The sequence below is a fragment of the Salmo salar genome, chromosome ssa01 (assembly GCF_905237065.1).
Source record: "Salmo salar chromosome ssa01, Ssal_v3.1, whole genome shotgun sequence".
NCBI lineage: Eukaryota > Metazoa > Chordata > Actinopteri > Salmoniformes > Salmonidae > Salmo > Salmo salar.
In genome coordinates, this window is record NC_059442.1 from 80,556,193 (window position 1) to 80,668,854 (window position 112,662).

A 112,662-nucleotide genomic window follows, 5' to 3' on the forward strand; every position below is an offset into this window, starting at 1 on the left:
ATATAATGAATCACCTTCTCTTAAATCCCGGCCAATCCTATCTGGAGGAACAAGTTCGTAGCACAGATTTACATTGAGATTATCTAATCTTATTGAGGAGAAGACTTTCCCTTTTCTTTCAACCATGGAGAACATGAAGAGGATGAGAGAGGTGGCACGATGCGCCCTTTTTGGGTGAGGATCATAGCCCCCCCCCTCTCTCACCACAGGTTTATGACGGTCATAAATACCAAAAGTCCCTTCCCCACTCTGCCAAAATGAAAGCTGTGAATCCCTTTGTTACCACAGAGAAAGACTTTGCAGTATGGTAACGTCAAAAGGTTGAATAATGTAACAATATTTCTGTATTCCAAGCAGTTGGAGTGGTCCGTGGACACTTATTAAGGAGCAGTCATGTTGAGTTTGTTTCATTTGGGGACAGGAGACACACATTACTGTTTATTTGTTTGTATACACTTCTCAATTATGGGGTTTGCACCTGAATGTTGTATAAAATGAATGATTAAATCAAATCAAATCAAATTTATTTATATAGCCCTTCGTACATCAGCTGATATCTCAAAGTGCTGTACAGAAACCCAGCCTAAAACCCCAAACAGCAAGCAATGCATGTGAAAGAAGCACGGTGGCTAGGAAATACTCCCTAGGAAAAACTCCCTAGAAAGGCCAAAAACCTAGGAAGAAACCTAGAGAGGAACCAGGCTATGAGGGGTGGCCAGTCCTCTTCTGGCTGTGCCGGGTGGATATTATAACAGAACATGGTCAAGATGTTAAAATGTTCATAAATGACCAGCATGGTCAAATAATAATAATCATAGTAGTTGTCGAGGGTGCAACAAGCACGTCCGGTGAACAGGTCAGGGTTCCATAGCCGCAGGCAGAACAGTTGAAACTGGAGCAGCAGCATGGCCAGGTGGTCTGGGGACAGCAAGGAGTCATCATGCCAGGTAGTCCTGAGGCATGGTCCTAGGGCTCAGGTCCTCCGAGAGAAAGAAAGAAAGAGAGAAAGAGAGAATTAGAGAGAACATATTTAAATTCACACAGGACACCGGATAAGACAAGAGAAATACTCCAGATGTAACAGACTGACCCTAGCCCCCCGACACATAAACTACTGCAGCATAAATACTGGAGGCTGAGACAGGAGGGATCAGAAGACACTGTGGCCCCATCCGATGATACCCCAGGACAGGGCCAAACAGGCAGGATATAACCCCACCCATTAAGTTTGACTACTTTTGAAAATATGAAATGTGATGTTAGCCTTCTAAATGAGAGTATGGTTTTTCACATAAAGTTTTAACTAGTCAGTGACCACGCCCCCGTGAGCACAGACATTATACCCAAACGTCATGGAACCACCCCCCAAGTCGAGTGCTTATAAAGGCCTGTACTCTGGAGCGGGATTGATTTGGAGGTGGAGGGTTCGTCATGGTCTGGGGCGGTGTGTCACAGCATCATCGGACTGAGCTGTTGTCATTGCAGGCAATCTCAACGCTGTGCGTTACAGGGAAGACATCCTCCTCCCTCATGTGGTACCATTCCTGCAGGCTCATCCTGACATGACCCTCCAGCATGACAATGCCACCAGCCATACTGCTCGTTCTGTGCATGATTTCCTGCAAGACAGGAATGTCAGTGTTCTGCCATGGCCAGAGAAGAGCCCGAATCTCAATCCCATTGAGCACGTCTGGGACCTGTTGGATCAGATGGTGAGGGCTAGGGCCATTCCCCCCAGAAATATCTGGGAACTTGCAGGTGCCTTGGTGAAAGAGTGGGGTAACATCTCACAGCAAGAACTGGCAAATCTGGTGCAGTCCATGAGGAGTAGATGCACTGCAGTACTTAATGCAGCTGGTAGCCACACTGTTACTTTTGATTTTGACCCCACCTTTGTTCAGGAACACATGATTCCATTTCTGTTAGTCACATGTCTGTGGAACTTGTTTAGTTTATGTCTCAGTTATTGAATCTTGTTATGTTCATACAAATATTTACACATGTTAAGTTTGCTGAAAATAAACGCAGTGAGAGGACATTTCTTTTTTTGCTGAGTTTATGATGAAGCAGCATCACAGGCAGCCCAGATCTGATTCCATATTTTGTGGGTTTAGATGGTATGTTCTGCCTGAAGGGGCAGCGGCCCCTAAATGGTATAAGCTGCTCATCAACAGTAACGTTGGGCCCAGGGTTGTAAAACAGGGGACGGTGGTCCACCCACTTGTCCCACACTGACCTGATTGCAGCCAGCTTGTCTCTCTGCCGCCAAACTGGTCTGGTGTCTCAGTTGTCGAAGCGGGTAATCCTGGAAATAATGTGGAAGTTTTCCAGAGACATTGTTTCACGGAAAAGTTCTCTAACAGTTTCTGCATCCCACAGTGATTCTGTGGATTCCCCATTGGATCTGAAAACACCAGCAAGGATAAGAACACCAAAGTATGCATGTAAATGAGTTTGGTCCATCTCATTCCAAAAACACACCTTCCCTCCAAATTAGAGCAGTTCAGAATGATTTTCTGGATGGTGTCTGGGATTAACAGTTCAAAAGAAGACAATGTCCTGCACATGAATAACCGCCATCCGCGTTGGCCCTGGTTGCATCCTTATCACATTGGCAGCCATGCGGAGTGGCTTATTCCTTGAGCAAGAAGACCATTAAATTTCAATTTTTTTTGACATCCCTATTTCTCCTCAGGCAGGCTGTTGATGAGCTGGTTGCTGACGGTTCCTGGGGCTGGCTGCTGACGGGCTGGTCCTGTGGCTGGCTGAGGGTCAATCTCATTCTCTTCTTCCAACTCACTGTCAGACTCCGAATTAACAGAGACACGATCCTCATATTTGGAAAATTCTTAATCTTCCAAAGTGGAAAACATTAGCTTTTCTGTCTGCAAAAATTATTTCTAAGGCCCTCTGAGCAGAGATTATTTTTGCCATACTGATTGATTGTGTTAAGGAGCTATTTATTTATTGTGTCCCTCCCCCAATTTTCACCTGGCTGGGGTAGAGTGTGGGAAAATACAGAATATTTTTCAATGTATCGAAATAATGTACTGTAATAACATTGTGCTAGTTTTACACACTACAAAGGGTAAAGATTGCGAGGAAAAGACAGGCAGACGGGTTATTGGTGCTATGTTGAAACAGCAGGCCAAGGGAGGAAGACAGAGTGAAGACATTTTCGCTTGTTTTCACCTACACACACACTTTTCCACAGTTCCCCTAGGTCCAGTGGATCTGAACACCACATATGTAATATAAATGTGTAGGGGGGTGCACAGTGTGCACTCAAAGAAAATGTGTTATTTTACATGTTCTTCACAGAAGATGAGCCAAGGCCAATGAGGTTCAGGTTGAAAAAATAATTAATTGTATCATTTTTATTTTAGTAATCATTGAAAATGGGTCCCACAGACACGAACACCACGCAAGAGTTAAAGCTAATTTCGTTTAAATTCTACACATTTTGCCATGATTTATGCCATTATGATATCTGAGTGAGAGTAACAAAATAAATCTGTGGGGGCCCCCTGGAGGTCAAGGGGGGCCCTGGTATGTCATCTTCATGCCCGGTTGGTAATTCAGCCATGATTACTACAAGTTTAGATAGCTGGCTAGAATAACTTACCAGTCTAAAAAATGCGAGCTGACATGGGCTAATTGAGTGACTGTCAGTGACTGACATAACAAAAGGAAAATCGCTGATGAACAACCAAATTTAGAAATTGCACCTTGTGTATTCTACTATTCTAAGGCCTAGATTCAATCAAATCAAACATTGACCAGCGATAGCCAACACCCGCATAGCTGATGTTTTGGTGGTGTCGCAGTTGTAACTCCGTTGGAGCTGACAAAATTGGTCAGCAGCTGCTCTTGATCATTGTCACGAAGCCACACCAGTCCCACTCACGTTAGAAGTTCAGAACGAGAAAGTGTAGGCTATATAGAAATAATGACGTTCAAATTGAAAATCATTAAACAAAATAAGGAGGATTTCTATCAGCCTAATCGAGGTGTAGATTATATCTCACATTCCAGTGTTCATACTTGTAACAAGGCTGCATGGGATTTCTATCAATGCTACTCCATGCAGCCGATGGGAATGTCCGCTTTAGGTATAATGCCAGGAGCAGCTTGTGGATTTTACAGCTCTAACGCAGTTCCACCTAAGACACTGCCAAAACAACCGCTATGCGTTTTTAGGGGTCATAGGCCACCTGGCGGCCAGGGGTCCTAAGTAACTGCTTATGTCACTTATGCCCAGGGCTGAAGATGTTTTGTTGATGGTTTGCGATATATGGCTAATATACCGCAGCTAAGGGCTGTTCTTTTGCCTGGACCCAGCCCTTAGTCATGGAATATTGGCCATATATCACAAACCCCTGAGGTGCCTTATTGCTATTATAAACTGGTTACGAATGTAATTAGAACCGTAAAATAAATGTTTTGTCATACCCATGGTATACGGTCTGATATACCATGGCTTTCAGCCAATCAGCATTCAGGGCTTGAACCACCCAGTTTATAATCCAAAATATTCCACAGCATAGGGCATACAGAATAGGGCGTACACTCAAACACATATTATTGATATCTTCTCCCCACCAATGCCAAAACTGTTCAATTTATATGTGTCAATAAAATAAAGTGAATATTTGAATGATCAACTCATAAAATGTGTTTCATGCAGTGCACATGATCAAAATCATATTATATTGCTCAGTGTGAATTCCTACTTATCCCAGCTCTTTGGAGGAACATTTCCTCTGTTATCTACTGTGTAAACATCCTATACTCTATGTTGTCCCCATGGTGATTGTAACCAAATCTGTCACTGACAGGAAATTGCTTTATGTTTGCGAAGTCTGTGTTTATTGGTTGTGTTTGTGCATGCATATCCAATGTGTAAGAATCACTCCCTCTCAGACTCTATAGTAAACTATACGTGGGTAATACAGAGTTTTGACATTTTGAATTATTAACCTGTTTTAGTAGTATTGATGGAATATCATACACTGTAAAGGGGTTGTGGTGAATTTGACAGTAACTTACAGGCAGCTAAATTTCAACTAAACTTTGGTTTAAAAGTACATTGCTGTAAAGAAACGTGTTATCAATTTGTAGTGGTCATAAAGTCAGTTGCTGTGCCTTTGCAACACAACTGGACCTCTAAGCATCATTTTAGTGACAGTGGGTAGATTGAGGATTAAATGCTTGTGGCACCAAATCATTTTAAAAATAATGAGACAAATCTACAAATCATGCAGTCCACTCGACTGGCAGATTGCCACCCAGGCAAATTCCAATTGAGGGCAAAGTCAAAGTATGTTTCAAATAGTCAAGAATGAAGACAAACAAAAATATCCTCTGGATTGTATCCCTGGGGGTAATACCTGTTCTCCTAATGCTCCCCATTGATTCTCACAGAATGCCTGTCCAAATCCCCTCATCTTTGTTGTCACTAACAGCACTAAACCTTTACAACGCTGTGATAAATTTCCTTCAAGCAGCTTGTAAAACTGACCATTGTAGGCTGTAGTGAGTTAACAGACCGCAGCAACATAGTCGACATTAAAGGAATTCAACATAAGTATTAGTCAGCAAAATGAGCTCCCTGACAAGCTGCAGTGACCCCCTTAGAAAAAGCCCTTCAGAGGTGAGAGGACACTTGAGTGACCCAGGCCCAACCAAAAAGCAAGGACAATAATTATTAATTGTAATCTAACCCCTTTCTCTGCCTACTCTTTAACCCCTATGAGCCATCACAAATAAAATAAAATAATTTCATTGGTCACATACACATATTTAGCAGATGTTATTGTGAGTGTAGCGAAATGCAGCGTGATGAATGTGTAACCTCTCTCTCTGCCTACAGTTTAACCCAGATGAGCCATCACCACAGCAATGTGATGAACGTGCCTGTTTGTTTCCTATTTAGCACAGTAAAAAAAGGATCAAGACCAGTTCTCTATCCCTTCCTTCTTTGCCTCCTCTACTTCCTCATTTCCTCCACCACCCCATGTTCTAGTGAAGGAGAGTGTGTGTAACAGGCAGCCAGTCATCGTGTCAACTGGGTTCTGCCCAGGAGGCCCTGGCTTCAGCAGCTTAGCCAATCAGAGCACAGGCAGTAGGCAGGGCTTAAACCAGTCCCCATCCCAGCTCTCCTGCTGCCTGTATCTGCATTCAAGTTAAAATTACTCCATGTAGTCTGACTTCCTGGGAACCAGGGAGAGAGTGTTGCGAGCCCCATACATGACCAATTTCTCTAGCTTTGTTTGGATTGAAACTGGGATCTTTTTTAAACCTCCTCGCCGGGGAGAGGGGACTACAGGGATTTCCCTTTTTATTTAGCTCTCTGTTTATTCTTTCACCACATCGGTGGACAGGATGATCGCAGCACAGCTTCTGGCCTACTACTTCACTGAATTGAAGGATGACAAAGTCAAAAAGGTGAGTGCCCTGTAGGAATGTGGCTACAGCAAGCAGAGCCGTTGTTACCTACCTTCCAAAAATAGGACAGCTTTGAGGCACAGAGCTCAGGGCCGTGTGACAACAAGTGACACAATTTGAAGCCCTGGGCTTATAGATTGTCTTAAAGGTGGTAGATTCACTCTCAGGCTTACATTACCCTGTCTTGTGATAGCATGCAGCAGCATCTACAGCGCCGGTCAGGCATCTTGTAACACTGCAATGCCCTTGAAACCAGGATGTAGCCTGCCCTGAGCAGTGGGCCCTGGGTTTTTCCATGTCTGTTGTGACTGAATGTGTAGGGTGTGTTTAGCTCTAACCTTGTGAGGGGGCAGTTCAGGAGCATCTACCAGATTTCAGCCTTCAAATGACATTGCGCCAACCCGCTTCCTGGAGGCCCTTGCTGTAATCATTTCGCTCTATCATTGTTGAGAGAGAAAGGATTGCAAACTTTGAGAATGCACATGTTGAAAATGCCCAATACCTCCTTTCCTGGCTGTTGCAGGACTACTAGCTAGGGTGTGTTAGTGGCAAATGTGCCTAAATAACAGCTAGCAAGAACATACTGTAGCTGGCAATCCTATATCCTTGTGATAAATGTAATCAAATCAAAATCAAATCAAATTTTATTAGTCACATGTGCCGAATACAACCTTACAGTGAAATGCTTACTTACGAGCCCCTAAACAACAATGCAGTTTTAAAAGTACAGATAATAGCGAGACTATATACCGGGTACCGGTACAGAGTCAATGTGCATAATATATACATGTAGGTATAGTTATTAAAGTGACTATGCATAGATGATAACAACAGAGAGTAGCAGCGGTGTAAAAGAGGGAGAAGGGGGGGGGGGCAATGTAAATAGTCTGGGTAGCCATTTGATTAGTTGTTCAGGAGTCTTATGGCTTGGGGGTAGAAGCTGTTTAGAAGCCTCTTGAACCTAGACTTGGCGCTCCGGTACCGCTTGCTGTGCGGTAGCAGAGAGAACAGTCTATGACTAGGGTGGCTGGAGTTTTTGACCATTTTTATGGGCCTTCCTCTGACACCGCCTGGTATAGAGGTCCTGGATGGCAGGAAGCTTGGCCCCAGTGATGTACTGGGCCATTCACACAACCCTCTGTAGTGCCTTGTGGTCAGAGGCCGAGCAGTTGCCATACCAGGCAGTGATGCAACTAGTCAAGATGCTCTCGATGGTGCAGCTGTAGAACTTTTTGAGGATCTGAGGACCCATGCCAAATCATTTTAGTCTCCTGAGGGGGAATCGGTTTTGTCGTGCCCTCTTCACAACTGTCTTGGTGTGCTCCTGAGGGGGAATCGGTTTTGTCGTGCCCTCTTCACAACTGTCTTGGTGTGCTTGGACCATGTTAGTTTGTTGGTGATGTGGACACCAACGAACTTGAAGCTCTCAACCTGCTCCACTGCAGCCCCATTGATGAGAATGGGGGTGTGCTCAGTCCTCTTTTTCCTGTAGTCCACAATCATCTCCTTTGTCTTGATCATGTTGAGGGACAGGTTGTTGTCCTGGCACCACACGGACAGGTCTCTGACCTCCTCTATATAGGCTGTCTCATCATTGATCAGGCCTACCACTGTTGTGTCATCGGCAAACTTAATGATGGTGTTGGAGTCATGCCTGGCCATGTAGTCATGAGTGAACAGGGAGTACAGGAGGGGACTGAGCACGCACCCCCTGAGGGGCCCCTGTGTTGAGGATCAGCATGGCGGATGTGTTGTTACCTACCCTTACCACCTGGGGGGCGGCCCGTCAGGAAGTCCAGGATCCAGTTGCAGAGGGAGGTGTTTAGTCCCAGGGTCCTTAGCTTATTGATGTGCTTTGAGGGCACGATGGTGTTGAACGCTGAGCTGTAGTCAATGAATAGCATTCTCACATAGGTGTTCCTTTTGTCCAGGTGGGAAAGGGCAGTGGAGAGTGCAATAGAGAGTGCATCATTTGTGGATCTGTTGGGGCGGTATGCATATTGGAGTGGGTCTAGGGTTTCTGGGATAATGGTGTTGATGTGAGCCATGACCAGCCTTTCAAAGCACTTCATGGCTACAGACGTGAGTGCTACGGGTCGGTAATCATTTAGGCAGGTTACCTTAGTGGTCTTGGGCACAGGCACTTGGACAGGGAGAGGTTGAAAATGTCAGTGAAGACACTTGCCAGTTGGTCAGCGCATGCTTGCAGTACACATCCTGGTAATCCGTCTGGCCCTGCGGCCTTTGAATGTTGACATGTTTAGAGGTCTTACTCACATCAGCTGCGGAGAGCGTGATCACACAGTCTTCCGGAACAGCTGGTGCTCTCATGCATGTTTCAGTGTTATTTGCCTTGAAGCAAGCATAGAAGTAGTTTAGCTCATCTGGTAGGCTAGTGTCACTGGGCAGCTCTTGGTTGTGCTTCCCTTTGTAGTCTGTAATGGTTTGCAAGCCCTGCCACATCCGACGTGTGTCAAAGCCGGTGTAGTACGATTCGATCTTAGTCCTGTATTGATGCTTCCGGGTTAGAGTCCCACTCCTTGAAAGCGGCAGCTCTAGCCTTTAGCTCAGTGCGGATGTTACCTGTAATCCATGGCTTCTGGTTGGGGTATGTACGTACGGTCACTGTGGGGACGACGTCATCGATGCACTTATTGATGAAGTCAATGACTGATGTGGTGTACTCCTCAATGTCATCGGAGAAATCCCAGAACATATTCCAGTCTGTGCTAGCAAAACAATCCTGTAGCTTAGCATCTGCTTCATCTGACCACTTTTTCTATTGATCTAGTCACTGGTGCTTCGTGCTTTAATTTTTGCTTGTAAGCAGGAATCAGGAAGATAGAATTATGGTCAAATTTGCCAAATAGAGGGCGAGGTAGAGCTTTGTATGCGTCTCTGTAGGTCGAGTAAAGGTGGTCTAGAGTTTTTTTCCCTCTGGTTGCACATTTAACATGCTGATAGAAATGAGGTAAAACGGATTTAAGTTTCCCTGCATTAAAGTCCCCTGCTACTACGAACGCCGCCTCTGGGTGAGCGTTTTCTTGTTTGCTTATGGCGGAATACAGCTCCTTCAATGCTGTCTTAGTGCCAGCCTCTCACTGTGGTGGTATGTAAACAGCTACGAAAAATACAGATGAAAACTCTCTAGGTAGATAGTGTTGTCTACAGCTTATCATGAGATACTCTACCTCAGGTGAGTAATAGCTCGAGACTTCCTTAGATATCGTGCACCAGCTGTTATTTACAATAATATAGTCTGCCGCCCCTTGTCTTTCCAGACGCCGCTGTTCTATCCTGCCGGTACAGCGTATAACCAGCCAGCGTATAACGTCGGTCATTGATTTTATTCTCCAAAGATTGCACGTTTGCTAGCAGAATGGAAGGAAGAGGGGGTTTATTCGATCGCCTATGAATTCTCAGAAGGCAGTCCACCCTCTGGCCCCTTTTTCTCTGCCTCCTCTTCACACAAATCTCAATGATCTAGGCCTGTTCCCGAGAAAGCAGCATATGGTTCAAGTCGGGCTCGTCAGACTCGTTAAAGGATTAAAAGGATTCTGCTAGTCCGTGGTGAGTAATCGCAGTCCTGATGTTCAGAAGTTATTTTTGGTCATAAGAGACGGTAGCAGCAACATTATGTACAAAATAAGTAAAAAAATAAGTTATGAATGAACAAAAAAACACAATCGATTGGGGACACGTAAAACGTCTGCCTTCTTCTCCTGCGCCATTTTATAATGTCATTAGATTAAAGCCAGCAAGTATTAGGAAGTATCAAACATCTTTAGGTTTCTCTGGCAAAGCCATGTTAACCTCTCTAGGGTCGGCGGGACGAAATCGTCCCACCTACGTAACAGCCAGTGGAATCCTGTGGCGCGTTATTCAAATACCTTAGAAATGCTATTACTTCAATTTCTCAAACATATGACTATTTTACACCATTTTAAAGACAAGACTCTCGTTAATCTAACCACACTGTCCGATTTCAAAAAGGCTTTACAATGAAAGCAAAACATTAGATTATGTCAGCAGAGTACCCAGCCAGAAATAATCAGACACCCATTTTTCAAGCTAGCATATAATGTCACAAAAACCCAGAAGACAGGTAAATGCAGCACTAACCTTTGATGATCTTCATCAGATGACACACCTAGGACATTATGTTATACAATACATGCATGTTTTGTTCAATCAAGTTCATATTTATATCAAAAACCTGCTTTTTACATTAGCATGTGACGTTCAGAACTAGCATACCCCCCGCAAACTTCCGGTGAATTTAAAAATTACTAAATTACTCACGATAAACGTTCACAAAAAGCATAACAATTATTTTAAGAATTATAGATACAGAACTCCTCTATGCTCTCGATATGTCCGATTTTAAAATAGCTTTTCGGTGAAAGCACATTTTGCAATATTCTAAGTAGATAGCCCGGCATCACAGGGCTAGTTATTTAGACACCCAGCAAGTTTAGCACTCACCAAAGTCAGATTTACTATAAGAAAAATATTATTACCTTTGGTGTTCTTCGTCAGAATGCACTCCCAGGACTTCTACTTCAATAACAAATGTTGGTTTGGTCCCAAATAATCCATAGTTATATCCAAACAGCGGCGTTTTGTTCGTGCGTTCAAGACACTATCCGAAAGGGTAAAGAAGGGTGACGAGCACGACGCATTTTGTGACAAGAAAATTCTAAATATTCCATTACCGTACTTCGAAGCATGTCAACCGCTGTTTAAAATCAATTTTTATGCAATTTTTCTCATAAAAAAGCGATAATATTCCGACCGGGAATCTGCGTTTAGGTAAAAAGACGAAAGAAAATAAAGCATGGAGTCGACTCGTGCACGCGCCTAAGCCCATTGTCCTCTGATCGGCCACTTGCCAAAAGCGCAAATGTGTTTCAGCCTGGGGCTGCCTCGATATCATTCAGCTTTTTTCCCGGGCTCTGAGAGCCTATGGGAGCCGTAGGAAGTGTCACGTTACAGCAAAGATCCTCAGTCTTCAATAAACAGAGACAAGAAGAACAAGATCTTGTCAGAGAGGGCACTTCCTGTAAGGAATCTTCTCAGGTTTTTGCCTGCCATATGAGTTCTGTTATACTCACAGACACCATTCAAACAGTTTTAGAAACTTTAGGGTGTTTTCTAAAATATTATTACCTTTGCTGTTCTTCGTCAGAATGCACTCCCAGGACTTCTACTTCAACAACAAATGTTGTTTTGGTTCCAAATAAACCATAGTTATATCCAAATACCTCCGTTTTGTACGTGCATTCAGGTCAGTATCCGAAGGGTAACGCGCGAGCGCATTTCGTGACAAAAAAATTCAAGCTATTCCATTACCGTACTTAGAAGCATCTCAAACGCTGTTTAAAATCAATTTTTATGCTATTTTTCTCGTAAAATAGCAATAATTTTCCAACCGGGCAACGTTGTATTCATTCAAAGAGAGAAAGAAAAACATGGCGAGTTCTCCTGCACGTGCGCATCTCCAGTCTCACTGTCCCCAGGCTGACCACTTACAAACTCTGCTCCTATACTTTGCCCAGAGACAGCAGACACCCTATTCCACTTTCTGGCGGCTTTAGAGAGCCAATGGAAGCCTTAGATGCCTTACAGATGCTGTAATTTCGATAGAGATGTAACAGAAGGACAACAAATTGTCAGACCGGGCACTTCCTGCATAGACTCTTCTCAGGTTTTGGCCTGCCATATGAGTTCTATTATACTCACAGACACCATTCAAACAGTTTTAGAAACTTTTTCTATCTAAATATAATAATTATATGCATATTCTAGTTTCTGGGCAGGAGTAGTAACCAGATTAAATCGGGTATGTTTTATATCTGGCCGTGAAAATACTGCACCCTATCCCAAAGAAGTTAATTAACTAGGAAGTCGGGGCAGCTGGGAAAATGTTGATTTAGAAAGCAAAATATTTCAGAATATAACTCTTCAGATATTTTAATATCTGATCGATTAGTCATTCTCATTAAATTTACTACCTGGTGATGTCATCAAAACAGGCTGAAATTTCAGGTTTTGACTGCACTGGGCCATTAACAGGCTCTTATTTAGCTCTTTATAAATAGTACACTGTTCTGAAAACTATTCCTGAGATATTTACCTATTAGAAACAATTTGAATATCAAACTCACAAAAATTATAATTACACAATTACACACACTTACCATAACATGTGCTAATTGTGATGGTAATTGTGATAGTAGCCATTTTGAAGAATCAGAAATAAAAAAATATCAAGGTAACACCCCCACACGTGATATCATTGAAAAGCCCAGAATGTCCTCTCAAAGATACAACGGGACCTAACACAATGCCATGTATGGACTTATAGACCAAAAACGAATGTCCATTAGAGAGGACAAAAATTAATTGCTTGTCCTCAGCAACTCTGCCTTCATTCCCCTGGACAGATGTGGAAAGACTTTAGAGAGAACAGCTCACTCTCCCAAGATTAAGGCTTAGAGGGGTGGCCTTCATCGTGATTGTAATGAGTCCTAGGTGTAGCTGGTGTAGAGAGTCAGGCGCAGGACTGCAGATATGAATAGTCAAAGTACTTTTACTCAAAATGTCAAATATACAAAGTAACAAATACATGCACACCATGACAGACCGAAAATACAACAAACAATCACTCACAAAAAAACATGGGGGAACAGAGGGTTAAATAATGGAGCACTAATTGTGGGATTGAAATCAGGTGTGTAAAGCAAAGACAAAACAAATGGAAAATGAAAAGTGGATCGGCGGTGGCTAGAAGGCCGGTGACGTCGACCGCCGAACGCCGCCCGAACAAGGAGAGGGACCGACTTCGGTGGAAGTCGTGACAGTGATACTGGATCCATTATGTCATAGGACAGCTGAATCACTACTAGTAGATGTTTTGCAACTGTTAGTGTCTTTTGAGAGCTCATTGTGTTCCCTCTTAAGGAGAAAGTAGATCATATCATCTTAATGTTATGAATTATGAATGAATTACTCCCTGGATTAATCTGAAGAAACTGGTTGTAAATGATCAAAGATGATGATGTGTTGGTGTCTTTCAGATCGATAAGTACCTGTACGCCATGCGTTTCTCCGACGAGACGCTGATGGACATCATGAAGCGATTCAGGAGGGAACTGGGGAATGGGCTGGGTCGGGACACTAACCACACAGCAACTGTCAAGATGCTGCCCACCTTCGTCAGGTCCATTCCTGATGGGTCAGGTGAGCATGGACACTCCAACCAGATACTCAGAGGAAGAAGAGTTGTGGGAAATCTGTGCCTGGTTCTTTCTTTTTTAAGGACAATATGTAATTACATGTTAAAGATTTGTACAGTTACAAATCCAGGTGTGAGTCAGAAACAAAAAAATGAATCACTACACAGTTGATAATTATATTAATTGAAATGGTAACCCTTTGCACATGAACGCTCACTTATTTGGGAATAACTGCAATCAATATATATTTACACTCAGTGTGTCGTCGTGATCTCTGTTGGAATCCTCCATTCATCCAAGCGTCTCTCTCTCTGCTTCCCTAAAGATCAAAGTCTTTCATGGTTAGAATGGGTACTTCAGAGTACCATTCAGAAATGTTCTCATACCATAGATGTTTCGACGGTTGTCGGTCTTCGTATCCCAGGTTGACATAATTTATAGCTGCAAACTAGTAATTAGTATCTAAGATTTCCTCATATTCTGTAGAGATCGATAGTCTCAGAGTTTAACCATTTCCAGCCGTGTAGCCAATGCTCCATGTGGTATGGTTAGGAATTCAATAACTATTCGCAATCACAGCTCACGCTGTGGGTTTTCTTAATCTAAACTCAAACCTGTGCCTGCGTTTTTCTGGATTTTTTTGTTGTTATTCTGTCTCTCACTGTTCAAATAAACCTACCATTAAAATTATAGACTGATAATTTCTTTGTCAGTGGGCAAAGGTACAAAATCAGCAGGGGATCAAATACTTTTTTCCCTCAATGTATGTGTTCTTCAATTCTAAGTTTGATTTGAAGGAGCAATGTGAACTAGAGCAATCAAAGTGTCCGCCAAAGTGCTGGTTAAAAATGTGTGCAATTCCTAACAAGCAAGCAGGGGAGGAAGTCTAGTGGGTTTGACTACCTCTCGACATACTATTGCTATGCTACACTGAAGTTTCTGACTTTCTCCCATCAGGAGACCAATTTGGCAGAGAGTGAATAATAGCAGATACAGTGTTGTTGTCAGGCAATAGCAGTAGGGCAAAATGATGTTGTTAATCCGTCTGCACTCAGTGTTTTAGTAAAATAAGCATATTATCAGACCATCACTTTGAAGTGCAGTACCAGTCAAAAGTTTGGACACACCTACTCATTCAAGGGTTTTTCTTTATTTGTACTGTTTTGTACATTGTGGATTAATAGTGAAGATGTCAAAACTATGAAATAACACATGGAATCATGTAGGAACCAAAAAAGTGTTAAACAAAGGTTTTTATATATCATTTAGATTCTTCAAAGTAGCAGCCCTTTGCCTTGATGACAGCTTTGTACACTCTTGGCATTCTCTCAACCAGCTTCACCTGGAATGATTTTCCAACAGTCTTGAAGGAGTTCCCACATATGCTGAGCCCTTGTTGGCTGATTTTCCTTCACTCTGCGGTCCAACTCATCCCAAACCATCTCAATTGAATTGAGGTCAGATGATTGTGGGGGCTAGGTAATCTGATGCAGCTCTTATCACTCTCCTTCTTGGTTAAATAGCCCTTACACAGCCTGGAGGTGTGTTGGGTCATTGTCCTGTTGAAAACAAATGATAGTCCCCCTAAGCGCAAACCAGAGTATCGCTGCAGAATGCTGTGGTAGCCATGCTGGTTAAGTGTGCCTTGAATTCTAAATAAATCCATGACAGTGTCACTAACAAAGCACCATCACACCTCCTCCTCCATGCTTCGCGGTGGGAACCACACATGCAGAGATCATCTGTTCACCGTTTCTGTGTCTCACAAAGACACGGCGATTGGAACCAAACATCTCAAATTTGGACTCATCAGACCAAATGACAGATTTCCACCAGTCTAATGTCCATTGCTCGTGTTTCTTGGCCCAAGCAAGTCTCTTCTTCTTATTGGTGTCTTTTAGTAGTGGTTTCTTTGCAGCAATTAGACCATGAAGGCCTGATTCATGCAGTCTCCTCTGAACAGTTGATGTTCAGATGTTCTGTTACTTGAACTCTGTGAAGCATTTATTTGGGCTGCAATCTGAGGTGCAGTTAATTCTAATGAACTTATCCTCTGCAGTAGAGGTAACTCTGGGTCCTCCTTTCCTGTGGCGGTCCTCATGAGAGCCAGTTTCATCATAGCGCTTGATTGTTTTTGCGATTGCACTTGAAGAAACGTTCAAAGTTCTTGAACATTTCTGGACTGACTGACCTTCATGTCTTAAAGGATGGACTGTCATTTCTCTTTACTTATTTGAGCTGTTCTTGCCATAATATGGACTTGGTCTTTTTCCAAATAGGGCTATCTTCTGTTTACCACCCCTACGTTGTCACAACACAACAGATTTGCTCAAACGCATTAAGGAAAGAAATTCCACAAATTAACTTTTAACAAGGCACACCTGTTAATTGAAATGCATTCCAGGTGACTACCTCATGAAGCTGGTTGAGAGAATTCCCAGAGTGTGCAAAGCTGTTATCAAGGCAAAGGGTGGCAACTTTGAAGAATCTCAAATATAAAATATTTTTAACATGTAGAAAATTGTAAAAATAAAGAAAAACCTTGGAATGATTAGGTGTGTCCAAACTTTTTACTGGTACTGTAAATCAGATCAAAAGTGAAATAAATCCCACTGTGAGTGTGTTAGCTAGTGAATGACGTAAGAGATTATATGGAGTAGGCCTTTAGGGTTCATCGTTTGTATTCCCTCTTGTTTTTTAAAAAACTTTTCAGTTCCTTTGGTTTACAAAAAATAGATTGTCACGCCCATAAAACTACTACTGCTTTAATTGCGACATGTTCTCAAGATAGTGTGAAACTGTCTTTAATTCCCGGGAAGAGTGGATTTTTGGCAGGAGCCAGGAGCTTTTGACAAAATGACATCTGATATACTATTGCATGGCAATGCCAACAGTAGTCAGCCCAGACATGACAATCATTGGGCAACACAAAGATTTGAGTCACTGAGTACAGTTGCATGCACACAATATTGCGATTATTGTGGATAGTCAGATTAATATAATAGTTTGATTAAAATGTTTACATGCTTTACAAGAAGAACGATTTCCCTAATAATCCTGTTTACATGGACACATCTGAAATCAGGCTACCTAGTTTAAGTTTTAATGTTACATGCACAAGTACAGTGAAATGCCTTTCTAGCAAACTCAAAACCCAACAATGCAATAATCAATAACAATGTAATACTAGTGTCACGTATGTCGTAGTGTGTAGACCAAAACGCAGCGGGAAAATGTATACTCATCTTCTTTTTATTAGTGAAGGAAAAACAAACAACGTATACAAAAACAAACGAACTAGACAGTCTCGTCAGGCACACAGCAAAACAAGAAACAATCTCCCACAAAATCCCATGACAAACACATTCCTATTTATAGGACCTTCAATCAGAGGCAACGATAGACAGCTGCCTCCAACTGAAGGCCCCAGCACCAATTAGCTAAACATAGAAATACAAACGACTAGACTGAACATAGAAATAAATTAACATAGAACAATAACCAAAACCCTGGACTAATAAATCAAATACCCCTCTACATACACAACCACCCCGAACCATATAAACCATATAAACCAAATACCCCCTCTACATGGAACACATGAACACATACACAAACACACCCTGAACCACATCCTGACCAAACTATAAGAACAAATAACCCCTTTACTGGTCAGGACGTGACAACTAGAAAAAAACACAAGAAATAAGAAGAAATATGAAGAACACAATAAGTAAGTAAGCATACTATATACAGGGTAAGTTCCAATACCATATTTACAATGTGCAGGATACTGGAGGGATGGAGATAGATGCAGTATGTATAGGGATAAGGTTACTATGCAACAGGATATAAGATAAACAGAGTAGTAGCAGCTTGTATGTGAGTGGGTGTTGTGATAGAAAAATTACATATTTACCTGATTTGTTTAATATTAAAAGATAGATATTTGTTTGACAGTTTCTGATTATTGTTGCTTGGTTTTATAGTTAGGTAACACCAGTGAATTTGAGCAGGAAGTTAATGTATTCTAAAATTGTAATCTGTTTTGATTACGTGGAACAGTGTCCAGTAATTAAAGTAGATTGAAATAAGTATTGACTATTAAGCTGATAAAAGAGGACCAACTTTTTGAAGGTTCTACATTTGTTAAACAACAGGTTTATATTTTTACTAAATTAAGGCAACAGGTTGCAATGTTTACATTGCCGGAAATGGGTTATGGGTTTGTTTATTTTAGACGGTGTCGATTCCACATAATGAAACACTGTATTAGAGCTCCCGAGTGGCGTAGCATCCTAAAGCACTGCATTTCAGTGCAAGAGGCATTGGCGAAAATCTGATATCAACTTTCGAGGGGACAATTACATTACATTTTCTCAAGAGCAATTCCTGAGGGGGACACCAAAACTAGTGCCGTAAAACATAGCCTACATTGTAATATGGTAAATGTATATTGAGGAACCAAAGAAATAAGGTGTTTGCCGTACTCCTAACTACCGGTACCAAAAACTACACAACTAATCACAACAGCAATACCATTGCTTTTAACAAATCTTAGTTCAGTCACCAGTTTAAGTTGAGAGTGGGGGTATCCATGGCATTTTCCAATTATGTTCCTATTTTACAAGTCAAAAAAATGGAGAACCTTTCATAATGTTGCCAAACAAAGACTCAACAAACTTACCTGAGACTCCATGTCTCAGCCAGTCTGTCCCTGCATATCTGTCCCCAACTCTGCTGTCTGTGTGCCATCTGTTGCCTGCTCTGCCTAATGACATCATTGTGAAACATTTCCATTAGAATTTCATTTCTTTCTTATGAACATTTTATCAACTAGTCTTTGAGATATTAGGCTACTAGGGTTCTTACTATGCGTTTTGGTGTACTGAAAAATACTCAGATGTCCGTCTTTTATTTTTCTGCCATTTTTCTACCTGGCTGGCTGGCTACACACACACACACTCAGTGTGTAGGTTATTTACAGTAGGAGATGGGCTTCTATCATCTTCAATCATTCTATTTGGGCTTCGATCTAAAAGGTAGCTAGCAAATGTGAAACGGATTAAAATGACGAGTTGACAGCTGTATGAGTTCACCATTTACACAACATATGCTGCAACCTTTTGTAATTTTAATAGTTTGTTTCATATTGGCTGGCTTCCAACAATAGCTGAATTTGCAAAGCTAGTGAGCACCAATTCAGTTTCAGTGGTGTTTGCTATAATCTTTGCTACCCGGGTTAAATAAAGGTGAAATAAAATAAATAAATAAAAGTTCACTTGCGACAATTTAGCTTTTGCAACGAGACCATTAAATATATTTAAGACAATGGTAGAAGAGAGTGTAGTTCTGTTCAGTTTGGATTTCAGTTTATCGCTAACCTTATCACAGGGACTTTGAAGCACTAACTTACATCATCTGCATGCTGATTCCATCTTTGACGACGCCACATAACTGGAATAGGTACTAGCTAGCTTAATAGTTAATATTTGCGCGCTAGCTCTGCAAATTCAGCTAGTGTGTGTGCGCGATTGACTGGATTAACCTCACGTCAGTTACGTGCATTGAGTGCCTTTCAGACAGTAGATACGACCTCTCTGTTACCTAGCAAGCTAAGGAACTGGCAGTGGATCAAACCATTGTGAGGCAAAGGGTGGGGGGGTTGCAATCTTTTGAAACTTAAAAACGCGCTATTAAGTGTCTATAATCAGCACAATTGCTTTCATTGCGTATTATTAATATTATTTAAATTACATAGTTATGTTTCAGTGATATATTGGGGGGACAAATCATATTTTTCCCAGGATGGGGGGGTCGTGTCCCCCCCGTCCCCCCCGGGATTTCCGCCCCTGGCAAGAGGGGTCACTATAGTCCCTGGTTCGAATCCAGACTGTATCACATCCGGCCGTGATTGAAAGTCCCATAGGGCGGCTCACAATGGACCAGCGTTGACGAGGTTTGGCCCGGTAGGCCGTCATTATAAATAAGAATTTGTTCTTAACTGACTTGCCTAGTTAAAGAAAGGTTAACAGGAACAATCTAAGGTGACAATATAGTAACAATATCATGATAATTTGACATGGTGATTAAAAAGAGAGACCAGTCATATAATACAATATGGGAGTGAATTGTTAGACTCAGTGGAGAGATACATGTTGCCATGTCTAAGGGTAGCACAAGCTAAATTTAAGCGCACATAAACGTTGGGGTACATTAAAATGAATGATTATCATGATCATGATTTGTTTGTAGTTAAAACCTTTGGGTTGCTGATTATGATATTATTATACTGAATGCTAAAGAAATGTACATTTCTCTTCCAGGAGAATGGGGATAGTCATTTTCTCTCTCTTTGAAATGTTTCCTGAGGCTATGGTCTTGGAAGAGGGGTTAGTGAAATTCAGCAATTTTATAGGTAAAACGGTATCTGGATTCGGTGGTAAAGAGGAGTTACCAAATTAAATAAGGCCTGCCCATTTTTGTTGGATTTTACTAATGTTCTCAGTTTTAATTGACCACGTGAATTATTCTGATAGTAAATGTACTGAGGAAACTTACTGTAAACCTGGGATACAAAATGTATGAAATATTTTACTGTTTTTTATTAATTTGTCTAACATAAACTCAACAAAAAAAGAAACGTCCCTTTTTCAGGACCCTGTCTTTCAAAGATAAATCGAAATAACTTCACAGATCTTAATTGTAAAGGGTTTAAACACTGTTTCCCATGCTTGTTCAATGAACCATAAACAATTAACAAACATGCACCTGTGGAACGATTGTTAACCTAGTATCCCACCTCGACAACGCTAGTGTCCCACCTCGACAACAGCCAGTGAAATTGCAGGGTGCCAAATTCAAACAACAGGAATCCCATAATTAAAATTCCTCAAACATACAAGTATTATACACCATTTTAAAGATAAACTTCTTGTTAATCCAACCACAGTGTCCGATTTCAAAAAGGCTTTACAGCGAAAGCACACCATGCGCGTTATGTTCAGTAATGTATTGTCTCAAATAACATCTGGTGAAATTGCAGAGCCAAATCAAATTACAGAAATACTCATCATAAACATTGATGAAAGATACAAGTGCTAAACAAAGGATTAAAGATAAACGTCTTGTTAATCCAGCCGCTGTGTCAGATTTTAAAAAGGCATTACGGCGAAAGCACACCATGCGATTATGTTAGGACAGCGCCTAGCCACAAAACACCATACATACATTTTCCAGCCAAGGAGAGGACTCACAAAAGTCAGAAATAGCGATTAAATTAATCGCTTACCTTTGATGATCTTCATCTGGTGGCACTCCCAGGACTCCATGTTACACAATACATGTTTGTTTTGTTCGATAATGTCTTCCTTTATGTCCAAAAACCTCTGTTTTGTTGGTGCGTTTAGTTCAGTAATCCAAAGGCACAAATCGAGCTCTCAACATCCAGACGAAAAGTAAAAAAAGTACAATAAAAGTTCGTAGAAACATATCAAACGATGTTTAAAATCAATCCTCAGGTTGTTTTTGTCATAAATAATCAATAATATTTCAACCGGACAAAAGCTTCGTCAATAGAAAAGGAGAAACAAGAAAGGTGCGCTACCGATCACGCGCTGGACTCATGTCTGAAAATGTCCACTGTCCACTCATTGAAAGTGCTGTATCTCCCTAATTTTTCAGAGTAAAAGCCTGAAACAATGCCCAAAGACTGGCCACATGTAGAAGAAGCCATAGAGATCGTGAACTGGGTCCTAAGTCTTTGTATGGTGGATAGGCTTTCAATGGAAAAACAGCCTTTCAAAATAATAGTACTTCCTGGATGGATTTTCCTCAGGTTTTCGCCTGCCATATCAGTTCTGTTATGCTCACAGACATTATTTTAACCTCTATGGGCTAGGTGGGACGCTTGCGTCCCACCTACTCAACAGCCAGTGTAATCCCGTGGCGCGATATTCAAATACCTTAGAAATGCTATTACTTCAATTTCTCAAACATGTGACTATTTTACACCATTTTAAAGACAAGACTCTCGTTAATCTAACCACACTGTACAATTTCAAAAAGGCTTTACAACGAAAGCAAAACATTAGATTATGTCAGCAGAGTACCCAGCCAGAAATAATCAGACACCCATTTTTCAAGCTAGCATATAATGTCACATAAACCCAAACCACAGCTAAATGCAGCACTAACCTTTGATGATCTTCATCAGATGACAATCCTAGGACATTATGTTATACAATACATGCATGTTTTGTTCAATCAAGTTCATATTTATATCAAAAAACAGCTTTTTACATTAGCATGTGACTAGCATGTGACTAGCATTCCCACCGAACACTTCCGGTGAATTTACTAAATTACTCACGATAAACGTTCACAAAAAACATAACAATTATTTTAAGAATTGTAGATACAGAACTCCTTTATGCACTCGCTATGTCCGATTTTAAAATAGCTTTTCGGTGAAAGCACATTTTGCAATATTCTGAGTAGATAGCCCGGCCATCAAGGCTAGCTATTTTGACACCCACCAAGTGTGGTACTCACCAAACTCCGATTTACTATTACAAAAGTTTGATTACCTTTGCTGTTCTTCGTCAGAATGCACTCCCAGGACTTCTACTTCAATAACAAATGTTGGTTTGGTTCCAAATAATCCATAGTTATATCCAAATAGCGGCGTTTTGTTTGTGCGTTCAAGACACTATCCGAAAGGGTAAAGAAGGGTGACGCGCCCGACGCGTTTCGTGACAAAAAAATTCAAAATATTCCATTACCGTACTTCGAAGCATGTCAAACGCTGTTTAAAATCAATTTTTATGCGAGTTTTCTCGTAAAAAAGCGATAATATTCCGACCGGGAGTCGTTGTTTTCGTTCAAAGAGAGAGAAAGTAAACATGGTGTCGGCTCGTGCACGCGCCTCCAGTCTCATTGTCCTCAGATCGACCACTATCCAAATGCGCTAATGTTTTTCAGCCAGGGCCTGCAAAGCCACCATTCATCGTTCTGGCGCCTTCTGAGAGCCTATGGGAGCGTTAGAAAATGTCGTGTTATGCCAGAGATCCCCTGTTTTGGTTAGAGATGACGTGCCTTAGGCATGCTGCAAGGAGACATGAGGACTGCAGATGTGGCCAGGGCAATAAATTGAAATATCCGTACTGTGAGAGGCCTAAGACAGCGCTACAGGGAGACAGGATGGACAGCTGATTATCCTCGCAGTGAAAGACCACCTGTAACAACACCTGCACAGGATTGGTGCATCCGAACATCACACCTGCAGGACAGGTACAGGACAACAACTGCCCGAGTTACACCAGGAATGCACAATCCCTCCATCAGTGCTCAGACTGTCCGCAATAGGCTGAGAGAGGCTGGACTGAGGTCTTGTAGGCCTGTTGTAAGGCAGGTCCTCACCAGACATCACTGGCAACAACGTCGCTTATGGACACAAACCCACCGTTGCTGGACCAGACAGGACTGACAAAAAGTGCTCTTCACTGATGAGTCACGGTTTTGTCTCACCAGGGGTGATGGTCGGATTCGCGTTTATCGTCAAAGGAATGAGCGTTACACCATGGCCTGTACTCTGGAGCGGGATCGATTTGGAGGTGGAGGGTTTGTCATGGTCTGGGGCGGTGTGTCACAGCATCATCATACTGAGTTTGTTGTCATTGCAGGCAATCTCAACACTGTGCGTTACAGGGAAGACATCCTCCTCCCTCATGTGGTACCCTTCCAACAGGCTCATCCTGACATGACCCTCCAGCATGACAATGCCACCAGCAATAGTGCTTGTTCTGAGTGTGATTTCCTGCAAGACAGGAATGTCAGTGTTCTGTCATTGCCAGCGAAGAACCCGGATCTCAAACCCATTGAGCACGTCTGGGACCTGTTGGATTGGAAGGTGAAGGCTAGGGCCATTCCCCCCAGAAATGTCCGGGAACTTGCAGGTGCCTTGGTGGAAGAGTGGGTTAATAACATCTCACAGCAAGAACTGGCAAATCTGGTGCAGTCCATGAGGAGGAGAGGCACTGCAAAACTTAATGCAGCTGCTGGACACACCAGTTTCTGACTGTTACTTTTGATTTTGACCCCTCATTTGTTCAGGGACACATTATTCCATTAGTCACATGTTTGTGGAACTTGTTCAGTTTATGTCTCAGTTGTTGAATCCTGTTATGTTAAGTTTGCTAAAAATAAATGCACTTGACAGTGAGAGGACGTTTCTTTTTTTTCTGAGTTTAGTAAGAAACACTAATTTGAAGGGTTTGAATGACATCTGACCTCAATCCTGACTTTCTAGTGTGATTTTTATCACCCTCGCTGGAAAGCTGAGAGACATTGGATGATGATTTGAAGGTAATTTGTAATGCTGTTAATTACGGAGATGTTTTATAACTAATAGGAAGTGTTGTTGTTTTTACACATTAGTCAATATTGTGAATTATTTGTCAAAATGGGGGAATTACAATTTTTTTTGGTTTTTGTATTGAAGTTTACACACCTTGAGTTATATGTAGGTATGTATTGAGTGATGTATGAAGGAGTGTATTGTTGCCTTGTTTGTTTTGTTTTGTTTTGATAAATCTCACCAGATTGGGTCTGCTGGATGATTGGGATAATTTCCTGATCCTTTGACTGCGATGAGGTTGACAGTGTGATAAGGGGAGTATAAGCTCATTTGGGAAAAGATGTTTCAACAGAATGTGTTGTTATTTTCTTCAACATTTGTTTTAGAAATTTGCATTAAGAATATTGGTAGAAGTAATAATTTGTCATATAGTCAATGCTTGTCTGGATTTCCTGGATCAGAAATGAACTGAACTGAATTGTTGTTCTGATTTGTCCTCTCGAGGTTAAGGTGGAAATGGTATCTAAATGCACGAAAGGGATAATTTGACCAAACAGGGTGTGGACCTCAAAACCCCCTCTAACCGGCTGAAGAAATGGCGTTCACTACAGCCCTGTCCTGCATCACTTCTATCGAGAGACCTGAGTCCGAGCCAGCAACCGGTGTACAGCATCCAGTTCTCTCATATTGCTGGTATACTGGTTGGCAAATGAAAAAGAGATAATAGGAGTTGTGGTGGGGTTCAGGTGAGACATTATCATGGGCCATACACTTTGAACTGTGAAGCTATCTGAAGAAGGAAAATGAAGAAATGCCAGAAGATTGAGTGCCGGAGAAGGGAGGGGGTTGGTCAACTGTGCCCGTAATTGATTTAGACTTATCTGAAATTGTTATTTGGTGTATCAGGTTGATGGGGGAGGTCTACAGTGCTAAATGTATAGTTATTTAGGGTAAGAATGCATTGAGATACTGATCTGTAATTATAACGCTGACGAGAGAGTTAATTGGGTTAATCATAAGGTGAATATATTGTATGTTAATATGGATGTACATTCTGCCAGTGTTGATGTATGTTAAATTGAGGGTTTTCATTTTGAGTGATAGAACCAATGTGAATCACTGAGCTATGTCATTCAACATTTTGGTTGGATAATTAATTTGGTTTTGAAATATGATTTGGAAACGAAATTTTTTTTTTAAACTGACTGATTGATTTGAGTAAGTTTTGGTATGTTAACCTCCCTGGGCAAGGTGGGACGTTTGCGTTATGTCAGGAGAATACCCTGCCAAAAATAATCACACAGCCATTTTCAAAGCATGCATACATGTCACAAAAACCAAAACCACAGCTAAATGCAGCACTAACCTTTGATGATCTTCATCAGATGACACTCCTAGGACATTATGTTATACAATACATGCATGTTTTGTTCAATCAAGTTCATATTTATATCAAAAACCAGCTTTTTACATTAGCATGTGATGTTCAGAACTAGCATACCCACCGCAAACCTCCGGTGAATTTACTAAATTACTCACGATTTAACGTTCACAAAATACATAACAATTATTTTAAGAATTATAGATACAGAACTCCTTTATTCAATCGCGGTGTCAGATTTTAAAATAGCTTTTCGGCGAAAGCACATTTTGCAATATTCTGAGTAGATAGCCCGGCCATCAAGGCTAGCTAATTTGACATCCACCAAGTTTGGCCCTCACCAAACTCAGATTTACTATAAGAAAAATTGGATTACCTTTGCTGTTCTTCATCAGAATGCACTCCCAGGACTTCTACTTCAACAACAAATGTTGTTTTTGTTCGAAATAATCCATAGTTATATTGAAATAGCTCCGTTTTGTTCATGCGTTGAGGTCAGTATCCGAAGGGCGCATTTCGTGAAAAAAAAATGACAAATATGCCATTACCGTACTTCGAAGCATGTCAAACGCTGTTTAAAATCAATTTTTATGTGATTTTTCTCGTAAAATAGCGATAATATTCCAACCGGGCGACGTTGTATTCGTTCAAAGAGAGAAAGAAAAAAATTGAGTCCTCTCGTGCACGTGCGCTCCAGTGTCAGTGTTCCCTGCCTGACCACTCACAAACACTCCTGCTGTTTTTCGCCCAGAGACTGCAGAGCTCTCATTCCACTTTCTGACGCCTTCTTAGAGCCAATGGAAGCCTTAGAAAATGTCACGTTACAGCAGAGATGCTGTATTTTTGATAGAGATGCCCTAGAAGGACAACAAATTGTCAGACAGGGCACTTCCTGCATGGAATCTTCTCAGGTTTTGGCCTACCATATGAGTTCTGTTATACTCACAGACACCATTCAAACAGTTTTAGAAACTTTAGAGTGTTTTCTATCCAAATCTACTAATTATATGCATATTCTCGTTTCTGGGTAAGAGTAGTAACCAGTTTAAATCGGGTACGTTTTTTTATCCGCCCGTGAAAATACTGCCCCCTATCCCCAACAGGTTAACTATATGAGTGGAGCAATTAATGTATTATGGATTGATTGTTTAGATTGTTGTTATGCTAATGATGACATGGGTAAAGAAGTTGTGTACTATGTTGAGACTATTCTCAGCAAGCCTTGGTAAAAGGAGGGGTAAACTCTGATCCTGAGAGTGAAACTCATCTTAATCGATTTGATTTATATCCATTACCAAATTGAAATGTTTAATGATAACACTCAGGAACTATAGCAGGTTTATGCTAATGGCACATGGAGTCCATAGGTGATGCCTTATTGTCACGTCCTGACCAGTAAAAGGGGTTATTTGTTATTGTAGTTTGGTCAGGGCGTGGCAGGGGGTGTTTGGTTTGTGTGTTTCGGGGTTTTTGGGTTATGTTCTAGTTTTTCTATTTCTATGTTTCTATCTAGCTTTTCTATGTTGGTTTTGGTAGGACCTCCAATTAGAGGTAGCTGGTTGTTGTTGCCTCTAATTGGAGTACATATTTAGTTGGGTTCGTTTTCTCTTGTGTTTTGTGGGTGGTTGTTTCCTGTTTAGTCTGAGCACCTTACGGGACTGTTTTCGTTGTTTGTTTTGTGTAAGTGTTTTTTTCCTTCTAATAAAAAGAAGATTGGCAATATACCCGCTGCATTTTGGTCTACCTACAGCGACGCTTGTTACACAACCACCCACCAAAGAAGGACCAAGCAGTGGAGGAAGGAGCAGCAGGAAAACTACCTGGAGTCGTGGACATGGGAGGAGATATTAGATGGTAAAGGACCATGGCACCAGGCTGGGGAGTACAAGCGTCCGAAGGAGGAGCTGGAGGCAGCTAAGGCAGAACGACGGAGGTGTGAGGCATTATATCCTCCATTTCAGGAGGAGAGGAGGCAGCCCCCAAAATGTTTTTTGGGGGGGCTTACGGGGAGTTTAGTTGAGTCAGGGGGAGCCCTGACCTAACTACCCGGGCATACAGGAGAGAGCCGTGGAGGAAAAGGGAGCCAGTCATGGAATCAAGCGAGGAGCTTGACGCGAGATTCCGGAGAGAGGTACTTGCGGAAAGGGCACAAAGGGGCACCTGTGTTTATTATGGGGAGCAACGGATCAAGCAAGCACCATGTTATGCAGAGATACGCACGGAATCGCCAGTGCACAGCTACAGTCCAGTGCGCTTGGTGAAAGCTCCTCACAGGTGTCATGCTAGAGCTAGCATCGAGCCAGGACCAGTGATGCAAGTTGCAAGCATCAGACCGCCGGTGAGGGTTCATGGCCCAGTGTATCCTGTTCCTGCTCCTCGTACTCTTCCTCCAGTGCGCCTGCCCAGTCCAGTACGTCCTGTTCCTGCTCCTCGCACTAGCCTTGAGGTGCGTGTTACTAGGCTGGCGCCTCCAAAGCCAGCCCCACGCATCAGCCCTCTAGTGCACCTGCCCAGTCCAGTACGTCCTGTTCCTGCTCCTCGTACTAGCCCTGAGGTGCGTGTCAATAGTCTGGCGCCTCCAAAGCCAGCCCCACACATCACGCCTTCAGTGCGCCTGCCCAGCCCAGTACGTCCTGTTCCTGCTCCTCGCACTAGCCCTGTGGTGCGTGTCACTAGTCTGGCGCCTCCAAAGCCAGCCCCACGCATCAGGCCTTCAGTGCACAGTTCCCGTCCAGAGCTTCCGGCGACAGTTCCCCGTCCAGAGCTTCCAGCGACAGTTCCCCGTCCAGAGCTTCCGGCGACAGTACCCGTCCAGAGCTTCCGGCGACAGTACCCCGCCCAGAGCTTCCGGCGACAGTTCCCGTCCAGTGCTTCCGGCGACGTCCCACAGTCCGGAACCGACAGAGACGTCCCACAGTCCGGAGCCGGCAGAGACGTCCCACAGTCCGGAGCCGGCAGAGACGTCCCACAGTCCGGAGCCGGCAGAGACGTCCCACAGTCCGGAGCCGGCAGAGACGTCCCACAGTCCGGAGCCGGCAGAGACGTCCCACAGTCCGGAGCCTGCAGAGACGTACCTCAGTCCGGAGCCTGCAGAGACGCACCTCAGCCCGAGGTCTCCAGAGACGCACCTCAGCCCGAGGTCTCCAGAGACGCACCTCAGCCCGAGGTCTCCAGAGACGCACCTCAGCCCGAGGTCTCCAGAGACGCACCTCAGCCCGAGGTCTCCAGAGACGCACCTCAGCCCGAGGTCTCCAGAGACGCACCTCAGCCCGAGGTCTCCAGAGACGCACCTCAGCCCGAGGTCTCCAGCGACGCACCTCAGCCCGAGGTCTCCAGCGACGCACCTCAGCCCGAGATCTCCAGCGACGCACCTTAGCCCAGAGCCTTCAGCAGTGGTCTACAGCCATGAGCCTTCAACGGGGGTGGGCAGGTTAGAATGGGGACTAAGCCCAGAGCCAGAGCCACCTCCGTAGTGGGAGGATTAGGGGAGGTGTAGCACGGGAGCCGTAGTTGACGGTGGCCACCCTCCCTTCCCTCCCTTTAAGTTTGGGGTTATTTTTGTGAGGTTTTTGTGTTTTGTGTTTGGGGGGGGGTACTGTCACGTCCTGACCAGTAAAAGGGGTTATTTGTTATTGTAGTTTGGTCAGGGCGTGGCAGGGGGTGTTTGGTTTGTGTGTTTCTGGGTTTTTGGGTTATGTTCTAGTTTTTCTATGTTTCTATCTAGCTTTTCTATGTCTATGTTGGTTTTGGTAGGACCTCCAATTAGAGGCAGCTGGTTGTCGTTCTCTAATTGGAGGCCATATTTAGTTGGGTTAGTTTTCTCTTGTGTTTTGTGGGTGATTGTTTCCTGTTTAGTCTGAGCACCTTACAGGACTGTTTTCGTCGTTTGTTTTGTAAGTGTTTTTTTCCTTCTAATAAAAAGAGTATGATCAATATACCCGCTGCATTTTGGTCTACCTACAATGACGCTTGTTACACTTATACATAGTGGGAACATGATGCTTGTTCTGGGTTATGTTCATTAGGCACTAAATGGAATACATGTCTTTTTAAACCTTGTAATTTTACTTTTAAGTTGAGAGAATTCTCAAAAAGGGGGAATGTGATAGAAAAATTACATATTTACCTGATTTGTTTGATATTAATAGTTAGCAATTAATACTTAACAAATAGGAGGATATTTCTGTCCTGTTAGTGTCTTTGTTTTCATGGGCTCCACTCTAGTTCCCTGCAGCTAATCAGGGCGTATGGTCACTGGAGATGGCTTGAGCTGACAAATGGGTTAAAGACTGCATTACAGAGACAAGAATGTGTTTTACTAGAGATAGCTTAGGAGTAGAACAATCCTTCATTGTCTTAAAATCATCCTTGCATCTGGGAAACTAAGCCAGGGTGGGGTTAAGACAACAACCCACGTGCAGATAATGACAGGATGAACCCAGAGTGGCTTATGATGCCCCAATCTGCATGAGGGGGGTTGAACCAACCATAACTGAGCATTGTTAGTGTCAGCTATATATAGTACTCTGCATTTGTGTAAAGGTTAGGTTACTCGGTCCAACACTCAAGGGTGATCAGCTCCTTCGTCTTACTGACGTTGAGGCACCACACTGCTACTACACTACCACACTGACCTCCTCCCTGTAGGCTGACTCATCATCACCGGTGATTATACCTACCACTGTCATGTCATCAGCAAACTTGATGATGGTGTTGGAGTCATGCGTGGCCACACAGTCGTGGGTGAACAGGGCGTACAGGAGGGGACTAAGCACACACCCCTGTGGGGACCCTGTGTTGAGGGTCAGCATGGCAGAGGTGATGGTGCCAACTCTCACCACCAGGATCCAATTGCAGAGGGAGATGTTCAGACCCAGAGTCCTAAGCTTGGTGACGAGCTTGGAGGGGAAAATGGTGTTGAAAGCTGAGCTGTAGTCAATGAACAGCATTCTCACATGCCTGATGGTAAATCGGCAATCAAAATAAACGTTTTACCACAGCAACCATGTTATTTTTGGGAAGCACATTTCATTCTGAGTTCGGACATACAGTGCCTTCGGAAGGTATTCAGACCCCTTGACTTTTTTCACATTTTGTTACATTACAGCTTTATTCTAAAATTGATTAAATTGGTCTTTCCCCTCATCATTCTACATACAATATCCCATAATGACAAAGCAAAACCAGGAAAAAAATGTGTTGCTGATTTATGAAAAATAAAAAAACTGATATCACATTTACATAAGTATTCAGACCCTTTACTCAGTACTTTGTTGAAGCACCTTTGGCAGCGATGTTTACATGACTATTGCATAATCTGTTTAATATCAAATTATTACTGTGCATGTGAACATACTCACTGTCGCCTGTAGTACTGTAACCCACGTACCTTGATCAGTAGGTTCCCCTTCTGTTTCAGTGGACATGATGCCTCTGTTCACAGTTCACATATTTGCTTGCTGTGAGCACATGCATATTTGTTATGCTTGTTACAGAGAAGGGGGACTTCATTGCTCTGGATCTGGGAGGCTCGGCCTTCCGCATCCTGCGAGTGAAGGTGTCCCATGAGAAGAAGCAGACAGTTCAGATGGAGAGCCAGATCTATGACACTCCAGAGGACATCATCCATGGCAGTGGCGCTCGGGTACGGGATACCTTTCAAACTCTTACTGTATATAAATGTCTAAGAGTCTAGTGGCCAGGGAAATAAATCAGAAATGTGCATTACAGTCTCTCCTTGTGCACAGATTGCTTTCGAGATAACCATCCCTAACTTAATTATTTTCCTTTCCCTTGCAGCTGTTTGACCATGTTGCAGAGTGCCTGGGTGACTTCATGGAGAAGCAGAATATCAAGGATAAGAAGCTTTCTGTCGGCTTCACCTTCTCCTTCCCCTGTGCACAAACCAAACTGAATGAGGTGAGAGAATGAACAAGCCAATAGTACTGTACACCTGAGCTTCAGTTATTAGCTTTGTTTTTTTATTTTACCCCCCTTTTTCTCCCCAATTTCGATCTTGTCTCATCGCTGCAACTCCCAACGGGCTCGGGAGAGGCGAAGGGTGAGTCATGCGTCCTCCCGAACATGACCTGCCCAAGCTCGCTCCTTAACACCCACCAGCTTAACCCGGAAGCCAGCCGCACCAATGTGTCGGAGGAAACACCATTCAACTGGTGACCGGTATCAGCCTGCAAGCACCCGGCCCTCCACAAGGAGTCGCTAGGGCACGATGAGCCAAGTAAAGCCCCCCGGCCAAACCCTTCCCTAACCCGGACGACGCTGTGCCAATTGTGTGCCGTCCTATGGGACTCCCGTCACGGGCGGTTGTATTAGCTTCAGTTTTGAAGACAGATCATATCATACTATCAGTGATCTTTAGTCTAGCTGCCTGTTTGTCTTTTGTAGAGTTATTTGCTCACTTGGACAAAACGCTTTAAAGCCAGTGGAGTTGAGGGAATGGACGTTGTGACTCTTCTGAACAAGGCCATCAAAAAACGTGGGGTAGGTTTGATGTTTTTAAGCACGCTTGCCTAATGCAATGACAATGAACCCACTGGGCAAAACTACTTGAATCAACATTGTTTCCACATCATTTTAACCAAGACATTCAATATGATGATGTTGCATGAACGTGGATAACTGATTGGATTTGTAAAAAGTAATCTACGTAAGGTCATTTTTATTTCACTCAACTTTTAACCTAAATCCAATGATAGGGTGAAATTGTTGGTTGATTTCACGTTAGTTGACAACTCAACCAAATGTAAATCAAAACTAGATGTTGAACTGATGTCTGTGCCCAATGGGAAGTTCAGTCATAAGCAAATCTGTTGCACCATGGTTGTATAATTGTAACCCTGTGCTTTTCAGGACTATGACGCAGACATCATGGCAGTGGTCAATGACACAGTTGGAACCATGATGACCTGTGGCTTTGATGACCAGCGTTGTGAAGTTGGTATCATCATAGGTATAAAATCCATTTACCTCCCACCAGACCATTAAAGGACATCCCCCCCACCCTCCCCCAGAAGAAGTTGGTGCCACTATTTCAATGTAATTTCCTGTCTTAGAGAGAAAATGCACGTTTAGGTTCCACCTCTGAAGAATGATAAAGGCTACTTACACATATTCACGAATTGGGTGTAGGAATTTCCACGTGGAGTTAAACATCAACAAATAGGGCACCTAGCTTGCTAACCATATCTAGCAGGCTAATGTTGTCTGGTGTTGCTGTTTTTTTAACTACACTGTATTCAAAAGATTAGCCAGCTCGATCGATGGCTAGTTCTGGAGTTGGATTTGTCATAAGCATTGATTTAGGGAAAACTTCGCCACAGATGAAACCACTGGTCTATCTTTGACTTCGCCATCTAAAAGTTTTGACATCTTCCATAAATTGCGGCCGCAAATCCACCATAGAAATAGTTCGAAAAATAAGATGAAGCTCAGATAATATCCATAACTATAGAAAAATAGCTGATATGCGTTTTTCTACATTGTAATGGACATGGTGCAACTTTTCGTAGGTAGGCTGCTGACAGGCTTTGGCTGCGATACAGCAAAGCCAAGTCAGCCCTTGCTCATGGTTCTCACATGGGAAGTGAAATGATAGGCTACAATGACTTTGCTCAAGATCATGCACGCTGCAAATTACATGTAACTAACACATTTCATGTAACTAACAAATTACATGCACCCTTAAATTGTTTCTCCATGGCTCAGGTGGCAAAGTGGAGACAAGACTGTGTGGCTCATGTCAGTCACAAAGAGGAATAACTTTTCTGCTGTTTCTGATTAATTAACAATGCCATGCTGGTGGGTGGTAATATTCGAATAAAAACCAACCCTGAAACTAAACGTAGGCTGAAAATAATTGTTATGTCATATCATAGGAAATGACACCACATTCACACGGATTTGCACAAAGTGGGCAGTTCGGATTTGTCACTTCAAGCCAATTTGACTAAAACTATGACTTATTGACTTACATCGTTATGCACCATCATGGGTAAGCTCTGGACATTGTTTTTCAGCTTGAAAAAGTGGATTTCTACCGGTGTGGGTGTTTAATTATATTTATTCCAAAATGTTCAATCATTTTGTCAGAACAGATAGTGCTGTGTTTGGTTTCAATGTGCCCCTGCACCCTTTTAACCTATTTTTGTTCAAGCCGAGCTGAAGCTCATTGGGTACACTTTTACTTTTGCATTACTCACAAGTTTTTTGTTGGTGTCTCCTCAGGCACAGGTACTAATGCTTGTTACATGGAGGAGCTAAGGCACATTGACCTGGTGGAGGGAGACGAGGGCAGAATGTGTATCAACACAGAGTGGGGAGCCTTTGGGGACGATGGAATGCTGGAGGACATTCGCACAGAGTTCGACAGAGAAATTGACAGGGGCTCTCTAAACCCAGGGAAACAGCTGTATGTCCCACATATTAATACACTATAAATCAGACCTTCCCAAATTTCTTTAAGACATGTAATAATCAGTTAAGTGCATTGATAGTAGTAGTCATCTTACATGTCACCTTTTCCCTCAGTGTTTAGCAACGTATTGTATCTTTTTCTCTCCAGGTTTGAGAAGATGGTCAGTGGGATGTACATGGGCGAACTTGTGCGACTCATCCTGGTCAAGATGGCCAAAGAGGGATTTTTGTTTGAGGGTCGGATAACGCCTGAACTTCTTACCAAAGGGAAATTTGAAACTAAACACGTTTCTTCCATTGAAAAGTAGGTGTCAATCAGTTTTCTGATTGTGTCATGTAGCCATTTGTAAACTGAGCACTGCTTTGGGACTGCACACCATTACTGTACACCTTTGTAATGTTATTTGCCACCACTGAGCTCATCTCTTCTCCGAACCTGTCACTGTCCAGGAGTAAAGAAGGCCTCACTAAAGCCAAGGATATCCTAGGTCGGCTGGGCGTGGAACCATCCGCAGATGACTGCATTGCTGTGCAGCACGTATGCACCATAGTCTCCCACAGATCAGCCAACCTCATCGCTGCCACTCTGGGCGGCATCCTCTCCAGGCTAAAGGACAACAAAGGGAACCCTCGCCTACGCACCACTGTGGGCATCGACGGCTCTCTCTACAAGATGCACCCGCAGTGAGTAGCCTATACCAGTAGAGGACCCCCTGGGTACAAGGTAGACTGTAACCAGCTCTTATTGTGCATCTTAATTGTGTATCTTGCGTTGAAGCTATGCAGTTCTGTCAAATGGCTTAGGGAGTACTACAATGGACTTTGAAAAAGAGACATTGATACAGAATACAATGTCAAAGTTATATTTTAGCTACTAGGGCCAAGAGCCTGTTGTGTTGAGATACATAAAAGGTTGAGTTACACGTGAGAATCCAAGGTCAGGATTTTTGTCTGACTGAGAATCACCCTCCCCATCTCCTCAGATATGCCCGGCGTCTCCACAAAACAGTCCGCCGCCTAGTTCCTGAGTCAGATGTCCGCTTCCTGCTTTCAGAGAGTGGGAGCTCCAAGGGCGCTGCCATGGTGACCGCCGTGGCCTACCGGCTGGCTGACCAGCGTCGTCAGATCACAGAGACCCTGGCTGAGTTCAGACTGACCAGTGACCAGCTGCTGGAGGTGAAGAAGAGGATGAGGACGGAGATCCAGAATGGCCTGGGGGAAAAGACCCATGACAGCGCCACCGTCAAGATGTGGCCCACATATGTACTCAGCACACCAGATGGATCAGGTGAGAGAAGTTCAACTTGGATTTAAACTAGTTTGCCAGGCTGTGATTCTACCAGTTGACCAGAGTGGTTTAGCTCTATGACAAAACATTTAGAGATTCATCCCATTAATTCCATTTGACATAAATGGGAATTTACCCCTCTTCTGCTCCCCCTGCTGTATATAACCATATCAACAACTTAAAAGCTCCTTATCACTCGTTAATGCTTTAACACGCTACTGTATGATCCAGGCTTCCATGTAAACATATGATATTGTGTATTTTTTTGGCTTAGCACTTCTTGCAGTGCCCTGATTAAAGTCAAAGTATTTCTAAGTCTAACACAATTACTTCACAGCACTCCCACATCTTCATGCAAGTCAAAACATCCAATATCAATGAGAAATTCAACTCGACACACTGTTTGTCACTAATTTCAAATGGCTATGACAGTGGCAACAAGTACAATGCGTTGTAAAACTTTTCATAAGCATTTAGGAACCCTTTATAATGTGTTATTATGTCTCATAAACAAATATATGGAAAATCAAACCATTATTATCTCTTTTTACTAAAGACAGTATTGTTATTTTGTTGTGTTTTCCAGAAAATGGTGATTTCTTGGCTTTGGATTTAGGAGGGACAAACTTTAGAGTGCTGTTGGTGAAGATTCGCAGTGGCAAGCGGCGAACAGTAGAGATGCATAACAAAATTTATGCTATTCCTATGGAGGTGATGCAGGGGACTGGAGAGGAGGTGAGTGAGTTTGGGAGTTTCCTGTGAGTATGGACATATATCTCATTCTGTACCAAAACAATGTCAGTTGTCTCACACATTTGAAAAGGAAGTTACTGTAAATGCAATAGCTCCTATTATAGATACAACAGGACATACGTTAAGCATATTCTAAGAGCCAACCTTGTGACCTGTGTAACTTAAGCAAATGTGCTTGTGCTTGTTGAAAAATACCCTCCATTTCCCACAGCTGTTTGACCACATTGTCCAGTGCATATCTGACTTCCTGGACTACATGGGTATGAAGAACACTCGCCTGCCTCTGGGTTTCACCTTCTCCTTCCCCTGCAGACAGACCAGCTTGGATGTGGTGAGCTGACTGCTTCTTTTACAGTAATCAGCCATCTATCAACTTTTTCATCTCAGACATACTGCTCATTACATCTATATTATATAGTCTATATATCTATATTAAAATACAGCCGCAAAACTGAGCTGGGATCTCCATCTTCAATTCTGCGCTTCCTTTTAGGCTCATAAAAAGCTTGTCGTCCTGTTACATGCCGCTGGCTACCGCCACTTCATATTCTGCTGTGTTTTGTATTTCAATTTTTTTATTTTTTTTAAGTGTGTGTTTTGGAGAGTTATTATTCCTGATATACCATACTGTCACAATGCATAATTAGGATGTATGCCGTTGTAGGCCAATTTAGAAACTGTTGAATGACTACATTACCAATAATTCTATCGGCATCCATTCCATTATATGTGTGTGTGTGCGTAAGTGTGTGCGTCAGTGTGTGCGTGTGTGGGTACGTCACTAATAGAACATCTTTCTGTCTTTGTTCAGGGCATCCTGGTAACCTGGACCAAAGGCTTCAAAGCCACTGACTGTGAAGGGGAGGATGTTGTCGGGCTTCTCAGAGAGGGGATAAAAAGGAGAGAGGTAAGTGAAGAGATGGCATGATACTATAACCAGGGCCCAAAGTTTTTCCTGACCATGGGTCCAGAGCAGAAAAACTTGGTATTAGTGGCTGTTCTACAGGATTACACAAAATATAAAAGCTAATATCTTATGGGCATCTATTGACAACCGAAAGTAACTTTATGCTGCTCTTTTTGTTAGTTTTTGTCATGATATAGAAGGTTGTGATACAATATTTTTAAGTGGTATTGCTATAAAAAGGAAGTTCTCATTTCCGTAAGCATTGCTTCCCAGAGACATCCCGTACATGTGTTTCTGTTGGTCGTTTCTCCAGGAGTTTGACTTGGACGTGGTGGCAGTAGTTAATGACACAGTGGGGACCATGATGACATGTGCATATGAAGAGCCTACCTGTGAGGTCGGCCTGATCGCAGGTTGGTCATCCGTGTAGCTTTTGATGTGGTGTATTCATGCATCTTAATAAACTACACCTAATTAATTATTACCTCCAACTTGGCCCCATTCACATTTCCAATTGCACACCCTGACATACCAAACTAGAACGGGCCCTCCATCTCAAACAATACTCAAAATATAGGTTAAATATCCCAAGCAGGGTTACAGCAACTTCCAGAGATGGTCAGGCTCCCTGGGCTTTGCGGTGGCCACTCTGGTTTGGGTGTTCTCCGCAACACTAAGTGGTCAATCACATTGTTCTGGGTTCCACTTCACAAGAGGAGGTCAGTAAAATGTTATGAACATCATGGCAAATGGTGAATTTGATTTTTTTTTTATGTTCTGATTGGCCAAAGTGGTCAAGTCTCCGATGGGCCTCCGCAGTGAACTCTTGTAGCCTATAGTTCTTCATCATTTTTTGAGTAACAGGGTTGACTTGTTATGCTAAACCCGCTCAGGTTTTTTCCACAAAACACCAGAAAATGGCCAAAAATGAGTAGAACTAACTCACCTGCTTTTTCTCTATGATTCGACTATTAGATGTTCAATGTTTCTTTCCCATTTTTTTTTTTAAAGGAATAGTTTCACCATATTTAAATGAAAGTTCAGTTCACATAATAGGGTTGACCTTAAAATGAGGGATAGACGTAAATTAATTACTAATCACATGAAATAAATAATCTTCAGAAATGACTTTGTCAGAGCAACAAAATAACTAGGGCTTTACAATGACGGTGAAACAACAATCTGTTGTTCATGTAATATTAATGTAAAAATATGAATGTAAAAAATATATATATATTTAATTTTTTTGAATTTGAGATTTGGCCTGCAGTACCTCCGTGGACCCCACTTTGAGAACCACTGATCTAGACAACTACATAATATTATTATTATTGTTTGATACCTGTCAAAGGTATGATTGCTGAATATGGTATGGTTTCTGGTTTCAGGAACTGGCAGCAACGCCTGTTACATGGAGGAGATGAGGAACATTGAGATGGTGGAGGGGGATGTGGGGAGGATGTGTGTCAACATGGAGTGGGGCGCCTTCGGGGACAATGGGTGCCTGGATGATATCAGGACAGAATATGACAGAGCTGTGGATGACTTTTCACTCAACCCTGGAAAACAGAGGTGATTGGGCTGCTCTCTCTCCCCATCGAAATTACTTCACTTCAGCTAACTTTTGTTGATATTTGATTTTGAATAGTCTTGTTATTAGAGATCTATAAATACCTAAATGATCGTGGTTCTTTTTCATCTCAGGTATGAGAAGATGTGCAGCGGTATGTATCTCGGGGAGATTGTGCGAAACATCCTGATCGACTTGACGAAGCGTGGCTTTCTCTTCAGAGGGCAGATATCAGAGACTCTGAAGACCAGAGGCATTTTCGAAACTAAGTTCCTCTCCCAGATTGAAAGGTTGGTAGACATTTTGGATCTGCGATTGAAATGGTGACTGACTGAGTCATCATAACTGCCTTTTGTTGTGCAATGGTCTCAACAATATGTCCTCTTACCCTCAGTGACCGGTTGGCGCTACTGCAGGTGAGGTCCATCCTGCAGCAGCTGGGTCTGGACAGCACATGTGATGACAGTATCATCGTCAAGGAGGTGTGTGGTACAGTGTCTCACCGGGCGGCTCAGCTCTGTGGAGCCGGAATGGCTGCCGTTGTCGACAAAATCCGAGAGAACCGTGGGCTGAACCAAATGGACATCACCGTTGGGGTGGACGGAACACTCTACAAGCTGCATCCACAGTGAGTAGTAATGATGTGATTGCAATTGGTTGAAATGACATGTATCATACTCATTAACTGTGTGTTTCAAGTTGACAATGACGTTATGATGAATGTTGAGTATGTGCCAGCAATGGTTGTGTAGTTTATTGCAGTTATAAAATATCTTCCTTCTATTCTGTATTCTCTTTGATCAGGTCCTACATCTGAATGGCTTCATTGATTTACATTTTCAGTGTAACAATAGCATGAACAAAGTCAAGTGTGTAAGTGAGACTATCCATGTCTTTTTCTATCCCTTCACAGCTTCTCAGGGATCATGCACCAGACAGTGAAAGAGTTGGCCCCTAAGTGCAACGTCAACTTCCTTCTCTCTGAGGACGGGAGCGGCAAGGGTGCAGCCCTCATCACCGCTGTGGGCTGTCGCATGCGTGAGCAGGAGGAGCAGAAGAGCTGAGTCTGTTTGGCTTACCCCCCTCTCCACTCCTCTTCCTCCTCCTCTTCTTTCTCTCCTTATAGTAGCATACCACTCTAGCAATGACACTTACAGTATTTTCCACTTAACCACTCTGCTTCAGAAACCACCCATTGTTCGCCTGTGGTGGGCAGATCTCAAGGGCACCAATGACAGAACATGTACATGCTTTAAACAATTTCACTTCTTCACCTGCTATTACCAGCTGTTTGGTCTTTGTGTTGATCTGCTATTCCGTATGCAAGGAACAGGGCTCTTTGTTTGATTTCATCTTATTTCTGATGTTATAACACTGCTTTAGGCATTTGGGTATATGTATAATAGGAAATATTTCTGCTTTGAATGTTGTATACCTTGCTCAGGTATATAAATGTAAATGTTATTTATTTCATTTTTGTATTGGGTGGATGTTTTGACATAATGAGTTGTAAGAGAGAATCATTGCAAGGTTAAGAAGTTATCTTGTGAAATGTGGTTTTAATTTTTAACTTGGCATTCTTCTTTAAGTGTTTCAAAGATATCAAATGTCAACCTTTTTTGTATTTGCTTGATAGAATTTCTAGGGTTGTTATGAATGAACCATTGTTCCTTGACCTTTGAGTATGTTTTCATTGCTCAAGGGCAGGCTGCTCACAAGCTCATTCAAAGTAAATGCAGCCACGCTGTAGGATGCTTCCTCAATGCATTGCTTTGGCAGTCGTTGTGAAACCTCTTAGGTTGAGTCATGTTAAGGGCCAGATTCAATCAGATCCTGCTGAAAATCAGATATCTAAAGCAACGGTATCAATAAAACTGGCTTTTGTGAATAAGATAATGACTTGAATTCCAGCAGTGCACAATGTACAAAAGAAGACATAACAGAATGAATGGAGCAAGATGTGTGTGAGCATATGTTTGTATACTGCAGTTGAATGTTCAAACCTTACTGTAAGAAAGAAAATAGCTATAAGGTTATATAATAAATGCTTACCTTATTTAGTGTCAGAAATCTAGAATACAATTATTTTGTACAATCAGAGATGCACAAAACTGGTCAAAAGGATGCATTGGGATTCAATTACATTTATTTTGATGTGCAACCAAATATAAAGCTGTTAGTCATCAGATAAAGACCTATTGTAAATAAAGGTCCACTTCCATTCTGAGGTTTTGTTCATGAAATGTTCCAGTGATAGTATAGTACATTAATAATACAGTATAAATCAAACAGTTAAGCCCCTGGACAAAGATGCTATATCAGCAACAAGATTGTAAGTTATTTTGTGAAATCATTTCACCTACAATACTATATGTCTGCACAGTCATGCAAAGCTACATATGTTTTTCATTTCAGTTATGGTGATGTTAAAATAACATTCTGCACATGAACACAATGTTTTATGAAGAAATAACTTTAACAGGAACTTGCCCTCATAAAGTAATTTATGAAATACACTGGCATTATCTTGAGGTGGAAAGTCATCCGACCTGAGTTGTCTACACTGTTATCAACATAGCCGTAATTCATTTCCAAAGTAGCCAGCACATTACAATAATGCACAGCGTAACATTTTACAATACTTTAAATGTATCAATTCCTCAGGAGTGACTTTTCTATGCTACACTATATCAATATCAACTTTACAAAATACAACAATATTACAATAAGCATGACCAACATCATGTGACACCATAGGTAGCAAAAAATTTAGTGAGATATAACTTTGACAATTACATTTTTTGACCACATCACAAGTCACATGAAAAAAAAAGAGTAGTCTAGGGCACAGAACAAAAATTCAATACACACTGTGATATTTAACAAAGGCAACAGTTACCACATATTACATTATCCTTTTTAAATTCACATGCTTTGTTTTTGACTGTTTGTGTTCTAAACAATGTGTTGATAGTCTTTTTTCTGATTTCAGAGAACCATTGAATAATGTACACGGCTACTGTACTCCAATACTATTTTAATTGTACCATCTTGCACTGACAAACACTTGCTAAAGATTATTTTCAACATTTTACACCATAGCTGCAAACATGGGCTCTATGGGACACTACAGCTATCCCATATACAGTACCAGTGAAAAGTGTGGACACACCTACTCATTCTAGGGTTGAGAGAATGCCAAGAGCGTTCAAAGCTGTCATCAAGGCAAAGGGTGGCTACTTTGAAGAATCTCAAATATATCTTTTACCACTTTTTTGGTTACTACATGATTCCATGTGTGTTATTTCATAGTTTTGATGTCTTCACTATTATTCTACAATGGAGAAAATAGTAAAAATAAAGGAAAACCCTTGAATGAGGTGTGTCAACTTTTGAATGGTACTGTAACTCTTTCAATCCCCTTGCCACAAAACTATTAAAAGGTTGCCTCTTACAAGTCAAGTTCTGTTGTGTATGGATTTTGGTAACAGTTCTATTGCTGTAGAAAAGATTGCAATATATTCTACTGGAGAACTTTCATTTCCCCAATACCATCTAGGACTACAGTGGTTACATATTTCAGAGGTGTGATGAAAAATAATCTGTATAGTTTAAATATCACAGTCCATTCCTCAAATTATATTGTGGCAGATGTTACCCCATTATTCATTTGTGTAATAGAATTTGTGTACTATTAATAAAGTGTGTTAATTTATCAGTCTCTTATCAGTTACTTTATATTTCAGCAAATATTTACAAGTGGGTTCACTTGCATGTTTCACAATCTGGTCTACAAAGCCAGGTAACACACAACATATACCAATATTATGCTAAAACACAAATAAAATCACTACTTAAACACAGCAACATATAAGGCCTGGTGCTAATGCCATGGGAGATCTCCTTCCCATTCTCCTGGAACCCATTCTCCTCCTGGATTAACAGTCATCTGTGAGGTATTTGGTGTGACTGAGTGACTGTACACAATCATAACATGATTTGTTTCACTTGACCTCTCCTAGCAACTGTCATCATGAGCATGAGCATGTCCTCGTGTCCTTAGCATTTCATGAGCTTGACTGTGGTGTGGTCATCATGTTGGGTGGAGTTGTGGCGAACCACATTGCCCTTGGTGTTCTCAGTGCGATAGCTGCGTGTCATCCTGAAGGTCTGTGTGTGCTGCAATTCCATCTTGTCCTCCTCCGACACCTTTATGAAGGGCAACCAGCTGAAAGCATGACGGAACCCCGAGCGGAATCTAGAAAAAGAGATGCCAAAGGGAATATCAGCTGGTTCACCAAGTTAGCCAGCTAAAGTTGATAAACATTCCTAAATTAACTATTGCTTTATTGCTTCATTAATAAAATTCAACCTAAAAAGGTGGATTGTAGGTTGTTGAATCAATAATATCATACAACTGCCACAATATGAGTTTAGTGATGTCCCTCTGGCTTTACCTTTGGTTGAGGCAGCAGTAGATGATGGGGTTGTATATGGTGGAGCTCATGGCCAGCCAGAAGATGGCCAGGTATACCTGCTGGATGTACGTCTGCATGTAGATTTCCTTGTTGAAGCTGCCCAGGATGAAGTAGATGTGGTAGGGCAGCCAGCACAGGGCAAAGGTCATCACCACCACTATCATCATCTTCACCACCTACATGGAGCACAAAACATCACAACTCACTGAGACAGCCGAGCATCTGATGCCATGGCAACTATATGCACCAGACCTGGGTCTAAGCGCTTGCTTTAGTGCAGCTCAAGCATATGAAGAGTTTGTTTTTGGTATGTATTTGCAATGGCCATACTGGTGGAATACTGGACACAATGCTTTCAGTAAATAGAGATACACATAAAAAAGCAGGTTCTTATAAACTGTTCAGTCAAGGCTTTTCATCAATATGACATAGCTGACCTTGCGTTTGGCCTGGATCTGATTCTGGTAGTGATCTGAGGCCTCCCCTGGTATCTCACTGCCCCACAGTGTCTGGCCAATAAGGCTGTAGGTGATCAACATCACCAGCAGGGGGAGCAGGTAGATCAGTATGATCATAGCTATCTGGTATCTGTGAGACAGTAGGATATTGTTCAGTCTCAAGTATTCCAGACAGAATTATTTGATAATGTGCACTTGGGCTTCGAACATGACATAACATCCATTTCTAACCATGAAAAAAAGAAGACACTTTGATCTATGTTGGCATTATAGCAACAACGTCTAGACAGACACACATTACTGGAAAAGGTATTGTGGGTGTCTCACGTGAGATGGTGTTTCCCACCATAGTCATCAGGCCAGTTGACCATGCAGATGGTCCGTGGTGGATAATGCTGGGTGACAGAGTAGTAGCACTGGGGGAAAGCCAGGGAGAATGCCACCGCCCAGATGAGACCAATCACAATCTTGGTGGATGTGGAGGACAGCCTTGGTTTCAAAGGGTAAATTATGGCCATGTATCTGTGGAAGAGAAACAAGCAAAAATCAGATACAGACAGAGATGTATAACAGTACATGTCATAGGCTGCTTAGAGTGCTGAAGACTGAAATGTTCTGAAAACCTCACACGGTCATGACAAGTGAATGGTAGCGCACTTTGCCAATAATCATTCTGTAATATGAGTAACTTTTGTTCATCAGAGCTTTGAAAACAGCAATGTCTACAATACAGTGGATTGTTTAAAACTCATTAAGATCTATCGAATTGAATACAAAATGATGTGGTGCAGCTTTCAGGGTGATGATGCAGTCAGAGTTATCCAGCTGTTAATGGAATATCTCATTGAATAGCATGCATATCATCGAAACACACACGGTGAGAGAGAGATGTAGAAAGGTTGAGATAAAATGGGAATGTAACTAGGACTATTAAATCAGCATCGCAGAAGTTCAGTTTTACAGCGTGAATGAAATTGAAAAGGCAATGCTCCCGCTTTAGCGGAGACTGCATTCACTGTAAACGCTGCATATGTTGGCTCAATCATAAATTACCTTTACATTACTATCGCGGAACCCGTAACGCTTCAGCTTTACAGATAGCCTACTGTTTAAGGGCTCTGTTCTATAGCTCCATAGGGATATACAGAATAATATATGAATTGCCCTTAGATCAACAGAATAGGTGGATTTAGGAAGGCTAGCGCGCTCTTTACCCGCACAAAGACAGACAGACTTCACAGTGTCACACACCCAGACAGGACTAATAAAACCTTTTGAAGGGATACATGGGAAAATATGTTGTAAGCAAATTCAATAATAAGAATTACAATGTATTGCACCCTTAGGATCTACAGTGCCCAGTAAGCTATATTTAAAAATACATTTGAATATAACTCAGAAATATAATACGCTAATTTGTATGTGATGATTACTGGATTATTGTCTACTTCAATGACAAGTAGCGTCATTACACATGTATCTGACTGATGCAGCCATTGTAGAGGTTGATATGATTATGTCTTTGGAATGTGCCTAATTTAAATAAATTCCCCATGGTTTGAGTGGACATTTTTACTTTTGATGTCCCTGAACAATTGTGTGTTCTCTACAGACTAGAGTATGCAGGCTATATCACATAATAGGAAGAAGGCTCGTTGTATGTTCTTACCTGTCAACCGCTATAGCTGCCATAGAATAAATGCTTGAAAACATGGCTGTGATGGGATAGAAGTTCTGAAACCTACAGTATCCCAACCCGAAGTACCAGTCGTTGTGTATCGCATAAACAAAATTGAAGACAGTGTTAAAAGTAGCCATCGAAACGTCCGAGAATGCAAGATTTACTATAAAATAGTTAGTCACTGTCCTCATTCTTTTGTGCGCCAAAATTATCCAAATTACAGTGACATTTCCTGTGACAGACACAATCACTATCAGTGAATAAGCAATTGCCCACAGTGCCACTTGCCAATCCGGCTGTTCAAAACGATTGATGGTCGTCTCGTTTCCATAATCCTGAAAATATATGGTCGTTGAGAGGTTGAGCGGCTTCGAAGTTGTATCCATCTCTACCTCAAATTCCACAAAATAATTTTGGAAACAGCATTGGACAATTAATAATTAGTTCAGATGTCATCCTCGAGCACATTGTCCTCTCCTTGAACAAAAACTATCCATTTCAGAAACATTAAGATTTTGTTAAATCAGAGGACCCTCTCCAGCTATCTTCTTAGTAACGGTAGCCCCTGCTGAAGTGGGCTCCATCCAACCTCTGGAGCCTTGCCAGTGGCGCGTGCGTAAAACTGAGCTGCCAGCAGTGGTTGGAGAGCTACGGTTTTGGAATGTGCGCAAGAGCCTACTGAAGTGTAGGGTTTGAGAGTTCAGGATGATATAACAGCTGTGAAAGTACAGGTGCGCACTTTCAACAATAACATCTGATTTTATAAGTGGTGTCAATAACAAATAGCAAACATAGCCACATGGAGCAGACTTCCAGAAACCTGCAGAACACAATGAAGCAAAGCAGGCACACAAAAAGGAGCAGGTTTGGAACAGATTACATGATTACAAAAAACGGTAACTAATCTACTACATTACCAGAAAAAAACATTGTAAACAGATTACTAATAGTTTAGAAAAACTAGATGATTCATTCTTGGATTACTTTAAATTCAGAAAGGATGTTTGCTGAAAAAAAAAAAAACACATTAATGACACCTTTCTGTTTTCTCAATGACATTCAATGCACCTTTAAAAAAAGGCACAAGTTTAAGTTTGTTCCACCAGAGTGAGTCGGACCACACTCCTTTGTGTCTTCTTCTGGGGTCCCGAGTGGTTCAGCGGTCTAAGAGTGCTTGAGGTGTCACTACAGACCCCAGTTCAATTGCAGGCTGTATCACAACCGGCCGTGATTGAGTGTCCCATAGCGCAGCACACAATTGGCCCAGCATCGTTTGGCCAGGGTAGGCCATCATTGTAAATAAGAATTTGTTCTTAACTGACTTGTCTAGTTAAATAGAGGTTAAATAAATACAAATAATGCCTCTTAAGGGGATAGTCATCCAAAAGTAAGTGAAATTAATCAGGTTACCTTACTGAGTTTGGGTAATCCAAAGTTTCCTTACTTATTACAATTTTGGATAGGCAACTAGTAACTAACAGATTACATTTACAAATCAAAGTTTATTGGTCTCTACATAGATTTGCAGATGATGTCACAGGTGCAGTGAAATGCTTGTGTTGCTATCTCCAACAGTGCTGCAATACCTAGCGATAAAATTTTATTTTTTTATTTTTAAACAATTCTGTATTATATAGGATGAGCCATGACTAGAATACAGAATATACATATAAAGTGGGTGAAACAGTATGCAAACATTATTAAAAGTGACCAGGGCAGTGTAATGATGATTGTTTAACAGTCTGATGGGCTGGAGATGGAAGTTGTTTCTCAGTCTTATGGTCCCATCTTTGATGCACCTGTACTGTCTCCGCTTTCTAGGTGGGTGAACAGGCCATGGCTCAGGTGGCTGACATCCTTGATGATCTTCTTATCCTTCCTGTGACAACCCTGGATATGAGTTAGTGAGTTAGTTAATCAATAAGGCCCGAGGGGGTGTGGTATATGGCCAATATACCACGGCTAAGGGAGTTGCGTCATGCATAAGAATTGCCCTTAGCCGTGGTAAGTTGGCAATATACCACAAACCCCCCCGAGGTGCCTTATTGCTATCATAAAGTGGCTACCAATGTAATTGGAGCAGTAAAAATACATGTTTTGTCATACCCATGGTGTATGGTCTGATACAGTATACCACGGCTGTCAGCCAATCAGTATTCAGGGCTCAAATGACCCAGTTAATCATTTATATTGGTCATATACCACACTTCCTCGGGCCTTATTGCTTAAGTGTTTTATATAGAGGATGGAGAAATTGCATCAGGGCTCTTTCAGGCAAATGGCTCCATATAGCTGATAGGGGTCAAGGGGTCAAGAGGTTTAACTACAATGAGGCCATGTGACCAAATATCAACACACCCATGGGCTAATATTGCACTATTGATGCCACTTGGTCAATTTCTTGAGGTACCAACTTGTCCATTGCAAATTGGACACTTAGTGATGTATTGCATTAGTGTAGCATTGATTAATATTGGAATATAAAAGTCTGAGGATTAGTACTATGGCCCGGTTGTTTTCAAAAGCTGAACATGATATCGGCATGCAGAGCAATGTCTACAATACAGCTATATTTTTTTTACTCATTAAGATATTGAATACAAAAAGGATGTGGTGCAGCTTTAGGGTGATGATGCAGTCAGAGTTAACCAGATGTCAATGGAATATCTCATTGAATAGCATGCATATCATCGAAACACACGGTGAGTGAGAGAGATGTAGAGAGGTTCAGAGTCCAACACACTGGCAACCACTCCCCAATGATTCAGGCTCAACATACCAGATATGTGCCATTCTATTTCAAGTGGCCTACCACAAGAAAACAACATCATACAGTATGTGGCAAGAAAAGGTTTAATGAAAGCTTCTTTCAACTTACTGTCTAAAATCAACAATATTAAATCCACTGTCTGGGTACCATCCAGGTACTCTCCCCACCTGAGACAAATACCAGCAAGCCAAATTAATCAAAATATATTTGTAATGAATCTGCAGACAGGCAAAACAGACGGTTAGAATTGTTGAAATGTTCCATTGGTTCAGTAAAGACATCTTTCAGAGTACCTGGGCTAAAATCAATCAAAATTAGTTAGATATTGTTTAGCCACGTTGTGAAATTCATTTTTTGTCTCTGAAAGGTAACTCTGCTGACATAATATTGAAAAAAAATGCAATACCTTTGTGCATGAAGTTTTATGTTTTGGTTTCAAAATTCATAATAGAATCTAATGTTGCTACATTTGACATGGCCTACCCTACCACATTTGAGAGTACCCTTTTGACAATCTTACAAATAATCACATCAATGATTGTATAGTCCTCAAAATATGGGGTAAACAAGAAAACAAGGGAGCAAGAATAACATTGGTATAGGCCTATATCAAAACCAGGTGTTGTATAAAGTGTACCCTACATGTCCATATAAATTAATAAAAACAATATTACCAGTAAATATGTTTGGTCTGTAATGTCAGAAAATCTACATATTTGTTCATGGTGTAGCCTACGATTGCTTTTTGAATGTACCTTGCTTTAATATGTGGATGCTTTCATTTGTAAATGGTAAAACATGTATGAAAACACACTCAAATAAAAAAAAAGGTGACATTCTGTACTGTCGCCTCATATAAAACATTTTCTCAAATCCAAAATGCTGGAGTATGGAGATAAATGTAAAGTTTTAGCTTCACTGTCCAAATAAATACGTAGGCTATAACTCATTATGCCTGGATATGTGCATTTGATTTATGCATTGAATTTCTTCCAACAGTGAAACCAAAATAAAACTGAATTGATTGCCTTACTGAAATAGAGGAACGACCAGGAAACACAAAATGTTTTACTTATGAAGTAAGCAAGCCTACCAAAATCAGAAGCCACAGTGGCAGAAGTGCTCCATTCATTCCTAGCAGTGTCCTAATTGGGGCGTCTATCTATTCAGCCAAATAACTGGTCAGACAGCACGAGGCACAGAGTTCAAAGTGTGGGGGACGAGAAACAGGAAGTAAATCGTTCAGGATCAAACATGTCCAATGATGTTAGATATTGCGAGAGGTTCTCCTACGTTTTTCTGAAGTTTACCGTCATTGTATATGCCACTATCTTCTGGGTGAGTAGCCTATGCTTTAATATCCCGGTGTCGCCAAATAGATAACCAAGGCAGAATCGATGCACACGGCGGATGAACGGACTCGTGCATTCCGGCAATTATCCCTTGCTGATGTTTGACAAAAGGGCAATGCGTAAATATTGTAGCCTATTAGGATTTTTGATACGTTCTGTTGAATCGACAGTTGCCAGATCTTGTAGCCTATAGATGGTGGAGGTTTGATAGGCATGGGTACGTATTTGCTACATTGTTTACGTTTTTGCTGGTGGCTCACTCCTGAGTCCGATGGAATTCACATTTTACAGTGTGTGGCTTTGAAGGGCATGTGACAGTATAAGTGCTAATAAATGTCATGTCGTGTTTGGATAATTAAACGACGTATGAGAGGACCCAGCAAATATTCTACCCATTGTGGGTAGAACTTTATAGTTCACAAGTTATTTGTGTAACTGTTACCGAGTGTCGTTCCAGTGTAACTGTTCTGATGTCAACTTACTTTGTACACCCAATGATAGTCTGTAAAAAAATACTTTAGATAAGTGCATGTGACAAAGTTTCTGGTAAAACATATACACCGTGTACAAAACCATTAGGAACACCTGCTCTTTCCATAGACTGACAAGGGCTGCGTTTCAAAGTCATAAAAGACACATCCTCAGCCATTTACCCTCTCCTTATGGGAATCCCCGCGGCCATATGTCGTTGGTCCAAATTATTAGCCAAGCAAGGGAAGTTTGCGACATAAGCCCCTCAGCCCTCGAGTTGAGTGTACAATTATGTTTACTTCAGGGCCTGAAATGTCCCATAATTCAATTTGTGATGACTGCTAAGAAAAGTCCACTAGCTATCATACAGTAGGTGTATATGAATAATTATATAGTTAATATAAGTAGACATGCAGTCATTGACTGTAGCAGATATAAAGCACCCACAAGCTACAGGTGGCTGAAAACACAATCGTCTAGTGACGAATTTCCAGATAAGGCCTGTCCATTTTAAAATTAATTCCTCCTCCCTTGCCCTGCAAGTGTAAACTCGTCAGAAGTGTCCACTTAACCTGAGGGGAGAGGGTTTGTCTGTTAAGTGTTTGGAATGCAGCCCAGGTGAAAGCTATGAGCCCTTAATGATGTCACCTGTTAAATCCAATTCAATCAGTGTAAAAAAGGGGAGGAGAGAGGTTAAAGAATGATTTTCAATATATGTATATGTGTGCCATTCAGAGGGTGAATGGGCAAAACAAAATAAATGTAAGTGCCTTTGAATGGGGTATGGTAGTAGGTGCCAGGCGCACCGGTTTGAGTGTGTCAAGAACTTCAATGCTGGGTTTTTCACACTCAACAGTTTCCCATGTGTATCAACAATGAACCACTACCCAAAGGACTTTGTCAACTTGATGCAACTGTGGGAAGCATTGGAGTCAACATGGGCTGCATCCCAGTGGAACGCTTTTGACACCTTGTAGAGTCCATGCCCTGAAGAGTTGAGGCTGTTCTGAAGGCGAAAGGGGGTGCAACTCAGTATTAGGAAGGTTTTTCTATTGTACGTATGATAGCAATAGTGATGGGAAGTTCAGCTGTTTTTACTGACTCGTTCAGTCAAAATAACACAGCTTTCAACTTATTTTGTTCATTTGAGTCAGTATTGCCCAGAGCACGTAGGATCGCCTATAGGCAAACAATGAACTAAAAACTCAAAATAGTCTTGATTCTACAAACCTCTCATTCACTTGTCGTTCACTATAACAGGCTTGTTGGAGCTGTCATCTGGGACTGAGGCTTGTAAAAGCGTGTTTTAAATCATGACCGTTTGTTGATTTATGGGCATACAAATAAGATGAATTCTTGGTAGCCTAAATTTGAAACAACGTCTAGTTGTGGCCACAACTGGACTAGATTGTGAACGACTCTTGGCGGAATGCATCGATTGACTGCCATGAGGGTGAAGCACAATATCGTTTGAGAACTGCAGCACCCCAAATGATTTGTTCTGGAATTTGAGTTTGTTGAGCAGAGGCTGTGTATGTTTTGGTTCTGCAAAGCTGTGTCCATAACATTCAGTAATCAATGAATTGCATTCATTCTTGCTCCATGCGATCAATTATCAGTTCTAAACATGTTTTTTTTCTTCTCTATGCTGCCTACAGCATGATCCATTTTGCCTGAGCGCATATACAGTGTATGACTGACAGTGGTTGGTTGGAGCATGTCACCGGAGGTGCACATATTAATTCTGTGGTAGAATTCATTGCTGCCAGCAGGTCAAACAAAATACTAAAATTAATGAGTCACTCAGAAAAAAAGAATCATGACTCTCAAGTCAGTAAAAGCAGTTGTTCAAAACAAACAAATCGTTCACAAACTGCAGATCACTAGATAGCAACAACTTTGTCTTTGATACAATTGTAACGGGCAGCCGATCCAAAGGAGTAGGCTTATTTCAGGTGACGTGAGAGCTGCCCTTGGGGCCACCAATGTGGAGCCGCTGAGCAAGGGTGCATCGGCCCAATGTGGGCAGCCTACATGAGTCCAATGTTTTAACCCGCATTGGGCCCACATCGTGCCAATGTGGGTATGTTTGCTGGGAGAAGATGGGCTTATTTCAGGCAAAGTGAGGGCTTCCCTCACCAGATATGGGCTGTCAACATTCGGCCAATACCTTTGGGGCCAATGTGGAGCCGATGGGCCATTGCGCCTTTGCTCAATGTGGGCAGCCTATGTGGAGCCAATGTTTTAGCCCGCATTTACCCCACATCGTGCCAATGTGGACATGTTGGCTGGAGAGTTATAGCGTAGAAGTTCTGTTTCAATTATTCGTTTCGACATCTCAGTGCGATTCACAGAATCTGTAAGATGCTCGAAGAACCAATCACACATGTCTGTCAGAGACAGACCAGTCGAGTGGCGAATGAGGTGAGCCCCTCCCCTTATACTAAAGAGCCACTCGCCTGCACTCTGGTCATTCTCAGCTCTCCTCAGCACGACTTGATTTGTTTTCTGGTTCAACTGTTCACAGGTGTGCCACAAGGTTATGCCACCGAGCGCAGGTTTTTCAGCTTACGTCTTGTTGGGTGACTTTACCGAAAGGAACGTTTTTGCTTTGGCTTAGAATTAGCGTTTTCTTCCCTTTTGTCTCCTGTGGTAGCTAGCGTCACACGGCTATCTACTAAGGCTTTTTTAGCTTAGCTGCAAGGTTAAGATAACCTGGCTAGCTATCCTAGCGACTGTCTTTTCTACCTGGAATGGTAGAATAACTAGCTCACTCTCTTGTTTAGGTCAACTTACTAGCATGCCACGTTGACTAGACCGACCGTCCTAGCTTCACTACTTATCAGTCGGGAGCCAGACTTTTGTCCGTCCCAAGACCAACATAGGGCTAACTTTCTTTGGCTAATATTGTGCTAACTAGCTAGGCTACTAACCCACGACGCAAACGCTGGCTATGTTCACATTGTTGAACGATTAGCTTCTCCATCTAACATTGCGCTAACATTCTACCGTCTAGACGTCACTGCGCATTCTTTGGTACATACTGTACTCTGTTGGGGCCTCTGAGGGTTGATGCGTTGAGACTACCTGGCTTCAGAGAGCATGTGTGATACAGGAATTGGCCAATTCCCGCTGTGAGATATCAAAACAAATAATTGAAAGAACTAAAGGTTACTTGCGTAACCCCGGTTCTCTGATATTATGAGTGAGATACATTCCCCTACTCGCAACATTATGAGGAAGTTCAGCATGCTCGAGAATGACCAGGGGGCGGGCGAGTGACTCTTTAGTTTGAGGGTGCTCATCTCACTCGCCACTCGACCGGTCTCTGACAGACATGTGATTTGGTTCTTAGAGATTTTGTGAATCCCACTTTGATATTAAAAATGACTGTAGAAGCAACAGGAAATCAACTCCAAGTGATTTTTAAAATTTATTTAAGAAATCTGTTCCCAATATTCCCACACATACTATACTGTAAGAGACAAACGTGATTGCATACAAGCATAAGCAAGGTTTGAAATTGTTGTAGTCAAACATGTTTCGAAGGACCTCCCGAGTAGCACAGTGGTCTAAGGCACTGCATCACAGTGCTTGAGACGTCTCTACAGGCCCCGGGCTGTGTCACAGCCGGCCGTGACCGGGAGACCCATGAGGTGGCGCACAATTGGCCCAGTGTCCGAGTTAGGGTAGGGTTTGGCCGGTCGGGATTTCCTTGTCCCATCGCGCTCTAGCGACTCCTTGTAGCAGGCTTGGTGCCTGCAAGCTGACTTTGGTCGCCACCTGGACGGTGTTTCCTCTGACACGTTGGTGCAGCTGGCTTCCTGGTTAAGCGAGCAGTGTGTCAAGAACCAGTGTGGCTTGGCAGGGCACTCGACTTTTGCCTCACCCGAGTCCATAGGGGAGTTGCAGCGACGTGACAAGACTGTAACTACCGATGGGAAGGGGTAAAAAAATAAAATATATATATAATATTTTTTTTTACATAGTGTCTTTGGAAACTATTCAGACCCATTGACCTTTTCCTCATTTTGTTACGTTACAGCATTATTCTAAAATTGATTCAATTGAAGAGAAATTCTCAGCAATCTACACATAATACCCATAATGAAAAAAGCAAAAAGAGGTTTTTAGAATTTTTTGCAAATGTATTAAACATACCTTATTTACATAAGTATTCAGTCCCTTTGCTATGAGACTTGAAATTAAGCTCAGGTGCATCCTGTTTCCACTGATCATCCTTGAGCTGTTTCTACTACTTGATTGTAGTCCACCTGTGGTAAATTCAATCGATTGGACATGATTTGGTAAGGCACACAACTGTTTATAAGGTCCCACAATGCATGCCAGAGCAAAAAGCCATGAGGTCAATGGAATTGTCCGCTGAGCTCTGAGACAGGATTGTGTCGGCACAGATCTGGGGAAGGGTACCAAAACATTTCTGCAGCGTTAAAGGTCCTTAAGTGAACTGTGGCCTCCATCGTTGTTAAATGTAAGACGTTTGGAACCACCACGACTCTTCCTAGAGCTGGCCGCCCAGCCAAACTGAGCAATCGGGGAGAAGGGCCTTTCTGTTAGGGAGGTGACGAGAACCCGATGGTCACTCTGACAGAGCTTCAGAGTTCCGTGGAGATGGTTGTCCTCCTGGAAGGTTCTCCCATCTCTGCAGCACTCCACCAATCAGGCCTTTATGGTAGAGTGACCAGACGGAAGCCACTCCTCAGTAAAGGGCACATGACAGCCGCTTGGAGTTTGCCAAAAAGCACCTAAAGGCTCTCAGACCATGAGAAACCAGATTCTCTGGTCTGATGAAACCAAGTTTGATCTCTTTGACCTGAATGCCAAGCGTCACATCTGGAGGAAACCTGGCACCATCCCTACGGTGAAGCATGGTGGTGGCAGCATCATGCTGTGGGGATGTTTTTCAGCGGCAGGGACTGGGAGACTAGTCTGGATCGAGGGGAAAGATGAACAGAGAGATCCTTGATGAAAACCTGCTCCAGAGCGCTCAGGACCTCAGACCGGGGTGAAGGTTCACCTTCCACCAGGACGACGACCCTAGGCACACATCCAAGACAACGCAGGAGTTGCTTTGGACAAGTCTCTGAATGTCCTTGAGTGTCCCAGCCAGAGCCTGAACTTGAACCCGCTTGAACATCTCTGGAAAACCTGACAATAGCTGTGCAACAACACTCCCCATCCATCCTGACAGGGCTTGAGAGGATCTGCAGAGAATAATGGGAGAAACTCTCAAAATACAGGTGTGCCAAGCTTGTAGCGTCATACCCAAGAAGACTCAAGGCTGTAATCACTGCCATTTATTGTAATACAAATTAGCATAGAATTCTTCTAAACCTGTTTTTGCTTTGTCATTTATGGGGTATTATGTGTAGAAATGAGAGGGGGAAAAAAAATCTATACATTTTAAAATGAAGCTGTAACCTAACAAAATGTGGAAAAAGTCAAAGGGTTTGAATAGTTTCCGAAGGCACAGTCCAAACTTTTCACTGGTACACCACCTCATTCCAGGGTTTTATTTTTACTATCTTCTACATCGTAGAATAATAGTGAAGACATTAAAACTGAAATAACATATATATGGTATCATGTAGTAACCAAGAAAGTGTTAAACAAATCAAAATTAATTTTATATTTGAGATTCTTCATTCTTCATTTGCCTTGATGACAGCTTTGCACACCTAAAGATGTTGAGAGGTGCTTCAGGGTCAACCGTGCAGAAGGCACTGCGTGACAAAACGTTGGTTTGTTGGGAGCGTATTTCTAAATTGTTGGGAGCATATTTAGTTTGCGACTTTCTTTTTATACTGTTGATCAGAGGGAAACATGAGGACCACAGGGTTTGGCAAACATTTTGGTAATGTATTACCTACATAACACATTCATAATGAGATGTTAACAGAAGTCAACAACCACAAGTGGATATTTGCCTGTTTTGCCACTGTTAACATAAGCATGTACTGCTTATGAATGTGTGGGTCAAACGTGTTATGTAGTAGGTAGCCTACCCTTCAAGTGTAGAGTCACCAGTATTTTGATATAGACTCGGAACTAGCTAATTTCTGTTTAGTACATGCTCTGCACCTGTTAAAAACCTTTTTGAACATGATGGTTAGCTTACCTGTCAATCATCATAATTAGGGCTACCATCAAATCTTTGTTGTGGAGGATGGAGATTTACAGTGAGGGGAAAAAAGTATTTGATCCCCTGTTGATTTTGTACGTTTGCCCACTGACAAAGAAATGATCAGTCTAATTTTAATAGTAGGTTTATTTGAACAGTGAGAGACAGAATAACAACAAAACAATCCAGAAAAACACATGTAAAAAATGTTAGAAAATGATTTGCATTTTAATGAGGGAAATAAGTATTTGACCCCTCTGCAAAACATGACTTAGTACTTGGTGGCAAAATCCTTTTTGGCAATCACAGAGGTCAGACGTTTCTTGTAGTTGGCCACCAGACCAGGTTTGCACACATCTCAGGAGGGATTTTGTCCCACTCCTCTTTGCAGATCTTCTCCAAGTCATTAAGGTTTCGAGGCTGACGTTTGGCAATTCGAACCTTCAGCTCCCTCCACAGATTTTCTATGGGATTAAGGTCTGGAGACTGGCTAGGCCACTCCAGGACCTTAATGTGCTTCTTCTTGAGCCACTCCTTTGTTGCCTTGGCCGTGTGTTTTGGGTCATTGTCATGCTGGAATACCCATCCAAGACCCATTTTCAATGCCCTGGCTGAGGGAAGGAGGTTCTCACCCAAGATTTGACGGTACATGGCCCCGTCCATCGTCCCTATGATGCGGTGAAGTTGTCCTGTCCCCTTAGCAGAAAAACACCCCCAAAGCATAATGTTTCCACCTCCATGTTTGACGGTGGGGATGGTGTTCTTGGGGGGTCATAGGCAGCATTCCTCCTCCTCCAAACACGGCAAGTTGAGTTGATGCCAAAGAGCTCCATTTTGGTCTCATCTGACCACAACACTTTCACTAGTTGTCCACTGAATCGTTCAGATGTTCATTGGCAAACTTCAGACGGGCATGTATATGTGCTTTATTGAGCAGGGGGACCTTACGGGCGCTGCAGGATTTCAGTCCTTCACGGCATAGTGTGTTACCAATTGTTTTCTTGGTGACTATGGTCCCAGCTTCCTTGAGATCATTGACCAAGATCCTCCCGTGTAGTTCTGGGCTGATTCCTCACCGTTCTCATGATCATTGCAACTCCACGAGGTGATATCTTGCATGGAGCCCCAGGCCGAGGGAGATTTACAGTTCTTTTGTGTTTCTTCCATTTGCGAATAATTGCACCAACTGTTGTCACCTTCTCACCAAGCTGCTTGGCGATGGTCTTGTAGCCCATTCCAGCCTTGTGTAGGTCTACAATCTTGTCACTGACATCCTTGGAGAGCTCTTTGGTCTTGGCCATGGTGGAGAGTTTGGAATCTGATTGATTGCTTCTGTGGACAGATGTCTTTTATACAGGTAACAAACTGAGATTAGGAGCACTCCCTTTAAGAGTGTGCTCCTAATCTCAGCTCGTTACCTGTATAAAAGACACCTGGAAGCCAGAAATATTTCTGATTGAGAGGGGGTCAAATACTTATTTCCCTCATTAAAATGCAACTCAATTTCTAACATTTTTGACATGTGTTTTTCTGGATGTTTTTGTTGTTATTCTGTCTTTCACTGTTCAAATAAACCTACCATTAAAATTATAGACTGATCATTTCTTTGTCAGTGGGCAAACGTACAAAATCAGCAGGGGATCAAATACTTTTTTCCCTCACTGTAACTGGGCTTAATGTTTCAAACAACAGGAAATTGTGGGAGCCAATGATTTACCACAGGTGCTGACTGAAACAACATATTGAGGAACAGGACTCTGGATTATAAGTGCCCAAATTTTATTAGAATAATATACTTATTTTAAATGTCCTATTTTTCTCCCTCCACTATTTACTGTCAATTAAATGTAGCACTATCAGGGTGTAAACAAAGGTATGGTAGGCCCACTGTTTCAGCCTCTTTTTTTTTACTGTTGTTTTTATTCAGTGTCTCATCGGAAATTAAACTTGCTGAGTCTGCAAGCCAGGCGGGTATTCCTGTATTTGTCGACTGCAACAGCTTTTGACATGTTAGCCTATGATCTGAGTGCATTTGGTTCTCTGAGAACCATTGTCACTTTTGTCTCAAGTGTATGTTTTTGCTATTTTCAACCTCCGCTTTCTTTCAATCAAGAAATACACTTTTGATGTTCTACTGATTAGACTATGTCATGAAATATTGGTTCTCTTATCAATCTTGGTTCAGGAAGTCTTTACTCTGTCTTCAAGCAACTATCACAGACTTTGATGCTCAAACTTGGCAGGTTGTTCCAAGCCAACATCTCTTGTTACCAATCTCGGTTCAAAGAGTTGATTGAAGACCGAGCAAACACTATCACAGGCTTTGCTATCACTGATACTTTTTAAAGAGATTTTGGCTTGGAACAACCTGCCAAGTTTATGTTGCCAAAGTTAAGCAAGTTGGTTGGAAATATCTTTTGATTTATTGTACGCAGTAGATTATATTTTCAACAAATCAAATGGTTGTACTTTGTTTAACAAAATTACTCAGAGGGATTGTATTCAGTGATGGATTCACCCATTGTTGTGCTTTTGAGTGTTTGGAAAATTGTTTTAAAGCATATTTCACGCTTGAAGTTTTAACCTCTCACTGTTTTTGCATTTGCATTCCTGGAGATCTACCAACAAACTTATAACTGTACTGGTCTCAGACTTGCAGTTGAAGTCAGACGTTTACATACACTTAGGTTGGAGTCATTAAAACTTGTTTTTCAACCACTCCACAAATTTCTTGTTAACAAACTATAGTTGTGGAAGGTTTCTACTTTGTGCATGACACAGGTAATTTTTCCAACAATTGTTTACAGACAGATTATTTCACTTAATTCACTGTATCACAATTCCAGTGGGTCAGAAGTTTACACACACTAAGTTGACTGTGCCTTTAAACAGCTTGGAAAATTCAAGAAAATGATGTCATGGCTTTAGAAGCTTCTGATAGGCTAATTGACATTTTTAGTCAATTGGAGGTGTACCTGTGGATGTATTTCAAGGCCTACCTTCAAACTCAGTGCCTCTTTGCATACTCTTTGTCATACCGCTCAGGAAGGAGACGCATTCTGTCTCCTAGAGATGAACATACTTTGGTGCGAAAAGTGCAAATCAATCCCAGAACAACAACAAAGGACCTTGTGAAGATGCTGGAGGAAACGGGTACAAAAGTATCTATATCCATAGTAAAACGAGTCCTATATCGACATATCCTGAAAGGCCGCTCAGCAAGGAAGAAGCCACTGCTCCAAAACCGCCATAAAAAAGCCAGACTATGGCTTGCAACTGCACATGGGGACAAAGATTGTACTTTTTGAAGAAATGTCCTCTGGTCTGATGATACAAAAATAGAACTGTTTGGCCATAATGACCATCGTTATGTTTGGAGAAAAAAGGGGGAGGCTTGCAAGCAGAAGAACACCATCCCAACCGTGAAGCACGAGGGTGGCAGCATCATGTTGGGGGGGGTGCTTTGCTGCAGGAGGGACTGGTGCACTTCACAAAATAGATGGCATCGTGACAAAGAAAATATTATGTGGATATATTGGAGCAACATCTCAAGAAATCAGTCAGGAAGTAAAGCTTGGTCTTCCAAATGGACAATGACCCCAAGCATACTTCCAAAGTTGTACAAAATGGCTAAAGGACCACAAAGTCAAGGTATTGGAGTGGCCATCACAAAGTCCTGACCTCATCCTATAGAAAATTTGTGGGCAGAGCTGAAAAAGCATATGCGAACAAAGAGGCCTACAAACCTGACTCAGTTACATCAGCTCTGTCGGGAGGAATGGGCCAAAATTCACCCAACTTATTGTGGGAAGCTTGTGGAAGGCTACCTGAAACGTTTGACCCAAGTTAAACAATGTAAAGGCAATGCTACCAACTACTAATTGAGTGTATGTAAACTTCTGACCCACTGGGAATGTGATGAAAGAAATAAAAGCTGAAATAAATCATTCTCTTAGCTATTATTCTGACATTTCACATTCTTAAAATAAAGTGGTGATCCTAACTGACCTAAAACATTTTTTTATTTTTTACTAATATTAAGTGTCTGGAATTGTGAAAAACTGAGTTTAAATGTATTTGGCTAAGGTGTATGTAAACTTCTGACTTCAACTGTAAGTGAAGTGTCTCCCTTGAAGCTCATAATGTTCTTGTACAGCAGGGCATTGTGGGCTTGTTAAGGCCAGGAACAGCGGTGTTATGATTCTCGCTGCTCCTTAACAAAAGCACATCCACCAGGGAACAGGCAGTCAGTCACATGTTAGAAGCCATCATTGTGAACATAAACAAAAGGCTGCATGTACCTCCCACATTGGTGAGAAAATAAGCTGTTGGATTTCTGTCAGGGAGATGTATGACCGTCCGCTGGCTCTAAGGTATAGGTTTATTCACAAGGCACCGGAGTGTGTGCATGAATAGTGGCAGGTAGGGTTGTACTGCATTTGTATAGACTTTAAAAAAAAATAATAATTATAGATACATGCTGCATTCCAGCTTTATAGGTAAAAAAAAAAAACTTTCATTGTTTGCTGCTTCCAATAAGTTGATGCAGATATCGAGTACTTTGCCATAGGGAAGAATTGTGAAATAGTCAGACCACGAAATCAGTCTGATGAATGTGCACTACTGCAGGTTGTTGAGAATCCACAGAGTCATGTCAATGTGCTTGCCAGATCCTTGCAATGTCTGGATCCCCTCAGCAATACCAGATAGGTGTTAGTTTATGCACTACATGGTATTGTTTTTATAAAACAGACAGTATCTGCTGAACTACTGTACTTGAATATAGTCATTTTTTTATTCATTTGAATATTGTCATCGGTATTTTACATGTGACCCAGAATACTGTATTAAATAATTGAAAAGGTGAATGCCTTTTGTGCAGGTTTTTCATTTAAGGATTTGACATGCTTATCTGAGCCACATGCGAGTCCACATGTAATTTAACGTTACAGTACCGGCCACTGGTTGCAGTGGAAATACGATAAATATACAACAGTAAGTTACTGTATTTTTACTGCTGAATTTCCTGTAATTTTAAGATGCACTACCAAAACCTGATTGCAGTGAAAATACAGTAAATGTACAACAAGTAACTGTATTTTAAGTTTACGGTGTTATTGCCGTAAAAGGACAGTATGCTGCTGTATTTTGATTACTTGGGACTCAACCTCACATGGAATTTAAACTCCCAGCATCTTGTTTGCCAGCAACCTGACTTTCCAAAGAGCACTATTTTCATTTCATCCAACAAATTTAAACACCTGCAGTTTGCTAAACGGTATTGGCACTTGGATGAGAACCGGTGCTATGGTCAGATGACCTGAAAAGAGCTCTTTAGCAACACACACCAGTGGTGGGTTTGGTATCAAAATAAGGATGCCTAAGCAGAAAATAACCCCATACATACTGTAAAGGAATCTTTGATGATATGGGGCTATTTTGCTTCCGCTGGTCCTGGGGGACCTTGTCAAGATCAACACATCATAAACTTGACCAAGTACCAGGATGTTTTAGCCAAAAACCTGGTTGCCTCTGCCAGGAAGCTGAAACTTGGTCACAAATGGAACTTCCAGCAAGACAACAACCCCAACCACACATCAAAATATGAATTAACCATAAAATCTAAATTTTGCAATGGTCGTCTTGAATTAAACCCCATTGAAACTCTGTGGAAAAGATTCTGTATGGAAAAATGGTCCAAGATCCCTCCCAATGTCATCTCCAATCTCATAAAACATTTCAGAAAAAGGCTCAGTGCCGTTATCCTCGGAAGGTGAGGTATTAAAAACAGAGGAGACATTGATTTTAACTAGTCTTTTAGAAACATTTTTAAATAACTTGTTAAACATATCTTTCTCTGAGAAATTGTATTAGTACAACAGAACCTAATAAAAAAAAAATTGGCATACAATATAGCTCAGTTTTTGTATTTTATACAGTCTTTTTTGCTCATCTTTATCAAGGGTGCCAATAATTTTGGACTTGACTGTTTGTAGATGAGTTTGCCTAGCAACCACAGCTCCCTCCATTTGGACTGGTATCAAGCGATCAAAAAGCCTTGTAATTTCCTGTGTAGGCATACCGTATCAGTCACAGTTCAGAACACAGTGCCGCCTCATAGCTGCTTGGTGTCTCTTTTAATTACAAATCCACCTGTGACATCAGAACAGTCAGTCACGATCTCAGAGCCAATTCTTTTTGCAATAAAAACCTCTGTCAGAGCTGTGCACAATAGGTTTCCTTGAACTACTCCCAAAGCCAGAAATCTCTGCATTGGTGTTTGAAGAGAAAATCAAATTGGCCCTGAAGCGGGGAAAGCTGTCCAATCAGCTGCCTGTGGCACACCTGGGGAGACAGGCATTCATAGACCTAGAGTCACTGATTAGTTGTCACAGGTATAGGATGTAATGCACACCAGAGAATGTGTACTTTTGTAATAAACCAGCATTACATACTGGTTCATTAGTGCTGGAGGGGTTAATTCTCCCATTATCGTTACCTCACATTCACTTTTCAACCAACGTCTGTGAACAGTGAAGTAAGCTGAAGAGGGCAGTTTGAGTTTCTGCGTTTGCATTCATGTGTTATAAGTGATTTTAATTGTCTTTACTTTTAAAGAGGGAGCCCTTCTCAATGCTGTAATTACTTTGATACTTAGAGTAAAATATGGATTGCTAATGCTTAGCAAACTAATCAGCTAATTGAAATGGCAATGGACTGCCAATTAACTTAATCGTAGGGCTGTGACAATACCAGAATCGCAAAAATTTTTCAAAGGCAAAAATGAAAACACAAACCGTTGTAGGCATGATTACCAACAATGACGACACTGCCTACAAGGTGGAGGTGAGGGCCTGGCTGACTGGTGCAAGGAAAATAACCTCTCCTTCAACAAAACAAAGGAGCTGTTCATGGATTTAAGGAGACAGCAGAGATAGCATGCCCCCATTCACATCTACTGGGCTGCAGTAGTGTGTGAAAAGCTTCAAGTTCTTCAGGGTGCACATCACTGACAACCTGAAATGGTCCATCCATACAGACAGTGTGGTGAAGAAGGGACAGAAAAACCTCTTCAACCTCATTCTGAAGACCCCTGCTTGACCCCTAACACCCTCACAAACGTCTACAGATACACCATTTGAGAGTATCCTATGTATTTATATTCCGGACTCTGACATTGCTCATTCTGATATTTCTTACATTGGATTCGGAAAGTATTCAGACCCCTTGACTTTTTCCACATTTTGTTACTTTACAGCCTTATTCTAAAATTGATTACATTTGTTTTCCCCCTCATCAATCTACACACAATACCCCTCAACTAATCGGTGCCCCCGCACATTGACTCTGTACCAGTACCAGTACCTTTATATAGTCTCACTATTGTTATTTTACTGCTGCTCTTTAATTAGTTGTTACTTTTATTTCTTATCTGTATTTTTTTTAACTGCATTGACTAATAACATTTGATTAGATAATGACAAAGCGTAAACAAGTTTAGACATTTTTGCAACAAAAAAAGAACCAATTTGCATAAGTATTCAGACCCTTTTCTCAGTACTTTGTTGAAGCACCTTTGGCAGCAATCACAGCATCGAGTCTTCTTGGGTATGACGCTACAAGCTTGGCACACCTCTATTTGGAGAGTTTCTCCCATTTATTCTCTGCAGAACCTCTCAATCTCTGTCCGGTGGGTTGGGGAGAGTTGCTGCACAGCTATTTTTAGGTCTCTCCAGAGATGTCGGGTTCAAGTCCGGGCTCTGGCTGGGCCACTCAAGGACATTCAGAGACTTGTCCCGAAGCCACTCCTGCATTGTCTTAGCTATGTACTTAGGGTTGTTGTCCTGTTAGAAGGTTAACCTTCGCCACTGTCTGAGGCCCTGAGCAGGTTTTCATCAAGGATCTCTGTACTTTGCTCCGTAATTTTTTTCCCCCTCGATCATGACTTGTCTCCCAGTCCCTGCCGCTGAAAAACATCCCCACAGCATGATGCTGCCACCACCATGCTTCACCGTAGGGATGGTGTCAGGTTTCCTCCAGGCGTGACACTTGGCATTCAGGCCAAAGAGTTAAATCTTGGTTTCATCAGACCAGAGAATCTTGTTTTCTCATGGTCTGAGAGTCCTTTAGGTGCCTTTTGGCAAACTCCAAGCGGGTAGTCATGTGCCTTATTACTGAGGAGTGGCTTCCGTCTGGCCACTATCATAAAGGCCTAATTGTTGGAGTGCTGCAGAGATGGTTGTCCTTCTGGAAGGTTCTCCCATCTCCACGGAACTCTGGAGCTCTGTCAGTGACCATCGGGTTCTTGGTCACCTCCCTGTTCTTGGGAACCTTCAATAATGCCGACATTTTCTGGTACCATTCCCCAGATCTGTGCTTCGACACAATCCTGTCTTAGAGCTCTACGGACAATTCCTTTGGCTTAGTTTTTTTCTCTGACATGCACTGTCAACTGTGGACCTTATATAGACAGATGTGTGCCTTTCCAAATCATGTCCAATCAATTGCATTTACCAAAGGTGAAACATCTCAAGGATGATCAATGGAAACAGGATCCACCTGAGCTCAATTTTGAGTGACATAGCAAAGGGTCTGAATACTTATGTAAATAAGGTATTTCTGTTTTATTTTTAATACATTTGCAAATATGTAAAAAAAAAAAAAAAAAAAAATGTTTTTGCTTTGTCATTATGGGAAAGGGTATTGTTTTGTAGATTGAGGATTTTTTTATTTAATACATTTTAGAATAAGGCTGTAATGTAACAAAGTATGGAAAATGTCAAGGGGTCTGAATACTTTCCATTGCACTGTCATTCTTTTTTTGATTTGTAAGTGTTGTGGTGTTTTGTATTGTTAGGTATACTGCACTGTTGGAGCTAGAAAAATAAGCATTTCGCTGCAGCTGCGATTAACATCTGCAAATGTGTACGCGACCAATAACATTTGATTTGAATCTAGCAGTGTATCTAGCACAGATGTTATTTACATTTCAATGTTGATGAATTACCCTCAGCAGGGAACCATCCCACAAGGTACAAGCCTACTGAATCAATGTTGTTTACATGTCATTTCAACAACAAAAACTTAAATGTGATGCTGAATGAATGTGAAAAAGTGATTTTTAGATTTGCAAAAAATCATCAACATAAAGGGTTTTGGGGAAATTGTAACACCACCCCCCCCCGACTTTAAACCTAAATCCAATGTTTCAAATGGTTGTTGATTTCACATTTGAAATCATGTTAGTTGACAACTCAATCTATGTAAATCAAAAATAGACATTGAACTGATGTCTTTGCCCAGTGGGATTAAAGTTTGTGATCATAATGAATTCGATTTCTGTGGTCCTTCATTAACTATTTACAGAAAATATTAATTCATCTATAAGCATTAAATTAACATGAAACCATTTACATAGATAAAGCTCTGTTTTCTGATTTGACATTGCATTTTATAGGTAACCACTCAGTATAGGTAACCACTTAGTATACTATAGGTAACCACTCTTAGCCCCTATACTTAATTCTCATCTCCATGTCTGTCTCTATTTCTGGTAGCTGATTGGGGGGTTCATCCTAGCCATCGGTATCTATGCGGAGGTGGAGCGGCAGCGCTACAAAACCCTGGAGGGGGTGTTCCTGGCCCCCTCGATCATCCTGATCGTCCTGGGGGTGATGATGTTCATTGTCTCCTTCATTGGCGTGTTGGCCTCCCTCAGGGACAACCTGATGCTCCTCAAAGTGGTGAGTACTAGGCCTACACAATTAAATACAACACTGTGATATAGGCTTGAGGTTCACCACTCACCAGACCTGGGTCAAATACATATCTCAAATATTTTTATGTATTTAATATGCACTTGATTTACCTTGGGCTTTATCGTTTTGGGACTAAATCATTGGTACAATTGTACCACTAAATTCAAGGACATGGACCGTGTACAGTCCTTGAAACATATTTCTCTATTATAATTTCAGGTCTTCAGTGCTAGGTGCATGAGACAATGTAGCTCTCATGTCAGTATGCAAAATATGAACGCTAAACCATAAATGTTACCTGAAATATTTAGCATAGCATCAGTTGGTTGGGTTTCAGGTTGATTTGTCTGCAAGGTCCAACAGGGTAATTAAGACACAATTACTAATGAAAGTCCACTAGCTACATAATTATCATTGATTTATTAATTTGGCACAGTTTAGCCACCCGCATTGACAACATTTTGAAATATGTAATCAGACTTTAGCAGGCCCTCATCCATCTTAGATATGACACATTGCTCTGATTAATTCATGACTGGAATAATATTAATCATATTTTGAGATGTTTGCGTCTACTTTTTAGTAGATGTATTGGTGCTTGTATTGGCTTGAGTTTGATTCCTTCTGAACGAATTACAGATTTTTGTCTTCTAAAAGCAAGGTATTTTTTTTGCCTAAACAAATTCTGCTATTTATTTCACTGGGGAAATACGTTTTGTAATGCTACTGTGCAGAAACTACAATACAGGCATTTTTAAATGGCTCCTGATATTCAAAGACATTAGGCATGCAATTGGCAACATCTTAGAACAGTGCCCCTTCAATTTCATCATGCAATGATCAATACGTTTGTTTTTCGTGTATGAGGGCACCACAAGTGTCCCCTATTCATTATAAAAAATGTTTTGCCTTAGCTGAACTGCTATCAAAATGTCAAAGAGCAGCAGCATTTAAGATGCTACAGCAAACATGTGGTTTTGTGGTTCACAAGATATGATCAAAGGAAAGCTAACCAGACAGATCCATTTACCTCTCTTGGGTAGGGGGCAGTATTTTGATGTCCGGATGAAAAGCGTGCCCAAAGTAAACTGCCTGTTACTCAGGCCCAGAAGCTAAGATGTGCATATAATTGGTAGATTTGGATAGAAAACACTCTAACGTTTCTAAAACTGTTAAAACTATGTCTGTGAGTATAACAGAACTGATATGGCAGGCGACACCTCGAGGACAAACCATCCCCCCCAAAAAACATCAGCCTACCACTATTTTCAATGGCTATCACTTTTATTATAAGGCCAAGTCCTCCCAGATTGCAGTTCCTAGGGCTTTCACTAGATGTCACCAGTCTTTAGAAAGAGTTTCAGGCTGGTTTTTGGGAAAAATGAGCCAGAAATTGTAGTTTTTCTAGGTGGCTCCCATTTTGGCTGTAGTGTTTCCAAGCGTGTGGAAAAGAGCGCGTTCTTTGGTATTTTTCTCCAGTAAAGACCATAACGATTCTCTGTCTTAAATTGTATTGTTTATTTACATGTTAGGGTACCTAAGGTTTGAGTATAAATGTTGTTTGACTTGTTTGGAAAAGTTTATTAGTGACGTTTGGGATTCATTTTGTATGCATTTTGATGGAGGGAAACTGGGTGGATTATTGACTGAAGCGCGCCAGCTAAACTGAGTTTTAATGGATATAAAGAAGGACATTATAGAACAAAAGGACCATTTGTGATGAAACTGGGACCTTTTGGAGTGCCAACAGAAGAAGATCATCAAAGGTAAGACATTTTTATATCGCTATTTCTGACTTTCGTGTCGCACCTGCCTGGTTGAAATATGTTTTTCATGTGTTTGTATGCGGGGCGCTGTCCTCAGATAATCGCATGGTTTGCTTTTGCTGTAAAGCCTTTTTGAAATATGACACAGCGGCTAGATTAACTTGAAGTTAAGCTTTATTTTGATGTATTACACTTGTGATTTTATGAAAGTTACATTTTTATAATACTGTAGTTTGAATTTCGCGCTCTGTAATTTCACCGGATGTTGACCAGGTGGGACGCTACCGTCCCACCTGCCCATAAGAAGTTTTAAACTGTTTTTATAAATAAAAATATTCTGTGTATTAACCTTGTAAATGTGATTTTGTTTTTCAGTTTCTCTACACCCTGACAGTCTGTCTCATTCTGGAGCTCCTCGGTGGCATCCTGGCTCTGATCTTCAGGCATCAGGTACCGTAAACCCATTACTTAGCCATTATTAAACTCATAATCATTGAGAGAAAGCCAATCTTTATATACACAAAAGGGACTCATGCCACCTCTTATTGGATACATTTACCTTGGCTTGTGCAAGTAGAAAGCTAACAAGTTTATGAAACGGTGTACGTTACAATAAGTCAACATAGTGGGACTAAATCAATTGTGTTATCAGGCAAGGATATTAACTGTTCTTTTCACCGTTCTCGGGGTATTTCAGATTGGCCCTTGTGGTTTCCATATACGAATTTTCCAATGTATTGTCTGACATTCCATTCCCGTTATGTTTTGAAATTTGTGAAAAGATTTTTGGCCGGATAAAATTGACAAACTTGCAAAGAGGGAAAGATGAAGGAGGACTATCCGTACCAAACTTTAAATTATATTTACAGTGTTAGCAGTTGTTATTCTTTAATAACACAGACCCCAAAGCAAATCAGGGGGAGGAAAATAGGTTTATTTAAAGAGGATAAATCATAGATGTTATGCTGAGGGGTAGATGGTCGTTCCTTCCCTGTCCTCAGTGATTCTCTCCTCCAGTGAACAAAGGGACAGGATATAGTTTATAACCTAGCCCTAGCCTGTGGTTGGCCAGTTAGAAGTCCTTGCAATAAAACTGGGCCAATGGCCAAATAACAAGTATCTTATTTCAGGCTCACTGTATAGACAAATTCCTCCCATGTCTCTGACCCATTGCTCATTAATCCCCTATTACAGAAAAACACTTTCCATTGATTGTTAGTACTTTATTGACTTCTCGTCCTCTGTCTCTCATACTCTGTCTCTGTGTTGTGTATTTATCTTCAAAATATTCTTATACTCCCCCTAGACCATTTTATATATATATATATATATATATATATTTAAAATGTATTTTTAGAAAAATTGAAAACGTGAAAAAATAGACAGTATAAAAAACATTAACAGTAAGCATAAAATCATTCACATTAAACACCATGCATTTCTATAAAACACAAAGGGCATATTGTACTTGCTGTTACAATAATACATAGATTTCAAACAAAGAAAATAAGTATTAACATGTGTAATGATGATGTCCCTTACGATTCCTACCACATCCTGTATTAGGAGGAAACTCACAAAAAATGTTTTGTCTACAAGACAATAATATTAATTCGTCCTATTGGCAAGGTAATCATTCACCAAGTCATTTAAAAGTGACCAGCTCTTCCACACTGGTATCAGTCCCACATAGATAATTTTGTCAGAACATCATTTATAATAGTTATGTTCAGACAGTCTGCCGGTAATGAGGAATTCTTCTTCCGTTGCACTTCACCGGTGATCTTCTATCGTTTCAGGTACAGTCCATGGTTCAAGGGATATTGCTGCAGCTTCAGACGATAGATTCTCATAACCTGTAAACGAAGGAAACAAAAAGTGAAAGTAACATGTCCTGGTTTCAGGAGAAATGTACATTTCACATAGATTTCCCTAAGTAAGCATGTCTTATATATATATATATATATATATATATATATATATATATATATATATATATATGAGTGGCCATTTTTCAACATTTTCCTGAAAAAAAAAAAACAAACAAAAAAATGATAATAATAAAAAAATATATATATTTTATTTTTTTTTTTATTTTTTTTTCCAGGAAAATGTTGGACATTTCACCTAGATATCCTTAATATAATGACTGCGGTGTACAACACAGAAGCTTATCAGGTTCTGATCGTCTGATCTTTTTTTTTACCATCACCCACTGTCCTTGTACTACGTCATGTCCCCCCTCGGGACTTATTCCCCACGCCTCTTTTACTTGTCTTTCTGCTTCCCCTACTGCATTAGAGAGTTGTATGCAATAGTTAAGCATTGTGTCACTCATGAAGTAAACATCTGCTTTTCTCAAATCTAACGTGCCTGGTAGGGACATGGGTTGACCTGTGACGACCTCAAACAGACTCAACCCTGTGGTTTTATTATGTGTTGCTCGTATACTACATAATACCGTAGGCAATGCATCTTTGAAATTCTCTTTCCAAACTCGATTTGTGCATTCTACCTGCCTACACGATTGAGAATGATAAGGGCATTGTAGTTGCCAGTCTATGTTCAGAAGTTGAGCTATCTCCTGACACACTTTTCCTGTGAAATGAGTGCCTTGGTTGGAATCTAATTGTTCTGGAAATCCCCATCTGGGATTGATTTCTCGAATCAGAATTTTAACTCTATTGTGCAGTTCCTTTCTTAGTAGGGTAGGCTTCAACACATCGTGAGAAACGATCAACAATGACCAGCACATCTTTGTGTCCTTTACATTTGGGCATTGTGATGTAATCAAGCTGTAGATGTCTGAAGGGTCCTGGTGGAGCAGGTGCTTGTCGTGTCTGTACTTTCACTCGTCCCTTGGTGTTGTTTTCCATACAAATATTGCAATTCGCCATAACAGCCTCAGCCTCTTTCTGCACACCATGATTCCACCATTTGCCCACAAAACGATAAACTATCTTGTCCACACCAATGTGTCTCAAAGAGTGGATCTGTGTCACCAAGTAGGGTAAGAGTGCATTTGGCGCTATACATCCCAGGTTGTATTTCCACACACCTTCTTGATTGAGTTTGCATCCTGCAGCCATCCTTTCCCACACTTCATCTTTTGGTGCACTGCCTTGCATATCTCTAATGTATTGCAATGTATCCAAGGTGTATCTCCTAATCAGTTTAGGAGACAGAGGTGTTCTCTTGGCAGCCGCTTTGGCAGCTCTGTCAGATGAATCTTAATAAACCCATCAAAGAGCTGATCCAAAACCAACTCACAGCAGTCGTTCAAGTAATGTGGTATCTGGAGGAAGCATCAGAGTAGCTGGATTACATGTTGTGCCACATTGTATGATGCCGTTAGGAGCCTCCACTACTTTAGTAGCGGCCATAGCTTCTTTGCTAGCACCAGCATTGTCTTTGGGGACCCTGCTTCTCCTGGCCATTCCTCATAAGAACACGTTTTCTTTTCTGACATTCTCGTTGCCAGTGGCTCTCCATCCATCAGCCACATTTTGTTCTTCACCACCCACAGCTCTATAAACCTTTTTCTTCAAGAACACCATGTTCACGGTTGTTCAAAACAAAAGCTTTTAGCTGTAACCCATCATAAGGATGTAGATTGTGGAGTTTCTTATAACGCTTCAAATGGTCCCATGTTTTCATACCCACTTCTCATGAATGTTTCAACATTTTTGACCATTCATCCAACTGTTTTGGAGATGCTGATTTGTGTGTGATTACTGTCACTAGAGGTTTATCTTTAATACCTTTTACAGCCTGTGTTCTGGATGGACTAAAACATCGTTCGTCACTGCTGTCAGTATCTGTTCACTCAAAGCTAAGCAGTGCTGATTAGATGCTTGAAACCTGATCTGCCTTGTGCAATTCAGAGTGGGGGTAGATTGAGGGAACAAAGGATCCACTTGTTGGAGCCATGTCTGTTTTTACGACCCTTGCCTGTAATTGTTGAATTTCTTCTTCCAAGGTTTTGATCTGTTCACCAAGAGCTTTCAAACTTTCTTTATCTCCAATGTGCTGTCATGATTCTCCAGAAAGAATTTCTCATCCCGTTTCCTTACTTCGGCTAATACAGTTAACCTCTCTAGGCTAGGCGGGACGAATTCGTCCCACCTACGTAACAGCCACTGCTATCCTGTGGTGCGATTTTCAAAACCTTAAAAATCCTATTACTTCAATTTCTCAAACATATGACTATTTTACAGCCATTTAACCTCTATGGGACCGGCGGGACGAATTCGTCCCACCTACGTAACAGCCACTGCCAGCCTGTGGCGCGATTTTCAAAATCTTCAAAATCCTATTACTTCAATTTCTCAAACATATGACTATTTTACAGCCATTTAAAGATAAGACTCTCGTTAATCTAACCACACTGTCCGATTTCAAAAAGGCTTTACAACGAAAGCAAAACATTAGATTATGTCAGCAGAGTACCAAGCCAGAAATAATCAGACACCCATTTTTCAAGCCAGCATATAATGTCACCAAAACCCAGAAGACAGCTAAATGCAGCACTCACCTTTGATGATCTTCATCAGATGACAACCCTAGGACATTATGTTATACAATACATGCATGTTTTGTTCAATCAAGTTCATATTTATATCAAAAACCAGCTTTTTACATTAGCATGTGACGTTCAGAACTAGCATACCCCCCGCAAACTTCCGGGGAATTCGCTAACATTTTACTAAATTACTCACGATAAACGTTCACAAAAAGCATAACAATTATTTTAAGAATTATAGATACAGACCTGCTCTATGCACTCGATATGTCCGATTTTAAAATAGCTTTTTGGTGAAAGCACATTTTGCAATATTCTAAGTACATAGCCCAGGCATCACGGGCTCGCTTATTTAGACACCCGGCAAGTTTAGCACTCACCATAATCATATTTACTATTATAAAAGTTTCATTACCTTTTGTTGTCTTCGTCAGAATACACACCCAGGACTGCTACTTCAATAACAAATGTTGGTTTGGTCCAAAATAATCCATCGTTATATCCGAATAGCGGCGTTTTGTTCGATGCGTTCCAGACACTATCCGAAATAGTAAAGAAGTGTCACGCGCATGGCGCAATTCGTGACAATAAAATTCTAAGTATTCCATTACCGTACTTCGAAGCATGTCAACCGCTGTTTAAAATCAATTTTTATGACATTTTTCTCGTAGAAAAGCGATAATATTCCGACAGGGAATCTCCTTTTCGGCAAACAGAGGAAAAAAATCCCAAAGGCGGGGGCGGTCGGGGTCACGCGCATAAGCCAGTGTCTCTTGATCGGCCACTTGAGAAAGGCGATAATGTGTTTCAGCCTGGGGCTGGAATGACGACATTCTGTTTTTTCCCGGGCTCTGAGCGCCTATGGACGACGTGGGAAGTGTCACGTTAGAGCAGAGATCCTTAGTAAATGATAGAGATGGAAAAGAAGTTCAACAAATGGTCAGACAGGCCACTTCCTGTAAAGGAATCTCTCAGGTTTTGACCTGCCATTTGAGTTCTGTTATACTCACAGACACCATTCAAACAGTTTTAGAAAATTTAGGGTGTTTTCTATCCATATGTAATAAGTATATGCATATTCTAGTTACTGGGTAGGAGTGGTAACCAGATTAAATCGGGTATGTTTTTTATCCAGCCGTGTCAATGCTGCCCCCTAGCCCTAACAGGTTAAAGACCATCATGTCTTTGTCAACGAATTAGACATTCTCTGTATTTTCCCCCAAGATTTTTGTATATCTGACATATTCCATATTTTTCATTAATGACAGAATATTTTTATCTTGCCTACAGCTCTACTTTGAAATGGTTCTTCATTTCACTAGACAGTGAATTTAAAATCTCTTTCATGCTCACATCAGGAGGAGCTGTGCTGCCCTTTTTCAGAGTGGTTTTCTCACTTAACAATGGCATTATATTAACTTCAAAAGTTTTTTTAATATATATCTCTATGTTTATATATTTATTTGACTGCAAAATATAACCCCTTCTAGAACACATTGTTTCTGTAGGGCTTAGCTACCCATAAACTTATGTTCACTTCAAAAAGCTTGTTGAATGCTTACAGTGGTTCCTCCTTTAACCTCTTACATCTAGACGTTCCGCTAGCGGAACACCTGCTCCAATATCCAATGATAGGCGTGGCGCGAATTACAAATTCCTCAAAAATACAAAAACATCCATTTTTCAAACATATGACTATTTTACAGCATTTTAAAGAAAAGACTCTCCTTTATCTAACCACACTGTCCGATTTCAAAAAGGCTTTACAGCGAAAGCACAACATTAGATTATGTCACCAGAGTACCCAGCCAGAAATAATCAGACACCCATTTTTCAAGCTAGCATATAATGTCACAAAAAACAAAACCACAGCTAAATGCAGCACTAACCTTTAATGATCTTCATCAGATGACAACCCTAGGACATTATGTTATACAATACATGCATGTTTTGTTCAATCAAGTTCATATTTATATCAAAAACCAGCTTTTTACATTAGCATGTGACGTTCAGAACTAGCATTCCCACCGAACACTTCCGGTGAATTTACTAAATTACTCACGATAAATGTTCACAAAAAAACATAATTATTTTAAGAATTATAGATACAGAACTCCTTTGTGCAATCGAGGTGTCCGATTTTAAAATGGCTTTTCGGTGAAAGCACATTTTGCAATATTCTGAGTACATAGCCCGGCATCACGGGCTAGCTATTTAGACACCCAGCAAGTTTAGCCTTCACCAAAGTCAGATTTACTATTAGAAAAGTTTGATTACCTTTGGTGTTCTTCGTCAGAATGCACTCCCAGGACTGCTACTTCAATAACAAATGTTGGTTTGGTTCAAAATAATCCATAGTTATATCCAAATAGCGGCGTTTTGTTCGTGCGTTCAAGACACTATCCGAAGTGTAAATAAGGGTCACGCGCATGACGCATTTCGTGACAAAACATTTCTAAATATTCCATTACCGTACTTCGAAGCATGTCAACCGCTGTTTAAAATCAATTTTTATGCAATTTTTCTCGTAAAAAAGCGATAATATTCCATCATAACGAGTTAAGCAAAAAATGTACAATTGAGAGACATATGTTGGTTAATGTAGAGACAAATGATTGCATATGTTTTTGTTATAAAGTTAATTTACGAAAATTGCTATTTAGCAAGTTGGCTGACTAGCTAACATCAGCCAGCTAGCTAGCTAGTGTTATGACATGAGTATGAAATTGTAATTTGTGTTTAATGTTATTTAGGGACTCCTGGGAAACCAGGCTGTCGTCTTGTGAAACAGTGGATGTAAAGAATCTAACTAGCTAAAGCATTTACTGCAAATTGAATGTACAATTCTGTAAGCTTGCCTTGCTTATATTTGCCATGCAATGCAGCTGAAGTAACATAGTTAGCTAACTATTTATTTGCTTATTGTGTGGTGGAGGATAAATATAACTGTATGCCTATGGATGTGTAGCTAGCTACAGTATGTAGCCGATCTGTGTATGAACCCTAAAACATTTGGTGTGAATATTAGTTCAGAACCTATGAACCTCAGCTATCATAGTTGTTGTATTGACTTCAAGTCTGAATGGCATTAATGAAGCCTATGGATTGAGTAGAATATAATAACTTTGTGCAAGTCCTATATACATGTACTGTAGTTATTACCACGCATGAGATCCCCACATTGTAGCCTGTACATTGAATATATTCACTGCACTGATCATGTGCTCTTCCTTGGCAAATAAAGGTGTCTCGCAGAGATTCATACCTGAACCGCATTCTTTTTCAGTCATATCCAATACCAGGTGTATCAAACTCCATGGTGTGTGTGTGTATTACAATTATACTCTTCAACAGTGTTTACCTCACATTGTAACTATGCAATAGACTAGAAACATGATTTAAGTAAAGGCTGATTTGTAATTCATATATACAGAAAAACAGTACACTACACTTCCTATGCATATTTTAAGTCCCTTCATCTGCATTAATCTGAGGACACAGGATAGGTGTAGTATTCCAATGAGATACTTAATTTAAACCAGCGGAGAATGTGAAACGCTTTATTGAAAGTTCATTATCCAGGTGTTATAAATGCATATTACATGCATTATAAATACAAGTTCAATCTGTACTTCAATGCACATATGGTGTGCATTATTAAAAAAAGAGGAGGTGGGGAGAGAGGTATAGAAGAAGGAGGTAAAAGAGAGGAGCAGGGAAGACGGCATATAATTTAATGAATTACAGTGCTACCCTAATATTCTCTCATTAAAATTACATAGTGTCTCTAGCGGTGTCTCCTAACCAGCCTTGGGCTCCCAGTCGGCCCGACGGTTATCTTAAGAGCAGGTTAGGTGGCAATGACGGGACTGGGTTCCTCTCTCACATCAAAACATACCTGCAGACGAGAGACCGAGAGAGAGCATGATTAAGCTTTGTTTTTTTTTTTTTTTTATTCGAACACGGTCAGTCATCATAATCATCAGGAGGTGAAATGCAAAACTGACCTTGGATCATTGACTCTGGGACTACTACATCTCTATCTGTATTTCAATGTAAAGCATCTCTTCAATAATACTTCCTGTTGACCTGACCAAGTGACCCCTCATCTATGATCATGCTGTGCCCTCTGTGTCAGCCAGTTCAGATACGGGACGGGTTCAAGAACACAGCTGATATAACCTAGAGGATTTAGGGGGGAGGGATAAAGTGAAGGAGAGAGAGACTGTTATTGAGAAAATAAGGTAGTTAAAAAGAGACGGGGTGGGGGGTCTCACCTGGTGTCCACACTAAGTGGCTACAGAGTACTTTATGCTGAAAAACAGACACATGAGGAGAAACAATAGAAGATAATATCATTATTAGACTTTTACATTACCAGATCAGAAATGAATAGATAAATGCCACTTGAAGCTTGATGATGACTTGATCATTTGAATCAGTTGTGTAGTGCTAAGGCAACAGCTGGGGAGGTGTCAGGTTCGCCTCTGTACTTAAAGGGTGATTATTCCAACTCTCTGAAATGCTGCAGATCTGCCCGCAGACAAGGTAGGAACACGTATCCCACATAGAATAGGTGGATAGAATTCGACAGGTCAAGGTAGTTTTCTTCCTCCAAACTGTGCAGCAAGTTGTAGTAGTGACATGTCACAGCACTCCAAACATCTCGCCATAAGCAGTCCACTCTAACAGAGAGAAAGAAAAGGTTTTGGGGTGGAACCTGATCTCTGTGGTCTTACTCAATGAATAGTGAACACTGAGGTGGGTCCGAGGTTATAGAAATGCAAGTTGTGAGTGGTCACTGACTCTACGTGACGCAGACACCTATCTGAGTGTACCTGAAACGTTTAAATATAGAGGGCTATGTGTCTCACCACTTGGTTATTGCAAGGCTAACCCCCAGGGAAATCATGACTTGGCAGTAATAGGGGCTTGATAGTCCAGTGAAAATGGTTGAGTGTTTGGGGTGTAAATCTGAAAATTAGCAGCTGACATCTTAAGGGTTTTTAAATGAATGCATATGAGACAGCTTCCATGTACAACAAGACAGGAAGAGAGAAAAAGAACACAGAACAGTTTCATTACCTCTGGTTATGGACACTTTTTCCAGCAATAAAGCTTCCACAGCCTGTTCCTCGGACAGTGAACATAGATCTGGCAATATCTACATTTTCGATCCCTTGGTCAGCTCGCACTCTGAAAGTAAATAGCTTATTTTTTGAAGATATGAACGGTCATATCGCAGTCATTGTTTTCAATCTAAAGCGGCAGTTGTCATTTTCATGATACGTTAATACAGCACAGAAAGCTTAACCTCTATGGGCTAGGTGGGACGCTTGCGTCCCACCTACTCAACAGCCAGTGTAATCCCGTGGCGCGATATTCAAATACCTCAAATGCAAAAACTTCAATTTTTCAAACATATTTTACGCCATTTTAAAGACAAGACTCTCGTTAATCTAACCACACTGTCCGATTTCAAAAAGGCTTTACAACGAAAGCAAAACATTAGATTATGTCAGCAGAGTACCCAGCCAGAAATAATCAGACACCCATTTTTCAAGCTAGCATATAATGTCACATAAACCCAAACCACAGCTAAATGCAGCACTAACCTTTGATCATCTTCATCAGATGACAACCCTAGGACATTATGTTAGACAATACATGCATGTTTTGTTCAATCAAGTTCATATTTATATAAAAAACCAGCTTTTTACATTAGCATGTGACTAGCATTCCCACCGAACACTGCCGGGGAATTTACTAAATTACTCACGATAAACGTTCACAAAAAACATAACAATTATTTTAAGAATTATAGATACAGAACTCATCTATGCACTCGCTATGTCCGATATTAAATTAGCTTTTCGGTGAAAGCACATTTTGCAATATTCTCAGTAGATAGCCCGGCATCACAGGGCTAGCTATTTAGACACCCAGCAAGTTTAGCACTCACCAAAGTCAGATTTACTATAAGAAAAATGTTATTACCTTTGCTGTTCTTCATCAGAATGCACTCCCAGGACTTCTACTTCAATAACAAATGTTGGTTTGGTCCCAAATAATCCATTGTTATATCCAAATAGCGGCGTTTTGTTCGTGCGTTCAAGACACTATCCGAAAGGGTAAATAAGGGTGACGAGCACGGTGCATTTCGTGAAAAAAAAAATCTAAATATTCCATTACCGTACTTCGAAGCATGTCAACCGCTGTTTAAAATCAATTTTTATGCCATTTTTCTCGTAAAAAAGCGATAATATTCCGACCGGGAAAGCGTATATATGTACAAAGAGAGAGAAAATAAAAACATCTCGTGCCCTCGTGCACGAGCCTGAGTCTCAGAGTACTCTGACCGGCCACTATCCAAACACGATAATGTGTTTCAGCCTGGGGCTGCCTCGATATCATTCAGCTTTTTCCCGGGCTCTGAGAGCCTATGGGAGCCGTAGGAAGTGTCACGTTACAGCAAAGATCCTCAGTCTTCAATAAACAGAGACAAGAAGAACAAGATCTTGTCAGAGAGGGCACTTCCTGTAAGGAATCTTCTCAGGTTTTTGCCTGCCATATGAGTTCTGTTATACTCACAGACACCATTCAAACAGTTTTAGAAACTTGAGGGTGTTTTCTATCCAAAGACAGTAATTATATGCATATTCTAGTTACTGGGCAGGAGTAGTAAACAGATTAAATCGGGTACGTTTTTTTATCCGGCCGTGTCAATACTGCCCCCTAGCCCTAACAGGTTAATAGTCCGGAAATTACGGTACTCAATTAGCAACTCACTTCTATGCAACAAGAAGGTTTCACAAAAAGAAAGGACTCTAACCTTTTGTAATAGAGGACTTGAACCCCTATAATTGAGAACAAAGCTGTAACGGAGGACTCAAACCCCTAACCGAGCAAACAAAGGAAGTCTGTAATAGAACAAAGGACTTGAACCCTTATACGTCACAGATATGTATCAATCAGTGCATGCACTAATTTTAACTTGAGTTGTTTCTTTTTTAAATTATATTGGTCTAGACTCACCCAGCAATTATGCCATCAATCAGGAAATTAAGTTGACTCCCAAAGTGTGGGTTGCGCTCAGCCTTCTCTCTTTCCTCTGGATCAACACACAGTTGATACATTTTTCTTGTTGTTTAGACCAATTCATCTGGGTCACAGCACCAAATGTTAGCAGTTTGTTATTCTTTAATAACACAGACCCCAAAGCACATCAGGGGGAGGAAAATAGGTTTTGTTCGAAGAGGATAAATCACAGAGGTTATGCTGAAAGGTAGATGGTCATTCCTTCCCTGTCCTCAGTGATTCTCTCCTCCAATGAACAAAGGGGACAGGATGTAGTTTATAACCCAGCCCTAGCCTATGGTTTACCAATTTAGAATTCCTTGCAATAAAACTGGGCCAATGGCCAAATAACAAGTATCCTATTTCAGGCTCACTGTATAGACAAATTCCTCCCATGTCTCTGACCCATTGCTCATTAATCCGGCAGGTAGCCTAGTGGTTAGAATGTTGGACTAGTAACCGAAAGGTTTCAAGATCAAATCCCCGAGCTGACAAGGTAAAAAATCTGTCGTTCTGCCCCTGAACAAGTCAGTTAACCCACTGTTCCTAGGCCATCATTGAAAATAAGAATTTGTTCTTAACTGACTTGCCTAGTTAAATAAGGGTAAAATAAAATAAAAAAATCCCCTATTACAGAAAAACCACTATTTCCAATGATTGTTAGTACTCTATTGACTTCTCGTACTCTGTCTCTGTGTTGTGTATTTATCTTATACCAGGCACTAGCGTTTCATTCCATCCAAATTGGTTTAGACATGATTATTCCGCCCCCCGGCTGAGCATTCAGAAAGTATTCAGCCCTCTTCCCCTTTTCCACATTTTGTTATGTTACAGCTTTATTCTAAAATGGATTAAATTGTTTTTTTTCTCGCCCATCTACACACAATACCCCATAATGACAAAGTGAACACGTTTTTAGACATTTTTGCAAATGTATTGAAAATGCAGAAATGTCTCATTTACACAAGTATTTACACCCCTCAGTCAATACATGTTAGAATTACCTTTGGCAGCGATTTAATCTGATTATTACTCCTGCCCAGAAACTAGAATATGCATATAATTATTAGCTTTGGATAGAAAAAACTCCAAAGTTTCTAAAACTGTTTGAATGGTGTCTGTGAGTATAACAGAACTCATTTGGCAGGCCAAAACCTGAGAAGATTCCATGCAGGAAGTGCCCTGTCTGACAATTTCTTGCCCTTCTTGATTATCTCTATCCAATACAGGGGATCTCTGCTGTTACGTGACACTTCCTACGGCTCCCATGGGCTCTCAGAAGGCGGCAAAAAGCTGAATCATGGCTTTGCAGGCTCTGGCTGAAAAAAAAGTAGCGCGTTTGGATAGTGGCTGGTCACAGTACTGTGAGACTCAAGCTCGTGCCCGAGTCGACCCCATGCTTTATTTTCTTTCGTCTTTTTACCTAAACGCAGATTCCCGGTCGGAATATTATGGCTTTTTTACGAGAAAAATGGCATAAAAATTGATTTTAAACAGCGGTTGACATGCTTCGAAGTACGGTAATGGAATATTTAGAAATGTTTTGTCACGAAATGCGCCATGCTCGTGACCCTTATTTACACTTCGGATAGTGTCTTGAACGCGCGAACAAAACGCCGCTATTTGGATATAACAATGGATTATTTTGAGCCAAACCAACATTTGTTATTGAAGTAGCAGTCCTGGGAGTGCATTCTGACGAAGAACACCAACGGTAATCAAACTTTTCTAATAGTAAATCGGAGTTTGGTCAGGGCTAAACTTGGTGGGTGTCTAAATAGCTAGCCGTGATGGCTGGGCTATCTACTCAGAATATTGCAAAATGTGCTTTCACCGAAAAGCTATTTTAAAATCGGACACCTCGATTGCACAAAGGAGTTCTGTATCTATAATTCTTAAAATAATTGTTATGTTTTTTGTGAACGTTTATCATGAGTAATTTAGTAAATTCACCGGAGGTTTGCGGGGGGTATGCTAGTTCTGAACGTCACATGCTAATGTAAAAAGCTGGTTTTTGATATAAATATGAACTTGATTGAACAAAACATGCATGTATTGTATAACATAATGTCCTAGGGTTGTCATCTGATGAAGATCATTAAAGGTTAGTGCTGCATTTAGCTGTGGTTTTGTTTTTTGTGACATTATATGCTAGCTTGAAAAATGGGTGTCTGATTATTTCTGGCTGGGTACTCTGGTGACATAATCTAATGTTGTGCTTTCGCTGTAAAGCCTTTTTGAAATCGGACAGTGTGGTTAGATAAAGGAGAGTCTTTTCTTTAAAATGCTGTAAAATAGTCATATGTTTGAAAAATGGATGTTTTTGTATTTTTGAGGAATTTGTAATTCGCGCCACGCCTATCATTGGATATTGGAGCAGGTGTTCCGCTAGCGGAACGTATAGATGTAAGAGGTTAAACTGATTAATCATGTAACTGTAATTAACTAGGAAGTCGGGTCACCAAGGAAAATATTCAGATTACAAAGTTATAATTTTCCTAATATAACTTTCAGATCTTTTAATATCTGATCAATTAGTCTTCGAATTAATGAATTATTATTTACCTCACATTAGTCTCATTCCAAACGTCGTAAATTGTTGGTTATCTGCACGAATCCAGTCTTCACTATGAGTCATCCATATGTCAATTGTCTTAAAATAATTTATTTACTAACTAGGTAATTCACCGAAATGCATAACAAACAGTAGATATGTTTACAAGGAAATGATAGGAGAATGTGCCCTAGTGGGCTAAACCGGCATGGCGGCTTATATTTACGCTCAGTGTGTCGTCGGGATCTCTGTTGAAAAGTTAGTTTCTGTTGGAGAGTTAGTCCGCCCCCTCTCTCTCTCTCTCTCTGTCTCTCTCTCTCTCTCTGTCGTGGTTAGAATGGATAGCTCAGAGTAACATTCATTCATGTCGTTATAGAATAGCTGTTTCGGCGGTTGTCGGTCTTCGCGTTCAATGATACCGAATTCCTAGCTGCAGACTAGTAATTAATATCAAAGACTTGTTCTTATTCTGTCGGTATCGATAGTCTAAGAGTTTAACCACGTGGTATGGTTAAAAGTTCAGCAAGAGAAATGCATGGTCTCGAACCTTGGCCCTCTCGTTATTGAGGTAAGCTGGTCTCCTCTCAAACCTTGGCCCTCTCGGTATCAAGGTAAGCTGGTCTGGTGATATAAAACCCCCACCTAGGTTTTCTTCGGAACATTGAAAAGGCTGTCTCATGATGCCAGGTCCTGTCTGTGCCCCTGGGGGCGTGCCAAGGACTTAGTGAAACTTTAAACAGAAATACAATTCTCTCACATTAACATCATTACATAGCATCCCATCATCTCACTAATATCTTCATCCTTATTCATTCATTTTATACAACCATTAGATGTAAGTCTCATACCTGAGACTCTTCTATAAACATGGTTATGGTAATGTGGCGGTATTGTCTCTCATAAGTTTCACAAAATTGTACCAAACGGACCAGTTCGTAGCTGGATTCTTCACCGATCTTTTATACCTTCTCCAGAACATAAATGTCGTTCGGTTCTCCAGTTCTGTGAGGTGGAAGAAATTCCTTTGTCCTCTCTATGAAAACTCATTCTCTCTCTATACTGTGGCCATGAGGAGAGGATCTCCTCATAGGAATTTACGACCTCTTCTGACTGAGCCTGGTGTCAGGAGTATAGAGGTAGGGGGATGGTGCATAGAAAAGGGCTGGTGCAGAGGGAGGCGGGGTATAGTGCTCGATGTACCCAAAGAGGGCAACGTCATGATCCCAGGATTTAGGAAAATAAAGTACTTTTTATTGACAGGAGCAATATAGGGAGAGTTCAAGTGTTGGTGCATTGAATTCCTTATTAAATGTTTAAAAAAAAATTGTACTCGATTGTTTTAAAGCTGCCTACACTATCAATCCTACAGTCTTAATATATTTCACCCTCTATTTTTCTTTTCCACCACCATAGACTGTGGACCTCTTAAACAAAAACATTCGTAAAGGAATAGTGAATTACTACGATGATCTGGATTTCAAAAACATCATGGACTTTGTTCAAAGAAAGGTAAGATTTCATTTTTTTAACAATTAATGGATATTCTTTTTAAACTGTTTGCGATGTTTTGTGTCTGCGATTCTTTGTGTTTTTCATTGATGTTGAATAAATGTAATTTGTGATTATTCACTTTGAAATAATGGAAGCGGTTATGTCACAAGGGAAAAGTGGTTTGTTGTAATTAGAAGGTTCCTTCCGGGTGGGGGAGAGATGGATGCTGTCAATGCAGCATTGGAGTTCTCATTCTCACACCTAACCTTGACAAAATCTGTTACAGAGAACTCATTTTCTCCAGCAATCCTGCTTTTCCATAAGTTGTTACACAGGAGGACTACTAATGATAAAAAGTAACCCGGGTACAGTGCTGTGAAAAAGTATTTTCCCCCCCATCAAATTCTTTCTACTTTAGCAATTTTTTTTATACTAAATGTTATCAGATCTTAACCAAAACCTAATATTAGATAAAGGGAACCTGAGTGAACAAATAACACAACAATGACATGCTTCATAAACAAAGTTAGGCAACACCCAATGCCCCTGTGTGTGAAAGTAATTGCCCCCTTACACTCAAAATTCCTCCACAGCGACGTGAGAGACTGATCAACAACTACAGGAAGTGTTTGGTTGCTGTCATTGCAGCTAAAGGTGGCACAAGCAGTTTTTGACTGTAAGGGGGCAAGTACTTTTTCACACAAACTGGGTGTTGCATAACTTTGGTAATTCAGTAAAAAAAAAAAATATTATTTGTAAAATCAGGTTCCCTGTATTTAATATTAGGTTTTGGTTGAAGATCTTACAACATTCAGTATCAAAAATATGCAAAAATAGAGAAAATCAGCAAGGTGGCACATACTTTTCCACAACACTGTATTTGCCAAACAAGTATTGTGCTTTATTTCAAGCATTTATACTCACCACAAGCAACACAAAGCTGTTTGTAGAATGGAAAATGTTTAAAGAAATAACTACTTGTAAATTGGGACTCTGAATGTTGGAGGACAGCTTTGTCTGTCTCCCTTAATAGAACGTCAATGTGTCATTCCGTCTCCATTCTCTCCAACTGTGTGATGTGTTTTGACATTATCCTAAAGCAGGTCGAACGGGAGCTTTGAAAATCCCAACTGAGGGAGATAGTTGTGGTTGTTTGGGCTTGTTGATAGAAGGAAGTAGATCAATACAACTGCATCAAGTGCTGCTGTCCCCCTTTTTAAAAACTTTTTCTAAACTCACTATTGAATATGATTTTGTTTGTAACCACAACTGTGTGCTGTAGCTCTTAACTAGTATTAGACCTAGCCTAAGGTACTTTGACAGGGTTTTCATAGATACTATTTTTCTTAAGCGCTACCTTATGGTCAAATGTTGAACTGCATCAGATTAGACTGTATTTTTAAAAGGAAGTAGGTGTAGTTCTGCTTGCTTTTAACTCTGAGGCGTTTCGCCAGCCAAGTTGAAGACTGGCTCTCGAAGTGGTCACTCAGATGGAAGTAGGTTCTATAGGGGGTAATGTACGTTATGTATTGTGCTTTATTTGTGTACCATAGATGTCTTTCATGATGGTTTTGGTGGCGTCAGAGACACAGCTTATTAGAAATACGTGACATTCTGCCACTCGATTGAGACATCATCTGTAAATGTATTCGTATAAAAACGTTCACTTCATGCGAATGTGAAAGGTGCATGTTTTACCAGCCACACGCAATACATTTGTGAATGTTCATTGCCTGTCTTTATGATTTTTAAGCAAAGGTCTCTGCTATTCCAGGTCATTACATTTGTATGTATTTATTAAGGACTATAATTACAGCAGGATATTTTAATAGCACTCAAATGGATGCACACATCTCAAGCCTCTGATTTCTGGCTTGTATATTTGGCTTCTAGGTTTTGTGTGTTTTAAAACTGACGTTTAACACAGGCCAGTATTTGTTTAATGATCGCTAGAGTAGGCTTAGTATTGCTTTGGCTTGGGTTAGTTCTTACTCTGATGAAAATCTGAACTGGACTACTTGGTCTCTGTGGTGAACCATGAATTGGTACAAAGTGCTTGTATGAGCTGCTGGAGGAAAGGTTACTTGCTAATCTCCCTAAGCACACACAAGATCCCTCTCCCTCATGTTCTTGTAACTCAATAATGTCAGTGCCACTACAACTCATTAGTTATATACTGAACAAAAATATAAACGTAACATGTAAAGTGTTGGTCCCATGTTTCATGAGCTGAAATAAAAGATCCCAGAAATGTTCCATCCGCACAAAAAGCTTATTTCTGGGCCTGGCTCCCCAGGGGGTGGTCCTGGCTCCCCAGGGGGTGGGCCTGGCTCCCCAGGGGGTGGTCCTGGCTCTCAAGTGTTGCGTTTTTATATTTTTGTTCAGTGTATATATCATCACATCCATGTTTTGTGAGTTTTCTTCAGGAATACATTTGTTAATGGGTAAAGATACCGGATTTTCCTAAAATATTGATTTACAATCTAGATTTTTTTTTTACCTAGTCACAGAAGGTGGAAATGGCATGTAACTGCCAAAATACTGTTTCATTTAGTTACCTGTACCTCAACACATTATAAATAATCGTGTTAATTTTGATCCCTTTACTGAAACTTTACAGGATTCTAAATGACAAAATGATATTGTACAACCATAATGCTATAGCTCCTGAAATAGTGTACTTAAAACTTTCAGAGAATCCTATCCAGGTAATTGGAGTAATTACTAGCAATGGCTCTAGGCATTTTAAGAGCCTTTTCAGATCTTTGCTTTGAAGACAAAGCAGATGCACAGTGTATAGCTCAGCTCCTTTGAATTATAGTCTTGCAAAATACTTCCTTTAAACCTAAATTGTGTTTTATGCTAATACAAAAGCTCAACATGTAAACAACATTGCTGTACCAGACCAGAAGAGTTAGAAAATGTATTTGAAGCTCAAATGATCCACAATTTAAAAAACGTGTTCATAAACCCTTTTATAAGGCCTTCATAGTCTATGCTTCACAAATCACGTAAGCAAATGGCATGCTAGAGGTTGACAAAGGGGTTATGCCACATTGTGTGCCTGATTTAAGGACCTGTTAAAAAGCTTGTATAGGATGAATTGCTTAAAACAATGTGTATCTGTGTAGGCATAAAGGGTTTATGACAGCTTAAGTAAGCCTTTAAAGTTGTGTGTTTTTTAAAGAGGAACCTAGGTTTTTCATAATACTGAATACCATTTTAGAACTGTTTTTGATTTATTAATATGTTTGTCAGTCTGTGCTTTGTCGCTGTCTGTTCTTTACAGTTCAAGTGTTGTGGAGGGCAGGAGTATGAAGACTGGGAAGTGAACATGTACCATAACTGTACAGCTCCTGGACCACTGGCATGTGGAGTTCCTTACACCTGCTGCCTCGAAAACAAGGTCTGTGCTGCTCTTCCATTGAGAGCTCATGATGCAAATTAGAATATAATAGATCTTTATTTAAATCAATTTGAACGCAAATTGTTTGGTGTCACTGTACCCAACCCAACACCCCACACACATGACAGTCTGGGAGCAGCACAGGGTCAGCTCAGCAGAGCAGGGACCCTGAAGCAGTTTCTTTCAAAATGGCAGTAGGTAGCATATTGGATAATGATGCCAGCAACCCTATGGCTGCAGTTCACTCCAGTCTGCTTTTACGTGTCAGCCCTGTGATTCAAACCGACAACCTTCCTCTTATTGGTCCGAGACTCTAACCTTGAGGCTACCATTGTCTCCAAATGTCACTTTGTCTTTTTCTTAGTGTCTTTGTACTAAACAAATCTCAGGTTGGCAAGATCACACATTCAAATTTTTGTCTGGCAAGAAACATGGAAATGTACAACCAACTCTGGTTATTTACACTCATAATTGAACTGTTTAGCATTGTGGGGTTTCAGCAGAGAATGGTAGATTAGAGACTACATCCATGACAACACTTCATGTCCCCTAACACATTTGCAGACTTGTTGAAAACTATTAATCAGTACAGCTCAGATTAGTTTATCTCTAGATGCCTCCTATGCCATATTTGTTCCCCTCCGTGTTGTTCTGATCTCTAAATATAACACTAGGGTCGTTCTTGAATTACGGTCGCATTTGGGCATTGCATTATGGGGAAAATGAACAAAAAATGTTTTTCTTCCCATTCTAAATCAATTAATATGGTAACTGAATGACTTTTTTAAAATAGTTTTGATAATAAATTATATAACATTGTGACACCAGTAGGAGTAGAAACACCAATAACATAGGTAATTGAGGATTTTCCTAAATGGAGGCCACAGATGCTCATATCTAAGGTCGTTAACCCTTTAAAAATCCATTGATTAGTCATTTTGCTCACAATGTAATTTCCTTTCATTTAAATTGAGTAACACCAATTACACTTTTTATATAGACACACCAACTTTTCTATGGAATCCTCAAATATATGACATACTAAAAGGTTGTGATTAACTCATAGTTGTCTTTAATATAGACCCCTCCCCTGCAAAGTTTGCCACTGGAGGGAATGCTCAAGGTCCTTGTACAGTGCCTTCAGAAAGTATTAACACCCCTTGACTTTTTCCACATTTTGATGTGTTACAGCCTGAATTTGAAGTGGATTACATATAGATTTGTCACTGGCCTACACACAGTGCCCCATAATGTCAAAATGGAATTATGTTTTTAGAAATGTTTACAAATGAATGTAAAATTATTAGCTCAAATGTCTTGAGTCAATAATTATTTAACCTCTTATGCCAAGCCTAAATAAGTTCAGGAGTAAAAATGTTCTTAAGTCAAATAATAAATTGCATGGTGTTTAACATGATTTTTTAAAATGACTGCTTCATATCTGTGCTGCACACTATGACACAATGACTATGATTGTTTTTGAAAGAAAAGCTATTTTTTTTGTCCATTTAAAATAACATCAAATTGATCCAAAATACAGTGTAGACATTGTTAATGTTGTAAATGACTATTGTAACTGGAATCGTCTGATTTTTAATGGAATATCTACGTAGGTGTACAGAGGCCTATTCAGCAACCATCACTCCTGTGTTCCAATGGCACGTTGTGTTAGCTAATCCAAGTTTATCATTTTAAATGGCTAATTGATCATTAGAAAACCCTTTTGCAATTATGTTAGCACAGCTGAAAACTGTTGTGCTGATTTAAAGAAGTAATAAAATTGGCCTTCTTTAGACTAGTTGGGTATCTGGAGCATCAGCATATGTGGATTCGATTACAGGCTCAAAATGGCCAGGAACAAAGAACATTCTTCTGAAACTCGTCAGTCTATTCTTGTTCTGAAATGAAGGCTATTCCATGCGAGAAATTGCCAAGAAACTGAAGATCTCGTACAACGCTGTGTACTACTCCCTTCACAGAACAGCGCAAACTGCCTCTAACCAGAATAGAAAGAGGAGTGGGAGGCCCCGGTGCACAACTGAGCAAGAGGACAAGTACATTTAGTGTCTAGTTTGAGAAACCGATGCCTCACAAGTCCTCAACTGGCAGCTTCGTTAAATAGTATCCGTAAAACACCTGTCTCAACGTCAACAGTGAAGAGGCGACACCGGGATGCTCTTCCGGGATGCTGTAGCGTGCCCGGGGAAGTCAGGTCAGGTGTCCACAGCTGCAGTCGGAATAGCAGCACAGGATCATCAGCTCAAACAGGTGGACTTGGGACAGGAACGGCAAGGAATCATCAGCTCAGATTTTCTTCAGGCAAGGTCCTAGGGCTCCAGCCCTCCGGGAAGGGAGACGGAGACCTCATGCTTTATGAGTTCTTTCTGTGGATGTGAGCCTTAACCATCCCCTCTCTCTGAGAGCACAGCTGGTCAGACAGGATGTCACTCAGCAGAACTGGCAACCACTTTGTGTTCTTAAAAAGTACAAAGATAACATCCTCCCAGGCAGCTGGGGATGGGGTCTCGTGCTCCATGTAGGAGGATCTGGCTCTGAATCCTAATATGCTATCCTGATTTTAAATGGCAAGGTAAAAAAGACTGTTGGTCTATTTATTAATCTTATTATGGGCATGCGAACCTTTTGTCTGTCATCTCAAAGATTACGTTTTAACCTGATTGGTAAAAATAGCAAGTCATAATGAGAGATGTGCATGCTGTCTTTCAAGCTCATGATTTTCAACATATATTTGCTGGGATTTGAGATATAGAAGCAGATAACCTTCAGCGATCCCCATGGCTGAATGTATTATCTTATCTCTAAACTCCAAATATTGACACCTCAATAGGCTTCATATAAAAGGGTGAGACAAAAAAATGCATTGTTTGTTCCCAATTAAAATTCCAGTCTCTGAAGTGAATAAAAAGCTGGAACATGTCTGTCTTAGCTGTTTTTGTTTAAAACAATTTAGGTCTATTGACATTTAAAGGGCCTCTACTCTGCAACTTTCCTGATGTTCCAGTTTTTTTTAATGCATGTCAAAATGCCCATGGTCTTGCGGCCATATCACATGTTCTCCCCTATGGTAACTGTCATTATTGAACAAAAAGATTAAAAGACTTCTAATTTTGTTTTCTGAACATGCACAGTTGCTCAGTGCTCAGGGATATTTATGTCAAAGTACACTGAATAATGTATACCTTCTATCATTCAAGTGGAATTAATTCAAGTAAAATAGAATGGACAACTTCTTACAGCATCATTTTGTCTATGAAAAGAGAGTTAGGTGTCTGTCTGGTTTAAAAGTTGTAGAGCTTTTTACCAGTTTTCCACAAAGTACTCCATCTCTGCTGTGAACCACCCAAGCTGAAGCGAGTAGATTTCCCTGGTGTGGGTCATTCATGTTGTGTGTTTTCCCTCAGTTATCACTGTCTACTGTTTGCTCCTTAATAAGTAATGGGGATCCTGGGGGGCAAAGCTAGGATTTTAGCAATGTTTGTCAACTTGTTCCAATAAGACTTGGAGCATTCGGTCACATGACTTACTAATATTTTCATTGAAGTCTTAGCTAATATTTAACATTTTAACATATTTATTGATTGATCTTTTGAACATGGTCTTAGGCTGGATATTAGCCTACATATCCATTCCCTAATGTTGGGACTGATTGATCTCTCTCACTCATCACAATCACTAGCCAAGGGCCAAACTTCTAAAATAGTTCAACTAGACCAGGCGTGCCCAACCTTTTTGACATGAGATCTAATATTTCCATTACCAGTTTAGAAGATACCAATCACAGGGTTCCCACGTTTATACATTTTATTAACTTTCCCACAACTTTTCATGCCTACAGAAATACATGTACTTTCAAAACAAGCTATTTGATTTTCCATTGTAGAAAAGCAGGTGGACATTGTAGAGAAGATTCCTCATTATGATTCATTATTTGAATAATCCTCAAGGGATGAATCCTAACTTCAAATATGCTTAGGTAACTTGCTAGTAATGTGCTCAAATCTGTTATCACTTTTACTTAGTATTATGTTCTTCCTTCCTTTTCAGCCTAATGAAGTTACCAACACACTATGTGGATATAAGGTCCTTGACAAAGAGGTAAGACTATCTGAACAAAATCTTGTCTCAGTGTCTCTCACGGTCTCAATTTCTAAATGTGAAAGTCTAAATGGGAAATTGATGTTTACAGAGGGACAGTGCATTCATTTTTTTATTTGTTATCACATATGTAAGAAAGGTATCACACACACATCAGTCATACAGATTTGCACAAAGGCCTGCCATTTTAAATGTATATCCCTCCTGCTTAGAGGCTGGACTTGCAGAACGTCATCTACATCAGAGGTTGTACTGATGCTGTTTTCATCTGGTTCATGGATAACTATAAGATAATGGCTGGCTTGCTGCTTGGCATCTTATTCCCCCAGGTAAGAGTTAACCACCATGACATTTCAGACTGAAATCTGATGTCCACCAACAATACACAAGTAATGATTCACACAGAAATGTTATGGGCACAGCTCTTTAGTTAATGGCTGTAGCAGGAGGCAGGTACTGGTTTCCACATAATGGTTTACAAACTGCTTTTCGGGGGGGGGGGTTAAAGATTTAAAAAAAATGCTGTTATATTGTGAGCGCTTTCCTTTTTTTCTTCATTTAAAAAAAAATGTAAGTAGTGGAAGCCCCTACAAGTGTTTTCTTATCACTTTATAATTTCTGCCTCTCAGAACTAATCATTGATTTGCACGTTGGACACTTTCCAATGGTTTCAAATTCCATGTCCATCTTATTAAGCACAGCGGGAAAACAAGACAAATATGCAACATTGAATTTACACCTTCAAATTCTGAGTAGTTTTTCAGTTCTTATGAGCTTTTTGGAGTTATTTGGCACAAATGAATGTTTAATCGTCACCATAATATGTCAACTGGAACTTTAATCCACTATCAATCTGCAGTAGAAAAATCAAAATCCATTTTTCGAGGTATGACTGTTATTGTAAATTGCATTACTGTAAGCCAAGCCCCCATCTGCTGCCTAACTACTCTTATCTTTTAGAAGGGTTCATGTGGTTTATATGCAACACAAACCTACAGGTACACAAGAGCACCATGAAAAGTCTAGGCCCATGTTCCCATGAATGGGGTCTCCACAAACGCGGAAAACATTGCCCTTAAAAGGTGCATAGCCGACCAAATAGTGATCGGATTGAATCTTGGACCTAGTACCAGTCAAAAGTTTGGACACACCTACTCATTCCAGGGTTTTTCTTTATTTTTACTATTTTCTACGTTGTAGAATAATAGTGAAGACATCAAAACTATGAAATGACACATATGGAATTATGATAAATAAATAAAAACCCATGAATTAGTAGGTGTGTCCAAACTTTTGACTGGTATTGTAGATCCATTCAGAATATGAGTGTGTTTGGCATGCTTCATGGGCCTCCCAGTTATAACTTCTTCTCCACTGCAAAGATTAGGCATATTGGTTTATGTGACACATCACCCCATTCGCAGACATTCCCTATGGAGACAGCACTTTGATTTATGTTGTTTACCTGGTTCTGCTATAGATGGGCCAAGACAGAGCAGTATCTGCACAGCAGTGAGTCTAGATTAGTGCATTACTTACAGTTGAGAACTAATCATGAGGCCATTTTGGGGTAAGGGAGGTTGGAGGACATAAGCAAGAACCCTCTCAATAATGGACTTGGGCTGAACACATTGAGGAAATGTATTGTGTTGTCCATGTAGGTTCACTGTTGAAGCCTCTCTGTTGAAGTGTGACCTTGATGAGTAAAGGAACCTAAAGGACTGTTTGTAATGTCCATGCTCCTCTACCATAGCTGGGATTAATTAGGTACTATAAATACGGAAAATATATTTCTTTTCTGCAGTTGGTGAAGGTGTTCCATAACGGTCCCAGGAGCCTTGGTTCATTACATGCTCCATATAATTTCCTGTTAATTAGCTATGTTCAATTATAAACATTATTACCACTTGTATCTTATAGAAAAAAAGTTATGCTCATAAGACTGAAAATTGTCTTTGAAATTTTGTAGACAGACTGTAGTCTACTGTGAAGTCCCAATGATGTCACATGTTAATTATGTGTCCAAATGCAATCTGTTCTTCTGAAAACAACGAATACAACGAATACAAGTTTATCTAGCAAGATTTTGAAGACTTTTCAAGACCCCTTTCAATCAAAAGATTGTATTCTAGGCTATTTTGACATAGTCACGTCACACTCCACACAAAATTACAACCAAGTCAAGTTTCAGACCCCTCAGTCAACGAGTTATGGAACTAAAATGATGTCACTTCATAGCTGACTTGACTTGCCGTCTGCAGCACTTGAATACTTTTAACATGCCATATACCCACAAGGATACTTTTTAAAAGAAAGTAATTGTTTCATGCATTCTTAACCAGAAATGTTTACCTCAAGATGATGCAGATGTACTGTATGGATTATTTCATGCTTTTTGCACACTGCTGCTTGACAAAAGTAAAATCAAATTCTCTGCAGTGTGATTTGCTACATCCTTTTTTTTTAGGACTGTTGACGGTAAGAGCACATAGCTTGAGCTTTAGAATCAGAAAAAGCTATGGTTGCCTGTTCATACATCATTGCAGTTCTTGTCTGTTTCATGTTTGTGCTGTTGGTTGAAAAGGCATGCTTCAGACTTTTTGTATGTTTTGGAAAAGTGTTGTATATCAAGGACAAAATGTAATGATGTGACATTTATTATTGAAAGCCCCCCCCCCCCAAAAGAAAAAAGGCAGTGGTCAGTAATGGACTGCAGATACAACGTGCCCCAATATATGCTATCTGCTTACAATACATTGAACTTGTGGCCACCTACCCCAAGCCCATAGTTTAAGACCATATGTCCCATCCATAACTCTGAATCTCCTTGTGTTTGCAGTTCTTCGGTGTGATCATTAGCTGGCTCTACATCACGCGGGTGGAGGATGCCATTGCTGAGTTTGGTCACTACCAGGATGGACTGCTGGACACAGTGGACAGTGGTGGCTTCAGGGCAACCAAGAAGCAGGGCAGAATGGCCAAATGTTGCATTTGCATGCCTGAGATCGACTGAGCGTGCCTCCTTTTTATCTAATAAGCCTAAAACACTGCTGTGCCTGTGTGAGCTCAGAGAGAGAATACAGCCATGCACTGCCTGCCTCAGCTCCAGTATGTAGGAAGGCTATCAGTTCCATTTTACAACGCTGTTCATTAGCCTTTTAATTGGTTTCATTCAGGGATTGTTGTTTTTTCAGGGGTTAAGTTATGAAGGTTTTAGTAGGATGGAACAGTATGAAACGTGAATAGCCTTTTTTCTCTTTGGTAAAATTTAGTTTATATTAATTCACAGCAAAAACATTGAATGCTTTTGAATTTTAATTTATGGAGATTGTAGCTCTAGCCAGTCCTGTAAAGTATATTTTTTGCTTTTCAAAGGGATATATTTTCTATGGGGAATTTTATGGAGGGTATCTTACCTTAATCCAATTGTTGATTTTCAGAATCATTGGCGATGTCATGGGTTCAACACATTAATGGTTTTGTGAGTACAAATGTAATTCAGTAAGTTTTTAGTCAGTCACTCAATGTGGCTTAATTTGAGGAGCTAGGAATACCAAAGTTGTCAATCATGTATAACATGCACATGGTCAGTTGCCCACATTTTATTAGGATGTTGTACTGTGTAATGGTTTGAAATCTACATGTATGACTTTGCTCAGTCAGTGATATTTACCTCCAATATGTGAGAGTTGAGGGATCTGCTAGTAATGCTGGTGACCTCTCTCAAGATGGACGAGTGCTTATGCTCTCATGATTACTCATACTCTTCCCAGAACAGCATTATGTGAATGGTCTTCCTGCCAATGATTGTTATCGCTGTCAAAAGCATGTTATCGTATGGGATTGCATGCCTAGCTTTAACGGCTAACATACTTATTCCGCAGCCTGTGTCCGTGGCAATGGACTAAATGAGGTTGTTATCCTGAGACAGAACGATATTTAAATCCACCCACACACAATAGAAAGTCAAACTTTTTAAAATCTTATCTTCAAACTTATTTCAACTCAAAATACATCAAATTAATTAAAGTCAAATCTACAGGTTATTTATTTGACCAACTTTTAAGGTGCTGTATTTGTAAATCTTTTGGTCTTTCTTCTTTTTCAAAATGAAACTATTTGTACTTTTATGCTGTTCATTTTTTTTTTTTAAATGTGTGTGTGTGAGCTCACTAATACTTTTTAACATTTTATATAGTGAGTGATCTGGTGAAATGAATAAATCATGTTTACAGTCATGTTATGCAGCCTTTGTAGTGGAGTTGCTCTTCCTGTCCTGCTGGTTTTTCTGTGCATGCAGAGGGTGTCCGGCTGTGACGATGTAAATATTTTACTCTTTCATGGAGCCTAGTTCACCCAAAATACCCCATTTGTGTAATTGTTATTCTTCAGCTTTCTCTCTGTCCCATTACAAACCCATTAGTCATCATGAATATACTTTACGTTCTTCAACCTTTTCAAACACCTTTCTAATACAAAACCCATATTAGTCTACAAGCCAACATATTTTTTCCATGATGCCTTTGGTTTTCCTTAAGAGAAAATACTGACATTTTTCGCCAGAGATCTATACAGTTGATGTCGGAAGTTTACATACACTTGGAGTCATTAAAACAAATTTTTCAACCACTCCACAAATTTTTTGGTACAAATTATATCGTTTTGGCAAGTCGGTTAGGACATCTACTTTGTGCATGACAAGTCATTTTTCCAAGAATTGTTTACAGACAGATTATTTCACTAATAATTCACTATCACAATTCCAGTGGGTCAGAAGTTTACATACACTAAGTTGACTGTGAAATTAAACCGCTTGGAAAATTCCAGAAAATTATGTCATGGCTTTAGAAGCTTCTGATTGGCTAATTGACATCATTTGAGTCAATTGGAGGTGTACCTGTGGATGTATTTCAAGGCCCACCTTCAAACTCAGTGCGTCTTTGCTTGACATCATGGGAAAATCAAAATAAATCAGACCTCAGAAAAAAAATTGTAGACCTCCACAAGTCTGGTTCATCCTTGGGAGCAATTTCCAAATGCCTGAAGGTGCCACGTTCATCTGTACTAACAATAGTATGCAAGTATAAACACCATGTGACCACGCAGCGTCATACCGCTCAGTACGGAGACTCGTTCTGTCTCCTAGAGATGAATGTACTTTGGTGCAAAAAGTGCAAATCAATCCCAGAACAACAGCAAAGGCCCTTGTGAAGATGCTGGAGGAAACAGGTACAAAAGTCACTGCTCTATCCACAGTAAAACAGCAAGGGAGAAGTCACTGCTCTAAAACCGCCAAACAAAAGCCAGACTATGGTTTGCAACTGCACATGGGGACAAAGATCATACTTTTTGGAGAAACGTCCTCTGGTCTGATGAAACAAAAATCGAACTGTTGCTCTTGCTGCTGGTGATTCTCTGATCCACCTCTACGCAGACGACACCATTCTGTATACTTCTGGCCCTTCTTTGGACACTGTGCTTACAAACCTCCAAACGAGCTTCAACGCCATACAACACTCCTTCCGTGGCCTCCAACTGCTTTTAAATGCTAGTAAAACTAAGTGCATGTTCTTCAACCGAATGCTTTCCGCACCCTCCCTCCCGACTAGCATCACTACTCTGGACGGTTCTGACCTAGAATATGTGGACAACTACAAATACCTAGGTGTCTGTTTAGACTGTAAACTCTCCTTCCAGACTCACATTACGCATCTCCAATCCAAAATGAAATCAAGAATCGGCTTTCTATTTCGCAACAAAGCCTCCTTCACTCATGACGCCAAACATACCTTCATAAAACTGACTATCCTACCGATCCTTGATTTTGGCGATGTCATTTACAAAATAGCCCCCAACACTCTACTCAGAAAGACTACATCCAGTTATCACAGTGCCACCCATTTTTACCCACCACTGCGACCTCTATGCTCTCGTTTGCTAGCCCTCACTACATATCTGTCGCCAAACCTACTGGCTCCAGGGCATCTATAAGTCTTTGCTAGGTAAAGCCCCGCCTTATCTCAGCTCACTGGTCACCATAGCAGCACGCGCTCCAGCAGGTATATTGCACTGGTCATCCCCAAAGCCAACACTTCCTTTGGCTGCCTTTCCTTTCAGTTCTCTGCTGCCAATGACTGGAACAAATTGCAAAAATCTCTGAAGCTGGACTCTTATAGTATATATACCCTGTGGACTGAGCTGACGTCATGTTAGCATTGTACTTTTTATAGGTGTTGACATTCTTGCAGTGTCTCTCTCTCTCACTAAATCAAAGCATGTCTGCTTGTTTTGAATTTCCAGTGCCCTCAGTCTCTCTCACTTGCCTTTCACTTTGCTTTAACCCTTCACTTACATTTAATGTTGGGGGTAAAATGCTATGTACCGTTAGTGCTCCAGTGGGAAAATAGCCTTAAGTATAAATAAAAACATCTGCATGAAGGATACCTACAAAGTACTTTAATAACCTCTTAGAGACCCCTTCGCGCTCTAATCCCGTTAACGGGATTGATTTTGACAACAGCCAGTGGAAAATCAGAGCGCCAAATTCAAAACAGCTAAAATCTCAGAATTCCATTTTCTCAAACAATCAACTATTTTACACCATTTTAAAGATAAGACTCTCGTTAATCCAACCACATTGTCCGATTTCAAAAAGGCTTTACGGCGAAAGCCTAAAATTAGATTATATTAGGACATAAACTTCACAAGAAAAACCACACAGCCGTTTTCCAAGCAACTAGATGCATCACAAAAACCAAAAGTACAGCTAAAATATTCACTAATCTTTGATGATCTTCATCAGATGGCACTGATAGGACTTCATGTTACACAATACATGCATGTTTTGCTCGATAAAGTTCATATTTATTTATTATAAAACCCCATTTTACATATGTTCAGAAATGTTTTCCCTCCAAACCCCCCGGCGAATGAGCACAATGAGCACACATATTACAGAAATACTCATCATAAACTTTGATCAATATAGAAGTATTATGCACAGAACTATAGATACACTTCTCCTAAATGTAACCGCTTTGTCAGATTTCAAAAAAGGTTCACGGCGAAAGCACAATTTGCAATAATCTGAGTACAGCCCAGAAGACACCAACAACTAGCAAACAGAAACCCGCCATCTTGGAGTCAATAACACTAAGAAATTCCATTAGAAATATTCACTTACCTTTGATTATCTTCATCAGAAGGCACTCCCAGGTACCCCAGCTCCCCAATAAATGTTCGATAAAGTCCATATTTATGTCCAAATACATCCATTTTGTTCACGTGTTAGGTTCACTATCCAAATCCACAATGCGCATGCTTACGAAAAGTCTAAAAAGTTATACTACAGTTTGTAGAAACATGTCAAACGATGTATAGAATCAATCTTTAGGTTGTTTTTAACATATATCTTCAATAAAATTCCAACCGGACTTATCCGTTCTCTTTAGGAGTGAATATGAACTCAGCTCGCTCCCAAGTCCTTGCGCGTGACTGAGCCCATGCCTTATTTTACATTTAAGTCATTTAGCAGACGCTCTTATCCAGAGCGACTTACAAATTGGTGCATTCACCTTATGATATCCAGTGGAACAACCACTTTACAATAGTGCATCTAAATCTTTTAGGGGGGGGGTTAGAAGGATTACTTTATCCTATCCTAGGTATTCCTTAAAGAGGTGGGGTGTCAGGTGTCTCCGGAAGGTGGTGATTGACTCCGCTGTCCTGGCATCGTGAGGGAGCTTGTTCCACCATAGGGGTGCCAGAGCAGCGAACAGTTTTGACTGGGCTGAGCGGGAACTGTGCTTCCTCAGAGGTAGGGGGGCCAGCAGGCCAGAGGTGGATGAGCGCAGTGCCCTCGTTTGGGTGTAGGGACTGATCAGAGCCTGAAGGTACGGAGGTGCCGTTCCCCTCACGGCTCCGTAGGCAAGCACCATGGTCTTGTAGCGGATGCGAGCTTCAACTGGAAGCCAGTGGAGAGAGCGGAGGAGCGGGGTGACGTGAGAGAACTTGGGAAGGTTGAACACCAGACGGGCTGCGGCGTTCTGGATGAGTTGTAGGGGTTTAATGGCACAGGCAGGGAGCCCAGCCAACAGCGAGTTGCAGTAATCCAGACGGGAGATGACAAGTGCCTGGATTAGGACCTGCGCCGCTTCCTGTGTGAGGCAGGGTCGTACTCTGCGAATGTTGTAGAGCATGAACCTACAGGATCGGGTCACTGCCTTGATGTTAGTGGAGAACGACAGGGTGTTGTCCAGGGTCACGCCAAGGTTCTTAGCACTCTGGGAGGAGGACACAATGGAGTTGTCAACCGTGATGGCGAGATCATGGAACGGGCAGTCCTTCCCCGGGAGGAAAAGCAGCTCCGTCTTGCTGAGGTTCAGCTTGAGGTGGTGATCCGTCATCCACACTGATATGTCTGCCAGACATGCAGAGATGCGATTCGCCACCTGGTTATCAGAAGGGGGAAAGGAGAAGATTAATTGTGTGTCGTCTGCATAGCAATGATAGGAGAGACCATGTGAGGATATGACAGAGCCAAGTGACTTGGTGTATAGTGAGAATAGGAGAGGGCCTAGAACAGAGCCCTGGGGGACACCAGTGGTGAGAGCACGTGGTGCGGAGACAGATTCTCGCCACGCCACCTGGTAGGAGCGACCTGTCAGGTAGGATGCAATCCAAGCGTGGGCCGCGCCAGAGATGCCCAACTCGGAGAGGGTGGAGAGGAGGATCTGGTGGTTCACAGTATCAAAGGCAGCAGATAGGTCTAGAAGGATGAGAGCAGAGGAGAGAGAGTTAGCTTTAGCAGTGCGGAGAGTCTCCGTGACACAGAGAAGAGCAGTCTCAGTTGAATGACCAATCTTGAAACCTGACTGATTTGGATCAAGAAGGTCATTCTGAGAGAGATAGCAAGAGAGCTGGCCAAGGACGGCACGTTCAAGAGTTTTGGAGAGAAAAGAAAGAAGGGATACTGGTCTGTAGTTGTTGACATCGGAGGGATCGAGTGTAGGTTTTTTCAGAAGGGGTGCAACTCTCACTCTCTTGAAGACGGAAGGGACGTAGCCAGCGGTCAAGGATGAGTTGATGAGCGAGGTGAGGTAAGGGAGAAGGTCTCCGGAAATGGTCTGGAGAAGAGAGGAGGGGATAGGGTCAAGCGGGCAGGTTGTTGGGCGGCCGGCCGTCACAAGACGTGAGATTTCATCTGGAGAGAGAGGGGAGAAAGAGGTCAAAGCACAGGGTAGGGCAGTGTGAGCAGGACCAGCGGTGTCGTTTGACTTAACAAACGAGGATCGGATGTCGTCAACCTTCTTTTCAAAATGGTTGACGAATGGGACACCTACATCCTTGGGCTGTTATTCCCATCAAATTCACCATAGAATCCTCAAACAATGTTCTAAAGACTGTTGACATCTAGTGAAAGCTTTAGGAAGTGCAAAATGAACCCATAGTCACTGTATATTAGAAAGGCAATCACTTGAAAAAACTACAACCTCAGATTTTCCACTTCATGGTTGGATTTTTCTCAGGTTTTTGCCTGCCATATGAGTTCTGTTATACTCACAGACATCATTCAAACAGTTTTAGAAACGTCAGAGAGTTTTCTATCCAAATCTACTAATAATCATATTCTTGTTTCTGGGCCAGAGTAGTAACCAGTTTAATTTGGGTACGTTTTTCATCCGGCCGTGAAAATACTGCCCCCTATCCCTAAGAGACACTATTCAGCACTTTACTCCTTAAAACCTCTCTATGGTCGGCAGGACGAAATCGTCCCACCTACTCAACAGCCAGTTGAATCCCGTGGCGCGTTATTCAAATACCTTAGAAATGCTATTACTTCAATTTCTCAAACATATGACTATTTTACACCATTTTAAAGACAAGACTCTCGTTAATCTAACCACACTGTCCGATTTCAAAAAGGCTTTACAACGAAAGCAAAACATTAGATTATGTCAGCAGAGTAGCACTAACCTTTGATCTTCATCAGATGACAACCCTAGGACATTATGTTATACAATACATGCATGTTTTGTTCAATCAAGTTCATATTTATATCAAAAACCAGCTTTTTACATTAGCATGTGACGTTCAGAACTAGCATACCCCCCGCAAACATCCGGTGAATTTACTAAATTACTCACGATAAACGTTCACAAAAAACATAACAATTATTTTAAGAATTATAGATACAGAACTCCTCTATGCACTCGCTATGTCCGATTTTAAAATAGCTTTTCGGTGAAAGCACATTTTGCAATATTCTCAGTAGATAGCCCGGCATCACAGGGCTAGCTATTTAGACACCCACCAAGTTTAGCACTCACCAAAATCAGATTTACTATAAGAAAAATGTTATTACCTTTGCTGTCTTCGTCAGAATGCACTCCCAGGACGTCTACTTCAATAACAAATGTTGGTTTGGTTCAAAATAATCCATAGTTATGTTCAAATATCCTCTGTTTTGTTCGTGCGTTCAAGACACTATCCGAATGGTAAAGAAGGGTGACGCGCACAACGCATTTCGTGACAAAAAAATTCTAAATATTCCATTACTGTACTTCGAAGCATGTCAACCGCTGTTTAAAATCAATTTTTATGCCATTTTTCTCGTAAAAAAGCGATAATATTCCGACCGGGAATCTGTGTTTAGGTTCAAAGATGATAGAAAATAAAAACATGGGGTCGACTCGTGCACGCGCCTCAGCCCATTGTCCTCTGATAGAGCACTTGCCAAAAGCGCTAATGTGTTTCAGCCTGGGGCTGGAATTACATCATTCAGCTTTTTCCCGCCTTCTGAGAGCCTATGGGAGCCGTAGGAAGTGTCACGTTACAGCAAAGATCCTCAGTCTTCAATAAACAGAGTCAAGAAGCTCAAGGAATGGTCAGAGAGGGCACTTCCTGTAAGGAATCTTCTCAGGTTTTTGCCTGCCATATGAGTTCTGTTATACTCACAGACACCATTCAAACAGTTTTAGAAACTTTAGGGTGTTTTCTATCCAAAACCAATAATTATATGCATATTCTAGTTTCTGGGCAGTAGTAATAACCAGATTAAATCGGGTACGTTTTTTATCCGGCCGTGTAAATACTGCCCCCTACCCCCAACAGGTTAACAACACGATCATTTCACTTGATTTTTACAATGCCTTCAGAAAGTATTCAGACCCCTTGACTTTTTCCATATTTTGTTATGTTACTTATTCTAAAACTTTTTAAATAAAACATTTTCCTCAGCAATCTACACACAATACCCCATCATGACGAAATGAAACATTTTTTATTTGTTTTAGCAAATGTATTGAAAATGAACCAGAAATACCTTATTTATATACAGTACCAGTCAAACGTTTGGACACAGCTACTCATTCAAGGGTTTTCTTTATTTTTACTATTTTCTACATTCTAGAATAATAGTGAAGACATAAAAACTATGAAATAACACATGGAATCATGTCCCACAGTTGACAGTTCATGTCAGAGCAAAAACCAAGGCATGAGGTTAAAGGAATTATCCTTAGAGCTCCGAGACAGGATTGTGTCGAGGCACAGATATGGGGAAGGGTACCAAAACATTTCTGCATTATTGAAGGTCCCCAAGAACACAGTGGCCTCCATCATTCTTTAATGGAAGAAGTTTGGAACCACCGAGGCTCTTCCTAGAGCTGGCCACCCGGCCACACTGGGCAATCAGCGGAGAAGGGCCTTGGTCAGGGAGGTGACCAAGAACCCGATGGTCACTCTGACAGAGTTCCAGAGTTCCTCTGTGGAGATGGGAGAACCTTCCAGAAGGACAACCATCTCTGCAGCACTCCACCAATCAGGCCTTTATGGTAGAGTGGCCAGACGGAAGCCGCTCCTCAGTAAATGGCACATGACAGTCCGCTTGGAGTTTGCCAAAAGGCACCTAAAGACTCTCAGACCATGAGAAACCAGATTCTCTGGTCTGATGAAACCAAGATTGAACTCTTTGGCCTGAATGCCAAGAGTAATGTCTGGAGGAAACCTGGCACCATCCCTACGGTGAAGCATGGTGGTGGCAGCATCATGCTGTGGGGATGTTTTTCAGTGGCAGGGACTGGGAGACTAGTCAGGATTGAGGCAAAGATGAATGGAGCAAAGTACAGAGAGATCCCTGATGAAAACCTGCTCCAGAGCGTTCAGGACCTCAGACTGGGGCGAAGGTTTACCTTCCAACAGGACAATGACCCTAAGCACACAGCCAAGACAACGCAGGAGTGGCTTTGGGACAAGTCTCTGAATGTCCTTGAGTGGCCCAGCCAGATCCCAGACTTGAACCCGATCGAACATCTCCGGAGAGACCTGAAAATAGCTGTGCAGCAACGCTCCCCATCCGACCTGACATAGCTTGAGAGGATCTACAGATAGGAATGGGAGAAACTCCCCAAATACAGATGTGCCAAGCTTGTAGCGTCATACCCAAGAGGAGTTGATGTTGTAATCCCTGCCAAAGGTGCTTCAACAAGGAACTGAGTAAATGTTCTGAATACCTATGTAAATGTTATATTTCAGTTTTTTATTTGTAATAAATAAGCCAACATTTCTAAAAACCTCTTGCTTTGTCATTATGAGGTATTGTGTGTTCCTTGATGAGGGGGAAAAAACAATTTAATCAATTTTAGAATAAGGCTGTAACGTAAGAAAATTTGGAAAAAGTCAAGAGGTCACAATAGTTTTCAAAGTGCGTATGTTACGTAATTTACGAAAAGGGTTTTGATACCCTTATGCTAACCTGAAATGCAATCTTTGTACAAATGTGTTATACCCTTTCATTCTTTGGCCCTGCCATCAACACTGCAATTTTAATAGCAAACCATTCAACATTTCTCACATACAAAAAATTCTTCCTCAGCTTTTGGATTTTGTACAACAGCCATCTGAGGAGGTTCTATTCTAATCAGGTAAGTTTTGGCCACTGAAAATGGCCTACAGCTAAAACCTATCCAGAGGAATAATTGGGCCCTTCAGCCATCTTTGTGCTGTCACATTTAAGAGATACTCCTTGGGAATTGGATGCTCATTTCAGAAATAGTGCTCTGTGCCCCCAGGACAGAACCAACCTTTGCTGTGACACAACAAACAATCTTTTTTGTTGTTGTTTACATCCCAATCAAGGAGGTATCCTGCAAGGATGACACACTTACTCATACATATACAGCCTCTGTGTCATCCAGATTACTAATAGAGACCCACTGGGCAAAAACTGGTTGAATCAATGTTGTTTCCATGCCGTGTTAACAAACAAATATATCTGATGATGTTGATTCAACGTGGAAAACTGATTGGATTTTTAAAAAGTCATCAACGTAAGGGAATTTTATGTTTTTCACCCATTTTTTTTCACCTAAATTCAATGAAATTGTGAATTTTTTGTTGATTTCACGTTTAATCCAGGTTAGTTGACAACTCAAATGTAAACTAAAAGTTGAACTGATGTCTGTGCCCAGTGGAGAGTGGGGAATGGGCTCCTCTTGTTTCCCCCCCCCCCCCCCACAAGCTAACGCAACCAACACAATCTCCCCCCTTAGTAAGTAGTGGAGTGGGCTATATATTTCAGCCAACACTATTCCACTCTGCTTCATCATAACTGTCAGGAGGATCCTCATCCCCACCACCACTGATGGGTGTTCAGAGGACATCAAGCCTTTAGAATGATGTCTAACGTATTAACATTAGTATTCAGTGTGTGTCATACTACTGTCAAGTCTTGAAAAATAATGTCAATTTATATATATATATATATATATATATATATATATATATATATATATATATATATATATATATATATATATATATATATATATATAAATGAATAAGTGATATTTCCTATATCAGAAGTGGACCATATTTCATGATAACACTATGGTGCTTCTGGTGTTGCAGCTGCCAGTGTTTTTCCCTCAGTTGGGTTTTGGTTGAGTCAGCACATTTGTCATGTTTGTCTGATGGTGTATGTATTCTAAAAGAGGTATCTTCATCTAATCTGTTGACATGGCTACTGTAAAGCAACAAAGGATGCATTAGTTGGCCTATGTATAGATGAAAAACTGATCGGTTTACTCACTCATACACTCAAGCAACTTAACAATTGATTTCCCTAGAGCAGTTAATTTACATCCAAGGACATAAGCACTGGTTGCGAAGAGATCCTTTTCATATTTCTTCGGTTGCTTCAGTTTGTCTGTGTTTGTCCAATGCCCAAAATAGTACAATGCTACCAAATGTGATTGTTGTAGAAGATGCATATGATATTAAGAGAAAGTGCACATTGAATCTGCCATTTCAATTTTGAAATTGATTTTTTATCTGTCTGCCCTCCATTTACAGTGTTCTACCTGGTTGCTTGTCACCCAGTCTGGCGAGGTGGGTCCATGCTTCTGAAAAGGTTACCAACCTGTGTCCTATATTCTGTGGCATTCTACACTGAACCAAAATATAAACGCAACATGTAAAGTGTTGGTCCCATGTTTCATGAGCTGAAATAAAGATCTCCCAAATTTTCTACACGCACAAAAAGCTTATATTTCTCTAAAATGTTGTGCACACAAATGTTTACATCTCTGTTAGTGAGCATTTCTCCTTTGCCAAAATAATCTATCCACCTGACAGGCGTGGCATATCATGAAGATGATTAAACAGCACGATCATTACATAGGTGCACCTTTTGTTGGGGGCAATAAAAGGCCACTCTAAAATGTGCAGTTTTGTCACACAACACAATGTCACAGATGTCTCAAGTTTTGAAGGAACGTACAATTCACATGCTGACTGCAGGAATGTCCACCAGAGCTGTTGCCAGACAGTTGAATGTTAATTTCTCTACCATAAGCCGCCTCCAACGTCATTTTAGAGAATTTATCAGTACGTCTAACCGGCCTCACAAGTTCCCACCAATATCTAGCAACTTCGAACGGCCATTGAAGAGAAGTGGACAACATTCCACAGGCCACAATCAACAGCCTGATCAACTCTATGCAAAGGAGATGTGTCGCGCTGCATGAGGCAAATGGTGGTCACACCATATACTGATTGGTTTTCTGATCCAAGCCCCTACATTTTTTTAGGTATCTGTGACCAATAGATGCATATCTGTATTCCCTGTCATGTGAAATCCATAGATTAGGGCCTGATGCATTTATTTCAACAGACTGATTTCCTTATATGAACTTTAACTTAGTAAAATCTTTGAAATTGTTGCGTTTATGTTTTTGTTCAGTATAATTACCTGGGAGATTACATCTCCCTGTCAACTGGATCCCCTTCTCCCAGTGTGTCTGTTTCCATAACGAACATCCCTCAACAGGCAGCAGAATATGAGTCAACACCCGTTTCAACCTAATGGTGCTCCTGATGCAGCTCACTCAAAGGGCCTCTTTCATATCTTCTGACATGAGGTGACTGAGGAGATATGCCTCTCTCCTACCTGCAGGTTTAATAACTCTGGTTCTCTCCAAGATTGCTCTGTCCGATGCGGCTGGCCTAGAGGATGTGATTAATCGCATGAATTAACAGCATGTGGGATGAATCATATGGTTAATAACATCTGTACTTGCCTAGCACTGACTTTGAAGGTAGCTGCTCTATTGAGGAAAAGTTTGACTGACTACGACTGTGAAATGTGGTTATCTTACCCAGCTACCTTAAGATGAATGTAAATATAGATGACTAACGTGTAATGTAATATAATGTAAATTCGCTCACTGCCCTCACTCCAGCTTGTTGTTTTGAGTCACTCCACTCTCTGTTCCAATGTCACCCTGGGATGCCAAGAACCGAGTGACGCACTTCTGTTTGCTTCACAATTAGTTGTCGTTGTACCATACTGTTTGAACTGGGAGATTAAGAGGCATGACAAGTGTGGTAAGATTAGAATCATGGGTGTGCATTTTTCTGTTTAATAAAACAGCAACAGACAACAATCGAGACTAGAATGACCTTGAAAACAGGACTTCGGTAGCAACCACATAAACTTTCATCCATCATGAAATGGCGTTACAACTAACTTATAGGAAATGATGAGCTTTCCTTTTTAAATTTGATCAATGTATGTGAATGAAAGGCATGAAAAATGTTATCTGACGATAGAGCATTTGTTAATATACTGAGAAATTGTTTATTTGATTAATGTTTAATACAGTGATCTGGTGCCTCATTGATTTTGGACCATGTCAGGTATAAACCACTCAGGTATATATAATTACTTACATTTTCATTAAAAAGCAAAATCCCACCAGTAACCCTCTTTGCTCTACTAATTCTCTGCCGGTCTGGAGAACAGAAAGATTTATGTAAGAGAATGTGGAGGAGCGAATGCAATCAGCTGAATGGGCATGCTTTCATGTTTTCCTCTGATAACAGGAAAAGGACACACTTCAGTGTTTGCACTGTTTACTTACAACCTTGAGTGGTAGGACCAGTTAGCGTTTCATTATATTTTTTCTGTTAGTGTGATTAGTCTGTAGCACTAGCCTGAAGACAAACTAATGTTCTCTCCCAACCCTAACCCTAGGGACTGCCAGGGGGTCTAGACCAGCGATCATCAACTTATTTTTTTATTGAGCGGTTGGTCAGGGGGCCAGAACATACAATCTTTGGACTGCAAATTGACCGCAAGAATCCAAAACAGATATAATATTGGACTAAAACATAATAATTTCAAAATGTGCTTACATTTGTATACGATCACATAGCCTATATCTCTCTATTTATTTTTATTTTTATTTAACCTTTATTTAACCAGGTAGGCTAGTTGAGAACAAGTTCTCATTTGCAACTGCGACCTGGACAAGATAAAGCAAAGCAGTTCGACACATACAACAACACAGAGTTACACATGGAATAAACAAACATACAATCAATAATACAGTAGAAAAGTCTATATACAGCATGTGGAAATGAGGAAGGATAAGGGAGGTAAGGCAATAAATAGGCCATGGTGGCGAAGGAATTACAATATAGCAATTAAACACTAGAATGGTAGAATGTGCAGAATATGAATGTGCAAGTAGAGATAGTGGGGTGCAAAGGAGCAAGATAAATAAATAAATACAGTATGGGGATGAGGTAGATTGAATGGGCTATTTACAGATGGGCTATGTACAGGTGCAGTGATCTGTGAGCTGCTCTGACAGCTGGTGCTTAAAGCTAGTGAGGGAGATAAGAGTCTCCAGCTTTAGTGATTTTTGCAGTTCGTTCCAGTCATTTGCAGCAGAGAACTGGAAGGAGAGGCGGCCAAAGGAAGAATTGGCTTTGGGGGTGACCAGTGAGATATACCTGCTGGAGCGCATGCTACGGGTGGGTGCTGCTATGGTGACCAGTGAGCTGATCTATTATGGGTGGGAATACTTTTGAACAGATTTCCAAAATTAAAATCACTTGGAGCTGATATGCTAGTGTTTTTACAGTCTTTTATGTACAACAATAAAAAATATAAAAACAGTAATTAATTAATGAGAGCCTGTGTTTACTGTTTACCACCGAAGTGGTCGACATTTAAAAAAGTAATCTGTAAAAGAGATGGGATGAAGTTAAATGGGTAAGTTTTACATAATGGTGATCTTTAAATAGTTGGACATAGCCTTAATTAAATGTTAAGGCATTCTTAATAATGGACCACTAACCTGCAGGGGTACTGCCAACTTTTCCATGATTAAACCTATCCTTGCAGGTTGAAATACATAGGGCAAGTTGACATCTGTCTGATGTCATCTTAGCTGATATAATGTTAAACATTAGCAGAATTTTTATTGAGTATTTGTTTGAATAAGGATCTTATTAAGTGATCTATGGGTAGTGTTATACTAGTGATTTAGATTACAAATGTCTAAACATTTTCATATAATGCATCAGCACCACAAATATGGAATGTTTTGATGTCTGACACAGATAATCATGCCTGAAAGAAGATAAATGTCAGATTACGTTTAACACTGTATTGCCAATGTTGAATATACACACCAAATGTGTCTATTTATCTATCTAAAGACCAATTACTGCGCTCTGTGACCTTTGCATATTTAGAGAATGGAGCGTGCCCAGAAATGAAATGACTAAACCAATTGAGACCTCATGTTAAATACCAACCACCAGTCTTCTTCTGTTTTCTTGTATGAGCAGTGCCATACATACACATAGTTATTGACATACAGAAGTTGGCATCTCCAAGACTTACTCATGCCTGTGATGACACTTCACTTATCAACAAGATGGAAAAATGTATTTTTTTAAATCCAACTTGTTATGGCTTTGCATCACATGTTTGGAGAGTTACTTATCCAATAGAACTCAGAGAGTATTCTTCAATGGAAGCTTCTAAAACATCAGACATGTATAGTGCGGTATACCTCAGGTTACTCTTTTCCATTTTTACGAATGATTTGTCACTTGTCTTACAAGAAGCTAAAATGACTACTGTATGTATGCTGATGATTGCAGACTCTACACATTAGTACCTACAGCCAGTGAGATCCCTGAGACTCTTAGCAAGGAGTTACAGTTAGTGTCAGAATGGGTAAATAACAATAAACTGGTCTTAATTCATCTAAAACCAAAAGCATTGTTTTGGTTAAATGCATTCTCTTAGACCTGAACCTCAACTGGAGGTGTGCATAAAGGGTGTGACCACTGAACAAGATGAAGAAGCTGAACTCCTAGGTGTAGCATTGGATGATCAGTTATCATGATCAAGTCATAATTACAGTTTTTGCGAAGATGGGAAGAGGTATATATGTCTGTTGACACAAAGATCAACTGTCCTAATTGTTCAGGCTTTGATCTTGTCCAATCTTGATTACTGTCTGGTAATATGATCAGGTGCAGCAAAGAAAGACCTGGCAAAGCTGCAGCTGGCTCAAAACAAAGCAGCACGCCTTGCCCTTAACTGCACACACAGAACTAACAACATCGTACATGATAGACTTTCATGTTTGAGGGTTGAGGAGAAATTGACTGCTTCTCTTTTAGTATTTTTAAGAAACATTTGTGTGTTGAAAATGCCTAACCACTTGTACAATCTATTTGCATACACTTCAAACAGACATACAGTACATACCCCATCAGACACGTCACTATGGTTTCACGGTACCCAAACCAAAAACAGATGTAATTCATCACTTAGTTATGTATAGAGCCATGTCATCATGGAATGCTCTGCCACCAGAGGTTACTCAGGCAAAAAGCAAATGTAGCTATAAAAAACATATTGTATCACAGTGCCACTCCTCTTTCTAAAGATCTAATTTAACTGTACTGTATATAAGAATATGAATATGTATATATGAAGTGTGTAAATAGTATTTTTGTTGTCTCTTGATGTCTTTCCTATATATAACTCTTATTTTACTTTTTATTAATTTAATATCTTAGGTTGTTCTTGTCTCTTGCTGTTCTATACTTTGTCATGTATTTGTACGTTTTATGTGGACCCCAGGAAGTAGCTAATGGGGTAGCTAATGGGTATCCTAATAAACTGTACTGTACTGTACTGTACAGTACACTGACTGGTCAACAGAATAGATGTTTGCTAGCAATGGGTTCCAATGGGTTTTAGCAATAGAATACCACCCAGAGGCCTTTTAGGTGCTGATAGATTACTGGATTGGCCCTGTCCATACATTTTCTGTGACAGCTCATTTATAGCAAAGGTAAAGATATAGTCTCCCATACCCCTGGGTAAAGCTGCAACCAGAGATGTAGGTGGAAAATAAGACACAGTGGGTTACGTTGACATACTCAAACAGGTAGTTAACAGAGATTATCTCGCTCCTTATATGTATTGGTCCCACTGGCATACTTTTGTTTGAGTCACCCTGAAGCCTATAAAAACAATACCATATATGACTGTCAATGGTATTGCTGGAGAAAGACTTTGAGCATTTTGTTTCTGTGGACATGGTTGTGACTTATAAAATGTGTTAAAATGACTACCTGTTTCATCAAAAACGAAACTACTTTGTTCATGAATGATTATTAGTCGATGTCGATGACTAATAATGTTACTATTAGCAGTGTGTTATTACCAGTAGTCTGGGCCCTTTCATGGCAACGGGTGAACAGTATCTGAATTGCTCTCATATTTCGTATTATATTTTGTCAAAGAATGACAAGGCATAATAGGAAAGCTGAGTGCAATTCAGATACTTTTCAACCAATAAAGGCCTGTGTGTTGTTACAGTTACCTAATTTTAAATCCCCTTATCAAGGGGATTTACCTCTGGGGGATTTACCTCTGTCCTCAGATCGAGGCTCCCTGCCTACCTGATAAATGACCTGCTGCTGACCGACTCCATAGCCTTTATTGACAGGTAACTGTCACAACACACAGGGCCTATTGATCGCTCAAGTATGGAAAGCTGTAACGGTTGTCGTTGGATAAAGTGGACCAAAACGCAGCAGGAATATGTGCACTCATCTTCTTTTATTAAGGAAAGAAGGAAAAACCAAAATAAACACACCGACGAATAGACAGTCCTGTAAGGCCATAAGCTATACATGGAACAATCTCCCACAAACTACAAAACAAAACACATACCTATATATAGGACTCTCAATCAGAGGCAACTAAAAACACCTGCCTCCAATTGAGAGTCCAACACCCAAACCTAGACATAGAAATACAAAGAACTAGAAAGAACATAGAAATAGAAACATAGAACATAACCCAAAACCCCCCGGAATACATAAATCAAATACCCTACTAAACAAACCATCACCCCGAATCATACAAAACAAATACCCTTCTGCCACGTCCTGACCAAACTACAATACAAATAATACCTAAATACTGGTCAGGACGTGACAGAAAGCCTTTAGATTAATTACCCACCAGCCACCACCCTGGCCAAATAGCTACTAGTGTTATTCTGATGATCCAATAAACAGAAGAAAAGGATTGCTTGAATTGATGTGACAGGGTAGAAACCACTATTTTGGTAAACATTTCCCTGGGGACCCTATTTAGAGGAGGGCTTGCAGGAAACTATAAACATGTCCAGGGAAGCAGAAGACAACGAAAAATAGACCGGAAGTGGGTGTGCATTGAAAGAGGTCCAGCGTCAGAGAGACGAAATAACTGGAGAGCTGAAGGTTTTCCGCCGCGACGGGAGTCGAACAGAGTTGAGTTTTGTGGTCGTTTTTCTGTGTGTGGCCGGCCTGCTCATGCTCTCAAAATGTTGGCACCCGGAAAAGACACGTTTCTGAGGTGAGCAGGACGATTATGAGATGGAGTTACGTTGGGATGCCACCGGGCCGCAAGCAAAGTTGAGAGGAGGAATTTTGGGGCAGGGAAACAGAAAGGTGGATTTCTGAGGAGCAATGGAGGGGAAGAAAGGAAGAAGAGGTTGAAGAGAATGAGGAAAGCAGAGGTTGGATTTCAATTTGAGGAAGATGGCGATAAAATGGAGATGGGTTGTCGAAGGGGATTGGTGTCAAGTGCAAACAAAGTGAGCCGTGCGCCAGACCGAGTTCTGTAGGTAAAATGGAGGTGAATGAGGGCGAGTTAAGTGAGGTGGAAGATGTGGTGAAGAGCTCGGAACCCGAGCCTGACATCAATGGACATAATAAAGAAGAATCTGGTCCAGTAGGAGTGACATTTTTGGAAAAAGTGGATCCTTGCCTTTTGACAGATCCATTTGTGGTTTCAGGGTGGGTGGGAAAGGAGGTAGGTGCAGTTGCATCAGTGAAGGTAACCTGTAGTGGACTTGTAATATTTGTTTGTGTTTCTTATGACCAGAGGGAGCGGGCGCTCCATGTCACGCAACTTGGGTCGAGTTCTATTCCTTGCTTTGCTCTTAGGAACAGGGCACCATTGAAAGGAGTGATTTCTAGGGTAGCGTTAAGTGTGGAGGTGGAGCAATTGAAGTTGAAAATTCCCAGTGTTTGTTGCGACGCAGAATGGTGGTGAGCGTGGTGAAACAGAGCAGTCAATGTCAGTCCTTTTGAGTTTTGAGTCAGAGTCTTTACCCGACAAAGTCATGTTAGGAAATATCAGATATCCTGTTAGAGATTTTGTGCCAAATCCACTGTGCTGTTTTAGGTGCAACGTTTATGGTCATGTCGCAGCAGTTTGTAGGAGGGAGATTCCAACATGTGGAAAGTGTGCAGGAGGGCAGTGGATAAAGTTGTGTGTGTCAACTGTAAGGGTGCCCATGTTGCTGGGGATCAGAAGTGTCCGGTGCAAGAAGGGCAGGTTGAGGTGGCTAGAGTAAGAGTAGTGCAGAAGGTG

The 112,662-nt window shown here is 40.9% G+C and overlaps 3 protein-coding genes across 3 annotated transcripts; 2 read left to right on the forward strand and 1 right to left on the reverse strand.

Annotated features, from left to right (window-relative positions):
• The first annotated feature begins 6,154 nt into the window (after positions 1-6,154).
• Positions 6,155-42,089, forward strand: hk1 (hexokinase 1). The gene is made up of 18 exons (XM_014213546.2): positions 6,155-6,447; positions 13,527-13,689; positions 30,919-31,067; positions 31,223-31,342; positions 31,829-31,924; positions 32,294-32,393; positions 33,668-33,851; positions 34,005-34,160; positions 34,307-34,540; positions 34,840-35,144; positions 35,731-35,879; positions 36,109-36,228; positions 36,709-36,804; positions 37,118-37,217; positions 38,193-38,376; positions 38,509-38,664; positions 38,769-39,002; positions 39,288-42,089. Exons 1-18 carry the CDS (start codon positions 6,385-6,387, stop codon positions 39,436-39,438), a joined length of 2,760 nt encoding a protein of 919 aa, XP_014069021.1. The 5' UTR covers positions 6,155-6,384; the 3' UTR covers positions 39,439-42,089.
• On the reverse strand, positions 40,503-45,632 carry tacr2 (tachykinin receptor 2). Its single transcript, XM_014213591.2, has 5 exons — positions 44,980-45,632; positions 43,638-43,832; positions 43,290-43,440; positions 42,832-43,028; positions 40,503-42,632 (listed from the first exon to the last, which is right to left on the reverse strand). The coding sequence occupies exons 1-5, from the start codon at positions 45,375-45,377 to the stop codon at positions 42,434-42,436; spliced, it is 1,140 nt and encodes a 379-aa protein (XP_014069066.2). The 5' UTR covers positions 45,378-45,632; the 3' UTR covers positions 40,503-42,433.
• Positions 45,633-48,836: 3,204 nt separating this feature from the next.
• Positions 48,837-94,654, forward strand: LOC106612421 (tetraspanin-15-like). Its single transcript, XM_014213536.2, has 8 exons — positions 48,837-49,099; positions 65,284-65,469; positions 67,626-67,700; positions 82,817-82,912; positions 86,184-86,300; positions 90,366-90,416; positions 90,629-90,745; positions 93,256-94,654. Exons 1-8 carry the CDS (start codon positions 49,016-49,018, stop codon positions 93,427-93,429), a joined length of 900 nt encoding a protein of 299 aa, XP_014069011.1. The 5' UTR covers positions 48,837-49,015; the 3' UTR covers positions 93,430-94,654.
• The last annotated feature ends 18,008 nt before the right edge of the window (positions 94,655-112,662 follow it).

Coding starts and splice junctions, on each gene's coding strand:
- hk1 (XM_014213546.2), top strand. CDS start 6,385: ATGATCGCAGCACAGCTTCTGGCCTACTACTTCACTGAATTGAAGGAT. Junction 32,394..33,667: donor TGAAGTTGGTATCATCATAG/GTATAAAATCCA, acceptor GTGTCTCCTCAG/GCACAGGTACTAATGCTTGT. Junction 34,541..34,839: donor CTCTACAAGATGCACCCGCA/GTGAGTAGCCTA, acceptor CCATCTCCTCAG/ATATGCCCGGCGTCTCCACA.
- tacr2 (XM_014213591.2), bottom strand. CDS start 45,377: ATGGATACAACTTCGAAGCCGCTCAACCTCTCAACGACCATATATTTT. Junction 43,441..43,637: donor GGTGGGAAACACCATCTCAC/GTGAGACACCCA, acceptor ACTGTCTCACAG/ATACCAGATAGCTATGATCA. Junction 42,633..42,831: donor TACTGCTGCCTCAACCAAAG/GTAAAGCCAGAG, acceptor CTCTTTTTCTAG/ATTCCGCTCGGGGTTCCGTC.
- LOC106612421 (XM_014213536.2), top strand. CDS start 49,016: ATGTCCAATGATGTTAGATATTGCGAGAGGTTCTCCTACGTTTTTCTG. Junction 82,913..86,183: donor TGGACTTTGTTCAAAGAAAG/GTAAGATTTCAT, acceptor TGTTCTTTACAG/TTCAAGTGTTGTGGAGGGCA. Junction 90,746..93,255: donor TTGGCATCTTATTCCCCCAG/GTAAGAGTTAAC, acceptor TTGTGTTTGCAG/TTCTTCGGTGTGATCATTAG.